This window comes from Pelobates fuscus, chromosome 1 (genome assembly GCF_036172605.1).
Source record: "Pelobates fuscus isolate aPelFus1 chromosome 1, aPelFus1.pri, whole genome shotgun sequence".
In the NCBI taxonomy this organism is placed as follows: domain Eukaryota; kingdom Metazoa; phylum Chordata; class Amphibia; order Anura; family Pelobatidae; genus Pelobates; species Pelobates fuscus.
This window is the reverse complement of record NC_086317.1, coordinates 98,486,617-98,630,795: the sequence shown is the minus strand read 5'-3', so window position 1 is coordinate 98,630,795 and position 144,179 is coordinate 98,486,617. Positions and strand designations below refer to the sequence as shown.

The following is a 144,179-nucleotide window of genomic DNA, read 5'->3' as shown; positions in this document are numbered from 1 at the left end:
TTACAAGTGAGGGTGAATGTTGGCTTGGGATTACATACATCGATAACATGTCGAGCAAAAATGAGAAAGTGAGAGTCCGTGAAGTTCAATTCTGTAACAAAAAATAAAAAATAAAAAGAGGCAAATATCTACTTGACTCCACATATATAGCAGAGCTTCTCCAAGGGGCACAAATTATTATTAGATAATGCTCATGGTACTGGTTGCCTCACAGCAGAGTCAACTAACAGGTCAATTTTTACCAATGGTCTAATATCCAACAAAAGGTTTTAGTCGTGCAATGCAGACATTTTGAGAGTTGGACATGAATTGAGAAATAAAGTAATAATAGAAAGGAAAAAATAAAAATAAAACAATGTGCACAAATGTAAAACCCAAGCTCTTTTTTTTCAATGTCACATCCGTCATAACTTCAGTGATGGCTTACTGTGATCACAGGCAGGGGCAAGTACGGTTTCTGCAAAGTGTAGCAAGGGTAAGTCAGGTAGTTACTTGGGGCCCCTTCCCCCTTACCGAAAATAAAAGGGTATGCGGCAGGATACTTCTGCAGGTAAGTAGCTTGTGGTCTTAGGTTGTGACCGCGGCATATGCGTCAGGTGTGGAGTGCTGGGGGACGAATGGAGTAATCCGTTCTGGATTCCAGGAGTGGGTGCAAGTTGGGGAGTTGTTATTGGTACCTGCTGGTCCTACTGGGAGTAACGAGTCCTGGGGCAGGTTCAAGGATTTAAGCATGGTCGGAGCATCCTGGATGTCTCGGATGGTGTAGATGTTCGATCCTTGTTGGACCGTCCGTGCTCTGGAGGGGCGCCAGCGGTACTCTATTCTGTGAGTGCAGAGTACTGAGATGAGCGGTTTGAGCGATCTTCTCCAGGCCAGGGTGCCATTGGACAGATCTGCATAGAACGAGAGATCCATGCTCTCGAAGCGGTAAGGGGTTCTGCCGCGCAGGGAGGCCATGATCGCCGCCTTGTCCCTGCCGCTGCGGAGGGTGACAATGACGTCCCTCGTAGCTGTGGGTGGTGCGCCTTTCGGTTTGGGGACTCTGAAGACCTCTTCTGGGGTAGTCGTGGTGTCCTGTTTGTGTGGTAAGATTGTTAGTAGTAGGCGCCCCATTAGTTTCGGCAGTTCGGTCCCAGGGATGTCCTCAGGGACTCCCCTGATTTTGATGTTAGGGCTCCGCCTGGCATCCTCCAGTTCAGCGAGGCGGTGTTCGTAGTGTTGGGTTTGCTGTTTCAGGTCCAGCATATTGTGCTGCAGTGTGGCTATGGTTTGGGCCTGCGTTTGTGAGGAGCCCTCCAGTTTAGTGATGCGGCCTGTCAGGCCTCTGAGGTCTGCACGGAGCGCTGTGACATCGTCATGGAAGCTTTTCTTCAGATCCTCTAGCAATGTTTTCATGATCGCTGTGGTGATCGGTGCTGAGTCTGCCTCCAGTCCTTGGTGTTTTACCTTCCGTGGTAGGTAAGAGGGCTGTGGGTGCACCTCCTCCGTGTCGTCAGACATTTCCTCCGAGAAGTCTGAGCACCCGCCATGGTACGCCGCCATGCTTGTTTCAGTGACTCCTCGTGTTTGCCTCCACATCTCCCCGATCGTGAGACCCGGGGTGGGCTTGTTTGGTATCGTTTTTTCCCCCCCTTTCTCCCCATGTGGTCCTGGGGTGTTTGCTTTTCGTGTGGGTTGTGAGGGAGGTTGTTCTGCGTGTTTTTCTCAGTATGAGCCTCGGAGCTCGCTTTGCATGCGACCGTTCTCTTCGGCATTCAGGCTCCGCCCCCGATATTAATATTTTTATAAGAAAACTGTGCCTTAAAAAAGTTTTTTTTATCTGATTTTTTTCCAAGGCATCTCATTTCAAATTAAATAAATACATTTTAAACTATGATTTAGATGAACTGGCCACAACAGCTAGCAGACCGAGTGCTATCTTACCTGCAAAGCAGTCAGAAGGCTCACCGGTGACAGAGGGAACCTTGAAGGCCCTGCTGGATGACCTCTGCCGCAATATAGCTACTGAGATTAACTCCTTCAAAGAGGAGATTAGCGGAGTGTCGAGACGCCTCCACATTGCGGAGATAACCACAGCCACCCACGAGGAGCTCGAGCTCAACGAGATGCGTCGTGAACAGGCCCAGACGCAGAGCCGCTTGGCAGCGATGGAAGACCACAGGAGGTGGAAAATGTTCAAAATAAGGGGCATCCCAGTGCAAATCGACACGGCAGAAATTCCCCACTTAGTCAGGAGACTACTCACACACCTCTTCTCAGCCAAGCAGGCCAAACTGATGGCCCTGGAGGGATGCTTCAGACTCCCAGCGCCTCCATCAAGTTCCACTGAGGTGGATAGGCGTGCATATGTATGTGTGTTTATATATATATATATATATATATATATATATATATATATATATATATATATATATATATATATATATATATATATATATATATATATATATATATATAGTGTTCAAGTAGAGATTGTAGCCGTATTAGTCCAGTGATGTAGATGTAAAAAACAGATACAATTTGTATCTTGAAATACTTTTTTTATTGGACTAAAAAAAAATTTTAATGACAAGCTTTCGGGATAACCTACCTTTCTCAAGTTTGAAGCATTTCTGAGCAAGACGACACATAGAATTCAAAGTTGAGTTGTGATATAGGGGTTAAAGTGACATGAGTGTAGATAAGACACCATCTATTTTCTACCAAACCTGTGTCTTATCTACACTCATGTCGCTTTAACCCCTATATCACAACTCAACTTTGAATTCTATGTGTCGTCTTGCTCAGAAATGCTTCAGACTTGAGAAAGGGAGGTTATCCCGAAAGCTTGTCATTAAAAAATTCTGTTAGTCCAATAAAAAAGGTATTACAAGATACACACACACACACACACACACACACACACACACACTGCTGTGTGTGTGCTGTATGAGGGTGGTTTGAGGGTGTTGTGTGTGTGTGTGTGTGTGTGTGTGTGTGTGTAAGGGCGCTGTGTGTGAGGGTGCTGTTAGTGTGATGGGGCTGTTTGTGTGCTGTTAGTGTGATGGTGCTGTTTGTGTGCTGTTAGTGTGATGGTGCTGTTTGTGTGCGAGGGTGATTGTGTGTGTGTGTGTGTGTTTGTTAGGGTCCTGTGAGGGTGCTGTGTGTGTGTGTGTGTTTGTTAGGGTCCTGTGAGGGTGCTGCATGTGTGAGGGTGCTGCATGTGTGAGGGTGCTGCATGTGTGAGGGTGTGAGGGTGCTGTGTGTGTGTGAGGGTGCTGTGTGTGTGTGAGGGTGCTGTGTGTGTGTGAGGGTGCTGTGTGTGTGTGAGGGTGCTGTGTGTGTGTGAGGGTGCTGTGTGTGTGTGAGGGTGCTGTATATGTGTGATTGTGGGGGGTGGAGATACATTACTTAATATCCCCCCCCCTTCTTACCTTATGTAGGGAGGGGGGATTCTTGTTCCTGCTGCCTTCCCTGGTGGTCCAGTGGAGGTGGGGTGCCGTTTAGTTAATATCCCCCCTCCCTTGTTACCTAATGTAGGGAGGGAGGGCCATGCTACCGCCATCCCTGGTGGTCCAGTGGAAAGTGAACTCTAGCCTGCTGGACTCAGATAGTGCTGGCTCTGCATGAGCCGACAGGGGAGATCCTGAGATTTCCCCTGCCTGTCTCAATCCATAGGCGTGCCGCGGGGATTAGGGTGTACCCATGCTGAGGTGAGCAGGGATGCCATCATACGATTTCAGAATGGGCCGGATAGGCAAGCGTTCCTAACAGCACTGCGGAATAAATAACCATACGAATTTGAAGATCACATGCTACTGTTCTACCTAGACTTGTCCAGAGCAACGCTGGACTGGCGAAGATCCCTAAAACCGCTGACGACGGAACTGATATGACACCACATACCCTATAAATGGGGCACCCCAAAATGCCTGTTGATCCACCAGGAATCTGGCAAACTCAAGGTCTAGGAGCCCTCGGAAATCAAAGACACACTACAACAGCTGGGACTGATCGTGACACCAGAAGGTACACTACCAACAGCCAAGCCACAGCCGCACACCTGGAACCCAGCTAAGACTCTCCCGTTTGTGCCAGCAGCTGAGCGGGGCAACCCTGCTTCAGCAGCCATCCCCTGATGAACTAATTCGATCTCAGTGCCTCAGTAGACGGCAACCATTCTAGCTCTGATATGCTGACAATAGTTATATGTTTCACAGTTATAATATTGTTTTTTACAACAACTTTGATTGAACCCTCACATTAGATACAATGTCGACTGACATAATCTCCCCCATCCACTGGCTCGAGGGTTACACCTCTTAACACCCTCCCCCCCCCACTCTATGACCTCACATCAGTACCAACCTGTCACCTTATGGGTGTTAGCCTCTTGAACACGTAGGCTCACGCTGACCTTACCCCTACCAGGCCAAGAGGCATACGGCCCACATCGCCTCCACACTACAAAACCTAGGCCAACTTACTTCCTCAACTGAGGCAATGGGCCAAGAATGCAACACAACAGGCTATGCAACACCTCTCCTCCATCACAGATACTCAAAGATAATAGCCTGCAACTCACCATTTTACACTATAAAAAATGTACTGTGCTTTTACTGCCATGCCGTTGTTTGTGTTATATTGAACTATATGTGCTTGCTTCTGCTGCCGTGGAAGTGCAAGTGATGTTGTTATACCATGCACAACAAAAATTAAAAATATATATATTTTTTATTATATCTGCTGGGGATCTGAAATAATCTATTTTGGTATAATTTCTTCTTATACTTGTCAATTGGCCTTGTGCTATAGCCCTTAGCCAATGTTTTTAGTGGCAAACCCTCCTCTGAACAAAGCTGTTACCATCCGTTTTTAAGAAAAAAACAACACTTTTTGGGGGGTCAGTTTGGCTATTTAGGCTTTACATTTGAAATTCACTTTGAATTCACTGTGAACTTTAGTTAATAAACCCTCTTAACTCAGCCATCAATCACCTGGGATTGCAATAGAGATAAGTTTGATTGTAACCTGCTCTGCACATTTCACCTTATTAAATGCTACAATAATACATTAAAATAAAACAGGAATTGTCCCTATTATAAAGGTGTGAGTCTTATTTAACCAAGGCATCATGTGCCAGTACTATGTTTTATTTAATGTGACTTGTTCAAGCAAATCTCAGACAAGTACTACATAGTCTAGAGCTCATGTAGGAATAAAGCAAATACATTTAGATTTATATCACTTTATGGACTTAATTTGCCAGATTATTAATTTCCCTGAAAGCTCCACTGTGCATACAATCAATACCTGACATATAAAGTAAACCTTTTTTTGATTATATAGTGCTGCAACACACAATTTACGCTATTTTGTTTGTTTCCATTATGAAAGTGGCCCATACAACTGAACCAAACTGCACCATTCCTGGTCCCCCTTCAGATGAAGGTCCATAGGAAATGGTACGGTTAGGGCGGAGCTACTAGCGTTACACTATACAATCCATTGATTGTCGAACATGAAAACGTCAATGCTCATGACAAATGACACGCTAGGCATTTGGTCTAAACCCTGCATGACACCTGGCGGTCCGATTTGCAGTGGAAACCCTCACCTGAATAGGCTGGACCATTCTAACCCTTCCAAACTGTACCGACCCGAACAGTTCCGCTAAGTGGAAACGATGCATAAGTGTCCCTTTAATAAATATTCTAAAGTTCTCTCTACACTCCCACAATCACCACAGAACAAACAAATCTATGTTATTATACAAGATAGATAAATTATGTTAAAGGAACACTATAGTGTTAGGAATACGGAGATTTATTCCAAACACTGTATGAACCCTCTGCCCCCCTGCAATATAAAAGATTAAATAACTCTTTAAACACTGCAGGGTTAAGGACAGGGACAGTACTCCCAGGCCACTCCAATGAGATGACGTAGATAGCACTCCTTTAAAATGGAACTGAAACAGGAAAATCACAAAACAAAAATAAAATGCTATTTTAATGTCAGTAGTAAAAGCTATACATATTAACTAGGATGGTTTGAACTTTGTATCGTTAACTATTGAAAATTTAGTTCAATCTTTTTGAGGTGAAATCACTTCTAAAGGCTTTTCTTTTGTTAAAAAAAAACCCTTTCTGTGATAGGAGAAAATCCTTTTCTTCTTGCTTAATTTCATTTAGTGCTTGGGGACAAATTCTTGGATAAAATGGGTCATTCAATTTTAAAAGGAAGTAAATCATTTACTCTGTTGGATTATAGATTCACTCTGCTATTGGAGAGCAGTTTTCCCTTTCAAGTCTAGTAACCCTTTACTAAATACATAAGGGGCTATGCATGTATTGTAGTCATGGACAGAGGACCCAACAGGTCAGTCTGCCCTAAGGTAAATTAGGTGGCCGCGAAACCTTAGGCGGCTGCCTAGCTTGCCTAATTAGAGATGCGCCTCTGCCCATACATACTCAGATTGATTCATACACACACACACACACACACACACACACTGACCCATGCAAACACACACACACACACACTGACCCAAGCAAACATAGACTAACCAATACAGACACACACTCACAGACTGCCCCATATACATAAAGACGGACCCATACACAAACTCACAGAATGACCCATACACACAGACTGATACACAAAATAGTAGTTCATGCATACACCGACTGACCCATTCACACCCAGACAGACTCAAACACACAGAGTGATCCATACATACACAGACTGACCCATACACATATACACACTCACAGATTGATCCATACGCACACAATCACACTTACCCATACACGCAGAGACTGACCCATACAGGCACACACACTCACTCCCAGAATGACCCACACACAGACTGACCAAAACACACATACATTGACTGACCCAGGACTCCGACGGGTCCAACCTCAAGGACAGACGTCTGGCATCCCACTGATTCGGGAACGCGGTGTCACGGCTCTTAACACCACGCCGTAACCCACAGGATGCTCCAGCCAAACCCAGGTGTAAACTGCACTCACTCTAGTGGCGAATCCAGAAGCTAATCTCGGGAGGGGCACTGGCAGATCATTTTAAAGGACCACTATAGGCACCCAGACCACTTCAGCTTAATGAAGTGGTCTGGGTGCCAGGTCCAGTTAGGTTTAACCCTTTTTGCTGTAAACATAGCAGTTTCAGAGAAACCGCTATGTTTATAAATGGGTTAATCCAGCCTCTAGTGGCTGTCTCATTGACAGCCGCTAGAGGGCTTCCGCGCTTCTCACTGTGAAAATTACAGTGATAAGACGCCAGCGTCCATAGGAAAGCATTGATAATGCTTTCCTATGAGATGGGCTGAATGCGCATGCGCATTCAGCCGAAGAGGCGGAGAGGAGGAGGAGAGCTCCCTGTGCGGCGCTGGAATAAGAGGTAAGTTTAACCCCTTCCTCTCCATCCAGCCTGTGGGAGGGGGTCCCTGAGGGTGGGGGCACCCTCAGGGCATTATAGTGCCAGTTAAACGAGTATGTTTTCCTGGCACTATAGTGGTCCTTTAAGAAACAATCCAGGCACAACAACAACTACAGTAGTAGTTTTGGTGCCAGGAGTTGCTGTGGAGCCCTCCCAGAGTAAGTAGTCAAACCGTTTAAAAAAAATGTTTGATAACTTACCCAGGGTCTGCTGGGATAGGGGCTATAGTGTGTATGTGTCTGAGGAGTGCAGTGTGTGTGAGGGTCGCAGTATGTGTATGGAGGGGTAGTGCGTGTGTGAGAGGGGTGCAGTGTATGTATGGGGTAGCAATTTGTATATTGTGAGCAGTGTGTTTCTGTGTAAAGGGTGCAGTGTGTGTGTATTGGGAGCAGTGTGTTTGTGGGTGAGGGGTGCTATGTGTTTAAGGGGGGGCAGTGTGTGTATTGGGGACTATGTGTGTAAGGGGGGGGCTGTATGTATAAGGGGGCTGTATGTATAAGGGGGCTGTGTGTATAAGGGGGCTGTGTGTATAAGGGGGCTGTGTGTATAAGGGGGCTGTGTGTATAAGGGGGCTGTGTGTGTAAGAGGGGGGCTGTGTGTGTAAGAGGGGGGCTGTGTGTGTAAGAGGGGGGCTGTGTGTGTAAGAGGGGGGCTGTGTGTGTAAGAGGGGGGCTGTGTGTGTAAGGAGGGGGGCTGTGTGTGTAAGGAGGGGGGCTGTGTGTGTAAGGAGGGGGGCTGTGTGTGTAAGGAGGGGGGCTGTGTGTGTAAGGAGGGGGGCTGTGTGTGTAAGGAGGGGGGCTGTGTGTGTAAGGAGGGGGGCTGTGTGTGTAAGGAAGGGGGCTGTGTGTGTAAGGAAGGGGGCTGTGTGTGTAAGGAAGGGGGCTGTGTGTGTAAGGAAGGGGGCTGTGTGTGTAAGGAAGGGGGCTGTGTGTGTAAGGAAGGGGGCTGTGTGTGTATGGAAGGGCTGTATATTTGTGTGTGGTGCAGTGTGTAGGGGGTTATAGTTTGTGTGAGGGGATAGGGGGCAGATTAAAGATGTTTTTGTTTTAATTATTAAATAACTGAATAAATATAGATAATTTCCCCCCTCCCTTCTTACCTTTGCTGAGGGAGGGGGAGACATTGCTTTCTTTCCATCCCTGGCGGATCTAGTGGGGGAGTGAACTCTAACCTGCAGCTCAGACTAGAGTTCACTCTCGCGAGAACGGAGCATTGCCCTCCGGTCCATGAAGGCAAACAGCAGGGCTGGTGCTTGGATGGTGCTGGGGGGGAGAGGCAACTGTCCCGTTGGCCACCCCCTGGATCCGCCACTGACTCCCTCTAGGCGCCCGCGCCTGACAGCCAGCCTCTTAAAGGAACAGAACACCTGAAACATCTTAAAGGGTTAATCACTGTTTAATCAATGATATGTGAGAGGTGGATACCTCTCCCCTATATAAACCCAACTAACCTCTACCTCATTGCTCAATTATACTGTGCTCGTAGGTATATACACTTCTGTGAATCCTGTCTTATCCTATCTGCCTTATATACTGTTCCTGAACCTGCGCAGCCTGCCCTCGCCCTTGGCTTACCCTGACTACGAGACCGTCTTATCCTCAATTGGTACATCGCTTTGGACCAATCCAGACACACACTGCACTTCAGCTTGCTGAAATGCTTTATGGCTATAGAGTATCCATTTAAAAGTTCCATTTATAAAAGTGCCAATTTCATTGTGAAATTGGCACTTTTATCTTTAACAATTGGAACGCCTCCCCAGCTGTCAAACAGCTAGGGATATTCTCTTCCTACTTCCATTAGCTCTATTGAGCTAACGGAAGTAGCAGGTGCGTTCTACTAGATCGCGCCTGCAATCCCACTTTTCCTGTATTGTTTTTTTAAAATGTTTATTTTAGCGCATGCACGATCGCCTGCAACCTCCTAGACGGCCAGCCCGCACTCCTTCCCCCTGCCTGCTCCAAGCTCACCCTCCTTCCTCCTGACTGCTGCTGCAGACTCTCTGCTCTCCCTCCTGCAGTCTGTGAGTTAGAAAGCTATAGAGGACAAAATAATAGATAGGTGTATATAGGTTTAGATTGATAGATGTAAAGAGAGATAGATATAGATGGAGCTATAGATATAGATAGACATATAGTTATATAGATAAAAAGAGTTATAGAAACTTATAAAAGATAGATACGGAGAAAGATTGAAAAATATAGTTATACAGATAAATATAGATCGATATAGCTAAACAGACAGAAATATATAGATGAATAAAGATAGTTAGATAAAGATATATTGAGATAGATATAGATTGAGATATAAATATCAATATACACGTAGATAGACAGAGATAAAGGTGGATATAGATAGGTAGATAGCTATAGATAGATTATGTAGTTATGATATAGTTATTCATTTTACATACACTGAATTCCTGAAAAAGGAGAATGTAATAACATATATACACATATATATATATATATATAGACACACACAAGTAGAAAGGTATCACTCACGGTCTTCAGGTTAAAATTGATCATTGATCCTGATGAAAGTCCTGAGAGAGGACTGAAACGTTGATCCTGGCATCATGTTTTAAACTTGCTTAATAAAAGAAGATTTTTAACCTGAAGACCGTGAGTGCTACCTTTCTACTTGTATTTGGATATGTAAAGTCCCAGGGTGTACACCCAGCACCTACTATTTTTTCTATATAGCCTGTGTGCAATGATTTTTGCATCTATCTATCTATCTATCTCTATATATATATAAAAATCTAATAATATACAATAAAAGTGTATTTACTTTATTTCCCTGTAGTTGTGTGATATAGAAGTCACTTCCTGTGAAAAGGTGGAGGGATTACAAAGGCTGCAGTCATAAGAACTTCTTTTGAATCTTCTTTTGATCTTTTGAAGCGGTTTTAGATCATACTCCCAATGATTACACACATAACAATGTGCATGTATGTATTCATTGGGGGTATATATACTAAACTGTGGTGTTTTTTTTTTTTTTTGGTAAGTGTGGAGTGGTCCTTTAAAAGTTAGTCAGATATGTGTATCTTTTTTTTTAATCCAAGGGTAACGGATACTATCATAAAAATAAATGTCTCAATCTAATCTCAGTAGAAGGCTATATTCGTGACCTGCTGTTAATTTAGTGTCCCCAGCTAAAAAAGCTGCTAACGTTTATCCCAGCACTCACTGATGTATTTTATATTTTTTCTAAGAGCAAGATTAATGGACGATCAGACAACCAATACACAGCAATACATCATGTTAAATATATTTTGTGTATTTTACTAGTGTGGTGATACTGGTTTAATAGATCTTGGCAGTCCAACATCAAATAAGAAATTAATTATCGTCTACCTATAGTTTGATCAATAAGAGGCTAGGCCCCTTATCTTACACCAACAGCAATAAATATACCCAAGGGTTCCCTATAGCTAGACAAAAAATAAATAAATATAATTAATGTATTTGCCATGCAGTTACTTAACCTTAAAGTATGTAGAAAGTTGTTACTTTACCTTAAAGTATATAGAATGTGAGAAATGTTTCATTCAGATGTAGGACATTTAAATTACCGTTTAGAATCAAACAAAAGATTAAATAGAAAAGCATTACAGCGCATATCATTACCCAGCACCGAGAGAATATTCAATCTAGACTGCCACCTGGCTTCTATTTGGAATCATGAATTGCTCTGCAGAGTGTTCAAAAACCTTCATTTTATAACTGACATTTATTAATCTGCTGTATATGTTAAAAGCCAGGATATTGTGCATACTTAACCATTGTACACAGTGGCAGCAACCAATTTGTGTTTTAAGTGTGTCTTGTTTATCTCTAATTTAAATAAAAAAAATTATATAATCAATACATATTTATCTTAGAGACCTGAGATACGTGTGGGCAGCCATCAGAGTTGGACCACAGTGACAGGACAACATTGTTTCTTTGCAAACTACCACTCCCAAGGTACACAAGTGTCAGGGTGGTAGTCTGGTGCCTGGGACCAAGACAGTGTCCAGGCGGCGCATGGACCGGGACCCAGTATGCCTGATGTTCAGAGTAGGAGTCACAGTGTGGAGGGGGATTAGCAGGGTCTGGTGCAGGGTATCCGCACGCCCCCTGGTGTTGAGCACCAGCGTTTGTGCAGCCACATACCAAGACCCTGAATTAGCTTCAGCGGATACCAGGAGCATGGAAATTAGCAGACCTCCCAGGAGCTGTGTGTGTAAGAGGGGGGCTGTGTGTGTAAGAGGGGGGCTGTGTGTGTAAGAGGGGGGCTGTGTGTGTAAGGAGGGGGGCTGTGTGTGTAAGGAGGGGGGCTGTGTGTGTAAGGAGGGGGGCTGTGTGTGTAAGGAGGGGGGCTGTGTGTGTAAGGAAGGGGGCTGTGTGTGTAAGGAAGGGGGCTGTGTGTGTAAGGAAGGGGGCTGTGTGTGTAAGGAAGGGGGCTGTGTGTGTAAGGAAGGGGGCTGTGTGTGTAAGGAAGGGGGCTGTGTGTGTAAGGAAGGGGGCTGTGTGTGTAAGGAAGGGCTGTATATTTGTGTGTGGTGCAGTGTGTAGGGGGTTATAGTTTGTGTGAGGGGATAGGGGGCAGATTAAAGATGTTTTTGTTTTAATTATTAAATAACTGAATAAATATAGATAATTTCCCCCCTCCCTTCTTACCTTTGCTGAGGGAGGGGGGAGACATTGCTTTCTTTCCATCCCTGGCGGATCTAGTGGGGGAGTGAACTCTAACCTGCAGCTCAGACTAGAGTTCACTCTCGCGAGAACGGAGCATTGCCCTCCGGTCCATGAAGGCAAACAGCAGGGCTGGTGCTTGGATGGTGCTGGGGGGGAGAGGCAACTGTCCCGTTGGCCACCCCCTGGATCCGCCACTGACTCCCTCTAGGCGCCCGCGCCTGACAGCCAGCCTCTTAAAGGAACAGAACATCTGAAACATCTTAAAGGGTTAATCACTGTTTAATCAATGATATGTGAGAGGTGGATACCTCTCCCCTATATAAACCCAACTAACCTCTACCTCATTGCTCAATTATACTGTGCTCGTAGGTATATACACTTCTGTGAATCCTGTCTTATCCTATCTGCCTTATATACTGTTCCTGAACCTGCGCAGCCTGCCCTCGCCCTTGGCTTACCCTGACTACGAGACCGTCTTATCCTCAATTGGTACATCGCTTTGGACCAATCCAGACACACACTGCACTTCAGCTTGCTGAAATGCTTTATGGCTATAGAGTATCCATTTAAAAGTTCCATTTATAAAAGTGCCAATTTCATTGTGAAATTGGCACTTTTATCTTTAACAATTGGAACGCCTCCCCAGCTGTCAAACAGCTAGGGATATTCTCTTCCTACTTCCATTAGCTCTATTGAGCTAACGGAAGTAGCAGGTGCGTTCTACTAGATCGCGCCTGCAATCCCACTTTTCCTGTATTGTTTTTTTAAAATGTTTATTTTAGCGCATGCACGATCGCCTGCAACCTCCTAGACGGCCAGCCCGCACTCCTTCCCCCTGCCTGCTCCAAGCTCACCCTCCTTCCTCCTGACTGCTGCTGCAGACTCTCTGCTCTCCCTCCTGCAGTCTGTGAGTTAGAAAGCTATAGAGGACAAAATAATAGATAGGTGTATATAGGTTTAGATTGATAGATGTAAAGAGAGATAGATATAGATGGAGCTATAGATATAGATAGACATATAGTTATATAGATAAAAAGAGTTATAGAAACTTATAAAAGATAGATACGGAGAAAGATTGAAAAATATAGTTATACAGATAAATATAGATCGATATAGCTAAACAGACAGAAATATATAGATGAATAAAGATAGTTAGATAAAGATATATTGAGATAGATATAGATTGAGATATAAATATCAATATACACGTAGATAGACAGAGATAAAGGTGGATATAGATAGGTAGATAGCTATAGATAGATTATGTAGTTATGATATAGTTATTCATTTTACATACACTGAATTCCTGAAAAAGGAGAATGTAATAACATATATACACATATATATATATATATATATATATATATATATATATATATATATATATATATATATATATAGACACACACAAGTAGAAAGCAAGGTAGAAAACAGAGAAAGGTTGCGCCAATGATAAAAATATATAACCAGTAAAAGACTGTACAACAATAAAAATAATAAAAAGAAATATAATAAAAAAGTTCCAATGTGTGTCCGAAGATCAAATGGTTTTTAGTCTCTAAATCCGCTGTGGGGGTGGCTTCTCTAGTTGTTATGGTTCACACCGTCTTGTAATATGGAAGACACAAGAAAAGAGGACCAATCGTGCGGAGTGTATTACAGTAAAACGTAGTAGAATTAGATCTTAAGTATTACACTCACATTTAGATGAGCTATAGCCAGCTCTGGGTTTGTAGGCATACAGCGGAACAATCCCCGCTTATAGGATTTGTTGGTGCTTGTTAATGCTTGTCCTTCAGGGGTTTGGTCCAGCTTGCAGGAGAAGGAGATAAAAACAGCAGATAGTGCTCTCTGATGGTATTTTAAGTGATGAATAAAATAAGATAGAATATACTCACAAAAGGAGTGCAGGTCTTACTGCACTTTTTGGATAGCGTTAGTGGTATAATCCCCACTTCAGGATATGTAGTATAAAAATGCCAGGAAAAATAATAAAATTTATAGTTGTGTATAAAAAATGATAATGGTGCATATATCTAACCAAAAAATCATTTATTATTTAAAACACAATATAAAATAACCATAACGCGTTTCACCGCTGGGGCTTTATCAAAATGGTTTTACTTACAAGTAGAAAGGTATCACTCACGGTCTTCAGGTTAAAATTGATCATTGATCCTGATGAAAGTCCTGAGAGAGGACTGAAACGTTGATCCTGGCATCATGTTTTAAACTTGCTTAATAAAAGAAGATTTTTAACCTGAAGACCGTGAGTGCTACCTTTCTACTTGTATTTGGATATGTAAAGTCCCAGGGTGTACACCCAGCACCTACTATTTTTTCTATATAGCCTGTGTGCAATGATTTTTGCATCTATCTATCTATCTATCTCTATATATATATAAAAATCTAATAATATACAATAAAAGTGTATTTACTTTATTTCCCTGTAGTTGTGTGATATAGAAGTCACTTCCTGTGAAAAGGTGGAGGGATTACAAAGGCTGCAGTCATAAGAACTTCTTTTGAATCTTCTTTTGATCTTTTGAAGCGGTTTTAGATCATACTCCCAATGATTACACACATAACAATGTGCATGTATGTATTCATTGGGGGTATATATACTAAACTGTGGTGTTTTTTTTTTTTTTGGTAAGTGTGGAGTGGTCCTTTAAAAGTTAGTCAGATATGTGTATCTTTTTTTTTAATCCAAGGGTAACGGATACTATCATAAAAATAAATGTCTCAATCTAATCTCAGTAGAAGGCTATATTCGTGACCTGCTGTTAATTTAGTGTCCCCAGCTAAAAAAGCTGCTAACGTTTATCCCAGCACTCACTGATGTATTTTATATTTTTTCTAAGAGCAAGATTAATGGACGATCAGACAACCAATACACAGCAATACATCATGTTAAATATATTTTGTGTATTTTACTAGTGTGGTGATACTGGTTTAATAGATCTTGGCAGTCCAACATCAAATAAGAAATTAATTATCGTCTACCTATAGTTTGATCAATAAGAGGCTAGGCCCCTTATCTTACACCAACAGCAATAAATATACCCAAGGGTTCCCTATAGCTAGACAAAAAATAAATAAATATAATTAATGTATTTGCCATGCAGTTACTTAACCTTAAAGTATGTAGAAAGTTGTTACTTTACCTTAAAGTATATAGAATGTGAGAAATGTTTCATTCAGATGTAGGACATTTAAATTACCGTTTAGAATCAAACAAAAGATTAAATAGAAAAGCATTACAGCGCATATCATTACCCAGCACCGAGAGAATATTCAATCTAGACTGCCACCTGGCTTCTATTTGGAATCATGAATTGCTCTGCAGAGTGTTCAAAAACCTTCATTTTATAACTGACATTTATTAATCTGCTGTATATGTTAAAAGCCAGGATATTGTGCATACTTAACCATTGTACACAGTGGCAGCAACCAATTTGTGTTTTAAGTGTGTCTTGTTTATCTCTAATTTAAATAAAAAAAATTATATAATCAATACATATTTATCTTAGAGACCTGAGATACGTGTGGGCAGCCATCAGAGTTGGACCACAGTGACAGGACAACATTGTTTCTTTGCAAACTACCACTCCCAAGGTACACAAGTGTCAGGGTGGTAGTCTGGTGCCTGGGACCAAGACAGTGTCCAGGCGGCGCATGGACCGGGACCCAGTATGCCTGATGTTCAGAGTAGGAGTCACAGTGTGGAGGGGGATTAGCAGGGTCTGGTGCAGGGTATCCGCACGCCCCCTGGTGTTGAGCACCAGCGTTTGTGCAGCCACATACCAAGACCCTGAATTAGCTTCAGCGGATACCAGGAGCATGGAAATTAGCAGACCTCCCAGGAGCTGAATAGGGAGGCTCTGCAGCAAGATTGTATCCAGTACTAGAAACAAGGCAAGACTAGAGATAGGCACCAAACATGAAAACAAGACAGAACTAATAGAACCCAGAACCAGAGAAGGATAGTAAGCTAAACCCAGAACATATACACAAGACATGAGGAAAACATGACTGGACAGGACTGTACATGGGCTGGGTATACAAACTAAAACAAGACAAGACAAGACAAGACAAGATAACATAGGCAAAACAAGAGGAGAAATAACTAAGTAGTACATATGAAAATCATTGGGATTTAGTCACACTATATGATCATACATTGCATAAGCCTGCCAACAACGCCAATGTACCCCATATCTGGCAGGTCCTACACTGCCTAATGTATGCTAAAACATCCTAAGTAGACATATATAGCACTTACCTGCAAGAAAGGTTAGAAGCTTTGAGCAGCTGCCTGCAGGACTCTGAAACAGAAAGGAATGATGGAAAACAAACGGGTGTGGCAACATAAAACAAACATTTAAAGGAAACCTGGAGACTGGGGCGAACTATAGGAATGAACCCAGAAATCCCAGCATAAAGAAAACCAGACATAGAATAGAAAACCAAAAACCCAAGAAAGCTAAGCAAGAATAGCAAAAAGAGTACTGGATACCAGAAGCCAAGTCCAGACATCAGAACAGAGCAGAGCAGATCATGACAACACGTCCTGAGGAGATCTGGTAATGGTAAGCAATGGTAAGATGTAAGGAAGTTATTATTATTTATATAGCGCCAATATATTCTTCAGCAGTTTACAATCATAGAATGGGGATAATTGACAACAAGTAATGGACAATCACAAATTTACAGAGACAGGAGGTGACGAAGACCCTGCTTAAACAAGCTTACAATGTATGTACTTATACAAGGTCAAAATTGGGTCTATTCCACAACTTGGTAGGGCGGCGGAGAATCATCAAAAAAACAACAAAAAGGTGGGGGAAAAGAGACACTTATTTAAACTACATATATCGTGTTGAGCTACATAAAACACTCCCAAGTTAGCTTCTCACTGGCAGTCACCGTGTAGGACAGGAAGGCTTTGACAAGATGGTGGAGGAGGGTGAGCTGTTTCATACAGACTGGTCTTCGGCCACAGGTTTGGCACCTGCATGCTGAGTCAGTTTGACCTTTGAAGCAAATGAACTCTATGAAGGGCAAAACTTTAACAAGGTGCTAAACTTGCTTGTCCTTCTAAATAAAGTTACAGCAGCCGACTGAGGAAGCTTGGATACAAGCGAAACGTGTTTTGTCAACTTAAAAGTACTGTACCAACTGGGACTCAGTAAATATTGATTTTAGCATTCATTGGTATATATAAATTTAATAAATTGGTTTTATTGGATTTGTCTGGTGTTCAGATTGGTCCGGCAGCAAGCATCTATATGTATCTAAAGGGGATGTGTCACCCCACAAAGTGACACCCAGCCTTCCTACCTTGGGGCCAGGATTTTAAGGTTCTGCTTAAGGTGAGCTTAATAACAACTCTAACTATCTGTTAAGTGCATAAGACCCAGACAATCTACACTATTGTATGTTTTTTTTCTTCCTTCCTATCCCATTAGAGGTGTGATGCTGCCTTTAAGAGCATGAAGGTGCTGTCAGTGTGTCAGTGTCTACTGGGCCAGTTTTCCACAGGCTCATGTCCATGTGGGTTGTTCAATTACTATCTATAAAACAAAAGGATTCTGTAGCATCTTCACTATATTTTCTTTTTTATGCTCTTGTATTTCATATATTCCATTTTCTACTGTACTATAGAGGGGTAAGCTATTTATGCATGTTTATGATTGATTTTCTCTAGAAGCGTTTCACTGTAATATAGGCTTATAACCTATATAATGTCACGATACCTTACCTGTCCTCCTCGGACCCACGCACCACAGCGTCCTCCTTCACTGAGCGGCACGGCACTTCTGACGCCGGCCGCTCACTCAGAGCGGAATTTCTAAGTTCGGCGCATGCGCGCCACGGCCGTCGGCTCGAAGCCGACAAGGTCCTGACGCGGCCACGCCCCCGGACCTTTTGGGGGCGTGGTTTTAAGGCTACACACACCACACTATAAAAGGGCTGCCCTGACAGCAGTAAGACGCCCTAGTGTGGTTCTTGCTGGTTCCCCTAGTGCTATTTCTGTGACATTCGTATTCTATCCTGGTATTTGACTTTTGGCTCCTCTATTTGACTATTCTACTCTCTGGTTCCCTGTACTTTGGCTTGCTTATCGTTATTCCCGTCTTCTGTTATCCCTTGACCTCTGGCTATCCCATTTGACTACTCTAACGTGAGTCCGGCCATTCTAAGGTCCGGTATACGTTCTATAGTTAGGTTACACTCTGCGAGAAGGGGTCACTGTCGTGACATTACACTAGGGCCATGGACCCTGCAGGTGTTAACCCTCTTGGACTTGGTACGGACAATAGGTTTGAGGAACTGGACCATCGTATGGACCAGATCGCCCTCGCCGTACAGACGTTAATTAACCGTACTGCTTATCTCCAGCCGGAGGAGCAGACTCCTAGTCAGAGACCCCAGGAGCATCCCATGGAAGTGCTACCTACAGACACTTCCAATCAGGCTACAGCACCTCTCAGGTATGGGGGTGATCCTAACGGATGCAGGGGGTTCTTGAACCAGATAAGCATCTATTTTGAACTCCATCCTAGAGCTTACCCTACCGATAGGGCTAAGATTGGGTATATTATCACCCTGTTAGTAGATAGAGCTTTAACCTGGGCTAATCCCTTGTGGGAGAATGACAACCCAATAGTCTTTAATTATACTAACTTTGTTGCAGCTTTCAGGAGAACTTTTGATACCCCAGGCAGAAAAACTAACGCTGCCAAATCCTTATTACGTCTAAGACAAGGTACCCGTTCTCTAGTAGACTATGCTTTGGAGTTCCGTACTTTAGCTGCAGAAGTCAGATGGAACGAAAAAGCATTTGTGGATGTGTTCCTAAATGGAGTGTCTGATAGAATCTTAGATGAAGTGGCCACAAGAGATTTACCAGACACTCTAGAGGAATTAATAACATATCTGGCTCATATTGATGAACGCCTTAGGTATAGGCAGAATACCAGAGAGAGACCTAGGAGAGTACCGGAACGTCTTGCTCTGACCTATCCCGCGTCAGAGACCCCTCCAGAACCCATGCAATTAGGGGCTACAAGATTGTCTGAGACAGAGAGACAATACCGTAGGAGGGAAGGTTTATGTTTATATTGTGGCAGGAAGGGACATACACGAGTGAATTGTCCTAGCCGACCGGAAAACTCTCGCACCTAAGTCCGCAGGGGGGACAGGCCTTGGGTGTTATGTGTATGTCCTCCTTCAATGATAAAAAAGATCTCCGGCTTCTTCTACCTATTACTCTAGAATGGGAGGGAAAGAAAGTATCCACCCTTGCTTTAATTGATTCTGGGGCTGCCGAGAATTTTGTAGATCACTTATTCGGGCAGAAAAATACTCTCCCATTCCAAAAAAGATCTGCACCCTTGGCCGTTGAGGCCATAGATGGTAGACCATTATCAATACCTCTTATTACCCAGGAAACCATTCCCCTGGTATTATCTACAGGTCTTCTTCATAGGGAGGTTATCACCTTGCAACAGATAACATCTCCTATCTTTCCTGTAATCCTTGGGTTTCCTTGGTTAGCCCAGCATAATCCGTTGATTGATTGGGAAAAGAGGGAGATTATTAAATGGGGAGAATCTTGTCACAGTAAATGCATTACTCCGATTAAACCAGTGGGGTTAATCAATATACCTACTATCAGGGGAGGGCTGGCAGCCTTAGGCCTGGGGGGCAAAACCAGTCAAGTGGCCCATTGCGCCACCAAATCAGTTCACCATCCATGCCCACCTTTTTCTGGTTTTATAACGGATGTTATTGATGTTATGCTAATCAGTAGCTCTTTGCCATACCCGCTCCTTCACGGCTCTGACTTTCAATGTTGTCAGAGCACAGGCTGAGAATCTCTGAGCCTGTGCTCTGACTCACTAACTGAGCGCCGGAACCACGAGGGAGAGGATTTGATCTGACTGCACCTACTGCTGGTGCGCACCAGTGGACCACCAGCGAATCGTTTAAATTAAATATGCTGGTGTACCCAACTTGTGAGCTGTGTTGGCCGCCGGGCGCCTCTGTTGTCATGGCACCCTGCGTGACCGCACAGCTTGCCCACCCTAACGGCTGGCCCTGCTGACACACACTGACGTTACTCCTTAGACATCCCTCAATATTAATACAGACATCAGAGTAAACACCAATAAACTGTGGAAACAGAGCTGATCCCCCCAAATTTATAAAGGTTTGCTTAGAGGATTTATTCAAGATTAAATCATGCCTCCTCCTCTCTGTAGGCTGGGAGGAAGTGAAGAGTAATCACAGTCTCCCAGCACAACGCCACCTGTGGCTGCTGGGGAACAGCTGTTTAATGTAATGCTTGCAGGACGGCCAGCTGCCGCAGAACCTCTTTGTTTCCGTCTCTGCAAAGGGCTCTAGGCACTGCTTGTTGTGAGTGTGAGCCACTGTAAATTAGGGGCAGAGGGCACTTGCACTGCGGTCAAGACGGGTCTGGGCAGGAGGAGAGTGCAGTGCAATCAGTGCACTCCCCTCCTGTGGGTCACCAGTAGACTGGTGCACCTGCCCAGGATCAGAGCCGGTGCAAGGATTTTTGCCGCCCTAGACAAAATATACATTTGCCGCCCCCCCATGTGACATCACAATGCCCCACCCATATGATCTGCCATATGAACTAACGCCAGTGCTGCACACAGTGTGTGTTTACATTAAAAAGCCTGCAGGGACCAGCTTTAGACACCAGAACCACTTCATTAAGCTATAGTGTCCCTTTAATGTGAGGTAAATTATAGATTAGTGTCACTAATAATATACTAGATTGCCTACTTACAATTAGATGAGGATGATGATGGGCTGCAGTTTGGCTCCACTCGTCTGGTGTAGAACAGGACCTCTGGAGGCTGTTTGCAACTATGGTCACAACATTCAACGTTCTGGGAGAATTGGAAGCAGCTCCATTTTTTGGGGGCCTCTTACACAGCTCAAGGTCTGGGCCCCAGTGCCTGACGGTGAGTATGCCCATAAGGCCCACTCATAAGTCCACTTATATGTTCCACCCACCCATGAGCTCGCTCACAGGGAGTGGAGTGTGTAGGGGATGTGTTATGTGATCTCATATGTGTGCTTATGGTATGTAGTGTATATGGATGCCAGTTTGTGCAGGTGATGCAGTGTGTTTGTGTGTAGTGGAAGCAGTGTGTATTTGTGTATAAGGGATGTATTATGTGTTTCTGGTTGTGTGTGAGGGATGCATTGTGTGAATCTGTGTTTGTATGCATAAGGGATGCAAGGTGTGTGTCTGTATGTGTGTGCATTGAGTGTAAGAGATGCATTGTGTTTCTGTGTGTATGTAAGAAAAACAGTGTGTGTGTTTGCATGTGTGTGTAAGGGTTTGCATTGTATGTTTCTGTGTATGTGTGCAAATGATGCATTGTCTTTGTGTGTAAGGGTTGCATTGTGTGTGTGTGTAATGGATGCATTGTGTGTTTCTCTGTGTGTAAGTGAAGCATGTTCTGTTTCTGTGTATGTATAGGGATGCATTGTGTGTTTCTGTGTATGTATAGGGGTGCATTGTGTGTTTCTGTGTATGTATAGGGGTGCATTGTGTGTTTCTGTGTATGTATAGGGATGCATTGTGTGTGTGTGTGTGTGCGCGTAGTGTTAAAGAGCTCCCTGTCTTGCCCCCTGTCCTATAGAGCTGTCCCTTCTGTCCCTTAGAGCTCTCCCCTGCCCCTTAGTGGTCTCTCCTCTCCCCCATACCTCCCCTAGCGGCCTCTTCTCACACTCACCCACCCTCCCTGTGCTCTTCTCATCCCCCCTCCACCCTCCCTGTGTTCTTCTCACTCCTCCCTCTGTGTGTTCTCACCCCCCCTGTGTTCTTCTTACCCCCCTCCTCCCTGTGTTCTTCTTACTCCCCCCCTTGTTCTTCTTATTACTCCCCCCTTCTTCTTACCCCCCTTCTTCTTCTTAACCCTCCTACTTCTTCTTACCCCCTCCTTCTTTTTCTTACCCCTTCCTTCTTCTTACCCCCCCTTCTTCTTCTTACCCCCTTCTTCTTCTTACTCCCCCTCTTCTTCTTACCCCCTTCTTCTTCTTACCCCCCTCTTTTTCTTATCTCCCCTCCTTCTTACTTCCCCCTTCTCTTACTCTCCCCCTCCCCTCTTTTTACTCTCCCCCTCCCCTCTTTTTACTCTCCCCCCTCCCCTCTTCTTACTCTCCCCCCTCCCCTCTTCATACTCTCCCCCTCTTTTTACTCTCCCCCTCCCCTCTTTTTACTCTCCCCCCTCCCCTCTTCTTACTCTCCCCCCTCCCCTCTTCTTACTCCCCCCTTCCCTCTTCTTACTCCCCCCCTCCCCTCTTCTTACTCTCCCCCTCCCCTCTTCTTACTCTCCCCCCTCCCCTCTTCTTACTCTCCCCCCTCCCCTCTTCATACTCTCCCCCCTCTTTTTACTCTCCCCCTCCCCTCTTTTTACTCTCCCCCCTCCCCTCTTCTTACTCTCCCCCCTCCCCTCTTCTTACTCCCCCCTTCCCTCTTCTTACTCCCCCCCTCCCCTCTTCTTACTCTCCCCCCTCCCCTCTTCTTACTCTCCCCCCTCCCCTCTTTTTACTCTCCCCATCCCCTCTTCTTACTCTCCCCCTCCCCTTTTCTTACTCTCCCCCTCCCCTTTTCTTACTCTCCCCCCTCCCCTCTTCTTACTCTCCCCCCCTCCCCTCACTCTCCCCCCTCCCCTCTTCTTACTCTCCCCCCCTCTTCTTACTCTCCCCCCCTCCCCTCTTCTTACTCTCCCCCCTCCCCTCTTCTTACTCTCCCCCCTCCCCTCTTCTTACTCTCCCCCCCTCCCCTCCCCTCTTTTTACTCTCCCCCCTCCCCTCTTTTTACTCTCCCCCCTCCCCTCTTCTTACTCTCCCCCCCTCCCCTCTTTTTACTCTCCTCCCCCCCCCCTTCTTCTTACCCCCTCCCCTGTAGGTGGCCGAGCTGCACTCCTGTCCGCGGTCCCGGCCGGAGTGATAGGAAGGTGCTCAGTGTGCACCTTCCTGTCAGTCCGGCCGGGTACAGGAAACAGAAAGTCCTGTTCCGCGCGGAACAGGAGTTTCTGTTTCCTGTACCCGGCCGGACTGACAGGAAGTGCACACTCAGTGTGCACCTTCCCATCACTCCGGCCGGGACCGCGGACCGGAGACCGGCTCGGCCCCGCTACAGGGGAGGGGAGGGAGGGGAGAAGCTGCTGCAGCCGTCTGAGCGCTCTTTACAGAGCGCTCGGCGGCTGCAGCATTTAAAGGGCCGGCCCGCCGCGGCCGGTCCTAAAATAATTTCGGGCGGCCTGGGGGGCAATTGCCTCCCTGCCCCCCGGCCCAGCCCGCCCCTGCCTACTATGGAACCATTGACCACTCAAATACCCAACCAATATATTGATATTAAAGATGTTTTTGAACCTAAAGAGGCAGAAAAATTACCTCCTCATCGTCCCTACGATTGTTCTATTGAATTGTTACCCGGCACTATGCCTCCACGAGGTACAGTTTATCCCCTGTCGATAGCCGAGAATAAAGTATTAGAGGAGTACATTGCCGAGAACTTAAAGAAGGGGTTTATCACTAAATCTTCATCGCCTGCGGGCGCTGGGTTTTTCTTTGTATCTAAGAAAGAGGGGGATTTAAGACCCTGTATTGATTACAGAGGGTTAAATAAGATTACTATACGTAATGCTTATCCTATCCCCTTAGTGACTGAGCTATTTGACAGGTTGAAAGGAGCTACTGTCTTTTCTAAACTGGATTTGCGGGGAGCATATAATTTAATCAGAATAAAAGAAGGGCATGAATGGAAGACTGCTTTTAATACTCGTTATGGTCATTATGAGTATCGAGTTATGCCTTTCGGGTTATGCAACGCCCCAGCAGTCTTCCAGGACTTCATTAACGATGTGTTACGAGACTTTTTACAAATGTTTGTAATAGTATACTTGGATGATATCCTGATTTACTCTAAAAACATGAACGAACACTATGAACATGTCAGATTGGTTCTTTCAAAGTTATTAGAGAATGGTCTCTATTGTAAACTGGAGAAATGTTTGTTCCACAAGGAAGAAGTGCATTTCCTGGGATATATCATTTCTAGTACGGGTTTCAAAATGGAGCCGAAAAAGTTAGAGGCCATTCAGCAATGGCCCTTACCAATTGGACTTAAAGCAATCCAACGCTTCTTGGGGTTTGCCAATTACTATAGGAAATTCATTAAAGGATTTTCTTCAATAACAGCCCCTATTACTGCTATGACTAAGAAGGGAAGGAATCACAGGGAATGGTGCATAGAAGCTAAGAGAGCTTTTGATTCATTAAAAGAAGCCTTTTCCTCAGCACCAGTGTTACGACATCCTGATCCTTCTCGTCCTTTTATACTGGAGGTAGATGCATCCGAGTCAGGGATAGGAGCAATACTATCTCAAAGACCTTCGGATGATCAACCATTGCATCCATGTGGGTTTTTCTCTAAGAAATTAACAGAAACTGAGAAAAGATACGATATAGGGGAGAGAGAGTTGTTGGCAATTATTTCTGCCCTTAAAGAATGGCGATACTTGCTTGAAGGGTCAACCATCCCTGTTACCATTTTTACAGATCATAAAAACCTCTCTTACTTCAGTGAAGCCAAGAAAATGTCTGACAGACAAGTACGTTGGTCTTTATATCTCAATCGTTTCAATTATATTGTTACATATAGGCCAGGGTCAAAAAATATTAAGGCTGATGCCCTATCCCGTCAATATGAACCTTTTACATCCTCCAATGAAGTTATGTCCTCTTTAATCCCTAAGAATCGTATTGTCGCCACTGTCTATGCTAGAGTCTCATCGGGATTAATAGAGGAAATCTCTACATTCCAAGATCGCACTACCTTGACTGTTCCACAAGGAAAACTATATGTGCCATTAGCCTATCAGGATAGAGTACTATCCCTCATGCATGACTCCAAAATGGCAGGACATCAAGGGATACATAAAACCACATCATTGCTGGCGGAACGGTTCTGGTGGCCTTCCTATAAGAAGGATGTTTGTGAGTTTGTCCTTGCTTGTGGTATTTGTTCCGCTACTAAATCTCCTAAGGGTCGTCCTATAGGACTCCTCATGCCCTTGCCTATTCCGGAGACTCCATGGTCGAGTATTGCCATGGATTTTGTAGTAGACCTACCCCCTTCTAAGAACTACACTGTCATATTAACGATAATTGACAGATTCTCCAAGATGTCTCATTTGGTCCCTCTTTATAAATTACCTACATCATCTGAACTGGCTTCTTTATTTATAAGAGAGGTGGTCCGTTTACATGGGGTACCCCATGATATTGTCTCTGATAGGGGACCTCAATTTATTTCTCGTTTCTGGAAAGCGTTTTGTGGACAGTTGGGAATCAAACTTAACCTTTCCTCTTCTTATCATCCCCAATCTAATGGTGTTACGGAAAGGATGAACCAATGCCTGGAACAATACATCCGTTGTTTCACTTCGGTTCATCAAGATAACTGGGCAGACTTGTTATCATGGGCAGAATTTGCTCACAACCATCATGTCCATGAATCCACTTTACACAGCCCCTTTTTTTTTATCAATTATGGGTTTAACCCTACGACTTTACCAAGTTCCGTTCATTCTACAGGAGTGCCAAGTGTGGATGACACCGTTAGGAATATGAGGGAAACTTGGTTAGGGGTTAAACAAATCTTGACTCAAAAGGCTAGTGTGTACAAAGCTAATGCGGACAGGCATCGGAAACCTGCTCCCACGTTCGTGATCGGGGATAAAGTGTGGTTAAGTACCCGTAACATTAAACTTAAGGTCCCATCTATGAAATTTGCTCCCAGATTCATTGGTCCATTTCAGGTCCTCAAACGTGTCAACCCTGTTTGTTACAGTCTTCGTTTACCCTCTAATATGAAAATACCGAATTCGTTTCATGTCTCACTTCTCAAACCATTAATATGTAATCGGTTTACTCGTAATACCCCTCCTCCTCTTCCTGAAGTTGTGGAGGGACAAAACGAATATGAAGTGAGGTCTATTTTGGGTTCTCGTTTTTCTAGGGGTATACTTCAATACCTTTTAGACTGGAAGGGTTATGGTCCTGAGGATCGTTCGTGGGTGGACGCTTCTGATGTGCACGCCCCTCGCCTGGTTCGTTTGTTTGAAAGGAGGCGTTCTAACCGCCCTGGGGGCGGTCCTTGTGGGGGGGGTACTGTCACGATACCTTACCTGTCCTCCTCGGACCCACGCACCACAGCGTCCTCCTTCACTGAGCGGCACGGCACTTCTGACGCCGGCCGCTCACTCAGAGCGGAATTTCTACGTTCGGCGCATGCGCGCCACGGCCGTCGGCTTGAAGCCGACAAGGTCCTGACGCGGCCACGCCCCCGGACCTTTTGGGGGCGTGGTTTTAAGGCTACACACACCACACTATAAAAGGGCTGCCCTGACAGCAGTAAGACGCCCTAGTGTGGTTCTTGCTGGTTCCCCTAGTGCTATTTCTGTGACATTCGTATTCTATCCTGGTATTTGACTTTTGGCTCCTCTATTTGACTATTCTACTCTCTGGTTCCCTGTACTTTGGCTTGCTTATCGTTATTCCCGTCTTCTGTTATCCCTTGACCTCTGGCTATCCCATTTGACTACTCTAACGTGAGTCCGGCCATTCTAAGGTCCGGTATACGTTCTATAGTTAGGTTACACTCTGCGAGAAGGGGTCACTGTCGTGACATATAACACTTACTTATAGCCTCTCACACTGCCAACTCAAAATACAAAGTGAAAACAAAAATATTAGGAGGTGCGCTCAATCTATTAAAGTGGAAATATTATACCTAACATAAATATTGTAGTGTTGTTTAGTTTAAAATTAATATTCCAATATGCATGTAAAGAAATAAACAGATACGTGACGTTTTTTCTAACTTCAGCTGATGCTGAAGTCACGTAACTGCATGTAGCTGAAGTAGTCAGAGGGAGTGGGTGTAATTACTTGCCTCAGGCTATCGAAGCTGAGTATGGTGTCCACCTGCCACAGGTGATGGAGTCTTTGGAGCCCAGCCCTTTCTAGATTTTTAGATAACTGTGGCCTCATGCCCAGCGAAAACTGTCTGTTTTGATAGACAGGTGTCATTTGGGAAGGGCTGTTCGCTAATTTGAATTTTCCACATGTCTGGTCCTAAATGTCTAGGGCGTTGAGTATCGATGGGCAATTCATCCATAATAAGGCCCGGGAGGGCCTGTCTAGCCACATGTACAGGTTGGGGATATCGTGTTTCATTAGTCTGCTTCTATGTCTGCCCATCTGTGTTCCCCTGGGGGTGCGTGTCCCCCCACTGTCTATTGGGCGGTATAACAGGCGTCTCGCCAGTCTGTCGTTTTTGCTGCCAAATGATGGCATCTATTGTAGTCTGTAGGGAAGTTAGGTCTGCTTTGGTCACTTTAATGGGGAGTGCCTGGAACAGGAACAGTAAGCTAGGTAAAATATTTATTTTTATGCAATGTATACGTCCTATCCATGAGAGGTTTTTCCTACAATTTTCCTATTTCAAGCTTTAATGTCTGTAATAGGGGAATGTAATTATTAGCATATAATTGAGAGTGTGTCTTTCCTATGGTGACTTCTAAGTATCTAAAGGACTTTTTGAGGGGTATGCTGTGGGTTGACATCAATTGGGCTGCCAGTCCGGTATGTGAAAGGGCAATGCACAGGATTTCTCACAGTTGATTTTGAAGCCTGAGACTTTGCTAAAGTCATTTATTAGCTGGATTAAGGGTGGTAATGATTGTGTGGGGTGTTGCAATGAGATAAGGATGTTGTTTGCGTAAGTGGCTGTTTTATAGCATTTGTTACCTAGTGCAAAGCATCTAAAGGACCTATTGTTGATAGTGTGTAGGAGTGGTTCGATTGAAATGGCGAACAGTGTCGATGAGAGTGGGCATCCTTGATGTGTGCCATTGTGGATCGGGAAGGATAGACCCTGGGCCCCCAGCAGTCCCAATTGTACCTGGAGGCTAGAGTACAGGGCCTGTATCGTCATCACCATGGCAGGAGGGGGTCCCCAATGATTTAAAAGACTAAATAGATACAGTCAGTCAACCCTATTGAATGTCTTCTCTGCGTCCAATGAAAGGAGCAGAGAAGGCCCCCGTCCCACCTCTGCGTGCCAAGCCAGATCAACAGCCCTCCAGGTGTTTTCATAGAGCTGCCGGCATGGCATGAACCCCATTTGATCCGCATGGATCCATCGGGTCTCTGTCCCCTTTTGGGAGTAGAATGATGTTCACTAGGGTCATGTCGGGTAGTAGGGCTCAAGTCTCTCAGGTCGAGTCTCTCAGGTCGAGTCAAAAACACGAAGCAAGTGTGGTATGAGAATGTCCCCGAATGTCTTATAGTAGCTCCCTGTGAAGCCGTCTGGCCCTGGGGCTTTACCTAGTCACCTACCCACCCCCCCAAAAATTAAAGTACTACCTAGCCCCCTCACTCTAAAAATAGTGAGGGGGAGACCATAAATCTAAATCCCTGTAAATAAATAAAATACTTACCATTTGATGTCTTCTTTTTTCTAAGATCTTTTCTTTTCAGCCCCAAAAAGGCAAAATAAAAAAAAACACAATACCCGTTAAACTTATAAAATAAGTTAATAGATGCCCCACCATGGGGACATTTTTTAGAATGGGGTGCTCACCGTTTAGTAGATATGCCCCAATTCGCTCTGTCCCGAGTAGTGGTATTCGGGAGATTTTAATCTCCCTTATGCTAGTATGGGGGTCATATTGACCCCCATAGAGTGAGGGAGGACATGGGGGGCTTAGGAAGTGGCGGGGAGCACTGCGCTATCTAGTGTGGACAGATGACCTGGGACTTCATCTACCCACACAAAGATGGCGGCGCCCAGGACCTAGGTCCGGGCAAAAAATAAAGATTAAAAAATAGGTAAGATGGGGGGCTTAGGGGCATTTGTGGGTGACTAGGAGGACAATTAGATGTAGTGGAGTCGGGAGGGGGGTTAAACAAATGGATTTGGCCATGACAGTGCCGCTTGAAGATATTCCACTATATTTGGCACTTCTTCTATTTTACATATTTTTCATCATTTCTGAATATCCTAAGGTGCTACATATTATCAGATAAACTTAGCTTGACAAATGGCACTACATTTGCAATGTATATTTTAAGTTTAGCAAAGGGTCATTCAATTAAAGTTTGGAAATCAGATTTAGATTTTTTTTTGTTTTTTCGGGTATTATATATGAGATATGTGTCATATTTGGTCTTAGATTAACTGTGTGGATTATAAAGAGATCAAACACATATATCCGCAACAATCCGTTTTGAGAGCCAAAATGAATTGATAGCGGATTTCTATTTTCTTTACAAAAAAATATTTTGGGACGGAATAACTGGTACCTTGCTAATAGAATGAGTACTAGGTTTTGCTGGTATTTGTGTCCCTTTTATTTTATCTGTTTGTAAATGTATGTAAATTTGCTTGTAACATATTTTGTTTTGTATGCAGTGACAATTTTTTTGTTCATTATATATTATAAATATAAGAAACATGTTAACGAAGAGACTTATAAATAAGTACTGTGATTTTAATAGGTACTTGTGTTAAACTGTTCTATGTGATTTTTAATCTTATCTGGTGGGGATAACCTAAGGCACCCCATTTATAAATTTCCTTGGCGGTGGTAGTTTAAAGGTGTGAGTGGTGTTAGAGGGGATTTTTATCATTAGTTTCAGTTATGTGATAATTTTAACCCTTTCACGTACTAAAAAAAGGCATGTGTCTGTTTGAGAGTGGTGGTATTGATGATGACACCCATGCCAGACCAGTAATTGCCTACTTTGCCATGCTGTCTCTGATTTTCTACTGCAGCTCACTTAAGTTGATTGGAGGTTTGCCACCAGTTTCCTTCGCCGTCTTACTCAGCAAGCCGAGTTTATTTTTAACCTCCGTCTTACTGTCATAATACCCATGTTCCTCACAGATGATGTATGTTTGTGACATCTAACACTGAACAGACTGTCCCTGACCTTACCCCATACAGAATTTTCTTAGAAGCACAGACTCTTGCTTCTAAAGGTGAAAACATAGTTTCTGAGTGTTTAGTAGCTCTGGTTACTTAGTAGTAATGGCTGTAAACACAGGTGTTCCATAATCTACAATTGCCTTAGTGTCTGAATGGCTACCTGCTTTACGTCAGTTTACTTCTTTCGCCCTTACCTTCTCTTTACTTTTCTTCCTATCTAAAAGTTTTTATTTTTCTGTCTCCAACACTCACACTCTCTTTCATAATCATTTCTCTCCATTCTTTCTTTTTCATTCTTTAGCACTCACATGCCAACTCACCCAACTATGTCAGCTTTCCAACAGCTGTAGCAGGGTACCCATCGGCATCATTCTGTCTTGCTGAGTAATACTGTGAGCCACTCCTGTGTCAGTGTTTTTACAGAAGTCCCTATCCAGCAACATTTTAATGCTGTTGTACACCATTCAAGTGTCAATGTTGAAGCAGAATTCTCTGTTCAGGGGCATGACAGTGACAATATGTGCCCCCCAAGATGTTAATATTGATGCCATATGTTCATCACTGAGTCCACATGTCCGTGTTGAAGCACTGCATCAATTCTGGCATCATATTGATGATATGAGACGCTAGCCATATTTATAGGCGCTCATTGTAGAGCTCAGTAGGCTCAATACCCTCTTGTGGTGTTTAGTTACCGGAGAGTCTGTACCTGTGTGTTACTGATTTATCTGTTTTTTACCTTAGCCTATACGTTGATTTTGCTGATCTCTCCTGCTCTCACCGTGGCTTATTCTCACTCCGTTTTTATTCTGCTCTCCTTTGACCTTGGCTTACTATCCTTACCTTTTTGTGTCACTTTACCCCACTCCCTCTAGCATGTAAGTGTCACATCCTGTTCCTAGCTGCGGATCATTCTGGCAATGGCTTCTGGTATCCAGTACTCTTTTTACAATTCTTGTTTAGATTTTCTTGGGTTTTCTATTCCATGTCTGGTTTTCTTTATGCTGGGTTTTCTGGGTTCATTCCTGTATTCTGTTCCTGGAATTCCCAGTCTTGTGGATTCCTTTAAATCTTTGTTTTATGTTGCCACACCCGTTTCCTTTTCCATGATTCATTTTGTTTTAGTTTGTTCCTGTAGGCAGTTGCTCAAGTCTTCTGCCCTTTCTTGTAGGTAAGTGCTTTATGTGCTTTATTATGGTTATTATTATTATTATTATTATTATTGCCATTTATATAGAGCCAACAGATTCCGTAGCACTTTACAATATTTTGAGAGGGGGGATGTAACAATAAATAGGACAATTACAAGAAAACTTACAGGAACAATAGGTTGAAGAGGACCCTGCTCAAACGAGCTTACAGACTATAGGAGGTGGGGTATTAGAAACATTAGGACAGGAAATATCAAGTAGGAGTGAAGCAGAGCTGGAGGAGAGAGCAAAGCACTGTCCCATAGGAGAGAGCAAGAGACAGGCATGTAAGGTAGAGATTACTCTGGGAGGCCATAAGCTTTCCTGAAGAGATGGGTTTTAAGGCCCTTCTTAAATGATTGAGAGTCTGATGGCAGTAGGCAAGCTATTCCATAGGAGAGGAGCCGCCCGCAAGAGGTCCTGCAAGCGCGAGTTGGCCGCACGGGAGCGAGCAGCGGTCAGGAGGTGGTCACGGGCAGAGGGGAGGGTACGAAGAGGGGCATACCTATGGATCAGTGAAGAGATATAAGAGGGGCTGGAATTGTTCAGTGCTTTAAATTCATTTTAGTTATGTCTCCTCTTGTTTTGCCTATTATATCTTGTCTTATTTTATTTTGTATTCCCAGTCCATGTACAGTCCTGTCCTGCCCATGTCATGTTAATGTTTCCCTTATGTATTGTGTACATTTTCTGGGTTTAGCTTCCTATCCTTCTCTGGTTCTGGGTTCTACTAGCTCTGTCTTGTTTTCATGTTTGGTGTCTGTTCTAGTCTTGCCTTGTTTCTGTACTGGATACATTCCTGCTGCAGAGCCACCCTATTCAGTTCCTGGGAGATCTGCTTTTTTCCAAGCTCCTAGTTCCTGGGATCCGCTGTAGCTGCGTCAGGGTCCTGGTATGTGGCCGCACGAACGCTGGTGCTCAACACCAGGGGGCGTGCGGTTACCCTGCAAATCCACTTCAACACTGTGACTCCTACTTTCAACATCAGGCATATTGGGTCCCGGTCATCCGACCACCGCCCAGACAGTGTCTGGGTCCCAGTCACCGGACCACCACCCTGACAGTATGGCCGTAGGCCCTTAGAGTTCGTGGAGTGGACTTTGCAGATTTCCTGATCTGCCCTGTCTGTATCCTGTCCACATGGATTATGCAGCATACAAGAGTTCCTGTATCTGGACCAGTCTGCTGGAGATGACTTCCTCATTCCTGTTCAGTCTGTCTGATTCCTGTCTTGGAGGAGGTCTATCTGCAAAGCAGTTCGGTGGTCTCTGCAGGTGTCCTCTTGTGATGCTTGGTTCCTGGTTCTGGTTCCGATTCCGGTTTTGTGGCAGTGCTCCTGTTCTGGCGGTCATCTTCATTCGTTGCTGGTGGTTCCTATGCAGGAGGCCTCTCTGGCGGGGGATCCTTGCCTCCGTGGAAGTCAAGAGGACTTTGTTGCAGGATTCGCTCACTTTCCTGGTCTCTGCCTGGGAGCTGTTGGGAGCGTCCGGAGATCGCTCCTTAGGAGGGGAGTTATGTCACATCCTGTTCCTAGCTGCGGATCATTCTGGCAATGGCTTCTGGTATCCAGTACGCTTTTTACAATTCTTGTTTGGTTTTTCTGCTTTTCTATTCTATGTCTGATTTTCTTTATGCTGGGTTTTCTGGGTTCATTACTGTATTCCGTTCCTGGAATTCCCAGTCTCCTGGATTCCTTTAAATGTTTGTTTTATGTTGCCACACCCGTTCCTTTTCCATGATTCCTTTTTGTTTCAGTTGGTCCCTGCAGGCAGTTGCTCAAGTCCTTTGCCTTTTCTTGCAGGTAAGTGCTGTATGTGTATTATTATTGTTCATTTAGCAGACATTAGGCAGTGTAGGACCTGCCTAATATGGGGTACATTGATGTTGTGGCAGGCTTATGCAATGTATGATCATATAATGTAACTAAATCCCCATAGTTTTACACATATAGTACTTAGTTATGTCTCCTCTTGTTTTGCCTATTATATCTTGTTTCTTGTTTTATTTTGTATTCCCAGTCCATGTACAGTCCTGTCCTGCCCCTGTTCTGTTAATGTTTCCCTTATGTATTGTGTACATGTTCTGGGTTTAGCTTCCTATCCTTCTCTGGTTCTGGGTTCTACTAGTTCTGTCTTGTGTTCATGTTTGTTAGTCCACCCACTGTAAAGCGTTACGGAATGTGTTGGCGATATATAAAAATAATAATGTTGTATCTGTCACCTCTAAGGACCAGTAATACATGATTTTATCTACTGCTGTTATAGATTTGAGTGTATATTCCTGACATATATAAAGAATGATAACATTATTTGTGTAAAAAAAAAAAAACTGATTACATAAATGCTCTGTATTAATCCTGATATCAGTCAGTGATCAGCAAGATAGGTTAGACACATAAAACTCTTACAGGCGACAACAATGTTTGGTTTCATGTCTCCCCTTTACACACACACAAAGCAGGCAGTACCCCGCATCTAGATATTACAGTAAACCTAGCAGTTTAAATAATGTTTTTGCCGTGATATCCCTGCCCTGTCCATTGTAGTTCCCGATTAGCTAATTTTTCTGTATTTTCTAACTTCTGGCATTGATCTTGGCTTATTTAATTTGACTTTGAGTATCTCTGTTGCCCTGGCCTTGGCTAGTTCTCTTGTTTTTCCATATCTCTGTAATTCTGACCTTGGCTTGTTTCCGTTTATGAATTTTCCTATATATTCCTTGCTTTAGCATGGCCACTCGATGGAACGGTATGAATCTCTATACTGTATTCTCAATTTTTGACCTAAGTTCTGTGTTTTTGCAGGTATAGTATTCCTGATCACAGCACCTGCAAGCTTTAAGTCATAGGATGTAGAGGGATAGATCAGATAAATGTGTTTCTGTGCTGGATGATGACGTGTTGTTAAAGCACTGTAAAAACACACAAATCCATCCAATCTGTCATCCTCTTCTGCCAAGTATGTTATTTTTTTTTTTAATTTTTAGATCCTATAACACAGTGTACAGGAATATATTATTTACATTATTACCAGCCATAATGGTGCCATAGGCGCTGTGGAGATCCGAATTGCGGCCCACATTGTGATTTGTCTACTAAACGGATAATGAGAGAGCAGAGTAGGGGTTTCTTTTGTAAATTGAAATAACTTTGTTCATCCTTGGAGGGAAGCAGTTACACTGCCAGGGTCTTTTACTAAACTGATCATTCTAAGTGACTTTCAAACTCAAGGTCAAAATAACCTGGAAACAAATCCCCAAGTCAGCTCTGCTTTCAGTTTGGCTACTTTGGCTTTGAAATTTGAAATTCACTTTTAAATCTCACTTCTTTTCAGTGAATAACCCTGTGCATGACCACACATTGCAGATTTTGATCAAACAATTACACACTTGCTGCAGCATAATGAAAAGGTGCATTTCCCCCCCAAGAAAACTCAGCAGTACTTGAGGGGGGAAAAAATAATTCATTTATTTTGATGCTTTCAGATAGGCTTTGTTCTTCCCACATTGTGACCATTGTAACCAATAGCTGGCTGACATGCATCAGGAATTAAACCGAAGGCTTTGGGATTTGTGGAGAATAATCAGTCAGCACAGAAACCATCACGCCCTGAGGAGAACACACATTGAACATACATTAAAGGCAAATGTAGACAGAGATATTACTGTAAAAAATAACAACATAGCTTTTTGCTTTCTCATTCACAAAACTGCAGCAGCTACTATTACTATGGCTAATTTTATATGTAAATTATCAAGCTTGATAAAGATCCCAAGATGAGGGACAAAATGTGATAAACGAATAAATGTGGTATTTTTTTGCAAGAACATCTCGTGAGTGCTGGCTATTATTTGTGGAGTTTGCAAATATCATAAGTCAGTGGTTGAGCACTCAGGCACAAAACATAGCACCGCCACTCAGTTTATAAAGTGCTGCTGTGCATCGGTTTCATCACTTCAAGTTGGACTTTTGAAAGTTCCTCTTCGGCACAGAAACTCAGAGAAGTCATGTTTCCACAACTATCCCATATAAGTAACTAAAAAAATATCTACAACGTGTTTCGCCTTTCAAGGCTTCTTCAAGTAGACAAAAAAAAATACAGAATTGATTGATTGCTAATACTTTTTATTGTTACCAATAAAGGAATCTTTTAAAATCGCTTCTATTTGGCATCCTGATTTACCATCTCAAAGAGGACTAAAGAATCCTAGGTGGGGATAATACCACCAGCGCCCTATCCATCAAGCAGTAAGCCTGCTCAAACAAATGTGAGTACATCTCCTATAGGATATACCATCTTATGGTTTTATTTCTACAGTGAGCACTATATTTGCCATTTCTTATCTTCTCGGTTTGGAACCTTTATCATTGCTATAACATCTGAAGAATTTATCTACCACAAAAATCCCAGAAGTGGGGATCATTCCACTTCATGTTATACATACCGGAGCTGGATATAGCTCTGGTAAATGTGAGTAATATTGACTCTATATACCTTTTGTAAATATACCCTATACTATATTGTACCATTTGAGTTCTCTCTTTTATGTTTTCTATGTACTTCTGGAATTACAAGCACTCCACCTTCAAGAATCCTTGATTTTATCCAGTCTGGCTGTTCCCTTCAAGACTTTTTATCTACCATATATATACTATTGCATTTGGACCTCACTTGTTTTATTGTATATAATATTTCTGTCATTTCTACTTTGGTATATTCCATTTTTTTTAAGGCGCAACCTTCTTCTCCTCTCTTCCTTTCCATTGCATATTGTGGGGTATCAAGAGGCAACCCCTTTTTGTTTGTAGGTGTGCTGCCTTTCACATTATATTATATCTCCTGTGGTCATTCTTAGCGCTGATCCTTTTGTCACTATTTGCCTGATATAACACTCTGCAAATCCCTGTATTTTACAAACAGTTGATTTAACTATTTATGCATGTTATGCTCAAATGCTTAATCTCAAATTTGATTACTTCTATTGAAGTTTTAGGAAGATGTGTTGCTAAAATTTTCATCAATATCCTAATATATACCAAAGAACAGGATAGTTTTTATTGATCTATTTTGTCACACTTGCTATATGTGAAAAATTTTATTTTTGCTGCTTTTCTAATACGTCATACCCTGTGTGAAATATTGCAATATGCGGTACAGGATAGATTTAATCCCCTGATATTTATGTAACAGATGAACAAATAAATATTAATGTGTTGTGACGAAACCAATCTCGCCACATTGCATTGGAGGAGCCTGGTTGCCCGCCTGCTGCCTTTGGATTATGGACCGGCAGCTAAAGGGTTAATTTTACTGTGCAGAAGGATTTATTTCTCCCTTTCTGCACAGCAGTTCGGTAGATTTCATCTACCGAACAAACAGCCGTTCACCAACCTCCCCAGAGCCGTGGGAAGCCGGCCGGCGTTGTTAATTGGCCACCCAGAAGCTGGAGTGTGCTGCCAATTTACCTCCCTGAAGCTGCGGTTAATTGCCTGTTAACTGTGTGGCCGCTGTTACACTTAGCGGCCGCTAGGTGGCGCTGTTCTGGAGCTCCCCGGGCAGCCAAAACTTTTCTGTCCGGCTTTCATGCACCAAAATCGGACACTTTTACGTGCAGGCACCGCTGAACCTCCAGCCCCTGGTTCTAATTCGTATGGATTTGGTGAATGCAGGGAATTCGGTATTTTATGTTTTATGTGAACTGTAGTAACCCAGATAGCCTGCCATGGAGCCTGTTCGTATAATTAAAGACTTTGGCTCCATGGCAATTAAAATGTATTTGTGTGGTCTGGGTGCCATTCACCTAATAATGTGCACCCAGACCTGAGCTATCTGGGGATATGTTACATGTCTGTGTTTTGTGTATAAAATGTGTCTGTATGTATTTTAAAGTGATAGTCTGTTTCTGTGTCACCATGTGCATAATGGAGTCTGGCCTTTGTCTTAGGAGATAATTGAATTACTTCATTAATTATCTCCAGGGCAGGGAGGAGGAAACCAGGATGCATTGTGGGAAAGTATTGTGGCTGTGTGTACGAAAATGATACATGTCTGTCTGCTGTTTCAGTCTTCCATCTGGTCCCCTAGGGGAGTGTCCACCAGGTGGGAGACCTGCATAAATACAGGGGCAGGTAGCCCTGAATAAACAGACCACTGCTTGACCTTCAACACGGAGCCTTGTCTCGTTCTTGGGGGGATTCACTGTATGCTGTTGGAGATTTGACTGCTAGGAGTGTAAGCTGATGTCTGCTTTTCCTATTCATCTGCTAGCAGCTATTTGTGAGGTTCCAGCTGGAGTGCTACCTTATTCACCTATATCCAGTTCGTGAGTTCTGATGTTCTGCAGTAGCTGTGCCTGTTTGGAAAAGGGGATTATCGCCTAAACCGATTTATTCCCTTTTATGCTGAAACGGTCCGTAACAATTGGTGGCAAGCGGCGGGATCGTTCCTACAGCCAGAAGGACAGCTACAGGAGACACCATTTCTCTGGATTTTACAATTTGAGGGCAACGCATGTCCCAGGACAGCGACCCTAAAAGCAACAGCATGGAACCAGCAGTGGAGTACGATGAGGGTGACATGGATGACCGGGAGGCATTAAGGAAAGGCATCTGGTACCAGGCACTGGACATTGTGGAATACCAACGAGGTGAGAGACTTCCCAAGGAAGATCAGCGTTTGCAGGAGCGACTAGCCCTGCGGATGCCCTTCCTGGGAGAGCAGCCCAGGGAGGAATGGGTAAAAGAACTGGAGCTCCGGGTATGGCAAGAGATGTGGCTGGAGGATGCCTACCAGGCGCTTTGGTGGTATGTTGCACAGCACCTGCCCTGGACAGCCGAGCATGACAAGCCAGAGGGAGAGGAGTTTGATGGTCCTGGCTTGTTATGGGAGTCTTTCTCAGAGCCTGAATTTGGGAGCCCCACACAAGCCCGGTTCAGTGATCTCTTTGAGTGGAGGGAGAGCAGGTATGACTGGGACGACACTCATGAAATTGAGCAAGACCTGGTCCACCTAGTAACCCGAGAGATGGAGCTGGAACAGGACTACCAAAATCTGTTCCACTCCAGTGAGAAGGCTCAACAGGGAAGCGCAGACCCAGATCCAGACCCCTTCAGCTGGGAAGATATTGTACAATTTTACTGGGAAGAACCCCAGGTGGCCAGTGGAGATGGGACCGAGGTCTCTCCACCGAGCCTGCAGGGAATTGGGAGCCCAGTCTCCATTCCCCAGCGGCAGTGTAAAGTGCAGGGAGAGGAGAGCAGTGGCCTCCCTCCCCAGCGGCAGGCTGAGTTACAGGGGGCAGAGGTAGTTGTCCCTGCCCCCCAGCAGCAGAGTGATATGCCAGGAGGGCAATGTGAAGTGCGGGGAGAGGAGAGCAGTGGCCTCCCTCCCCAGCGGCAGGCTGAGTTACAGGGGGCAGAGGTAGTTGTTCCTGCCCCCCAGCAGCAGAGTGATATGCCAGGAGGGCAATGTGGAATACAGGGAGAGGAGAGCAGCGTCCTCCCTCCCCAGCGGCAGCGTGAGTTTTCGGGAATTGGGAGCCCAGTCTCCATTCTCCAGCGGCAGAGTATCCAGCAGGGAATAGAGAGCCCTGTCTCCTTTCCCCAGCGGCAGGACTCTGTATTGGGAGGAGAGACAGTCGGTCTCCCTCCGCAAAGACTAGGAATATGTATGGGAGAGGAGCTTGTTACCACCTCTCCCCAGCGGCGGATCATTAATGGGCAGAGTGTTCTATCGGGAGAGGAGCTTGTTACCCCCTCTCCCCAGCGGCAGCTTAATGTACCAGGGGGAGACTGTAAACCCCCCACCGGTGCAGATGGGACCGTGGTCTCTGCACTCACCACACAGGGGGTAGGGACGGTCGGTCCTACCCCCCCACGACAGAGCTGTGTATTCAAGGGGGAGACAGTCCGTCTCCAGCAACCAGGCTCCAACCAGACTACTCCGGTGGTAGTACTGGCACCAGGACAGAGTACCGCTGGTCTCTGCCCACTCAGCAACCCACCAAGGCAGCCTACCGGTCCCCCACACAGCTGTGGTGAGGCACCTGGACATGGACAAGATTCTCCTCTACCCAGGTGTAGTAACCATTTATTGTGGGTGGGCTGTACTGTTTTTTCTGCTTTGTGGGTGGGCTGCTGGACTAACAAGGGAACTGACCGGCAGGAGGTCAGGTACCCTGTTAGTCTTTTTGGAAAGGGGGAGAGATGTGACGAAACCAATCTCGCCACATTGTATTGGAGGAGCCTGGTTGCCAGCCTGCTGCCTTTGGATTATGGACCGGCAGCTAAAGGGTTAATTTTACTGTGCAGAAGGATTTATTTCTCCCTTTCTGCACAGCAGTTCGGTAGATTTCATCTACCGAACAAACAGCCGTTCACCAACCTCCCCAGAGCCGTGGGAAGCCGGCCGGCGTTGTTAATTGGCCACCCAGAAGCTGGAGTGTGCTGCCAATTTACCTCCCTGAAGCTGCGGTTAATTGCCTGTTAACTGTGTGGCCGCTGTTACACTTAGCGGCCGCTAGGTGGCGCTGTTCTGGAGCTCCCCGGGCAGCCAACACTTTTCTGCCCGGCTTTCATGCACCAAAATCGGACACTTTTACGTGCAGGCACCGCTGAACCTCCAGCCCCTGGTTCTAATTCGTATGGATTTGGTGAATGCAGGGAATTCGGTATTTTATGTTTTATGTGAACTGTAGTAACCCAGATAGCCTGCCATGGAGCCTGTTCGTATAATTAAAGACTTTGGCTCCATGGCAATTAAAATGTATTTGTGTGGTCTGGGTGCCATTCACCTAATAATGTGCACCCAGACCTGAGCTATCTGGGGATATGTTACATGTCTGTGTTTTGTGTATAAAATGTGTCTGTATGTATTTTAAAGTGATAGTCTGTTTCTGTGTCACCATGTGCATAATGGAGTCTGGCCTTTGTCTTAGGAGATAATTGAATTACTTCATTAATTATCTCCAGGGCAGGGAGGAGGAAACCAGGATGCATTGTGGGAAAGTATTGTGGCTGTGTGTACGAAAATGATACATGTCTGTCTGCTGTTTCAGTCTTCCATCTGGTCCCCTAGGGGAGTGTCCACCAGGTGGGAGACCTGCATAAATACAGGGGCAGGTAGCCCTGAATAAACAGACCACTGCTTGACCTTCAACACGGAGCCTTGTCTCGTTCTTGGGGGGATTCACTGTATGCTGTTGGAGATTTGACTGCTAGGAGTGTAAGCTGATGTCTGCTTTTCCTATTCATCTGCTAGCAGCTATTTGTGAGGTTCCAGCTGGAGTGCTACCTTATTCACCTATATCCAGTTCGTGAGTTCTGATGTTCTGCAGTAGCTGTGCCTGTTTGGAAAAGGGGATTATCGCCTAAACCGATTTATTCCCTTTTATGCTGAAACGGTCCGTAACATGTGTAAATTGACATAATTTCAATTTGGTTATTTATAAAATTTATATTTTATCCTGTTTTTTTTTTGTGTGTTATATAGATATCACAAAACAATACAGCCAAGCAAAATAATCAGACCACATTAGGTAGAGGAAATAAGGATACCAGAGCAATCTGACATACTATAGTAAGAACTATGTATGATCAGAAGAACTGATATAGATCACAAATTACAGTCCTATTATAGACGAGACTCCTACCTAGTAGAGAATAAGACATGCATACACTATAGAGAAAATGCAGTAAGTATAGCATACAGGCTCATAGCCATAATGGCCAAACTCCAAGGAAGTGGACCTTTCTGGAACAATCAAATAGCAAAAGAAAGAGTAAACTGGAGAAAATATAAGGAGGTAAATAACAAATGCACAGCTCTGCTAAGTGAGAGAATGTAATATCCCAAAGAACTAGCCAACTTTTTGATGAAAGAAAGATGATTGTCAATGCCACATGTCTTGTTATAAAAAGAGCCAACATGGACTTACAATCAGGCTTCTGGGCATGTACTAGACTGTAGTATGCAGGCAGACTACATATAATCAGTATAGCCATCAACAGCACTCTTTTCTAGAACGCCAACACAGGGCAGATAAGACTTACTTAAATGCTCACCAATAAACCTCCTAGAGGTGACCCATTTTTAAATCTATAATTATCTACACAACTATAATCTATGTGATCTATACTACTGACATTCTTATCTGAGACATCCCAAAAATGAACCTAGCATCCAGGATAAATGTAAAATGTTAACTGCAGGCCTTTATTCCACTGGCAAATCAGGATTTTTAACCTGAAAGCCTAATATGTTTAAACTACAGGATTTCTTTTGCACCCATGTACCATTGTCATCTATTTTAAGAAATAATTTAGGTCACTAGCATGGGTACACCCAGGGATCCTCCTTTAACAGGGCTGCATGTTCTAGGTGACTAGGAATAGAAAGGTGGAACTCCCCTGGCTGAGCCTATTAAAGTGTCCTGAAGAGCAGAAACTAAAACAGTAAAACTTGAAATACGAGAAACTGTTGACAGCCAGTAGGCAGGAAAAAGACTGGAGAACCTATCTGGTATTTATAGCTTTATTCTTTTTGTACAAAACAGTGGGTGGAACTAACCCTAATGTGATTATGCCATGGATTAGCCAGGGAATACTGAGACAGGGAATAGTTGTAGAGGCCTAGCTCCTCATAGCCTCTAGGCCCAAGAGTCATTAACCTGGCAACAGGCATTCTTACAGGCAATAACATGTCTTTCCAAGTTGATATCTCCATATGTCTGGCTCTGTCCTAGTTGTAGATGGATGTCATTTGGAGTTGCAGAGTTTTTGGCTGAAGCTACTCAGAGAAAGTCATCAAATTTTGCCCAGATCCTCAAAACGATGTGCCCTCAGGCAGACAGGGCTAAGTTTTCTGCGTTTTATTCAGAGGTATACTGACAACCTTTGGGATTACGAGGCATGATCGATATGGTGCACGCCCCTTAGCCTACTTTCCAGCTGCATCCAAAATGCTGCACACAATATAGTAAATGACCATTGAAAGTCCCAAATATGCCTCAATTGGTGCACAGTCCATATCTTCTAGGATGGAGCCTGCAGCCCTTTTGGAATAGCAGATTGGATGCCATGTAAACTGGAAAAAGTGTAAACTTGGATCACGAAGAGCCAAATAAACAGCTGAATGAGTGTGGACCAGTGTAACGGAGATGGAATTAGGCCTGTGAAATTTCAGGATCAATTCAAGAGTGGGGAATTGTCTGCCTCCCTCACTTTGAACAGGGTTTCAGGTCTCATTCAGAGAGTTTAAGGAAAACACCCGTGATTATGGCATAACTGAGTCCATAATCGTTTCAGAGTGTTTTCAGAGTCAATAGGTACCCGACAATCTTGTGCTCTTGGCTTAATTTGATATATTATCTGAGTCGTCTCATTGTAAACATCAAAACATATGGTTATAGGACCATAGCTTCAGGAAATTTAATCAGACATATATTTTACATCAACATGTTATTAAAACAAACTGTTGCTGGTTTCGTACTGAGTTTGGCATCGGGTGTGACCGGGCAATCCCCTTTGGCCTGCAATGCTAAGGTAAAACTACTGCCCTCCGTGTTGCCTCGTTTATATACTAGAATATGGGAGTTTGCTTAATATTAAACTGTTATTGACGGTTCAATCTAGTTGAGTGTATTTCAAATGTTTGGAGGTTGGTCTCATAGCGCTTGCAGTAGGGCTAACAAGTTACTCCTATCCATCAGAGCACGGGGTTTATGGATCCCTGTGTGCTTGTTGTGTAGTCCCAGCCGTCTCCAACCTCTGTGTCTATTGAACTGCCATCTATACTAACCATGGGAGATCCCCCGCGCCCGACCACTGCGTTATTCCCAACCTAGGGACATTGAGTTATATTCTTATGATATTTACAGCAGTGGGACCTTTACAATGAGAAACAGAAAAGTTATGTAGTTAATTATGGAAAGACAGAGTCTTGAAATCAGAGAAATAGAGAACAGGGAAAAGGGGGGGGGGGAGTAAGAGTGCGATAGACAGAGACAGGAGATGGGAAGAGAAAAAGAAAAGGGGTTTATTGGAGAGAAGGGTATAAGGTGGTGTGGCGTAGAGAGTGGCACATGCTCAGTTTGGGAGGGGCGCCAGGTCATCGCTAAACATTCACCTGCCGCGGCATGCCCCATCCATGCCGGGGGAAATCTCCGAAGACCAGCGTCATGTGGGTTCCCGCATGTGCCTTCTGATCCTTGTACATAGATAGTAGGTCCATGTTCTCCATATCCCTTCACATTTGTCCAGCTGCCCACCTACCATTTGCATCCCATATTTCAAACAAATGCTAGGGTACTACTTATTTAAATAAAAATGCTTATTAGTGTGGATGTTAACAATTGACACTTGAAAGAATCCACTAAATATAGAGATAAACCCCAATATTTTATGCACGTTCAATAAACATTTGACCTGCACTATTGGTATGAAGATTACCATGTGATTTTCTGCTTTAAATAATATTATTGTATCACATAACTAGCTTTTTTGCATATCATACCATGATAGTCCATTTTCTGTTTTCTGCTTCTTGGAAAGCCAAGGACTTTGGAGAATAGAAAACTTCATCATCAACTTCTTCTGGCTTTCTTGGCAAGCAATGGAGAAATACCCAGTCGGGTGATGCAACTTTCCCTGTCTTAATGACGAAATTAAGGAAAACAAGACACTGATTATATAATGAAAAAGTTATGATCATAGGAAAATATGTAATTGCAATAATAAACCTACACAGGATTAATATATATTCTTAAGGACAGTCAGCCGTAAAGGTGTAAATGCTACCCAACATGATAAATAATACCCCTTAGCTATTGATTAATAAGATCCATAAAATTCTCTAGTACTGCTGATGTGGTAACTCCCTCACCTGCCCTGTTTGATGAAAGTGAATATAAAAATCAAATAAGAAGCATGATAATCCTTTTATATTAAGGATTAAAAACATGTCAAAAATGATTCTCTGAAGCTGGAGTTTCTCTTGTGTAGAGGAAACCTGCCTGAATGGACTTGGATCTTATGTTGGAGACCAGACTGGTATTTCTATGGTAATTCTCAAATAATATATATAATACATTTGTTTATCTCCATCATTGCCTCCTTAATTTTATTTTATTTTTTCCCAAGCCTAGATTTTTTTCCCCCAAGCCAAGATGTTGATTTAATTAGCCAGTCAATGTAGGAGTTATGTATGTTGCTTAGATTTTGGTTGTCAAGTCTAGGGCTGATCAGCAGAATTTGCTAGACTGGCCTAAGTTCTAGGTGCTAACATAGGATACCTAGCTAATTATCTTATTATATTTAGAAACAACATCCATCCCGCCCCACCACCTGTTCCCTCGATCCTATTCCCTCATATCTCATCTGCACTCTGTCTCTTCCTCTCACAAAAATTTTCAATCTCTCCCTTTCCTCCAGCATATTTCCTTCACCCTTAAAGCATGCAACCATAACGCCGATTCTGAAAAAGCCCAACCTTGACCCCAACTCCCCATCCAACTACTGCCCTATATCGCTACTGCCATTTGCCTCCAAGATCCTTCAGAGAGTTGTGTATGCGAGATTGACAGACTTCCTCGAATCCAACTCTCTGCTTGACCGGCTTCAGTCTGGATTCCACGCTCGTCACTCTGTTGAAACAGCTGTGACCAAAGTATCCAATGATTTAATCGCTGCTAAATCTCACGTCCATTACTCTATCCTAATTCTCCCTAATCTTTCTGCTGCCTTTGACACTGTTGATCATTAACAGCTTCTTCACATTCTCTGTAATCTCAGTCTTGAGGATACTGCTCTCTCCTGGTGCTCCTCCTAACTCTCCCAGCGCCTTTTCAGTGTTTCCTTCTCTGGCTCTGACTCTTCTCCCAACCCCTCTATGTTTGTGATCCCCATGGTTCGGTCCTTGGGTCCCCTACTAGTCTATATCTATACTGCCTCCCTTGGTAAACTCATCAGCTCGTTTGACTTCCATTATCATTTATATGCAGATGACACACAAACCCACCTGTCCTCTCCTGATCTCTCTCTGCCCATCTTGACTCGTGTCTCTGACTGCCTCTCCGCTATTTCCAACTGGATGGCTGCTCACTTCTTTAAACTCAACCTGTCCAAAACAGAACTTCTGGTCTTTCCACCCTCAAGTGTTGCTACTCCCTCCAAGTCAATGGCACCACCATCACCTCTACCTCACAGGCTCACTGACTAGGTGTTCTCTTTGACTCCAACCTCTCCTTCACCCTTCATGTCCAGTCGATCGCCAAATCCTGCCGCTTCCATCTCAAAAACATAGGTTGCATCTGCCCTTATTCAACACCAGACGCGACTAAGGTGCTGGTCCATGCCATTGTTCTTTCTTGCATTGACTAAAGCAATCCCCTTCTCAGTGGTCTTATGTATTCTCAGATTGCACTGCTGCAATCTGTAATGAATGCGGCGGCGAGGCTCATTTTCCGGTCCGCCTGCACCTCCCACGCCTCCCCTCTCTGTCAGTCCCTACATTGGCTTCCAGTTAGATATAGGGCTCAATTTAAGATTCTGGTGCTTGCTTACAAGTCCCTACAAATATGTCCCGTCGAGGCTCCTGCGCTCTGCCGAAGACCTACGTCTATCCTCTGTCTGTACTCCCACATCTGATGCCCACCTCCAAGACTTGTGCAGGGCTGCACCTTTTCTGTGGAACTCCCTTCCCTTCTCCGTTAGACTTTCACCCAGTCTCCACTCCTTCAAAAAATCTTTGAAAACACACTTCTTCAGGAGAGCATATCATTTAAACTGATAGCGGGTTTTCATTCCCCCCCGCCTCCCCATGACTCCTCTCCTGCAACTGTCAAATATAACCTACTAAGTTATCAGTGATTACTTTTCTAGCAACCTATTTCATTACCCCTACTTATACCCTTTGTGTCACTATACCCCACTCCCGTTAGCATGTAAGCTCATTGAGCAGGGCCCTCAACCCCTCTGTTCCTGTGCGTCCATTTGTCTGGTTATTACTATGTGTCTGTTAGTCCACCTACTGTACAGCTCTATGGAATTTGCTGGTGCTATATAAATAATAAAATAATAATAATCAAGTACCTTCATTGTGATCTGGTAACCTTTGAAATCCTTCACGCGTTTCTTTTTTTCTGCTTCTTGTCCCATGCTTACCCACGTGTCTGTAATCAATACATTGGCTCCATTTGCAGCTTCCAGGGGATCATTTGTGATAAATAGTTTGGTGCCAAACTGTAAAAGAAATTATGAAAAAAATGGAGCAGTGTGTATTTTTTTATATTTCTGAGTGGATATTCTAATAAAATATAAGCTGTACATACTACAAGTTAAAACAAAAGTTCCTATAGTATTAATAAACGAGAATGCCATTTATTCTATAAACCGTTGGATGTTTATGTAGGAAACAGTCGGTTGTGTTGGGTTGAATAAATAATTCCATATTTAGGATAAGAGAGCCAACTTGGAAAAAAAAAAGTAATTTGTCAACTTACTAAAACCTACTATTTAGGGAAAATACCTCAGTGTCTAATGCAAATTCAGCAAATTTGTAATCTCTGTCAGTTTATGGACAGGCACAGCTCTGGCAGGGGAGATTGTACATCTTGGCATGGAAATATGAAGAGATTAAGATATATATTCAATGTTTTGAGGAAATAATGTAACATTTGCTTATTGGATGGGACCTATTGCACATACATGTTACCTTTCCCGGAGCTCTGATTTCAAGGTGGGCTGTCACATACTGGAGACACGTTTATTCATGATTTTGTACTTGTTGTTCAATTAAAACCTTATTACAACATTAAACGTAAATATTATTATAGCTCCCATTACCTGAAACTTTCTCCCATTTTACACATACAGCTGTCTGCTTCTTGCATTTACTTCTGGTTTGTTCTACACTGTGTTGACTTTTCTTCTTCTGACGTGACTATTCTGTCTACCATCTACCACCTACCAGTGAGGCATTTCTTCATATCATACTTCACTTCTTTCTAAACCCTTGTTTACAATCAGTGACCAGTGGCTGCATGAACCCTGGGGCTAAAAATATGATGACAGATATTTGCTGGTGTAAAATTATTGGAACATTAGATTCATCATAGATGTTGTTGCAAGAGTGAACTTCTTTAAATAGACACTGTAAGCACTGTGAGTGATGTGTCTTATTGATGCACTTATAGTATTGTGAGTTTCCTGGCACAGTACTTCCATTAAGCGTTATACAATTCTTAATGTTTATAGCTTAACAAGACTCCTCAGCAGCCCATCCCCTCTGATTTGCTTGGTGTAGTGGATCTTCGCTACTCCGGCTAGAACCTCTACTAAGAAATGCTCCCTAACCGAGCAAAGTAGTTGGAGATTATAGCCCTCACCCAGACATCAGCCAAGACTTGATAAAGGCTGAAAATAGGGAGCATTTTACTTAACAAACCACAGGTTTATATAAACAAACCCCCAGCATGGGGCCTCCAGCATAAGCATAGGTAAGCCCGCTTAGGCGCCTTTGTGTCTGGGAGAGAATTGCAACACACCACTTAATTCAATTAACTCCCTGGCACACAGGCGCTAATACAATTATAAACCTAACACATGTGCTATCCCCGGATACTTCATCCCCGAGCGTTCAATCTGGCAAAATACTAAGGTCTGTAGCGGAAATGTCACACGGTTAAAGCTTTGACTGGCTGTAGCTAAGATGCATGACAAAAACTATTTAAACTGTGTAAACTCTGCTTTGGCCATAACACCAGTAAGGGATAGTGTATATCTAGTTATAAATGTTTTAACGCTTAAAAGAGGGACAGTGCTAGTGGATTCAAGGCACTAATTACAATTCAATGAGATGGATACAGTGTCCCTTTAAGAAACGTGGTTTAAATGAATAATAATGTTATAAGATACAGCATTAATTGTAGTAATATAATAACAAAGAGGAAAGCAGTATGCTTTATATTACAGGAGTTAGAATGTAGCCACATGTAGCCAAAGCGCAGCTTAGCGAAAAAGGGCCTTGACAGGGGTTAGGAGGCGGGCTTAGGAGGAAGCAGCCAGGACTGGTGGGTTGTGGGAATAAGGGGTTTGGCTATTTAAATAGGTAGCCATTTTGCAATGTGCACTTTTAATTTCCTACCTGGTGGAGTTTGTGTGCACCTTGGTGCTCTCTGACTTGCTGGGTAGGGTTTTTTCTTTTGTCTCCTTCTGCAGGGCCATGGACGTCGTGGAGAGGCCTCTGGAGGGGAACCGGACGGCGGCGCGGCAACAAGGAGCTGAGTGGGTGCAGGCCCAGCTGGGTCCGATCCTGTCGGCGGCGGCCAATCAGGATGGCGGAGGCGGGCGCCCGGAGGCCCCCGAGGCGCTTAAGTCCGGGCGCGGTGCCCGATGTTGGCGACACTGGCGGGCAGGAGGCGGCAGGGGAAGGCCGCGGCAGGCTCGGAGGCCGCCTGGTCGAGGCTCCGCTTCCCAGCATACGGCCGGGGCCTCAGTCTGCAGCTCCTCCAGGTCCTTCTCTCGCGAGCACGGAGCGTTGCCACGGCAACGCTCTGGATCTCGCGAGAGTGAACTCTAGCCCTGGAGACCGGGGCTAGAGTTCACTCTCACCGCATGGACCACCAGGGATTCCCCACCGGACCACCAGGGATCGAGAAATGTATATTTTAAATTTAAAAAAAATATATAATAATAATTTTATCAAATTAACCCCTTAAGGGCCAAACTTCTGGAATAAAAGGGAATCATGTCATGTGTACTTAAGGGGTTAAAAAAAAAACATTTAAAAAAGCCCCACATCCTTATCACACACATACCCTACAAACACACACATACACTGCCCCCCCACACACACATTGTTCCCCACATACATAGACTGCCCCATACACACACACTGCCCCCAAATACATACACTGCCCCCATACACACACATTGCCCCATACACACACATTGCCCCCACATACATACACTGCCCCATACACACACATTGCCCCCACACACATACACTGCCCCCATACACACACACTGCCCCCATACACACACACTGCCCCCATACACATACACTGCCCCCATACACACACACTGCCCCCATACACATACACTGCCCCCATACACACACACTGCCCCCACATACATACACTGCCCCATACACACATACACTGCCCCCATACACATACACTGCCCCACATACATACACTGCCCCCATACACACACGTTGCCCACCATACACATACACTACTGCTCCCACACACATACACTGCCCCTATACACACACACATACACTTCCCCCATACACACACATTGCCCACATAGACTGCCCCATACACACAAACTTCCCCCCATACACACATTGGCCCCCCACACACATACACTGCCCCATACACACATTGCTCCCCCACTCACACTGCCATCCTCACGTACACACACACACACACACACTGCTCCCCCACTCACACTGCCATCCTCACGTACACACACACACACACACACTGCTCACACAGTCCTTCTTACACAAACACACACACACTGCACCCCTGCTCCTATGCCCTACTACAGCCCCATTTCCAAGCAGACCTCAGGTAAATTGTCAAACTGTTCTTAAACGGTTTGACTACTTACTCTGGGAGGGGGTCCCGGCACTACTGGCACCATAACCACTACACTGAGCTGTAGTGGGTATTGTGTCTGGATTATTTCTCTAAATAATCTGCAAGTGCCCCTCCCGAGGTCAGGCTCTGGATCCGCCACTGGGTCACGTGGGGTTTATAGGAGGTCCCGGCGCCGCCGGTCTACGTCTGGCAGTTCGGCAGGGGCGAGGTCAGGGTCCCTCAGGCTGAAGCGACGGGGGCGGGCATCTAGGGGGGAAGGTAGGAGCCGCTATCCAGGCCTCTGGGGCACAGCAGCAGGGTGGCACGCGACGGGAGGCCTTGGCAGCAGGCAGGCGCTCCCCGGGTCGGGATGGGAGGGTGGGTGGGGGACAGTACACCCAGCCTAGGACTTCTTCTCCTCGTTTCAGGTCTCCTAGCCGCTCCTCGTCAGCGTTCTCAAGGCACCGGGTGGGCTCCCTGGTTGGCGGGATATCGCTCATCCCGGACACGCAGCGGTTGACAGCGCAGCCCCGGGTGGTTCCGGATCGAGGGGCTTGGCCGGTGAGTCCAGTGAATCACTACATTCCGGCGCATTAGTGCAAACACTGCAATCACTCCTCCACTCACTGGGAGCGGGGGGTGGTACAAAGGGTAGTGTAGGACAGGTGTGGGCACAAGGGGCGGTGGAAGCGGGGTCCGGTAGCGGGTCCCCAGCGGTGGCGGCTTCCAGCGGGGATCCGGGGGCGGAGTTGACTGGGGGAGTGCCGGACACGGCGAGACAGCATGCGTACGTGTAATTCGCGGGCCCGCTGGGGGTGCACCTCAAACAGGAGGTGAAAGAAAAAATCTGGAAGGGGGAATTCTGTGAGATCTTTTCCCTTCTTCCTTTAGAGGACTTTATTGACCTCAAGGAAGAAGATAAGAAAGACGAGAAAAAGGAGGAGGAAGAGAAGCGGCGGCGGTATCGCAAGATACCAAAGTCCTTTGGTAACTTGTTAAGGGCGTTCTGCGTCCTGGCCAGCGTGATCGAGGAGAAATCGCCGAGTTCCTGCTCATCCCTGTTTTGCTACTTGGACGGAATATGGGAAGCGTACCGCACCTATGGCGGACTGGCCTGGTGGCGGTATGATGAGCAGTTCCGGCAGCGATTAGCGGCCAATCCGGGTATGAGGTGGGACCAAACGGACCTGCCTCTCTGGATGAAGCTGATGATGGCGCAGAAGGGGCAGCCCTTTCAGCACGCGGCTGGCGCTAAGGGTCAGTCCGCTTCGTCCGCCGCCTTGCAGAAGGGCTTATGCTGGCTCTTCAATGAAGGTCAGTGCAAGTGGGGTACATCCTGCCGCTTTAAGCACGAGTGCTCGGGCTGCGGGGAGGACACGGGCTACAGCGCTGTTTTAAAAAAAGGAAGTCGGGGGGAGCAGGAGCTCCTGCCGCGGTCGGTGGCGGGGGGACTTCCATTGCCCCGGGGCCTAACCCCGGTGAAGCTAGACGCGATGGAGCCCTGGCTAAGCCGTTACGGTAACAGGGCGGACGCGGAGCTGCTCAGGGCGGGGTTTGGACAAGGGTTCGTCATTCCCTTTCGGGAGAGGGGCGGTACGGTGTGTCTTCGTAATCTCAAGTCGGTAGCAGAATTTCCGGGGGTGGTACGGGAAAAACTTGGCAAGGAAGTACTATTGGGTAGGATGGCGGGACCGTTCCTGGCACCGCCGCTGGAGGCCCTCAGGGTTTCCCCTCTCGGGGTGGTCCCCAAGAAGGAGCTGGGGAAGTTTCAGCTCATTCACCACCTCTCCTATCCCAAATGAGCATTGGTGAATGATGATATCGACCGGGACTTGTGCTCGGTCTCTTATGCATCATTTGACCAGGCGGTCGAGCTGGTAAAAAGGGCCGGGCGCGGGGCTTTGATGGCCAAGGTGGATATTGAAGCCACTTTTCGTCTGCTTCCGGTTCACCTGGTGTGTCACCACTTGTTGGGGTGCTTCTTCGAAGGGGGCTACTTTGTGGACTTATGCCTCCCGATGGGCTGTTCCATTTCGTGCTCCTACTTTGAGAAATTCAGTTCATTTCTCGAATGGGTGGTGCGGGTCGAGGCGGGGGACAGAGCGGTGGTGCACTACCTGGATGACTTCCTCTGCGTAGGGCCGTCCGACTCACCCGCGTGCCAGCACCTGTTGAGGACCATTGAATGGGTGGCGGCAGATAAAACTGAGGGCCGACTGTAGCGGTACTTACCCTTTCCAGGGGCCGGCCGGGGTCCTCTGTTTAAGCCGCACGCGGCCCTGCTGCTGCACAAGCCGCACGTGGCTCATCCAACGGCTACAACAGGAAGGCAGGCAGTGACCGCGAGAAGCGGTCACGTGTCCCATCTGACTCTAAGAGCGCGCTGCGGATCTCGGGCGCGCTCTTAAAGGGACAGTGGGAGCCTAAATTGGCAAAGGCCTCCCATTGGTCCCTGTCATTCCACACTCCCCATACACTTACCTTTTGGGGGCGTGGATGTGACAGGGACCAATCAAAATAGATGTTAAGATATATAAACTCACCTCTTTCCCTTAGTTCCTTGCCTTATCGTGGTTTCTGTTTCAGTTCCCTTTAGCGCTTGTTGTATTCAGTTGTGTTCCTTCGTACTTGACCTTGGCTTTGTTTTCTGACTACGTTATCTCTTTATCCTTATCTGTTCAGTTTGCCGGCTTGCCGTTTACTGTGTACCAGACCCCGGTTAGTCCTAGTTTACGCTGTCTCTTTGTGCCCTTGACCTCGGATCGCTCCTGACTCTGTACTTCTCCTATATACGCCGAGTCCGGCCACTCTAAGGTCCGGTAGACGTATCTCCCCTCTGTGTTGTCTTCTGTTTAGTTGAATTCTGCGTGTTGGGGTATATTTTCGTTACACCGGCCGAATGCGTCAGTTTCTTGGGACTTGAAATAGATTCGGTGCTCGGGGAATGTTGGCTACCGCTGGCTAAGCTGGAGGGGCTGTGCTGTGTTGTGGCTGCGGTGCAGCGGGCACGCAAAGTGACCCTGCGCCATCTGCAGTCGCTGATTGGGATGCTCAATTTCTCCTGCAGAGTGATACCAATGGGTAGGGTGTTTAGCCGCAGCCTTCGGGGGCTACCGCGGGGATACGATCTCCGCACCATTTCATACAGGTATCTTCATCTATGCGGGCAGACTTGGGGGTGTGGGATACCTTCCTACGGGATTTTAATGGGACGGTGTTCTTCCGACACGAGGGCGTGTCGACGGCCGAACTGTAGCTGTTCACCGACGCGTTGGGTAGCGTGGGTTTTGGGGCCTACTTCAGCGGGAGCTGGTGCGCGAAAAAATGGCCAGAGGCATGGGGGCAGAGCCCCCTCATGCGTAACCTGGCTTTTCTGGAACGGTTCCCATTGGTAGTGGCATTGGCTCTGTGGGGAGATAGGCTGAGGGACCGGAAGGTAGTCTTTTTCTCGGACAACATGTCCGTGGTGCATGCAGTCAATAACCAGTCGGCGGCGTCTAAACTGGTGGTGGCACTGTTGCAACGCTTTGTTTTGTTGCGCATGTCCCTTAATGTAGTCTTTCGCGCACGCCACGAGCCAGGGTACTTGAATGAGGTGGCTGGCGCTCTGTTTCGTTTTCAGTGGTCCCGATTTCGGACGGTGGCTCCGGAGGCACAGGACGTGTGCCAGTCGTGCCCAGACGAGATGTGGCAACTAGGAGCGTCCTGCTTGGGGTACTCGTGAGGGCTTCGCTGGCGCCGGCCACCTGGGCCGCCTACAGTAAGGTCTGGAGCTCATGGGAACGTTCTTGGGACGGGCTGGCCCGAGGGGTAAAGGGAGAACCGCCTCTGGATGCCTTCCTGTGGTTCACCTTTCAATTATTGGCGGGGGGCGCATCCCCGGCGGTGGTTGATAGGACCATGGCGGCGATGGCGTTTTGGTTCAAACTCCAAGGGGGGGAAGACCTTACCAAGGCTTTCGTTATCAGGCAAGCACTCACAGGGTATCGGGTCGAAAGGTCCCCGATGCTAGGCACCCAGTGTCGGTGCGGGTGCTGGGAGGGCTAATCCGGATGTTACCGGATATCTGTTTCAACGGGTTTGCATTTCTCTTGGCATTCTTCGGGGCTTTCAGAATTGGGGAATTGGTGAGTGCTACGCAGGAGGGCTGCAGGTATCCGGGGTTCGCGTACTTTGGGGGAAGCTGGTGGTGCACCGCCAGGTCCAAGACGGATGTTGGGGAAAAGGCCGGGATGTGACACTGGGTGCACTGTCGGGTTCCGTATTGTGCCCTGTAGCTGCGGTAACGCAGTACTTGGGTCAGAGGCCAGCGATTGGAGGGTCTTTATTGGTTCATGCGGACGGCTCTTCGCTTTCTCGCTTCCAATTTAACAAGGTTTTCCGATCGGGCCTGGGACAGTTAGGGCTGAGTGCAGGTATCTACGGGACACATTCTTTCCGTATCGAGGCGGCCACAGAGGCCGCGCGCCTGGGTTTGGGGGACGAGTTAGTTAAGAGGATTGGGAGATGGGAGTCTGTTCGGTTCCGCACGTATGTACGTTTGGGCTTATTGGATCAATAGTGCCGGCCTTGGGGGGACTTCGGTGGGGAATGGGTGTTTTCATCCTGTTTTTTCCTTCTTCCCCAGGCCGGGTCACATAGATTGTGGGCCATTCCTTCGTTTTCTGGGCCGGAAGGAGGGCTGCAGCTCGAGCTCAAGGCCAGCAGCTGGGCTTTCCGAAGGACCAGCTGGCGGTGCGCTGGTGGGGGTATAGGGGTTTTTGCTGGGGGGACGTCTGCGGGGCGATATTTAGGATGGTCGCAAGTGGGGCGAGGCTAGATATGCTGGTCCTACATGCGGGCGGCAACGACCTGGGCCTCATACCGCAGCGGAGGTTAGTCAAATGGATGAAGCAAGACCTCAATAAGCTGGTCGATCTGCTTCCTGGGGTGATGCTGGTGTGGTCAGAGATTGTCCCGAGGCGACGATGGCGGCACGTGCGGGACCCGGTGGCCATTGACAGATGCAGGGGTAAGGTTAAATGCTCAATGGCAAGCTTTGTGAGGAAATTGGGGGGAGTAGTAGTGAGACATGGGGAATTGGAAGGTGGGTTGCCGGGGTACTACCACCCAGATGGCGTTCATCTTTCGGCTGTGGGCTGGGACCTGCTGAACTTGGGTTTGCAGGAGGGGATGCAGAGGGCGCTCTTTCTCCGGGTTGGCGGAGCTCAGACAGCTTAAGGGGTCAAGGTCTGAGCTTGTGGCGGGATAGAGAGCTGAGAGAGAGGACATAGGCTCCCTATGAGGAAGTTGAGGAACATGGAGAATTGTGGTCACTGGTGGTTGGTAGGTTTCGAGTCCTGGAGGTGGCTCAGAACCTGGTAGGGTAGGGGTATCCGGGTATACCCCTGCCGTGGTTACTTATGGTTGGCACTTAATTGGTTCAGGTTGGTGTAGGTTGAAAATTGTTATATATATATTAGTTATGTTGGGGTCATTGCCCTTTATTAAAAAGAAGGATACGGATGCGAGGGGCGGAAGGTGGGGGCAATGACCCATGTTTATATGTTAATTTATTGCTATCATTATTATGATTGTTATTATTAAGCATTACTATCGTTATATTATTATATTTGTTTAATAAAGCTGTGGACAATTTTTCCCATATACCCTAGTGTCAGCGTGTTATTGGGATAGGTATGTGGGGTTTTTTTGTCCAAGGTTCCGACTGCCCATATGGCGACTATACACCAGTCATGTTATATACCGGTACCATGTAATACACATTTTGCATTAATGTTACAAAACATACCTCTTTAGCAAACTGTTCAGCTGCTGCAGTTACTGAAGAATCAGCTTCATAACCCTGCAAAAAGCAATACATCAAGTCAAAGACAATTTAAAAACAACATAAAAAGTCAAACATTCCCGGGTCAATTGGTATCTTTCATAAGTAAGCAAAATGTGCATAGCAATATGCCTAAAATTGGATTTCATGTACACCGCATATCGAACATATTGACAATGGAAAATATTTAACACTGCAAAATATTTGTTATTGTGATTTAAAAGAACATTAAAAACAAATCATACATTTGTTGGTTGAATACTCATTCAGCCCCATTACAAGGAAACACCCGAACAAGTACTATCTATTGCTATCAAAAGCCACAAGTCACAAGTTTGTCAGGATTTATTCCTAAACAAAAAGCATTATGATGGCTAAGGGGCTTTCTAAAAAAATAAAGTCTAAGATAAAGCATCTGAGAAATACGAATTCCGTTTCAGTTATACAAAAACTCTCCCTAAATCTGAACATTTCCCAGAGCACAATTAAAGGAACACTATAGTCACCCAGACCACTTCAGCTCAATGAAGTGGTCTGGGTGCCAGGTCCCCCAGGTTTTAACCTTTCACATGTAAACATTGCAGGGCTAATCCGGCCTCTAGTGGCTGTCTTCCTGACAGCCACTAGAGGCGCTTCTATGACGCAGGATGTGAAAATCGCATTCAGTGTGCAGAACGTCCATAGGAAAGCATTGAGAAATGCTTTCCTATGGACTGTGTGAATGCGCGCGGCTCTTGCCGCGCATGTGCATTCCACTCCACTCGGGAGCTGACGTCGGCAGAGAAGTAACAGTAGGGTAGGTAGAGAATTGTCACATGGGATGAGAAATAAAGCAGAAGAGAGAAGAGAAAAACGATTGAGAATAGAATAAGTTAATTAGGGAAAGAAGAACATAGAATGAAAAAGGGATAGCTAATGTGAAGATCTAGTGCAGTGGATGGCTAACCTTGACACTATAAATTATTTCTGGACTACATTTCCCATGATGCTCAGCAAGCTTTAAGAGTCTAAAAACTTGCTGAGCATCATGTGAAATGTAGTCCAGAAACAATTTATGGTGTCAAGGTTAGCCATAACTGATCTAGTGGGATGTCCTATCGAGCAAAAGATTGCCCCGGGACAAAACATGAGATCTGATCCTAGCACACACAGCTTTCAATTGCTTTTAAAAGCACAGTTAAAGGTTTTATATTTACTATATCAGAGAGCCTATCTACTAACTTATCTATTGTAGTGGATTTAAAACTTATTAAAATAGCCAAACTGAAAATTAAAAGAAAGATAATGGTTTTATAAGCTCAGTTATTTTGCTCTAAAATGTGCCATCTGTTTTCAATTTCCCCAATTTGCAGTTTAGGGATTTAACCTGCAAGGCAAAAAAGGACAAAATAATAAAAATGTATCCAATAAAACAAAAAATTAAGAACTTGTGTGTATTACAGACTTGCTATGCAGTGTTTTTTCTTCCAGAACAAAAATGGTAGGCAGGAGTGACCAGATTTCACCTTTAACCAAGGACATAAAAATATCTATCTATACAGAGTAATGATTCTAGATTATATATGGTTGTTTTCTAAACTACAAGAAAGAAAATATTTGTTGTTTGCCCTATGCCCAAAAATATAACAATTTCTGAAACTTTACCTTTGGGGTTGCAACACGTAAGTGCATTCCACATTTGGCCGCACTCAGCATGATTGAGTGTAGAATATTGTTCCCATCACCAATCCACGATAAAGTCAGTCCATTCAGATGCCCAAAATGTTCCTGCGAATTTGACCATATGACTTTTAAAAATATACAAACATAGATAACAGAGTCAACAATATCTCATAAAGCTTCCTAACTCACTGCTTCAAGGCAATCCCCATAAATGAGATAATAACCCAAATCACCCCCCCCCCACCTCCACAGTACATCAAAACATATGGGATTAGTGAAAACATAAAGTAGATTGTCGCACGTTTCGGCGCATGCCGGCGCTTTCGTCAGGAACTAAATGCAATGTTTCATTAGATAGCATTAAATAGTTAGCAGATTTAGATTTTCGCTCCTCTCTTTTTCCCTTTATGCCCTGCCTTACCTACCTATTATCTCTGACTCTATATCCCCCTGGGAAACAAGGTTACTTTGAATTTGAACACTTTTTAATTTTTAAAACTCTAGTTGCTGAAATTTAATCTCTAGCTAGATAATTAAAGATTTCAATTTATAGAATTTGTACATTGTCTCTGAAATTTTATCTCGAGTTAGATCATTTGTATAATAGATCTTATGTAGATTTCAGCTGCTGAAATGTCATCTTTAACCTAGACTTCTTTACCTATTATATATTTCAAGTTTTCTTTAAGTTAGTTATTGCTAATACGGGTCTGGAACATTTGTTTGTTGTTTTACTTTTAACTATATAAGAACAAATACTAAGTTGTGGATTACACTACTAAATTTATTAAGGAATAGATTTTAATCAACATTTACTCTACACCTATAGTTTAAATGTGTGCATTAGCTCTAATTACACCCGATTCTTATATACCCTGTGCTTTGAGCCCTTGCATTAATTGGAGATTGTGTCTGTTCAGATTGACACAGTGTATAACATATTTATAGTTAAAGGGGCACTATAGTCACCAATTTATTTTTCTGGTAAATATAGCCTGTCCCTGCAAGCATTTTCATGTAATGACTGCCTTTTCAGGGAAAAAGCAGTGTTTAAATTGCTGCCTAGGGACACCTCCAGTGGCTGTTACTTATGCCTTCTTTCCACTGAGCGGGATGGTTTGGGTCGGTACGGTTCGGAAGGGTTAGAATGGCAACCGCTGAGGGGGCCCATCGGGTGGCCATTTGTCATCATGGACCTGGTTGTATGCCGCGTGACTGGTCCTGCAATATTGCAGTGCTGGGAAGAAGTGAGAATCTGTCACTTCCTTCCAGCTAGTACAGATCGAGCCGCTCGTTGTTCGAGGAGGAGGTAGAGAGAGAGAGGGCCAGACTGGGGTGGGTGGGGGGGCGCTGAGGCAGGAAAACCTAGGGAAGAGGAAGAGCAGGGGAGATTAGGGGCAGAGGAGAAGCAGGGAGAGCCTGGAGAAGCAGGGGGCTGGGGCAGAAGAGTAGGGGGAACCCAGGGCAGAGAAAAACGTGGTCGAATACGGAAGTGTATATCGGCAGAGATTAACAATAAAGTTATTTGCGTTCCAAAGTGGTACACGCATGCGCGGCTGGATGTGTAGATACGCCAGCCACAGTGCGCATGCGTGTAATAGAAATAAACGCGCAAAATGATGGATTTAAAAGCCGGAAGCAGGAAGAAAGAACCAGCTCTTGATAAAGTCGGTGAGACGAAACGCGTCGAGCAGTTTGAAGCTTGCCAGCACCCCCACAGAAAGATTGGACCATATTACAAGGTTGGAGATTATCCAGATATGGACTGACTACCTTGGAATTGGGTAAACGAGATCCAGATCAAAAAGGGGATTTTAGCCCAGGAAGGGGCTGACAAGCTTTTTTAGCACAATTTAGACATATGTCCCTATTGTGCCACTATATTTGTGAGTGTGATTTTTTACTTTTAAATTATTTGTATCTCTGTTATTAAATACTTCACTATATTTTATTGTTTTTATCTCTTTTCATGTATACTTGTACTCAACATCTGGTAAATATATTCACACGTGTGTGATAGTGGCGCCCCCCGGTGGTATATGTTTATGTAAACTATACTAATTGCTGGCAGAGAAAAACGTGAGATGGGGCAGAGAAATTCGTACATATTTGGAATAACAGTAACAATATTAATTACAAACATTTTACTAATATGAGGTGCTAGGGGAATGAACTGCCAAGAGGCACACAAGTGAAAAAGGGTTTGCAAGCTCTGCTCTAGAGGAATCAGACCATTTATTTGAGAATAAGTGCTAACTATTCTCCCCCATGGTGTGGTTTTTACACTATTCACATTAACACTATAACACTTGTGTATTTGTTTTGTTTCCTTTTTCCTCATTTTTTTTCTTTCCTTTTACTTTCTCTCTCTCTTTTTTTTTTTACACTGATTAAAGGGATACTGTAGGTACCCAGACCACTTCAGTTAATTTAAGTGGTCTGAGGTCTGACCCTTTTACACTTAGTGCTGCAATGCAAAACATTGCAGTTCCAGAGTACTGACAGCCACTAGAGGGCTTCCGGAATCCAAATGGACTTTTTGGCCGTCATCTGACACTGGACGTCCTAACGGACCTCCAGATTCAGATTTCCCCCATAGGAATGCATTGCCACGCATGCGCATTAGGTCTCCCCGATGGCTAACGTCAACAGGGTAGGAGCATGGGTGGAGCCTGTCCCTCGCCGAGGGACATCAGCGCTGGATTCAGGTAAGTGGCTGAAGGGGTTTTAACCCCTTAAGCCCTGCGGGAGGAGGGCACTCAAGAAGCAGGTTTGTTTTCCTGGCACTATAGGATCCCTTTAAGACTTTTTAAAATTAAAGTGATGTTTTACTATAGGTTTTTAGTGAAACCAAGTCCTTCTGGTGGGGCTTGACCTTATTGGTAATTATATTTTAAAATCAGGGTTAAGCCCTTTAATTACGTGGTCAACAATATATTTGCTACAGTGGTTTATTTGAATCCTGTGGCTAAAATACTTCATTCTGCTTTCGTGCTAATTGTAAAGCATGGCCTAGCTGTATGCAGAAGGAATATCACTTAATTAACCTATAATTGATTTCCCGTTCTTGCAGTATATGAATACTACATAATAGATTTTACATGCTGCCCATCAGTATAAAGTATAGAGGTCTGTGAAAACATTGAGGATATGAAACCTCATCTTCTACTTTAGAAGAGCTACAGCCTAGAAGCAGTTTTTCACCTTTTACAAATGAACATGCTCCTTCTTACCATTTAATTCTCGTTATATAAATACTAACATTGCCAATAGATCTTTGAAGAGGTTAAGTGGATTTCAGTATTAGCTGTGATAATTTGAACAGATGGCCCATGATGGAGTGTGGTGAGTCCTAGAGTTTAATCTGCCATATATTTGTCTAAAGGGGGTAAGCAATCCACTGGCATGTGGCCTGACTCAATACTGATGTTTGTTTGTTAAGAGGCATCTGCAATTACAAGCAGACTATAGGTTTACTTATTAAAGTGCCAAATCCTATCTTAGAAAACAAACATATGAAGTACATGTTTTCTCTGCTATAGTAGAGAGAATGGGGGAATCTCAAGGACTCGGGGTCAGACCAATGACTCACCTCACTATTAATATTCATTTTTTCATATTCATATCTATAGGACTGCCTGGGGATATGTTGGATGGACAATCACTGATAACTCATTGAGTTATCTACTAGTTATGCTGTGTGCTCCAGTATTGTAAGCAGATCTACACCAAAGCTTTATCATGCAAGTCTATGTCATTGACAAATTACTGTCTTTGAGAGTTACTATTAACTGCATCCTACTGATTGAACACAGCTCCTGGTGCACACTTTAATTCATCCACATCCCACCACACTTAGACGCAAAGTATTATTACTATAAGAATTGCGTATAGTAATTGAAAAGTCATTGATGGATTATGAACATGTTATGTTTTAGTTTGTATCTACATAGGGTAGAATATGTAAGTAAAAGAATCTGTATTCTACAGATTAGAGTGTGCCTTACATAGTTACATAGCTGAGAAGAGACTTGTGTCCATCAAGTTCAGCCTTTTCACATATGTTTTTGCTGTTGATCCAAAAGAAGGCAAAAAACCCAGTCTGAAGCACTTCCAATTTTACAACAAACTAGGAAAGAAATACCTTCTTGACCCCCAAAAAGGGTAGTCGGATGTCTCCTTGGATCAAGCAGCTATTACCCCACTAATTGCATCCCTTAATATTATGTTTTTGCAAGTATTTATCCAATTGCTTTAAACATCTGTACGTACTTTGATAAAACCACCTCATCAGGCAGAAAATTCCACACCCTTAGATTAAATCTCCTTTCTTCCAGCCTAAATGTGTGACCTTGTGTCCTATGTATAGTCCTTTTTATGAATAGATTTCCAGACAATGGTTTGTACTGGCCCCAAATATAATCTGTCATATATTTATCTTACAGCCAAAGCCAAAGCATAGTTGATATTAATTTTTCCAGTTTGCTTATTTTGGCCTTAAATTTGACATTTACTTTTAATTCATTTGGAATTTCAAACAATTGTAGTTATGTAGGATAAGCAATTTTTATAATGTTACCTAGACTGAACAAAAACATATAATAAGATTTTGCATGTATTGTGCAGAATTAAATTTAGCTTATAAACCCACGCTAACCCTCATTTAAACTCTAGCTGTGATTACCAGTCTGGAGATGGAAGAAAAGTCTCTACAACAAGCCACTAGTTACTAATTTAATGCCTGCAAATTGGCTGATCATTTCAGCTCACCCCCTGATTTAAATGAGTAAAGGAAGTCTCAATGTGTCATATAATTTCTCAAGTCAGGGAGGGGGAGTAGTGACTGGGCTCTACCAATTCACTGTTAGTATTGCATTAGCTTCCCAGAGATTCATAAATATTGCTAAAGTAGCTTTAAAGGATCACTATAGTGTCAGGAACACAAACGTATTCCTGACCCTATGGTGCCAAACCCACCATTTAGGTAGCTTGCCCCCCCCCCTAAGCCCCCCTATAAAAGTTTAAAACTCACCTTATTTCCGCCTCCTTTGTGACATCATCAAAATGGGCAATTTTTAACCAATCCAATGCTTTCCCATAGGGAAAGCATTGGATTGGCTAAAATTGGCACGGAGGCCTCTTAGAGATACATTAATCTCCATGAGGAAAATTCAGCGTCTCCATGCAGAGCGTGGGGAAGCTGAACAGCAGAGCTGCTTACTGTGCAGCACTGAGCCAGGAAGCCCCTCCAGTGGCCATCTAAGAAGTGTCCACTTGGAGTTGTCCCTAGGGTCAATGTAAACACTGCCTTTTTAACCCTTTAAGACCGGAGGGCGTACTATTACGCCCTATTTTAAGCGGCTCTAAACGCCGCCGGGCGTAATAGTACGCCCTCCGTTTTTTTGTTACTTACCCGGCGTGGGATCGCCGGCGATCGCGGTTGGGGGGACTCCAAGGGGGCCCCCCGCGGCACGTCCTTCCTCCTGGGGGCCCCCCCGGCCATGTGAGAGTGAGGACCTCACAATCACATGGCCGGGTTAGCTGGCTCAGGCATTGCCAGCAGGGGGACTAACTGTAATGACAGTTAGTCCCCCTGCTGGCTGGAAATAAAAAAAAATAATGTTAAAACAGTGTAAAAAAAATATATCTATATACTTAGATTTTATATATACACTTATATATATAATATATATATATATGATCTAAGTATATATATACACACATATACATACACACACATACACTGTCTAGGTGTACTTTACTATTAATATATATATATATATATTAATATCAAATTACACGTAGACTGATACTGATTAAATATATATATAATTATTGTTATATATATATATATATATTTATATATAATATAAAAAATAAAAATGTAAATACGTTAAAAAATAAAATTAAAAAAATAATTAAAAATAAATAATTAAAAAATATATAGATGTGTGTTATTTTGTTCTAACTGTATTGTGATATTAATATATATATATTTATATCAAAATACACGTAGAATGAAATAATATATATACCTATATACATAAATATGGGTGTAGAAACAATCGCACTCCTGGGACTTGGTTGAAGTAGTAAAATTTAGCTTTTATTTATTCCATATAAAATATCAACGTTTCAGCTCCAACATGGAGCTTTCATCAGGACAGGTAACATGTAACAAATGTGCAGACAAGAGAATATATACCCCAGATCCCTCCAAAACAAACTGAACACTCAAATTAAATTAAATATGCACCACAGGAGTGTACTTACTGAATCAGTGTCTGGATGTAGCACAGCTGGCCATGGCTGTCTCCCACTCTGCCCTTGTATCTGCATAATTGGGGCTCAGAGGGAAGGGGGGAGGGGAGTGTTTGTGTTCCAACCATTTCCTGGCAATATCCAGTATGCATGGTTTGAGGTTACCGTGATTACAAACAGAACTTTAACTCTCATCATCCTTAGCCAGCGGTGTTGCCCAGGTACTTGATTCAGTAGTGTAAAAAAGCTTGTATAAATAGAAAGTTACTAAGCAGCCCACCGAGGTAATCCCGGTATTTAATCTGTCCAATAGAACCCTTAATACTGAAGAACTGCAATTACTTAAAAAAGGACTGTCGTTTGTACCTACTAGCCTTCCAGACAAATTCCAAACTGAGGTAGAATTGTATAAATTTGGACGGAATCTACGCCTGAAAGACTTTTTTAAAGACAAAACACAAGAACCCCAGACTGACACAGCAATCTTCAGATCAAGGAGTACATTTGATCCCCCTTCTCAGCAACTATCTATTAAGACATTCATGAGAGACATGCAACAAGACACTGAAACAGCATTGACTACAAGGAAACATGTATACTGCAACACCAGTAAAAAAGAACATATGATTATCAACTCCCTGGCTAAAGACAGCAATATAGTCATACGCCCAGCGGACAAAGGTGGTGGAATAGTTCTACTCAACTACCAATACTACAGAGAGGAACTACTGTCTCAACTACAGGACACCAATACATATAAAAAACTACTGGGTGATCCCACAATTCCGATCATGAAGCAAGTATCCTCGATAATACAAAGAGGCCTTGAAGCCAACTACCTCTCCATGGAACTACAAAAAGCTTTAATCCAACCTACACCAAGAACACCTATCATTTACACCCTACCCAAAATCCACAAGAGTATGGACCACCCTCCAGGTAGGCCTATAGTCTCAGCCATTGGGGGTGTCCTTGAACCACTGGCGAAATGGCTAGATTTCCTATTTAAGAATACAGTGGAAATGTTACCAACCTGCATAAAAGATACTCCTAGTTTATTGAAACTCCTGCATCAAACCATACTTCCAGATGAGACTACCTACCTGGTGACATGTGACGTCAAGAGTCTCTACACCATAATCCCACATGAAGCTGGTATTGAAGCAATGCGCAAAGTACTTCAAAATTCCACAGTATACAAAGGCCCCCCCATAGAATTTGTACTGGAAATCCTGAGGATCGTTCTAACTTCCAACTACTTCAGGTTTGAACACACCTGGTACCAACAGACATCAGGCACTTCCATGGGGGCAGCCATGGCTCCGATGTATGCCAACAGCTACATGTTTGTATTTGAGTCCCTACACATCCTACAACCTTTTGCTGCAAATATAATCTTCTATCGTCGATTCATCGATGATGTGTTTATAATATGGAGAGGGGACTTGGAGTCAATCACATCTATGGTAGATTCGATTAATGAAGCACCCACACCGGTCAAACTCACAATGACAGCAAGCCCCACAGAAGTCGACTTCCTCGACGTCCACATCTACAAGAACCAGTCCAAATTGGCATACACCCTCTATACCAAACCAACAGATAGAAATACAATACTCAAAGCAGACAGTTTCCACCCGAAACCACTCAAGGAATCACTACCACTCTCTCAATTTATGAGGGTAGTGCGCAACAATTCTGATCCTGTGAATACCCAAAAACAGATCAAAGAGATGTGGACCAAATTCAGAGATAGAGGCTATAAAGAATCAACCTTACAACAAGCACTGATTAAAAGTCAAGAGCCAGCACGACAGAATACCAAAAATATTCCACGCCTGGTATTTCCAACCACGTACCACACAGCGTCCAACAGTCTACAAAATGCACTAAGGTCCAACTGGCGCATCCTAGAACGTGACCCGAGCCTACCAGAGGTCTTCCACAATCCCCCCATGATGTGTTATAAAAGAGGGAGGAACCTGAAGGATCTTCTTGTCAAAACAGATCCAGTGCACTGTTACACCAAGGAACAGACATCTGTTAACTGGGGCTGCTACCGCTGTCTGGGCTGTGTCACCTGTAGTCACATGTCACCAGGTAAATACTTCACTCACCCTCATTCAGGGAAGAGATACCCTATCAAACATAGACTCACTTGCACTACAGACTTTGTAATCTACAAGCTGCTGTGTCCCTGTGGACTGTCCTATATAGGAAAGACAGATCTCCCCTTAAGAGAACGCATAAGGAACCATCGTTCTAATATCCGCATAGCCTATAGGGACAATAAGGCTGACCTCCCTGTGGCCAAACACTTTTTGGCATTTGGACACCCCCTTCCAACGTTGAAGTTTATGGCTATAGACCATATCCCCTCCCTTCGCAGAGGAGGAGATCGTAAGAAACTTTTACTTCAACGGGAAGTCTATTGGATTAAAACTTTGAATACTGTCCACCCTAAGGGTCTCAATGAAAAATGTGCCTTATCAGTATTTTTAGGATAATTCCTCTATGTCTATACTTAGCATCTGCTACTTATCTATGGTGTGCTAAACTTTAATGTGACAACACTTCCAGTATATTAATTGTTGCTACATGTGTTAGCTACTGTATTGACAATACCATGTCATTATGTGTCCAGCTCAATATGCCTAATATGTACAATTTTATGGCAGGACAGGAGGCTTCATATTTGCTTTACCTTCTTTACTGAAACCTCCAGCAGCAAAGAAACAGTTAACAGAACTTTTCAAAACAACCAATCAGAACAAAGCAACAGTAGTATAAAACCCCTAAGCAGGCTCTTCCACTTCCTCTTTCTTTGCTGCTGCCTCCAGGTGAGCACTCACCAACTCAGAGTTGTCTCTGCTCTGGGTTGTTTTTTTTTTTTATCCTACATGCTGCTTGTTTATTTAAACAGTCTATTTTTATCTGTCTATTTACTAGGTTTGTTTTAGCAGCTTAATTGCTGCATTTATTTAGGCAGGCTTCTTGCTGAATTTATTTTAACAGTTTATTGCTGTGTTTATCTAGGCAGTCTTTTGCTGGCTTCAGCTAGGCAGTCTCATGCTGTGTTTAGCTAGGCAGTCTCATGCTGTGTTTAGCTAGGCAGTCTCATGCTGTGTTTAGCTAGGCAGTCTCATGCTGTGTTTAGCTAGGCAGTCTCATGCTGCGTTTAGCTAGGCAGTCTCATGCTGTGTTTAGCTAGGCAGTCTCATGCTGTGTTTAGCTAGGCAGTCTCATGCTGGGTTTAGCTAGGCAGTCTCATGCTGGGTCTAGCTGGGCAGTTTATTCTGTGTTATTTCCTATACCACTCCATGCTATGTAGCATGCAGTTTTCTCTCTCTGTTGCATGGGGACTGGATGTCCCTGCTTTAATGCTTTTACTCTGCCTGTACTCTGTTTCCCCTCCCTGGGTCTCCCTGCTGGGCTCTGTAGCCCATACCCTTTCTCCCCTATTCCCCACCTGCTCCCTGCGGCCCCTGGCCGCTTGCTGAGCAACTTTTTCAACTGTGGCAGTGCTGCGGCGGCCATTTTGTTGGAGCCGCGGCGGCCATTTTGTTGGAGCCGCATGGCCTCCATGCATCGCATACAGCCCGGTCTCACCCACCGAGCTGCCCTGCTACCTGCTGGCCATGTGGCCAGACTTCCCTCTCCCTATACAAGGGGAGATAGCCCAATATTTCAGCTATCCCCCTACTTACTGTGCCTGTCTCACATGCTGCATGTGTGACAGATCCTGGATAGCAGGATCTGTCCCAGGCACTCTCACAGCTCACACTGCAGCTTACTATGATGTCTGCTGCAATGTGACTAGGTTCTCTATCCTAGCAGTAAACTTGCCAAACCTTTTGCTACTAAGGAGAATCTTAGATTTACAGGGGTATTACTGCTCAAATAAATATCTTTGTTTAAAAATCATTGTGTAACAAGACTATGCCAATGTAATATATGCTAATCAAGCCTTTCTCTCAACAAACATTATATGGTCTGTTTTCAGCACCTAGCTCCCCTGCCAAGGTTTTGCTGCCCTTCCTGCAAGGGGCTTAAAATTTCCCACTATACATACACTTCAAATGTATCCTATTATTATTATGCCTGTGTGGTCTGTAGCTGTGCATCAGCTTCTAGCTGTATGGACCCTTCTACCCCTCAAGGGGGCTAACCGACCCCACATACAGTCCTGTCATAACCGTAATGAGAGTGGCCCCCCCCTCTCGCTGACCGCACTACTGGGTGTACAGACCTCTATGATACCACCCTGAGGGTGACCCCCTCTTACCTACAGCTCTGCTGGATCTGCAATGCCCGGTTATGGTTATATGAGGGTGACCCCCTCCTGCCGTCTGCACTGCTGGACTGGCGATGTCTGGCTACTTTATTATACGGCTAACCACTACGGCACTACTGTACCTACAGTGTCCGATTATGTTCAGACTGAGGGTGACCCCCTCCCCTGCTGGCCTATACTGCATAAGTATGCTTGTGCTTGTTGGGTGACCCCCTCTTGCACGCTGGGTGACCCCCAGCTGGCCGCACCAGGTATCACTCAGACAGTGTTACCTCTATGGCAGTTATGCAATCACGTCTGAAGGCCAACCACTACGGCACTACTGTACCTCCAGTGTCCGATTATATTCAGACTGAGGGTGACCCCCTCCTCTGTTGGCCTATACTGCATAGTATGCTTGTGCTTGTTGGGTGACCCCCTCTTGCACGCTGGGTGACCCCCAGCTGGCCGCACCAGGTATCACTCAGACAGTGTTACCTCTATGGCAGTTATGCAATCACGTCTGAAGGCCAACCACTACGGCACTACTGTACCTCCAGTGTCCGATTATATTCAGACTGAGGGTGACCCCCTCCTCTGTTGGCCTATACTGCATAGTATGCTTGTGCTTGTTGGGTGACCCCCTCTTGCACGCTGGGTGACCCCCAGCTGGCCGCACCAGGTATCACTCAGACAGTGTTACCTCTATGGCAGTTATGCAATCACGTCTGAAGGCCAACCACTACGGCACTACTGTACCTCCAGTGTCCGATTATATTCAGAATGAGGGTGACCCCCTCCTCTGTTGGCCTATACTGCATAGTATGCTTGTGCTTGTTGGGTGACCCCCTCTTGCACGCTGGGTGACCCCCAGCTGGCCGCACCAGGTATCACTCAGACAGTGTTACCTCCATGGCAGTTATGCAATCACGTCTGAAGGCCAACCACTACGGCACTACTGTACCTACAGTGTCCGATTATGTTCAGACTGAGGGTGACCCCCTCCCCTGCCTGCCTATACTGCATAATATGCTTGTGCTTGTTGGGTGACCCCCTCTTGCACGCTGGGTGACCCCCAGCCGGCCTCACCAGGTATCACTCCAACAGTGTTACCTCTATGACAGTTATGCAATCACGACTAAAGGACAAATCTCCCGTGCCCAGAAGGTCACTTGTCCTGTCCTCATGCCACCCCGCTGACCTCACCGCCAGAAACCATCGGTACCCTACAGGGGACACTCCACCGGCCATCCTAGACGCTACACCGAGCACCCCTGGTACGCGTTGGCTAACGGATGGATTCATCTAGAGGATCAGTCTTCATGACGGAGTCCGGAAAGGTCCCCGCAGACACCTGATACAGGGTTTGCACTCTATCCGGGACTAACCACTGGATGTCGATGACACGCGGACACAGATGTTACAGCTTGGAAAGCGAATAATACTAAATTCCATTTTGGAATGTACCTATATGACTTATAGGTATCGCCTAGCTGGTTTCTACCCCTGAGAGCCGCAAAACGGGGATCAAGGTTACAGAATCTTGGACCGTTCCAGGAGCAATACGCATGACCAAAAGAGGCGTCCATTCCGAAGTTGCCATGCTGGGCGAAGTGTGCGGCGGAGTGGACTCCCGCCCCATCCCCATCCTACATGCTCCCAATGAATATGTCGCCTGTGGACACTTTGAGACGGAGGGCACTCATTCCCTCAGAGCTGCTCGGCGTGGATGATTGGTTCTCTCCCTCAACTGGACATGAGAGAAACCCACATGGATTTGCCATCAACATAGACATATTGAATCTGACTCACTCCCAGAAAATGCCAGGCATATGCTCCGCAACCTGCGGGTCACACTTAGGGGCCCAACCCGGTCGATTGACCAGTTGTTATTCGCCATCGAGGCCATACCTCCAGGATCCGGTACTATCAGCCGCTCCAACATGACGCTTTCTCGGGTCCTCGGCCTGGTATAGCCGAATCATGTGACCTTCGGATGAAGATCATCTAAAACTTAATTTATTACTCCGACATAGGGGGACCTGGCCTACCTAGGAGTTTCGGACCCCAACCAACTTCGGCCTGGACTCTGGAGTTCAAAGGAGGAACCTCTTCACGCCAACTGCATGGAACTATCTGCAGGTTTGTTCAACGTTTACAGCTTTCCCAGGGGAAGTGGTACTGCTCGCTACCTTCCGGCCTGGACTTATCACTGGTTGCCCACTTTGGACTGCAGTCGGATCTCACGTAGGATCGCTATCTATAGTGTCTGGGCAAGTATTCGTCATTTGTGACAATGTCTGCGGGACGAGACACTCATGTGGCGGACGGCTTCATCCGACCATGGAGAGACCCCAATGATTGGTTACCTCACCCTCCGGGGTCTCGACTACTGGCATGATTAAATTCGGTACGAACTGCCATACGGAGCGGTTCTCCAGCTGGCTGCCGGACCCTCAGCAAGGCGAGGGACGTGTTTTCCAAGCTTGGTCTCCTTCGGGGCGTACGCATTCTGTTTACTTCCAGGATACTTCAGGCTTTGCTTCAGACCGAATTCCTGGGAGTGTCGTTTCGCCTGGCCACACCACTTCGGAGGAGTCCTCCGTGCTTTCCCCTTTTGCAGGAGTTTGCCATGGGAAGGCAATCTACGACTACCTGTCTCCAGGTCCTGTGTGGGATCCACAGGGGTAGCCTGCCATGACTGGTGTCGGGAGAGATGTTTGGGTCCCTATGGCTGTCCCCATTGTCTGGCTGAGTTGCCCTCTCAGGGTAGGATCGTATGGGGCCATTCACGTCCTATGTCAGCTAGAGGACGACTCATGTGCGTTTTCGCAAGATTTTGGCATTGGTAAGGATCTCGTGGTCTACAGTCTACCAAGAGGAGTATACCTTACAGGAGCCCTATCTCTTGCTATTCCTCAAGTCTAGTGGTATCGTATGTTCTGCATTTCCTTGAGGAATGACCTGATGACAAGGACTTGCCTTGCGCCAGTTTTTCCGCTTACGGTTTTCCCCAGTACATCTTGTATTTCATGACGTTCTGACGTCATGGTATTGACGTAGTGTTTTCTTCCTTCTTGCCGTTCAGTACATCGGTTTCTGCTCCAGACATATTTCATTTCTATTCGTCCTCTGTGTTGTACCCCTACTCTCCGGATAGGCCACGGCTCTGACAGGTTGTACACGACCATGTAGATCCAGGATCTGGTTCTTTCCTCCGTCTACTCATGGACAGCTGTTGATTTCTGCATACGGACGTTTTGATCTGTTTCTGCATTTTCTATACACCGCTGCTTGGTTTAGGGAATGGGTTTTCCATTCTCCTTTCATTTCAGTCCTATGTCATATTGCTTCTGGTTCTACTATTTGGGCGTTAAAATTGCAAATATGAAGCCTCCTGTCCTGCCATAAAATTAGGGATTATTCTAGCCTCGGTGAGGGAATAATCTAAATTTTATTAAAGACAGGAGGCGAATATTTCCCCCCCTTTTCTTACGTTCCCTCCCTGGATTTGGGTCTTATAATTAATTTGGGATATTGTTATGTTTTGTGAATGCATTGTTTTACATAATAAAGGTTATTTCTATTATTTAGTGATTGTCTGTGTGCATTTTTATTCATCATGTTTGTGTTGTAATTATGTTTCGTCCATGCCTTTTTAGTTTAGGTACATACTAGATACTAGGTCTTCATAAGATCTGTAGACTTTGTTTCTTCATCAGGTATTATAATGTGCAAGTGATATTGTATGGATATGACATCTTGCCTTGACAGTTTACTTTCACAATGTTTTCCTTTTTCTTGCAGTGTAATCTATTTTCTCTCTCTGGGCTTGACGATTATTTCTCTGGATATGTCTGCTACAAGGTGGATTCGTTGGTTTCCTTGCTCTCCTGCTCGACCTCATCAAAGAAAGAGGAAGTGGAAGAGCCTGCTTAGGGGTTTTATACTACTGTTGCTTTGTTCTGATTGGTTGTTTTGAAAAGTTCTGTTAACTGTTTCTTTGCTGCTGGAGGTTTCAGTAAAGAAGGTAAAGCAAATATTCGCCTCCTGTCTTTAATAAAATTTAGATTATTCCCTCACCGAGGCTAGAATAATCCCTAATTATATTATGTTACTATTTTCAAATAGTCACTGTGTGTCAAGTCCTGTACCAACTCATTCCTATTGCTATTACCATGCTATAGCTATTCTGTTGAGGTTATGTTGTCTTAGCACTAAAACATTTTTGCCACTTAAAAAAGTGCCAGTACAAGCTATTACTATAAGGTTGACGGTACTCTGTTGCTACTCCCACCAAGTCCTTCCCTTATAGATAAGATGCATTCTAACTATCCGTCTATTATACTAATAATTTGTTAGCTCTGTGATTCACCATCTTGTCCTGCGAGTATTTGTTTTTAATAATTAACTGCTTAGTAACTTTCTATTTATACAAGCTTTTTTACACTACTGAATCAAGTACCTGGGCAACACCGCTGGCTAAGGATGATGAGAGTTAAAGTTCTGTTTGTAATCACGGTAACCTCAAACCATGCATACTGGATATTGCCAGGAAATGGTTGGAACACAAACACTCCCCTCCCCCCTTCCCTCTGAGCCCCAATTATGCAGATACAAGGGCAGAGTGGGAGACAGCCATGGCCAGCTGTGCTACATCCAGACACTGATTCAGTAAGTACACTCCTGTGGTGCATATTTAATTTAATTTGAGTGTTCAGTTTGTTTTGGAGGGATCTGGGGTATATATTCTCTTGTCTGCACATTTGTTACATGTTACCTGTCCTGATGAAAGCTCCATGTTGGAGCTGAAACGTTGATATTTTATATGGAATAAATAAAAGCTAAATTTTACTACTTCAACCAAGTCCCAGGAGTGCGATTGTTTCTACACCCATATCTACCTTTGCCACAACCAGCACCGGGCACTACAAAAGTCTTCTTGGAGTGCAAGCTACTACAATGTATATACATAAATATATATGTATATATCACTATATATATATATATCTATATATAAATAAAATATTTAAAAAAAATTATATATATATACATATATATATATACGTATATATATATATATATATATATACGTATATACATATATATATATACATATATTAATTCTACACATATATTTATGTAATATTTTTACATAATTAGGTATCTTAATTAATTACAATTAGCGGGACCTGCCTGACAACCCATGCCGAAAGTATAGGGAATTTAATTTGCTAGCACTATATTTAACCCTATAACTTTCCAAGACACCATAAAACCTGTACATGGGGGGGGGGGGAACTGTTTTACTCGGGAGACTTCGCTGAACACAAATATTAGTGTTTCAAAACAGTAAAATGTATTACAACTATATATCGCCAGTAAAAGTGACGTTTTTTGCATTTTTCACGCACAAACAGCACTTACACGGACGATATTATTGCTGTGATACTTTTTACTGTTTTGAAACACAAATATTTGTGTTCAGCGAAGTCTCCCGAGTACAACAGTACCCCTCATGTACAGGTTTTATGGTGTTTTCAAAAGTTACAGCGTCAAATATGAGGCTTGTGTTTCATTTTTTTCACATTAAAATTCGCCAGATTGCTTACGTTGCCTTTGTGACCCTATGGTAGCCCAAGAATGAAAATTACCCCTATGATGGCATACCATTTGCAATAGTAGACAACCCAAGGTATTGCAAATGGAGTACGCTAACGCTAACTTTGGCCAGTGTTTGTGACCAAATGGCTACTAAAAAAGACTGGACATACCCCATTTGCAATACGTTGGGTTGTCTACTATTGCAAATGGTATGCCATTATGGATGTAAATTTTATTCCTGGGCTACTATACAGTCCCAAAGGCAACATAACCAATCTGGCGAATTTCAATTTCAAATGTAACATGCTATATTTGACCCTGTAACTTCCCAAAACACCATAAAACCTGTACATAGGGGGTACTGTTTTACACGTGAGACTTTGCTGAATACAAATATGTGTATTTTATTGCAGTAAAAGCAAACAGTATTATGACATTCACAGTTAAAATGGCATGTAGAACTAAAAAAATAAAAAAAATCTTATTTTCTCCCATTTTTTTCATATTAAGTTATGTTTCATAGCTAAATATTTGATATTAAATGAAAGCCCTGTTTCCCCTGAATAAATTATATATGATAAGGGGGGGTGCATTTAATATGAAAGAGGTGAATTACGGTTGGACAGACATATAGCGCAAATGCCAGGTTTTGTTTACGTTTTGTTTTGTTCACAACGTGTACATTTGGCTCAGTCCTTAAGGGGTTAATTAAGCTGTAGTTGTTCTCATGACTATAGTGTCCCTTTAAATACATTTTACTTTAGAAATATATGATGTAACTGTGTTTACTATATTGTGCTCAATTTTGTTGTCATCTGGTGCATTTAGTTACATTCTTTTGCCATTTAGTAAACTGCACTGCTAGTAATTCCTTTACAGTCCTTACAAATACCTATAAGCAAAGTATTTGACCATTTTTATTTGTCCATTTTGTCACATCTACTGTATAGAGGAAAGTTGCATTTTTATACTAACATTTCAGACCCTGTGTGAAATATTGCAAGATAAAGGCCACAGTACTTTCTAAATATTTTATTTTCCTATAGACGAATAAGTGAAAAATAAAAATGGTGTGAATTTACATAATTGACATTTTTACAGGTGTCTGAAAACAAATATATGCAAACAATGCCGTTATGTTTATATGCTTGCTATTTGTTCTGTTTATAAAATGCAAATATTATTTCCAATAGAAATATGCTTGGTAGGTTGAGTTTTTCTTTTTAGTCATCTTTGGCTATAAAGAGCATGGCTAGCATTAAAAGGACACTAAAGGCATCGCGACCTCTTCATCATGATGAAGTGGTCTGGATGCAGTGTCCCTGCTGTTTTCACCCTGTATTGTCAAACATTACTGTTTTGTAAAAACAACAACTTGCATTGCATGGTTAAACACACCTCTAGTGACTGTCTTTCTGATAGCCACTAGAGGTGCTTCCACTACAATAACCAGGTTAAACTTGGTTATTCAATCAATGCTTCACACGCGCACGAGCTTCCCAATGAATTGGCTTAGATCATCAAGACTGATGATATCAGCTGGGGAGGTGGGATGGCCGCTGTAAGACCAATGTGTCAAGGTAATATAAAGTTAGTACATCTTCCGTTTAAACCTTTTTAAACCCTGACAGGGGGGCTGGTCACCTAAATAGGGAGAACACTATAGCTTTAGGAATACATGTTTGTGTTCCTAACGCTATAGTTTTCCTTTAATAGGTGATCTAGAAAAAACAGTTGCTAGCACTGATGGACTGACTGTCACAGACTAGCCTGACCATTCAGACATTTGCTCTGCCACCTGTCCAGTTTAGACTCTTGTTCATGATTTATATGATTGCACATGTATGAGATTCCGTCCTAAAGCCAAATACGCTTGCAAAAAGGCAATTAAAGTGGCTAAACTAGAAAATGAGACATTGATAGCCAAAGAATGCAAAACCAACCCCCAAATTTTTTTCAAGTACATCAATTCTAAAAAAAACAAAAAAATGAAAGTATAGGTACACTGGAAACAGAGATGGGTGTGTTAGTTAATGAAGACTTGGAAAAGGCAGGAATTTTAAATAACTATTTTTCTTCAGTATATATAAATGCGGATCCAATGGCAAGAGACATGCAAGTGATTGCAGCAAAACACTTGCAGATAACTTGTGATTGGATGACTCGAGACAAAGTGCTACAGCAGTTAAAGAAAATTAATGTAGATAAAGCTCCGGGGCCTGACAGTATTCACCCACGAGTACTTAAGAAGCTATATGGGGAAATAAGTGAACCTCTGTATTTAAATGTTCAATATTCTTTTGTTTCAGGTATTGTACTGGAGGACTGGAGGAAGGCGGATGTCGTTCCTATATTTAAAAAGGGTTCAAAATCCTTGCCTGGATATTATAGACCTATGAGCTTAACTTCTGTGACTGGGAAAATATTTGAAGGGCTATTAAGAGATAATATTCAGCAATTCATTGGGAAGAACTTTGTCAACATGGTTTTATGAAACATAGGTCATGTCAAACTAACCTACCGTATATACTCGAGTATAAGCCGACCCGAATATAAGCCGAGGCCCCTAATTTTACCCCAAAAAACTGGGAAAACTTATTGACTCGAGTATAAGACTAGGGTGGGAAATGCAGCAGCTACTGGTAAATTTCTAAATAAAATTAGATCCTAAAAAATATATATTAATTGAATATTTATTTACAGTGTGTGTATATAATGAATGCAGTGTGTGTGTGTGTATGAGTGCAGTGTGTGTGTATGAGTGCAGCGTGTGTGTATGAGTGCAGCGTGTGTGTATGAGTGCAGTGTGTGTTTGTATGAATGCAGTGTGTGTATGAGTGCAGTGTGTGTGATCAGTGTATGTGTTCAGTGTGTGTGATCAGTGTATGTGTATGTGTGCAGTGTGTGTGATCAGTGTATGTGTATGTGTATGTGTGCAGTGTGTGTATGAGTATGTGTGCAGTGTGTGTATATGAGTGCAGTGTGTGTTGCAGAGCCTTGGTGGGGGGTGGGCAATTTTATTATTATTTTTAATTATTTTAATATTTTATTTTATTATTTTTTATTTTATTTAATTATTATTTTTGTATTATTATTTAAAATTTTTTATTGTTATTTTTTATTATTTTATTTTATTTGTAATATTATTTTTTTACTTATTAATATTTTATGATTTAGATTTTTTTTTTCGTCCCCCCTCCCTGCTTGATACATGGCAGGGAGGGGGGCTCTCCTTCCCTGGTGGTCCAGCATTGGTAGTTCAGTGGGGGGGTAGGCTGTGGGGGCTGCAGAGATGTTTACTTACCTCTCCTGCAGCTCCTGTCAGCTCTCTCCTCCTCCGCGCCGTCCATTCAGCTCTTCTGTCAGCTCACATTGTAAGTCTCGCGAGACTTACACTGGGAGCTGACCGAGGTGCTGAACGGACGGCGCGGAGGAGGAGAGAGCTGACAGGAGCTGCAGGAGAGGTAAGTAACATCTCTGCAGCCCCCACAGCCCCCAGTCTGTATTATGGCAATGCAAATTGCCATAATACAGACTATTGACTCGAGTATAAGCCGAGTTGGGGGTTTTCAGCACAAAAAATGTGCTGAAAAACTCGGCTTATACTCGAGTATATACGGTAATTGCATTCTATGAAGAAGTAAGTACAAGTATAGATCAGGGTGTTGCAGTGGATGTGATCTACTTGAATTTTGCCAAGGCATTTGATACGGTTCCTCACAATAGGTTAGTCTTCAAACTAAAAAATTGGTCTAGATGAATATTCCTGTTCTTGGGTAGAACATTGGCTTAAGGATAGAGTACAACGAGTTGTCATTAATGGTGAATTTTCAGGCTGGACAAAAGTGGTAAGTGGTGTTCCTCAGGGTAATGTTTTGGGACCGCTTCTATTTAACATATTTATAAATGATCTTGAAATAGGTATTGAAAGCCATGTTTCAGTGTTTGCAGATGACACAAAACTTTGTAAAGTAATAATATGTGAGCAGGATATTGCTTTGCTGCAGATGGATTTGGATAGATTGGGGGACTGGGCACTAAAATGGCAGATTAAATTTAATGTAGAAAAATGCAAAGTTATGCACTTCGGGGTCAAGAATGCACAAGCAACTTACACCCTAAATGGTAGTGAATTAGGGATAACCACACACGAGAAGGATTTGGGAATTGTTATAGACAACAAATTAGGGCAGCAATAAGCAATGTCAATCTGCAGTTGCTAAGGCCAACAAGGTTTTGTCATGTATAAATAGGGGCATAAATTCTCGAGATGAAAATATAATTTTGCCTCTTTAGAAATTGCTGGTAAGACCATTCCTTGAATATGCTGTGCAATTTTGGGCACCTGTTCTAAAGAAGGATATCATGGCACTAGAAAAAGTGCAGAGACAAGCTACAAAATTGATAAAAGGAATGGAGTATTTTAGTTACGAAGAAAGGTTAAAAAATGTAAATCACTTTAGTTTTGAAAAACAGCACCTCAGAGGGGAATGATAACATTATACAAATATATTCGGGGCCAGTAAAAAACATTATCTGGAAAACTATTTATAAACAGGGCTATACATAGGACACAAGATCACGCATTTAGGCTGGAAGAAAGGAGATTTAATCTAAGGCAAAGAAACGTTTTTTTTACAGTAAGTGCTATAAGGATATTCTCTGCCTGAAGAGGTGTTTTTATCAGAGTCCATACAGATGTTTAAACTGCAATTGGATAAATAATTGCAAAAACATAACATACAAGGATATAATTTCTAATTAGCGGGGTAATAGCTACTTGATCCAAGGAGACATCTGACTGCAATTTTGGGGTCAAGAAATCATTTTTCCTAGTTTGTTGCAAACTTGGAAGCACTTTAGACTAGGTTTTTTGCCTTTTTTTGGATCAACAGCAAAAGCATATGCGAGGAAGGCTGAACTTGATGGACGCAAGTCTCTTTTCAGCTATGTAACTATGTATTGTCACCTTAATGGTTAGAATGCATGTACACAGTGTCGATCACATCACTAGCATGCATTTGAGCTACAAAGTGTACTCAATAGGGCTTCCCATCTCTTGTGCATAGTTTGCCTTGCTTGGTTAAGAGACATTTTTTTTCCAGGAACTGCAAAGCTGGAATACTAAGCTATTTACTGGATATATAAAGAGGTTGTTGTGGGCCACACCCTTTTAAAAATGAATATATAAATATGCAAATATAATTTTATATTTCCATATGCAATTGCCATTGGATGGAAAGCTGCCATTTTGATCTTTAAAATGTTTCATTGTATGTTGTATTTATAGTAATCTGTTCTTAGTTGTCTTTATAATAAATCAATGAAATAAGATAAATCTTTTGTGCTCAAACCAGTTTTTGATCATATATATTTCTTAAATATTGCAATTTAATGCAAACTGATATCTACGTGTATATTGCCTGTTTATATTTGTGTGTCCAGAAAATAGGGTTAAAAAACACATGATTAAAACAATGATTAAAAAAATACCCCACAATGCAAGATGCTTCTGCCCAGTACCTGTAGGGTCAGGTAATCAGCTAGGATCTGGATAGGGTGATAGGAGTCTGATAATCCATTCACTATTGGGATCGTTGCTTCTTTGGCCAGTAAATCCAAATCAGATTGTTTGTAAACTCGTGCTAAAACTGCATCAGTCATCCCAGATAGCACCCTAGTAAGAAAAAAGCAATATATGAAGATAAATGAATTACCTCAAATTAGAAGCTAGTCAAGTCAACCCCATACTATACGTCTTCCCCAATATAACTCTCACTATAAGCCATCTCTCTTTTTTCTAACTCAAACAGTTCTCAAAAGGTTTTTATGAAAAGTAGAGAGACAAGTATTAGTATTATTAATGTTAACGTATATACTCTAGTATAAGCCGACCCGAATATAAGCCGAGGACCCTAATTTTACCCCAAAAAACTGGAAAAACGTATTGACTCGAGTATAAAACTAGGGTGGGAAATGCAGCAGCTACTGGTAAATTTCTAAATAAAATTAGATCCTAAAAAAATTATATTAATTGAATATTTATTTACAGTGTGTGTATATAATGAATGCAGTGTGTGTGTGTGTGTGTGTATGAGTGCAGTGTGTGTGTGTGTGTGTATGAGTGCAGTGTGTGTGTGTGTGTGTATGTGTATGAGTGCAGTGTGTGTATGAGTGTGTGTATGAGTGTGTGTGTGTGTGTATGAGTGTGTGTATGTGTGTGTGTGTATGTGTGTGTGTGTATGAGTGCAGTGTGTGTATATGAGTGCAGTGTGTGTGTGCATGAGTGCAGTGTGTGTGTGTGTATGAGTGCAGTGTGTGTGTGTGAGTGCAGTGTGTGTGTGTGTGTGAGTGCAGTGTGTGCATGAGTGCAGTGTGTGTGTGTGTATGAGTGCAGTGTGTGTGTGTGTGTGTATGAGTGCAGTGTGTGTGTGTGTGTGTGTGTGTGTGATGCAGAGCATTGGTGGGGGTGGGCATTTTTTTATTATTATTTAATTATTATTTTAATATTATTATTTTTTCTTATATTATTTTTTTTATTATTTTATTATAATTTTTTTTTTTTTTTTTTTCATCCCCCCTCCCTGCTTGTTAGCTGGCCAGGGAGGGGGGCTCTCACTCCCTGGTGGTCCAGTGGATGGGCTGTAGGAGGGGGGCTGGTAGAGAGCTCTTACTTACCTTCACAGCAGCTCCTGTCAGCTCCCTTCTCTCTCCTCCGGTCCGTGCAGCTCCCAGGTCAGCTCCCTCTGCAAGTCTCGTGGCCGCGCGGAGCGTTGCCATGGTAACCTGTGGCAACGCTCTGACCCCGCGGCTCTCGCGAGACTTGCAGAGGGAGCTGACCTGGGAGCTGCACGGACCGGAGGAGAGAGAAGGGAGCTGACAGGAGCTGCAGGAAAGGTAAGTTACAGCTTCCTGCCAGCCCCCGGTCCTTGTCTGTATTATGGCAATGTAAGTTGCCATAATACAGACAATTGACTTGAGTATAAGACGAGTGGGGGTTTTTCAGCACAAAAAATGTGCTGAAAAACTCGTCTTATACTCGAGTATATACGGTATTTATTAATTAGAATCCTACATAATAGAAGACACACTTTTTACTAGACTTTTAGTATCCTGTGTTGTAAAGCAAATAATTAGCAATTGTAACTGAACAACAAACAAACACTGATTTTAAATTAAAATTGCCAACAATTTATCAAACCTTGCTGTATCTTTCAAACTCTCATTGACGCCTAAATGAATATCTTGAGTTGTAAGAAAACAAGGGTGACCTCCAAGTAAAGCAAATCCTACAATTAAAAAAAAACACCAAAATTTACTACAATCATACATAATCAAATATCTAAAATTATATTTAATGAACATGTAAATATGTAATATGTAAAGGTGCATTTTCATTGACAAGTCAACATTTTATTTATTGGCTCAATTTCAGCAATTTACAGTTTACACTAAAAATATATTTACATATACATACAAAGTATGTTTGAATATATAAAATTACATTTTCCTTATGGATTCATACTATATTTTCCCCTCTAAATATAGTTAGAATTGCCTAGGTCTGGAGGAATAGGAATTTTCCATATTCCTATATTTTCTCTTATATTTTTTTTATGACATATCAGGGGCTGTCTTTTTTAGGAATCAGTAGAATCATACTTTATATCCCCTCTGTCTTGCTATCCTTTACAAGAAGCATTCAGTTTTTAGGTTGAGAGCATCTCACAATAACCTGAATTCTGTTTTCTGTTGCAAAGTACAACCATGTGTATCAAATTTTCTGTTGATACCTGATAGGGTTAATTTCTGATCAGCTGAAAGACTAATAGCCTTGTACATTGCAAGGATGTCACATACGTAGCTTTGCGCCTGACCTTACATACATAGCAGAGATGGTCAGATTGATCTCTTCTTGAGAGATTGGAGCCCATAGCGCCTCTATGACTTTTGTGTAGAGCTTGGGAAGTGTAATATTAGAAAGAAAGTTGTTTATCTTTGGGAGTTGAGGGTCATCTGAGGTATCGTGGGTCGGGAAGTGGTTATATAGGGTCTTATAGAAGGCCGTGAAGACTTGGGCTATATCGTCTGGGGACGTACATAATGTTGGATGATTGGACGTAATGGATGTCTGGGTCACGGCCTCAAGGTGCGGGCAAGCATTGTGTCCATTTTGTTGGATTTCTGATAGTAGGTCCTTTTTGGACCACAATAGAGAGCAGGCCGCATTGTCTATAGGAGTTCTCGGATGGAGTGTCACAATGCCCTTCCCACAGTCCCTCTCATGTCTCCAACGGTTCAGATGCCAGCTGCTATAGCTCCGTTCATTTTTATGACGCGGCACGTGCGCGCTGATGTCACACCCCGCCAAAACATTCGAATTCGACCATTTTGGGGGCATGGCTATAATTTAAAGACAAAGGGTATAAAAGGAGTACTGTTGTGGTTTCTGTTTTCAGTTTCCAAGAGTGCGTTATATCCTGTGTTTATTCTGGTATTTTGATCTTGGCTTTCTCCTGATTATTCTACTTTCCATCCTCCGTAACACGGCTATTGGTTTTTTCGCATCCCTGTCTCAGCTTGTCCCTGACTATTCTTGTTCTAACAGCGTATAACTTGGCCATTCTAAGGACCTGTACACGTTGTCTAATCTATTATCATATCTCTTTACTCTGCGTGTTGGGTCACAAGATATCGTGACATTACAACAGGGTCTTATGGACCCTGCAGGTAATAGCCCTCAAGGGTTTACTGATGATAATAGGTTTGAGGCGATAGACCATCGCATGGATCAGATTGCGCTTGCCTTGCAAACATTGATGACACGTCCCTCAACTTTGCCAATGAAAAGGCAAAATCAGGATACTCCTTTGTACACTGGGTTGGAAATAACCCCATATGGCGCTACTATGCATGTGACTTCACAGGTACATTATGGTGGAGCACCAGAAGTTTGCCGAGGTTTTCTAAACCAAGTAAGCATTCTTTTTAAACTACAACCCAGAGCATACCCCACAGATTGATCTAAGATAGGGTTTATCATCACCCTACTTATAGACAAGGCATTGACTTGGGCCAATGCTTTGTGGGAAAAGAAAAACTAACTCTATGTTTAGGTGATGTGCCCCACCTCCTAAACACACAAGTGAGAGTGCAGCGCTTTTCAAATGTTACTTACCCGTTATTTCTTTTTGGGGTGTATAGACATATAAAAAAGAAAAAATATACAGAGAATTTGGTGCAGTATGTTTTAGCAGTATATAAAGTGGATACAGAAGTATATACAATTTCACTCACATGTTTTAGAGCCTTTTGGATATAGGCTCTAAAATCTGCGTGTGTATGGCCCTTTAAGGTGGCTTCCAAACCTTCTTCTATGATGTTTTCTTTTCCTCAGGATTATATAGAAGACATAAATAGTACAGACATCTAGGTGCTAGTAGTTCTATTCAATCATGCAATTAGAATTAAAATTAGCAATAAATTTTTAGGAGCCTGTTTATTATAACTGGCTCCTAACTTTCAGCGTGGTGTCAATTTTCAGGGTGACACTCCCTTATAGGAACCTTGGAAATTCGATGGAAAACAAATGGAGATATGAGATAAATAAAATGTAAGGAATTGATTTACCAAATAAAAACAGAGTGTTAAAACTCCACAAATAAAAGCAAAAACAAAGTGTTGTACTGGGGTAAAAAACCTTGTAGTAGGGTTTCACCAAGACGTGTTTCGCGTCCGGGCTTTTTCTATCGGCGTATATCCCATTCTTCCCGGTTCCATTTTAAATGCTGTGTAAGCTCCTCCTACTTCTGACGTGTTTCCTCTGTTTTCATTCTGACGCATGCGTTGTCAGGTGGACTGTTTTCGAGGTAGTAGTCTCTTGTTAAAAGTCCTTTGTGGGCAAACAATAACCCTATCGTTTATAACTATTCTGCCTTTAGAAGAACGTTTGATGTAGCAAGAAGCCTTCTGCGACTTATACAAGGCAGTCGTTCCTTGGTTGATTATGCATTAGAATTTAGATATCTAGCGGCAGAGGTTGGGTGAAATAACCAGGCCTATGTAGATGTGTTCCTTAATGGATTGTCTGATAGCCTTCTGGACGAAGTTGCTACCAGGGAATTACCTACGAATCTAGAGGACCCTAAACCTACATGTCTTGTATAGACGAAAGGTTAAGATAGAGAATGAATACCAGGGAAAGACCCAGAAGAGCTGCCATTAGGTTAGCACCCTCTTTTAATCCTGCTGACTCCATGGCTTTGGAATTGCCTGAACCCATGCAACTAGGGGTAACTAGGTTATCAGAGGCATCAAGGCAATACTGGAGAAGAAAAGGTCTCTGTATGTATTGTGGTAAGAAAGGGCACCTCCGCTTATCATGCCCTAACAGGCCGGAAAACTCCAGCACCTAAGTCCTTCTAAAGGACAGGCCTTGGGTGTTGCAACTATGTCCTCTAAAAACTCTGAAAAAGATCTTCTTGGGCTTCTTATTCCTATCACTTTAACCTGTGGAAAGAATGTGTTGCATACCTTGGTGTTAGACTCTGGGGCAGCCAAAAGTTTTATTGACCAAACTTATGCCGATAGTCATTCCATCCCTTCAAGGTTAAGGAATACACCCTTGGCTGTTGAGGCCATAGATGGTAGAACACTTCAGAGTTCGATTATAACTCACGAAGTCGAACCATTACAAATGACCGTAGGGGCTCTACATGATGAAGTAATTGTATTACAATTAATTTCTTCTCCATCTTTCCCAGTAGTTCTACTGGGAGAAGGGTGAGATCTTGTCTTGGAGTAATAAATGTAATCAGGGATGTGCTAAAAGAATAAAGCCTTTATTGTTAATAAATAATTAATAAATAGTGATGTTCCCGAACAGTTCGCCGGGAACTGTTCGCCGGCGAACATAGCGTGTTCGCGGTCGCGAACACGCGCGATGTTCGGTCCGCCCCCTATTTGTCATGGAGGTGGGAGGGTCTGGGAGGGAGGGTCTGCTGCTGATTGACTGGAATGTGTCTGCTGACTGTGAGGTACAGGATCAAAGTTTACTCAATGATGACGAATAGGGGGTGGACCGAACATCGCGCGTGTTCGCGACCGCGAACACGCTATGTTCGCCGGCGAACGGATCCCGGCAAACTGTTCGGCACATCACTATTAACCCCTTAAGGACCAAACTTCTGGAATAAAAGGGAATCATGACATGTCACACATGTCATGTGTCCTTAAGGGATTAATAAATGTTCCTACTATGCTTCCCTTATCCACTACAGTGCCTGAACCATACTCAGACGTTAAGGAAGTATTCGATAAGAGAAAAGCCAAGTCAGTACCACCTCATAGATCCTATGATTGTGCCATAGATCTACTACTTGGCACTATGCCTCCTAGAGGTACTGAGGTACCCTCTTTCAGCCAAGAAAAACACAGTATTGGAGGAATATATTGTGGAGAACCTTAAAGGATTCATTAGAAAATCCTCATCCCCAGCAGAGCAGGGTTTTTCTTTGTCTCCAAAAAGGAGGGTGATTTGAGGCCTTGTATCGATTATCGTGGTCTAAATAGGATTACTGTCAGAAACGCATATCCTATACCCTTGATAACCAAGCTTTTTGATAGACTCAAAGGCGCCACTATTTTCACTACATTGGATCTTAGAGGGGCTTACAATTTAGTCAGGATACGTAAGGGAGATGAATGGAAGACAGCATTTAATACCTGGTACGGTCATTATGAATATACCGTTATGCCTTTCTGTTTATGCAATGCACCCTCTGTCTTCCAGGATTTGATAAATGATGTACTAAGGGACTTCTTACATGAGTGTGCTATTGTCTACCTTGACGACATTTTGATTTATTCCAAAGACAAAGTGACTCATCACACTCATGTTAAGAAAGTACTAACCAGACTATTAAAGCATGGACTGTACTGTTAATTGGAAAAATGCCTTTTTAATCAAAAGCAAATAGCTTTTTTAGGATTCAAAATTTCTGAGAGAGGATTTGCCATGGATTCTACTAAACTAGAATCGATACTACAGTGGCCTCTACCTAACGGATTGAAGGCCATACAAAGATTCATAGGATTTTCTAATTATTACAGGAGGTTCATTTACGGCTTTTCGTCCATAATCACACCAATTACTAACATGACTAAAAAAGAAGCCAATCCCAAATTCTGGTATCAAGAGACATTAAATGCCTTTGAAATTTTGAAGACGTCATTTTCATCTGCACCAATATTGGTACATCCCGATCCCACTTTCTTATTTGTTAGAGGTTGATGCCTCTGAAACAGGGGTGGGAGCAGTTCTGTCCCAAAGAAAGAGCCCTGAAGAACCCTTACATCCTTGTAGGTTCCATTCCAAGAAACTAACCTATACAGAGAGGAGAATATGACATTGGGGACATGGAATTATTGGCTATCATATATGCCTTGAAAGAATGGTGTCATCTGTTAGAGGGAACTCCCATTCCTATCACTATATTAACAGACCACAATAACCTATCTTTAGAGAGTCTAAGAGGTTATCAGCTAGACAGGCACGTTGGTCTCTCTTTTTAGCGAGATTTAATTACTTGTTAACATACAGACCTGGGTCAATGAATACTAAAGCAGATGCCCTGTCTCGTCAATTTGAACCACACGCCTGTCTTGATCCTGAAATAACAACTATCATACCTAAAGAAAGAATAGTGGCTAATACTCATGTTAAGATATATTCCAAGCTCATTGATAATATAGAAGCAAAACAGAATCACTCACCACAACATAAACCTACTGGTAAATACGTAACTCTTGAGTATCAAAGAGATACTTACCTCTTATCATGATGGGAAAATAGCAGGTCATCCGGGTATAAATAAAACTCACTCGCTGATAGCTTCAGAATATTGGTGGCCTTCCTTACGAAAAGACACTAAAGAATACGTTTTGGCATGTGACGTGTGTGCCAAAACCAAATCATCTCATAGTCTCCCTTGCAGACTATTATGACCATTAGAGATACCACACAAACCATGGGATAGCATAGCTATTGATTTTAAATTCGATTTGCCTGTATCTATAAAGTCATACTGTCATCTTAACTATAGTTGATAAATTTTCCAAAATGTTTCATTTCGTTCCCTTGATAAAATTGCCATCTTCACCGGAACTTGCCACAACATTTGCCAAAGATGTATTCCGATTTCATGGCATACCCAAAGAAATTGTGTCAGACAGGGGTACACAGTTTATATCTCGTTTCTGGAGGGCTTTCTGTGCTTTCATTGGCTTATCATCCTCAGTCTAATGGAACAGCTGAAAGGACCAATCAAAAGTTGGAACAATATTTTAGGTGTTTTATATCCGACCATCAAGACAATTGGGTTGATCTTGTTCCATGAGCTGAATTTGCGCATAATAATTTTTTTTGTGAGGCTACGCGCTACAGCCTATTCTTTATCAATTTTGGTTTCAATCTACACGTTCTTCCAGGATATACCGCTGGTGGAGGAGCATAAGGGGCGAACCTAAAGAGAACGTGGAAACATGCGCATCGTACTCTGTCACACACCTCTACTTTATACAAAAGACAGGCTGATCATCATAGACATGCTGCTCCTGTATACCAACTGCGTGATAAGGTCTGATTAAGCACCAGGAATATTCGCTTGAAGGTGCCATCTCTGAAACCTGCCCCCCCAGGTATATTAGCCCTTACAAGGTCATTCAACGTATTAATCCTGTGGCTTATAAATTGGCTCTCCCTCCTGCTTTATGCATTCCTAACTCTTTTCATGTTTCTTTATTGAAGCCTCCCATGTGCAATTGTTACACTAGACCCTTTGTTGTTCCCTCTCCTGTACAGGTTGAAGGTCAGGAAGAATATGAAGTGAAGGTCATTCCTGATTCACATATTTCTAGGGGTCATCTTCAGTATCTGGTTGACTGGAAGGGTATGGTCCCGAAGATCGGTCTTGGTTTAGTTCTTCTGACATCCATGCTCCTCGTCTCCTCAGATCATTTCATGCTGCTTTCCTTCTCGCCCTGGCCCTTCACGCCCGGTACGATATTAACATTCGAGTATAGTTTAAGTATAAAGGAAAGAGAAACTAGGCAGTCAAATTGTTCTGTTCTGTTTTTTGGTATTTTTTTTTTTTATAAAATAACATTATTTTTTTTTGCCACAGAAGAGGAGGCGACAGGGCTACCCTATGTGAAAAACCAAAAAAAATTATAGATAAAATTGTCCAAGGGTAGAATATTAGTATAGGCAGTTTAGATCAGGAAACCCCATATAGTCGGTGTATGTACCTTTAAATACAATAAAGGATAATGGGTATATCAAGTATAAACAGGTGTGACTAGTATTTGGGGATATGAAGGGAATTAGGAACTGTGAAAAATAAGGTCCTAATATTCAGAGGTAACTCCTGGTGCAATCAATGTATACATCATATGTTCCTACTTGTTCAAGTATGGATATAATAATCCACATACAAGCATACAAGTTGGATGATTGATGTGCTTAAATAAGCTTTTATTAGGAGGCCGGTCCGAAGCTCTAGGCTAGCACGTGATGTATTTTTTTACACATTGATACATAACAATATCACACTATGTGTTTTGATTCTCTCCTTTCTTTTCCGATTGTGTAACATTTGAGTGGACCTATCATTATCCAAATATCTTACTGCATGTGTCAGTTTGTTTGTCTGTGTATTTGGTGGAGTCAGAAACTTTTCAAGTGCATATTTAAAGTCACAGCGTACTTTAATTATGTAGTGAAAAACACTTTCATTTAAATATGGTTATGTTGAGAATATTTTGTATTGTGGTTATCACAAACACTGATTATTGAATATAAAAGCACAACGCACCTTATACATATAGTATGAGGCTTTGTACCTTTACTTTTACATACACATTTGCATATGTTTGAGGAAACGATAATGTTTTCCATTTTTCATGTTACTATTTACTTTTTGTGATCTCTGTAATAATGTTAATTGCCACTGTCATTTGAGAAATTGCATTATAAAAATAAAAAGTATACCTACCTCTGTATTAATACAGGAGTTTGTTTTACAGTGTTTTCATAAGATTTCCCTTAAATAAGATTTCCCCATAAATCAGAGTTAGATTACATTCCGAGAGTCAATAACACATAACTAGAGTAAAAGAAAATCAATAATGAAAAGCAGAGAAATTATTGAGAATATTCTCATCATACAGTAGGTATGGCTTTAAATATGTCCACATATATTATGAGTAACATACTAAAGAAAATGCCTAATTGAAAATGCTGGATGGTTTGTTTTCTAATTCAAATGCATAGAATATTTCAACAAAATGGTTATATTAGCACTTACAGTGCCAACATATTCCGCAGAGCTTTACAATGATAAAATGGGGATGTTTGTAATTTTAATAACAGATACAAGAAGTGAAAGAGGCCTTGCTCAGAGCTTGCAATCTATGAATAAAATAAACATACTTAAAAGAACACTACAGACACCTAAAGCACTTTAGCTTGCTGAAGTACTGAAGTAGTTTATGCGCAACAAATATGTCCTTTTTAATTTCCAAAAAGTGCAGACTTCAATCGAAATTGGCACTTTTATAAATGAATCTTGTTACATTGCCGGCTGACAATCTGTCCTGTTACTTCCTGGTTTGATTAGCTCAGTGGAACTAAACTCAAGAGGCAACAGTTGCTCAGAGCACCTGCCTTGCAAAGGCATGTTATTGAGCTGAAAGTCTGTGATTGGACAGCCACAGAACGTCTGGGAAGGACTAGAAGGGGAGGGCTTGAGACAAGAGAGCTACCACTTTTGTAATTAGTTTTTAGATATACATCAAATGAAAATGCATGCCTGTGTTTATTGGGGGTATACCTACAAAACAGTGATTTTTATTGTATTTGGGCAGTGTAGTGTCCCTTAAACACTTCTAGTAGCATTAGATATTACTTCATGTGGAACCTTTGCAAGTCTACAAAACCTGGGTTTGTTTGATTGTATATTTTATAGTTAAACTATTACAAAAATTAGCTACCAGAAAGGTTGGTGCTTTGATTGCAACATGGTTTTAAAAGAGAACAGTCGGGGCGGGGCTGAGCCACTGAGCGGATCAGTTGCATGTCTGCTGGGCTCCAGAAATTTTAGGCCTGTACCACGACTTAAACAAGCTAATCCCACAACAAACAGACCTAAATCGATACCAAAGCATACTGAAGAGGAGGCTGCCTGATCCCACAACTACCACGTTGAAGCTCTGGCCGCTCCGGTGATACCCCGCGGACTGCGGCCTAGTGGAGCAGAGGACGGGGTGGACGGCCGCCGCCCTGCCCTACTGCCACGGGCCGTTAACTCGCACACTGGAGAGAGCTGCGGCGGGAGCAGATCCTCCCTCCCTCCCCCCCCCTCTGGACCGGTGGGGGTAATCCCGGTCCCCACTGGCCGCCTCACTTACCTACGAGCAGCAACAACAATGCAGGCGTGGAGACCGCCATGTGCTCCCTCAAAATGGCGGACGGACGTGTGGCACTGAAGCCACCAAACAACCTGACCTTACCTTCCAGTCTGGAACAACGAATCAACGAGCTCTTTCTCCGCTTCTGGGCAAAGCTGGAAGCCCGAACCAAAGCCACACAACCACAGAGCCGGAGGAGCCCACAAGGGGGAAAGGAACAGCAGGCACTGGTACACCCTCCGGGCACTCGACACTTGCGAGCTACAACCACCAGCACACAAGGCTCACCTGGGCCAAGGGCCAAAAGGGGGAAACCCCCAATGCACCGGCCACCACGACAGAAAGCCCCCCCTATAGGTGGCGAAAACACATCAGGGGCCACTGTCGCACCCTACCTGGGAAAGACTTTGACTCCGACAGGAGCCCCAGAGTCTGTGGCCATTTAATGCGGGCCCCTCACGAGGCCTGGGGCGGGAGGGTTGCCGTGAAGCATGCAGACCCGGCACCCTCTTGGGCACTCACCTACCTGTTCCCGAACACTGGGGTGGGGTGAACGACCCAGACCGAGCGCGGGACTGATAAACTGCTGCCAGTCACCCCCATCAACTGATGCCATGAACCTACAAGCCTTATGACCCACTCCTCAGACCGCCAGAAAAAATATACAGCCAGTGGATAATGGTGGTGATCACTACTGTTATAAAAGCATATTTTATTTGGCAAAGTTAAAAATTGCAATGTACTAGGGGCAAGTAGCACACGGGGTGAGAATAGCCTTACTGGAACCCCAGGGTAAAATGGGAGTGTGAAAACGCCCTAAGCGCACTCAATCCTCCGAACCCTAACACACTATTAACCCTAGCTATCCGGTTTACCTGACTTATGGGCTCATACCAATCTAGTAATGTGTCTCACAAGTGCTTCAAGCCTGCCCTAACTACCCTACCTCTCAAATGAGTGATGCAATCCGCACAGTTAAACACCCAAGCTATACAACATGGTACCCACAGTCTTAAACATAGCCCGTATGTGAGTTTTCTCAATCTATCTCTTACGTTTAGCCTATGTTTTTAAGCATGTTCCTAGTGTAAAGGCAAAGTTCATATTCATGTACTCAATAACGTATTTCACAACTGCTGATGTACACAATCTATTTGCAACAAACAAACGTATGCATCTTGTCTTTTACCAAAAACTGTGCAACTGAATATTGTCATGACCATGTCTGCATTATTGCTCCTGTGCCTGCTGTCGTGGCACCGCAGGCCTGTTTGTAAACCTTATTGCACCAAAAATAAAGAATTTAAAAGAGAACAGTCATTTTTCTAGAAGTAATACATTTGAATAAAATTGAAAATCTTTAAATAACTTTTGTTAACCTTTTATCATGTGATGCAATGTTTTCTTTGACATGTACCATATATTAAAGATTTATCAAATTACATCTCAGTTCAGTTGAGAAACAACCTGTGCACACATGGCAGTGGAGGAGGAGAACAGAATTGCATTGTCTATTTCACCACCTCCACACATTATGTTCTATTATAGAAAAGGGCAGAGTTTATAACATTGTATAACATTTATTTACAAAGAGCCATGACATGCGCACAGTCGATTATTCGGCAGGTGCGCTGTTTACCCCAACCCCCAATAACTTACAGACACCGTATTTCTGTTGGAATATAAAAGTCCACAGCTTTATTTATTATTATAAACAAGGTAACAAATTGGGGTCATTGCCACATAATATAAATGTACCCCTCCCCCACCGTACATAAATTACCCCCGGCAATGACCCCGACCAATAACAATAAATAACATTATAAATAACAAATAACACATAACACATGGCCTACCAAAGAGGCCCCATATCCATAACTTTTTTAACTGTAGGGGTGTACCGAGACCCCCCTACACCACCTGGTTCGGAGCCACCGATGAGCTCGAACCCACAAACCATTTAACATTCCGGTCTAATCCAACCTAACTTTAGCCTAACCACTTGATACTCCTCCTACCTTCCAATTACCCAAGCCCTATCCCGCCGCTGTGACCAAACGGGAACTCCAAAACTACAGGGAGGGTGGGAGGGACAATTACCAGGTAAGTGTCAGTTTAGTTAAAATGTCCCTTACTCATAAAATGGCTGCTTAATATACTCCTATCTTCCAACCCCCATTTACAAATAACCACACCCCTTTAACTGGTTACTCCCCTGCCTACTCCTGGCTCTGTCAAGGCCCACTCCCCTGACTGCGCTGTTCCATGGGCTTCATGACATGCGCACAGTCGATTATTCGGCAGGTGCGCTGTTTACCCCAACCCCCAATAACTTACAGACACCGTATTTCTGTTGGAATATAAAAGTCCACAGCTTTATTTATTATTATAAACAAGGTTACAAATTGGGGTCATTGCCACATAATATAAATTTACCCCCATGCCCCACCGTACATAAATTACCCCCGGCAATGACCCCGACCAATAACAATAAATAACATTATAAATAACAAATAACACATAACACATGGCCTACCAAAGAGGCCCCATATCCATAACTTTTTTAACTGTAGGGGTGTACCGAGACCCCCCTACACCACCTGGTTCGGAGCCACCGATGAGCTCGAACCCACAAACCATTTAACACTCCGGTCTAATCCAACCTAACTTTAGCCTAACCACTTGATACTCCTCCTACCTTCCAATTACCCAAGCCCTATCCCGCCATAGCAAGAGACTTGATCCCTTAATGTCTCGAGCGACCCCCACCGCACATAAATAGGGCTTTAGCGATACCTTCTTGGAAACCTAAATTTAAGAGATCACACCCAACCTCAGACAGGTGCACACCATCCCGCCTAAAATAACCGGGCAACATACCCTCCAGTTCTAAGTGCCTCACCGGGACCCCCCCTATCCTCCTAATAAAGACAGACATGGCCTTATTCACTTTACCTCGGCAACGTGCCACAGCCGCCGGGTTCCTGGCATGCCTCCAGTTCAACCGCGGCACCATCTCAGACCACACTATTACCACACCAGGAACCAGTTCCCGTACCCTATCCAGGTCCCTCTTCACTCTCCTGACCAACACCTTTTGGGGGACCAAACCCAAATCATTGCCCCCACCGTGAATTAAAAGTATATCCGGGGCAAACCCCCTTGATAACATCCCGAAAATCTCCCCACTTATGCTCTGCCAGCTGAAACCCCGAAAACCAAACCACCGAAGGTCCACTGTGTCCAGAAGAAAACCCAGTTGTGTGCCTTGTCTCCGAACTGCGGCCCTCTTCTCCGCCCAGTAGACAAACGAGTGACCCACCAGCCAAGTGACCAAGCCTGAAAAGAAACAAATTCAGTTATCCGGCAGAGCACCCGTTTCCCACAGCCACAACATTCCATTCACACCAACCTATCCGGCCTTACATATGCGCAGAACCTGATGGATTCCCATCTCCCAATCCGCTTTATCCGCTCCTCTCCTAGCCCGAGACGCGCCGCCTCAGTCGCAGCCCCGATACGGAAGGAGTGTGTACCAAATTGTCCGGGCTGCAAGCCCAATTTCGTTAAACCCATGCGAAAGACCCGCAAGAACTGAAAGCGCGACAGCGCTCTCCCGTCCTCGTGGATCAAGAAGCAACCACCAACCTTCGGGCGAATCTGCAAAAACATGTCCCCACATACCACCGGGCACACCGTAGACCCTGGTAGCGAGGACAGGACAATTTTCTTACCCTTTCCGAAGACGTCCGTCTTCGAGCGCCGGAGCCAGATCACGACCTTGTCCTGTTCGACCACCACATCCTCGAACCGGAGACCCGTTGTCCCCGACCTATTGGCGCTCACCAATTCCCCAATTCGAAAAGCCCCAAAGAAAGCCCATACGAAAGCCACAGAAAACAAAGTTACCTCAAATGCCGATATGCACACGTCGTTCAACAACCCCACCAACCCTTGAAGGGTGGCAAAGGACACGGGCCTCCTCGCATCCACCAACCTCCTGCCTTTCTTGAATCCCCTCAATGTTTGTTTCACCAAAAAATGTTTTGTCAAGTCCTCCCACCCGTTAAACTTGAACAGGAAAGCCAGAGCAGACATGTAGCGTTCCACCCTAGAAGGGGACGACCCACCTGCCACCAACCTGCAAAGAAGCCACAACAGCGTATCCAACCTACCGGCTGCGGAATCGCCCGCTCCCGCCTGCGACATCATCTCCTCCCATTCATTCCAAACCTTTGTATAAGCGGCCCAAGTCCCCGGTGCCAGCGAGCTCCTTATGTATCGCCCAAGCACGACGTCCCGAGCCACCACATCTCCTCTGGGCACGCCTGCCCTTTCGCCTGCGCGTCCGGCGCCGCTTCCCGAAACCGCTCCCACTGCGAACGAGACAGAGCGTCAGCGACCACATTCAGCAGACCTGGCACGTGCCGCGCCCTGAAGTCAATGTTCCAAGACATACACAAGAGCACCAGCTGCCGCAACAACCTTACCACAGGAAGGGACGACGCCGATAGACTATTAATTACTTGTACCACTGCCATATTATCAGAGTGGAAGATAACTTTCTTGTCCTTGAGCTCCCTGCCCCAGAGCGATACCGCTACCACTACTGGAAAAAGCTCTAAGAAGGCAAGGTTCCTAATCAAGGGGCTCTCGAACCAAGCCTTAGGCCAAACCTCGGCACACCACTTGCCCCCAAGGTAAGCCCCGAAGCCAACGCTCCCCGAGGCGTCCGTAAACAGCCCAGCGTCACCAGATGCCTTTGTCGCATCCCTGAAAAACACCCGCCCGTTAAATTTAGTGAGGAAACGGTCCCATATGTCCAAGTCCTCTCTCATGCCCACAGACACCCTGATGTAGTGACTCGGCAGCCGAACACCACAGGTAGCCCTGGCCAGCAATCTACAAAAAAACCCTACCCATAGGGATCACCTTACAAGCGAAGTTTAGGCTTCCGAGCAAGGACTGCAGTCCCCGGAGCGTAACTTTCCTAGCGCCCTTTACCGCGTTCACTTGCTGGCGGAGCACCCTCAACTTCTCCTCCGGCAGCCTACATTCCCCCATGACCGAGTCAATTTCCAGCCCTAGAAAACTCAGGCACTCGGTCGGCCCCACTGTCTTGTCCTCAGCCAGAGGAATCCCAAACTGTTGCGCTACCCTCTGAAAAACCCGTAATATCTGGGCGCATCTGTCGGACCCCGCCGGGCCCACACACAGGAAGTCGTCCAGGTAATGGACCACTGTACCCCCGCCCGTTTCCTTACGCACTACCCACTCCAAGAACGTGCTAAACTTTTCGAAATACGCACATGAAATGGAGCAACCCATCGGTAGGCATAGGTCCACGAAAAATTTACCCTCGAAAAAACACCCCAACAAATGGTGACAGTCTGGGTGGATAGGAAGGAGCCGGAATGCTGCTTCCACATCCACTTTCGCCATCAAAGCCCCTCGCCCTGCTCTCCGAACCAACTCGACAGCATGGTCGAATGATGCATACGATACGGAGCACAGGGCCTCATCAATGTCATCATTTACTGACGCCCCTTTCGGGTACGATAAATGATGGATCAACCGAAACTTGCCCGCCTCCTTCTTGGGGACTACCCCCAGCGGGGACACCCTCAAGTCAGGCAACGGCGGAACCGCGTACGGCCCTGCCATCCTACCCAGCTGCACCTCCCTCAGCAACTTGTCCCGCACAACCCCCGGGTGTTCCCCCACCGACTTGAGGTTACTGCATAACCTCCCCACATCCCTACTCTGAAACGGTATTGTAAAACCCTCCGTAAAACCCTGCCATAAGAATTCGGCGTCCTGGTGGTTACCGTACTGTTTTAGCCACGGTAGCATCTCGCCTATTTTCACCGGGGTTGCCCCCCGCGGCAGCGGAGGGGGCCGACGCTCCATTGGCTCCCACTCCTGGTGCAGACTTACCTCGCTTAAAACACTGACTGGCTCCATGGGCCCCCCCACAACCGGAGCACTCGTGCTTAAACCTGCACGACGTTCCCCACTTGCATTGGCCCTCATTAAAGAGCCAACAGAAGCCTTTCTTTTGCCCGGCCGATGCAGGTCCCCCAGGGGCCGCACCGGCCATCCCGTGAAAGGGCGCAGCCTTCTGCGCCATCATGAGCCGCATCCAGAGGGAGAGGTCCATTTGATCCCACCGCATGCTGGGATTCGCCGCTAACCTCTGGCGAAATTGTTCGTCCTACCGCCACCAGGCGACCCCACCATAAGTCCAGTACGCTTCCCCAATCCCGTCTAGATAGCAAAACAGTTGGGAGCATTTATCCGGGGACTTTTCCCCTATTACACTGGCCAGGATACAAAAGGCCCTTAGCCAGTTCCCAAATGTTTTGGGAATCTTCCGATACCTACGCTTTTTCTCCTCCTCTTCCTTCTTCGCGTCCTTCTTGTCCTCCTCCTTCATGTCTAAAAACTCCTCCAACGGGAGGAGGGAAAAAACCTCCACAAACTCACCCTTCCAAATCTTTTCCTTTACGTCCAATTTCAGATGACATCCTAATGGGCCCGAGAAGGACACGTGCACGTTTTGCCGCGCAGCGTCGGTAATTTCGCCCCCTATACCAACCTTCTCCCCTGACTCCTTACTAGCTTCAGACACAGATAAACCCACCTCGCTATCCTGTGCCGGACCCTCGGCCCTACCCGACGACCCTTGGCCCTTCTCACACGTCCACACTCTCCCAAACTGAGGTGAAGATACTTCCCCACCCGCCCATGAGTCTAAGAAAGATTTTAAGCAATTCAACAGTGTTCCTGCGTGTGGTGCAACAGTTGACTGAGCCCGAAGCCGCAGAAGGCCGTGGGTTCGTTTCCCTTCCGTCCGCCATGCTTGGCTCCGGAGCATCCAATTGGCGCCGACTCCTGTCAGCCTGGCCCTGCCTCAGGACCGCGGGTGTAGGGCTGCGTGACCTGCAAGGAGAACGACACCTGGGTAGTGTGTCCACATGATCACATACCCGCCCAACCTCCTTACGCTCCTGCCTGTAGTTCCGCACCTTGTCCCGTCCCCCTGCCTGGCCCTCCCGGCCGTAAGCGCTGCGCCGCTGACCTGGCGAGCTCCTGCCTGATGACCCAGACGCACTGCGCCGCTGCCTCCTCCTCCGTTCCCCTAAAACTGATCTCCTCCTACTATGCCTGCTTGTTGACCTGCTCCCCTCTCTGCCCCTCCACCTGTCCGCCCGCCTCCTGTCGCGCCTGGCACTGATGCCGCGCTGTTCCCTGCTGCGATGCGGCCTAGGGCTGTGTGTGAGACCCCGCCGCCCCTGGGAGCCGCCCCTGTGGCCCTCCCGCTCTCTCCCAGCCCGTCCTGCCTCCATGCCTTGGGCTGATTCTGGGGAGCTATCCCGACACGCTGTACCTGGCCCCCTTTGGGCCGCCTTGTGAAATGGGGATTCCACCTGCCTTTCCTGGCGTCCCCGGTCCACCAAAGCCGTGGGCCCTGCCTGCCCCAAGGTACCTGGCTGGGCGGACCCGCCGTCTGTGTCCCCAGTGCTGCACCTGGCCCCACTATAGGCCGCCCCCGCTGTGTCCCCTTGTACAGGGGCTCCCCCTGCCATCAGGGGGACCGCCTGGTCTCTAGAGGCCTCCGCTCTGCCCCCCGCCCGCTGCCCGGCCCCAGCGCCATTCCCTGACTCACCGGGCCGCATCTGCTCACTGCTCCCTCCATCCGATCCGCTCTGGGTCCTGGCTCCAGCCGCAACCGTCCCGCCTGCCGCCTCCTGGCAGGGCGCGCACCGCGTGGCAGGCCGCGGCCTAGCTGATGCCCGCGCCCGGCCAGCACCGCGTCGAACAGCCGGTGCCGGCCGCGGTACCTCCACTCTGCTGGGGCCCGCTACCTCATCCAGGGCCCCAACAGACTCCGCTGACGGGCTCCTCCGTCTGCCGACTTCGGGCTCCACGCCTGGGCTCAGCCTCTGGGGCGGTCTCGCCCTCCTCAAGGAACGCCGTGCAGCCGCCGCAGGGGTTGTAGGGGGAGGACCCTGAGCCCCCAGTTGCTCATGAAGCCAGGCCAGTCCTCTATCCCGCACAGCAGCTCTCACTCCCTCCAGGATTTCTTCCATCGATGCCATGATCTGAAAGACAAAAGAAAAACCAACACAGACCCGCCAAAACAATTACCAGGTAAGTGTCAGTTTAGTTAAAATGTCCCTTACTCATAAAATGGCTGCTTAATATACTCCTATCTTCCAACCCCCATTTACAAATAACCACACCCCTTTAACTGGTTACTCCCCTGCCTACTCCTGGCTCTGTCAAGGCCCACTCCCCTGACTGCGCTGTTCCATGGGCTTCATGATGGAGGCACTCATTACAATGACAGAGGTAAAGACATCAGTATTTAAATAAACATCATTTTAAAGATCATGGTAAGTGACAGTTCTCTTTTAAATACTGAAGCTGCCACCTATAAGACAATTTAAAACAAATTTGTCACCCCCCCCCCTCCTCCCCAGGTATGTCACACACACCCTTCCCCACACTGTGTTGATTCTCTTGCAATAATGAGAGTTAACACAGGTCCATTGGACGCCTTCGAAGGTCCAGATGGCACAACATGGAATTCCTGGCCGCTGCCATCTTAGAGGAACCGTGAAAGAAGACCTGGCAAGACCAGCACAAAGTTGGAAAAGATAAGTTGCACAGGTCCTGAGGTCTGAAATGGCTGTAGGGGTCAGAGGAGCTATAGTTAAGCATCCCAAGGTGAGGGCTGGTCACCAAATAAATGACAGAGCTACTTTATTGAATTGATTTAAATTTTGATGGCATAGAAAAGTTGACCCATCTAGATTATCATGAATCTGTCTAGAATAGGTTTTATTCATAACCATGTTTTCACATAATTCTTTGTTTATTGCTCTGGAAAGTAGTGTACCAGTCAAAAGCTTTCATGAATGCTTCCACTGCAATAATCTCTAAAGCCTCTGCTGGAAAGCTATTCAACTGTTTAACATGTTCTGTCTATACCTATTTTTTGTTTATCACCGTGAAAAATAATTCAACTATTATTTAACACAGACCAGCAAACTATACAGGTTTTGGGTAGACAACGGACAGGTAACATAAGTGAACTAGCTTTTACACCAGTAAAATAAGTGGTAATTAGTTGATAATTAACCTGAACTAACTGGCCGAGGCACTGATCTTGCTGCTTCCATATTCTTTCCCGATTTGCCATGCCTACAAGAAGCTAGGTTCTAGAGACATTGTTGTACATGAGTGAGCATACATAATAAGCATCTTTAATACATTCTCTGAGGTGACGCACATCACTTGGAACTTTCCGATATATTTTACTTATGTTGTCAAGTTTCTGAAGCAGATGGGTTTTCAATAATTAACAATGGAAAGGAAAAAAAAATCCCTATTCACCAGTTTCGGTGGAGAGTCTTGTTCTGGTGCTTCTTTTTTCAAATATCATGGCAAGTGATTTTCCTTGGAGCAATGGCATGTACTGAAATTAAGAAAATATTGGTATACTGGTATAAATATTCATATCCTTTATATTGAAATGTTTTATTTTTTGTATTTATATTTCATTTCTCACCTCTCCTTTTTGTTTTATTCTGCATTTAAGATCGGCCGACACCCACAGGAGATATTTTATTTCTTCAGAAGTGTAATTTTTCAACGTTAGAAGGTCACGTCCTTTTAGTTGTGCGTGATTATTTGACAAACTGTAAAAGAAAATCACAAATAATAAGCTTCCATTCAGCAAATGTAAATAAAAAAAACCCTCAAATTTTGTCATTTACTTCAAATGCTGGTGGTAGTCATTAAAACTGAAGATCTTTAATAAAATAATACTTAAACCGAGAGAGACATCTAAAGAGCTGCAAGTCATATCACAAGGACAGGAACATATACAAAACCTCATCTCGGGAAAGGGCACTAAAGTGGGGTGTAGTGTGGGGTGATAGGGATGCATGGGTAAATATGGGACTGTGGAGTATTGGATAGGGGCTGTATCAGTGCATATGAGGCTGTAGTGGGAGAATAGATGGATGTAGTGGAATGACAGGGGCTTTAGTTGTGGGGATACAGGCTGCAATAGGGTATAGGAGCTTTAGATGGTTAATAGGGGCTGTCTATAGGAGATTATGTAGGGGGTAGGGGAGGATAGTGACTGTAGTGGGGGTTAGGGGCTGTATGGGGGTAAGTACAAAAAAAAATTGAATATTTTTAATTTAAGACAGGACGTGATGACGTGACGCACGCACGCACGCATGCACGTACGCCCTCGTGGACGCGGGGTACGAATGGGGGAGGTGAGCGAGGTCCGAGACACGGAGTACTGGAGGGCTTCTACAGACGCCAATATCAGTGAAGTGGCTATTTAATCTGATATGCTTGCGGCTCTGCAGCTATCTTCTGGTGAATTGTTGAATCCATGGAGTGGGCATAGCGGAGTGAACGGCAGTTGCGGAGTCGACGATCTGGGTTTGCTGAATGTTTCCACCAAGAAAGATTGTTAAGCATGGTAGAAATCGTACACCTGGGAAGGAAGAGAGTTATCATCGTGATTGGCAAGTAATGAGCGACAACTTCGATTTGCCTGATATGGTATAATGGTTTGGACATTGCACATTGCCTAACTGACTAACTAGTGTTTGCAACACCTCTATTCAAATTAGATTGGCAAGTAATGAGCGACAACTTCGATTTGCCTGATATGGTATAATGGTTTGGACATTGCATATTGCCTAACTGCCTAACCAGTATTTGCAACACCTCTATTCAAAGTAGAGAGAAAAAGCATCAATTTAAAACGGCTATAGGTGGATATATGTGGTAGTTCCTAACCTGATGACTTAAACCTGCTAAAAGCCTAATCTAAGCCATTAAGGCCATTAAGGCTATTGTTGAATTACTATCTAATTACTAATTGTAAATCCACATATATTTAAATGCAAAGGGAATTTTTGAATGATAATACCTGTTGACTATATTATCTCCTTTAAAGGGGATTAACAAATCTGAGAGAAATTGACTACAGTTACAACTAAGAAAGATTTATCATCAGGACTGGCAAGAAACAAGTAACAATTATAATGTTCCTGACCTAGTATACCAATCTGTATATTGCTTGATCAATGCCTGCAAAATCTCTACTTAAATCAAAGAGATAAGTAATCAACTTAAATTGGGTATAAGCAGATATATGAAGTGATTTTGAACACATTTACCTAACCGGCTAAAAGCCAAAAGCTCAAGCTATACTATTAAGACTTTTGCTAAACTATTGCCTATTTACCAACTGTAAATTCATATATAATTATATGCAACTAGAAGAAAGTTTGGATTGACAACACTCTACAAGTAAATGATGGCTAAACCATTTAATCCCAGTTTGGATTAAGGGAAGGTCTTTTTTTTTTTCTCTTTCCTTTTTTTAATAAAATATGCCTCCAAAAAAGGAAAAAGATAAGCTGACTTTGGCCAGCGCTACTAATACTGAGAGACCTAGAAATGTTAATATTCTCTGCTCACCTAAAGCACAAGACAACCCTAGACAATCACAGGGTGGCAGAAGAGATTCTACCGCCTCTGGTCATGACCATTCACAATTGGTTCCTCATCATGTGACGCAACAGACACTTAATGAAGCTTTGGAAACTTTATATCTTAGGGGGGGCGTGGTTTGGCCGTGAACAGAGATGGCCGCGTAAGGAACGAGCTCCGACCCACATAGCTAAAAAAGCAGGCTTACTCATCAGCACGGCACGAAAATGGGGCGCACTAAACGCCCTGACGGCTCCCAAACACCCAGGCATCCAGCGACTGCCGCACAAACGGGTCCCATGGATGGGTACCTGGCCCCGGCACCCGCTGAGTACCACGAGGCTGCGAGCACAAACATGGCCGACTCCCCGGCCAGCTCACCAATACCGGAGACGGCTGCACCCACGCTGGCAGAGATCAGTGCAGACATAAAGGCAATTAAAGCCCTGGCAGCAGCAATGGTCACCAAAACGGACATGCAGACCCTCTCTGATAATCTACATGCGGCGATCCGCACGGAGGTAAACTCACTTAAGGCTGAAATCTCCACACAGGCCTCCAGGATACAGGCAGCTGAAGTTTCAGTGCAGGCAGTTGGGGAGAGGGTTGAGGCTTCAAATCTGGCTATACACAGGCAAGGCAATATTCTTCTACACCTGAGACGCCAAACTGAAGATCTTGATAACAGGGGCCGCAGATCAAACATTAGGGTCCGCGGTCTACCAGAACCCGAAGGGGCGGAGGTAGTGGAAGCAACGCTACAGACGCTGTTCCGCGACATATTGGGCTCAGAAGCGCCAGACTCAATAACGTTTGACAGGGCACATAGGGCTAACAGAGCACGCACGTCTGATAACACACCGAGAGACATTGTATGTTGCCTACACTCCTAAAAGCTGAAAGAGAAAATAATGAACAAAGCCCGCGCAAGGCCCACTTGGCGTTTCAATGGCGCAGAAGTTGCCCTTTATCAAGACCTGTCTCCCCTCACGCTTGAGGCCCGTAGGGCCCTGAGACCCATCACAGCGCTACTCAGAGATAGGGGGATCCCATACAAATGGGGTTTCCCCTTTATGCTATTGGCCAGACACCATGACGACTGGTTCCCGCTACGCTGGCCGGAGGAGGTGCCCAGGTTCTTACAGCGCCTCAACCTTCCACCTACGGAGGTCGCCGACTGGATCCTGGGGCCTATGGACCAGAGGCAGGGACTTCACACCCCGAACCTGCAGCGAAGGAGACGAGACATCACACCTAGGCGCCCGCAGGCCCGCAGGCAACTGATACCCACGGACCCGGAGGAATAAAGTTCTGCTCCCCACCTATACCCACCAGGCAAGGAAGACCGACCATGACACACCAACATACCACGGCCTGCTGACAACCACAGATGCCAACGCCATGCCGCGTACAGCAGACGTCAGATAAGTACTGTTCACGCATACACATGTATGGGGCCTTACACATGACCGGGTGTTGCAACACTTTCCTAATACGCCCTTGGGTAAGGGAGGCTACCCCAGGTTGATTGGGGAGGGGGGCCTGATGGGGGGGGACGCACCACTTGGCCAGCCCGTGGGTTAAGGTACTTGCAAGGAATATCCCACATATGTACGTAGAACACAAACTATGTCGCTATACGGGACTGTTGAAATGCTGTAAACACATGCACATATATGGAGACTTACGCATGACAGGGTGTTGCCACGCATTCCTAGCATGCCCCTGGGGAAGGGAGGCTACCCGGAGTTGCTTGGGGAGGAGGGCCTGATGGGGATGGGACGCACCGCCTGGCTTGCCCGTGAGTTGGGACCCTTGCAAGGAATGCCCCACTTATGCACGCGGAACACGAACTGTGTCGCTATTTAAGACTGTTGGTTACTAACGGGACGCTTGAGCACTTGATATACTGTGGTTTTTCTGATGCTACAAAAGTGATTTGGTCTGGTCATATTAATAACTTACAACTACCTAAAGCAATATCTGAGGGATAGATGGAGGGAGGTGGGGAACGAATGGGAGATGTATATGTGTATGTAGATCTTATTTCGTTGATACTGATGTACCAGGCTATAATGGGTGGGATAGCTTTATGGGTGGGAGAATGGCAGGGATGCTGCTGAGCTCTAGGGCTACGGAGGAGAAAGGGGACACATAGAGGGTTTAACTGGGACTACACCTGTGACCACACCAGTAGCACTAGATTTCTGGAGTTGGGGGGGCGGGTGGGTCGGGCTGGGTGGGGGGCGGCCGGTTTCTGAGTGGTACTGAGGAGTGATGTTATATGTTTGATATGTCGCATTGTCAGTTCCTTGCACTGTACGATAGGTACAAATTGAGACGCTCACCCTCGGCGGACAAACACGCACGTACCCATGCCGCCTGGCGCCTCCCCCTCCTCCCCCGCAGACGGCCGGCTCCATTTCCTGTCCCCGGAATAGGGGACCCGGGACGGAGCCCGCTGTGGGGGGACCCAGACCGCACTCCCCGCGCGGCCGACCCGGACAGACACGACCCACGATCCGAACTAACTTACGACAGCAATGGGCTACCCGCCCCGACATAGTGTAGGACCAGCAGCCACTCACAGCGTATATCCCTACAGTTGTTAACCCATACCCCCATATTACGTGACCGTACTAATCGATATTTTTACTGTACTAGCCATTGAATTCAAATTTGGAATAAGTGGGACACGGACACCCCTCTGAGAGTTCACACACTACTACACCACTAGACACTGAGCCTTTACTGCCGACTGGACAGTGGCACTAGACTTCTTCGGCCTCACCACCACCCCGACTTACACCTGTGTTGACCACATTACTGGGGGACCCAACACCGCGGCTGCCCTAGCTTGCTAGGGATCGGTACGGTCTTGTAATCCACCCAGCTACACAGGACTCCCTCGTACTGAGGGGATAATTTTAATTCTTATTGACATCACACCACTGAGCACTCACACCAGGGGCCTCCTGGGACGGGCTGAACTGGGCGTGGGCCGGGCCGCCCCCAACTTGTGGGACTTGTAACTCTCGAAGGTTCTGCCTTCCCTCTTTTCTAACTGCACTTGTATTCCTTTTCCCCATCCATCCCATCCCCCCCTCCCTCCCCCACCGGCAGTTGGCGTGCGCGAGGGCCACTGGACCCAGAACACCTGAACACGACTACGGAGACACCAGCGACTTCGCCCGCACTCACTCCATGGCGTACACAGCAGCACCTCTACATGTCCTCACGCAGAACTGCCGAGGCCTTAACTCACCTGAGAAACGCACACACCTCCTAAGAGAACTTCATCGCAAACGGATCTCGGTAGCCATGCTACAAGAAACGCATCTCAAATCCTCAGATACCCATAGACTGAAAGACAGAGGTTACCCAATCAACTACCACAGCACTCACCCCGAAGCCCGCAAGGTAGGAGTTGCGATATTGTTGGCCGCTAATCTTGCCTTCACCTTGCTGGACCAGAAGACAGACCCCAACGGTAGGTTCCTCTTTATCAAAGGCACGATTACAGGGAGGACATACACCTTTGCCTCTATTTATGCGCCAAACGCAAAACAGGCGATGTTCTTGTGCAAAACATTCCGCCAACTGGCAATATTCACGGAAGGCTCGCTCATCATAGGGGGGGATTTTAACGCACCGCTTGATCCGTTGCTGGACTCCTCGACAGGACACAGTAGTATCCCACAAACCGCGATCAGGGCCATAAAGAAGACCATGCGGGACTCGAGATTGGTGGATGCGTGGCGGACCATTCATCCAACAACCCGAGATTATACGCACTACTCAGCCATCCATAGGAGATACTCTCGCATCGATTATGTTCTTATACAACAGGAAGGCCTACATCATCTACAATCGGCAACAATCGCGCCAACACCGTGGTCGGACCACAGTGCAGTGTCCGTGAAGCTGGACTCCCCGCTGTTCAGGCCCACCAAGACGGAATGGAGGCTAAATGAGTCGCTCCTGTCGGACCCAGGAGTGCTGGCTGCCCTGACAGAACATCTCACCAACTACTTCAGGGAAAACGACACGGAAGAGGTGTCAAAAGTGACGCTATGGGAGGCGCACAAGAGTGTACTTCGAGGAAACCTCATCAGGATTGCTTCTCGTAAAAAAAGGGAATCGCAGCGACGTATGTTGGAGCTCACCGACCAGATCTCCCGCCTGGAAGCACAACACAAGCGATCACAACTCGAAGAGCACTATCGCTCGCTTTTGGATGCTCGCCGACAACTGGCGGACCTGGTTGCCAGCAAACACCATAGGGTGACACAACGATCCAAGGCCTTCTTCTACATCCATGCTAACAAGGGTGGGAGACTCCTGGCCCGCATGATCCGACCCCAACAAGCGAGAGCGCAAGTACATGAACTCCGGAAGACTGATGGCACGCTTACACAATTCCCAGAAGCAATTGCCACTGAATTCTGTAACTATTACCGACAATTATACAATTCCACACCGTCACTCCCCGACGCCCACGGAGCGGACCTACGAGACGCAACATGGCGTTACCTACAAGGTTTCCAACCTGACGCTCTAACACCAGAAGAAGCGGAACTACTGGAGGCCCCGATCACCGCGGAAGAGGTGCAAGCGGCGATTAAGGCAGCGAAGAGAGGGAAAGCCCCGGGACCGGACGGACTCTCGGCGGGATACTACAAGTCATTCAGAGACATTCTCACGCCACATCTAATGGCAGCCCTCAATCGAATCCAGCAGGGAGACACATTCCATCAGGAGACGTTGGCAGTCACCATCACGGTAATCCCTAAACCTGGCAAAAACCCCGAAAACTGCAGTAGTTACCGGCCGATCTCGCTTCTCAACGCGGATGTGAAGCTCTTCACCAAGATCATTGCCACCAGACTACAACAATATGTACCACGCTTAATACACCCGGATCAAACGGGTTTTGTTCCGGGACGGGAAGCCAGAGATTGCACGCTCCGGGCGTTTTCCATACAAGCATTAGCCCTTAGGGAGAAACCAGGCCTACTAATGCTCTCAACAGATGCCGAAAAGGCTTTTGACCGGGTAAACTGGAGCTTTATGATGGCGACGCTACGAAAAGTGGGACTGGGAAGAGGGATGATGGCCTGGATAGAAGCGCTATATACAGACCCCTGCGCTAGAGTAAGGGTGAATGGTGCGCTCACGGACACCTTCACCATCCACAATGGCACGCGACAGGGTTGCCCATTATCGCCACTCCTGTTTGCCATCTCGCTGGAGCCATTCTTGGATAGGGTGAGGCATACACCAGAGATCAGAGGGTTTAGGCATGGGACCCAGGAACATAAGGTAGCTGCATACGCAGACGACATGCTCTTCTTTGTGAACGATCCAGCTAATTCCCTGCCGGCCTTGATGCGAGAATTCGATACGTATGGCCAGTTATCGGGGCTGAAGCTCAATTTAACTAAATGCGAAATATTAAACGTCTCGACCCCGACGAACGTAGGAGAGCGAATCCAACGTGAATACCCCCTCCATTGGTGCCAGGACCAGATGCGATACCTAGGAATCTGGATACCCAGGAACCCGAAAGAAATGTATGCCAAGAATTACATCCCCCTCTTGCGCACAATTCTAAACGACCTCAAGAGCTGGAACTACGACCACATCTCCTGGCAGGGACGTATATCGGTAATAAAGATGAACATTCTCCCACGACTACTTTACTATTTTCACACCATTCCCTGGCATATCCCGCCGGGATTCTTTACATCTCTTAAGTCGGCGGTGATACAATACGTCTGGAAAGGAGAAAGGGCTCGACTTAGCTTTGACAAGCTTTGCCTACCCAAGAATTGGGGGGGCCTGGCGTTACCAGATATCCGCAAATACTTCCATGCCACGGTACTGCAGCGGATCAGGGACTGGCATGTGGCATCTGATAACAAACTGTGGGTAGCATTGAATAGAGGAGGCATAAACAAAGCCCTCCACAGACTCACATGGCATACCTCGGCGGACGTCATGTCAAAGCTGGGCGCTGAATCACCCGTCACTCAAACGTTAAAGACATGGTCTCACCTGAGACGAAACCAACATATCTCCCCACAGCCGAGCCCCCTGATACCGATCACTCACAATTCGGAAATAGGCGGAGGACTTCATCGTTCCTCCTGGCCAACAGAGGGACATGGAGACTTTGTTCCGATATTCGAGGTCCTCAGTAATGCGGGAATACGGAACCTTCGGGAATGGAGTGGAATATCACAACCGACACTAATGCACAGATTCCATTACGAGCAACTACGACATTTTTATTACAACCTCCCCAACAGGGTAGCGTTACATAGAGAACAAACGTGGTTTGAACGCTCCTGCATGACCGGCTCCGCTGCCGATGGCAGTGTCTCGGTCATCTACCAACAGCTAATAACGGGAGACCGCTCACGGAACACGGCGTTCAAGAGAAGATGGGAAGAGCTGACGGATAGGACGTTTACTGACACACAATGGGAACAGATATTGATTTTGCAACACAAGAGCTCAATTAGTACCAACTACCAGGAGGTCAACTTCAAGCTACTCTCCCACTGGTACAGGACTCCATCCCTACTACATAGAATATTCCCGGGATCCTCAGACACTTGTTGGAGATGTGAAACTCACACAGGCACAATAAGACACATCTGGTGGGACTGCGCAAAGATTAAGCCGTTCTGGGAGGACATACAACGGGAAATGACAATCATCCTAGGAGACCTACCTGACTTCACCATAGAAATGGCCCTACTCCATCACACGGAAAGCTCAATTGCCCAATACAAGAGATCGATAATCCGACACCTACTAAATGCGGCCAAAGCATCCATACCCGCTAAATGGAAACAAACGCAACCACCGACTGTGACAGACTGGCTTCAGAGGGTAGAGGACATACACACGGCCGAGGCGCGATATGCAGAACTGCTCGGAAGGAGCACCAAACATGTCGAAGCCTGGACCCCGTGGTATGTATACCTCTCAAGACCAGGAGCAGGAGGACCATAAAGCGCACTATTTTACACGGTCCAGGAGTGCCCAATGTACAAGGTTTCTACTCAAACCCACGCGATCTATCTCTGGGACACAGTGGCGGTGGCTCGGACTGGCCCGGGGAGGCCGGACCGGGGGTACCCGACTGTGAGGATGCGCGAGCCATAGGCGAAACATGCAGTAGTTTCCAGGGAGGCGTCCCAGTGCCATCACCAAACGCTGACTAAAGGGACAGCTGGGGAACTGACCGTACTGAGCAATGACCCCACAGTATGACGTACTAGACCGACGAGAGAATGGGAATATAACATACGCCCTACGACACTCCAAGGCACCTCATCAGGCGACTGACTGACGGACTACTGAAATAGACGGACACACCCAAATCACTTCTGTAGCACGGGTGACTACTAGAATTTCTATCTTTAGGAGACCCCAGATTAAGATGCGAATTTGGGGGTGGCGCCCTTAGTGGTGCATTGTATGTGCTTGGAACTCACAATCTCGCCTGCTACACAACGCACTTAGCTCAACAACAAATGCCTACATGTCCTCGACACCACTCCCAATTGGGGATGCGCAGGGCCTCTCAGCCATACATGCCACATCTAACCATGTTTGTGACTGTAGCTATTACCTACTCTCTTGGCTATTAGGATTATATATCGGGTCACTTGGAAGGACCGCGGAACGGGGGCTCCGAGATGTCCCCTTGCTTAACTTTACTTGATTGGCTATTGATGATTACTGGAACTGCTTTAGCTCTTAACGATGCATCTATCTATATTCGTTCAATTGTTTAGTTTGCTCAAATTGCCTACGTTTTATTGATTGATTAACAGCCATATGACGCTTGCTGATTGTTAGACGATCTGGAGACAATAATGCTTATTTTTGATGTTGATTTACAAACTGACCTACCGTATATACACTGTTGTGGTGTATGATCATTTGTGTTTCTGTACCCACCTGTTCGTCATAATAAAGAATTTATAAAAATAAAAAAAATAAAAAACTTTATATCTTAGAATAAAACAAGATTTTGATTAAAATTCAAGACTACTTAGGTTAGAAATTATGGATCTATCGAAAATCTATCGAAAATTATTCCGGAAACACCTTTAGGTGATCTCCCATTCCAAAGGTTTCATAGATTAAATAGACCGAAGAACCTTCCATCTACTTTACCTAGAGATATTATTGTTTGTTTTTCTAATAATCTTATCAAGAATCAGATCATGCGGACAGTACAGAAAAATGGGATCACTGACTCTGACTTCAAGGACACCAAAATATTTGCAGATTTATCTACATTTACTCGACAGAACAGGAAAAAATTGATTAATCAGACTGCAATACTGAGACAAAAAGGAATTAGATATAAATGGAACTTTCCAACTACCCTATTAGTATTCTACCAAGACCAAAGACTTTTTTTTTAAAGATGCTACGGAAGCACAAGAAATCATCGACTCCTGGAATGTAAATTAATCTAAAATTGTTAATTATCAATGTTAAATACTTCTGTCTGATTCTATAATAGATATAATAGTCGAGGTTGGAAAGGGAAATCTTCTCTTTCCTTTTCTAGACACATAGGGCTATTTTGATGTTTATTTAGAAGTTTGAAGAAGGTATTCACAAAGTTATATCCTATTTATTTATTTTTTTAATATGAGTTAAATTTCATATTTGATATATATTGAAATCGTAGATAATACCCATATTTAATTATAATGCCATACACACTATTCACTTTTATTTTGAATTAATAAGAGATATATTGCAGTGATTAATTCACAATAGATTAGTTCTTATGGTGATTAATATCAACCTTTATATGGTTGAATTGTTTGATTAATTGTTGGAATAATGGTAAGGGTAATTGTTAATTAATATTTTACTTAATTTCCCTTTTACTCGTTAATATATTCTATTAATATGACACTAGATTCGACCAGAATTAATTTCTATTCTGGAGTTAGGATACTTAATCAATTTGCCGTAGTAAATGAGATTGGAAATTCATAGATGAGATATTGTTATGATTGTTATGATTAATGGTAGTGGACAATTGGATAATATATATTTATATCCCCTTTTCTCCTTTATAGGAAAAGAGGGTTGTCTGATATTTATGGTTAGATTTGGTGTGTGGGTGTTTTTTTTTATTTTTTTTGTATGTTTAATAATTTATACATATTCAATTTTTGATATTATTTATATTTACTTATAATGAGAGGCACATTGCTCACATAACTCACTTGTTAATGTATTTTGAAAGGAGATATTGATTAATACACATTGGTTTAAATTTAGTTTAGGGAAAGACCTCAACTCCTACATAATAAAACTGTAAGATTAATCCTAAGAATTCCCGTATGGGGAATCTGTAATTAATATCTCAGATAGAGTGGTCTATAATTAGTTTTTGGTAGTAAAACAACATTTGGTAGTATTGCATGCACTTTAGATTTGATTTATTGTATTAATTGAAATCTATATTAATGACTTGGTCTGGATATAGGCTGGGTTTATATATTGTACTGTGACCTCCTTTACCTCCCTTATGACTTCACTCCTGCAAATACAGGCAGGCTTATCCAAAGGGTTACTATTATGTTACTCTATTGGAGTACCAATGAGGAAAATCTTTCCCCTATTGGTATAGAATTTTCTGATTTTTTATGTGATTTTCTTTTTTTTTTGTTTTGTCCTGTTTGTTTGTTTTCTGGCCAATGGAGAAGAGAGCAGAGAACATTAGAGAATATCTTGTCTCTTGATGGCACTTAACATTGCTTCATGGAATGTTCAGGGGCTGAATTCACCTCAAAAGAGAGGGGCCGTATTTAAATTTTTAAATGAGAATCAAATAGATATTGGATTTATCCAAGAGACTCAATGGATTAACCCGCCAGATAGGTTGTGGAAATTTAAGAAATATCCTTGGGTATTTGCTTCAAATTTAGAGGGGGAAAAAAAAAGAGGTACTGCTATTATTACTTCTAATAGACATATAGTCGAAACTATACATTTTTCTCCTGACCCAATGGGTAGATATGTTCTCCTAGTGGTTAAAATAGATGGTACAATTTATACCTTGGTAAATATCTATGCCCCAAATCGCAATCCAGAAATATTACTTGATCAAATTATGGAAACATTAGATGAGACTAGTGGTAACATATTAATAGGTGGAGATTTCAATAGTGTTATAGATCCAAGAAAAGACAGAAGCCACAAACAATTAGGAAATTCCAATCTCTTAAATAGCTATACATATAATTTAGCAGATTTTATTGCAAAAAATTTACGATTGTTGGAGGATACTTAACACAGCTTCCTAAGTAGTCTCAAACTCCCTAAAAGAAAAACTTCAAATTTAGAAAAACTTAATGCTCCAATTTTATTAACGGAAATTACTGAGGCAATAAACAACTTAAAATCTTATAAAGCGCCTGGCCCTGATGGGTTCCCGGCAATATTTTGCAAAACTTTTCTTAGTCCTATTTCTTCTATTTTGCTAGAAATGTTCACAAATGTATCCATAGATTCTCCCTTTCCCAAAGAGATGATGATAGCATCAATTATACCTATTCCAAAGCCCGAAAAGGATCCTACTCTAATTACAAATTATAGACCGATCTCGTTGATTAATACGGATATAAATTTTTTTCTAGTATATTGTCCAATCGACTTAAAGATATTATAAATGATCTGATCGGAGTGGACCAGTCGGGTTTTGTAAAGGGAAGAAGTGCTACTGACAATACTCGTAGGATTTTCAACTTAATACATAGAATAAATGAAAATAGATTGGGTTCGGTGGTTATGGCCCTCGATGCCGAAAAGGCCTTTGACAGGGTCAATTGGAGGTTCCTTGACTCTGTCATGGGCCGGTTCGGCATCGTGGGCCAATTTAGGAATAAGACTATGATACTATACAAAAACGCTTCAGCAAAAATTAGTAATCCTTTTTTTGACTCAGATATCTTCGAAATCAATAATGGTACTAGGCAAGGCTGCCCTTTGGCCCCTCTATTATATATTGTCAATTGAACCACTGGCTGCCGCGATTAGGCAAAACATTAATATAGAAGGAGTAGAAATGCGAGATAGAGATGTAAAAAAAAACTTTATTTGCAGATGATATTATCCTCACTTTAGTCAATCCACAGGTATCAATCGCAAATCTTTTACGAGATATAGCCACATATAGTTATTTTTCTAATTATAAAATTAATATGAAAACAACTCAAATTCTATCTTATATGTTAAGTGACGCTGAAAAAGAAATAATTTCCAAACAGTTCCATCTAGTTTGGGCTAAGGATGAGATTGACTATATGGGGATAAAGATTTCTCTTGATATTACTAGTGTAATTCAATCGAATTACGATAACTTATTTAGAAATCTACAACATCAAATTATAAAATGGAAACATCTAGAACCCTCTTGGATTTGAAGATTAAACATGGCTAAAGCATTTTTGATACCGAAACTTTTATATCTTTTCAGGGCAATTCCATTTAGAATTAAGATAGAAACGCTTAACCGGTTTCAAAGTTTATTTTCCAACTATATATGGGCTAATAAACCCCCTAGGATTGCATTTGAAGTATTGCGTAGAAGCTACTCGAAAGGGGGTATAGATTTCCCGGATGTATCTAGGATCCATGAAGCCTGCAAAGCAAACCAGCTCATAATGTGGATGAATACGGATCAAGATATCTCACAAGCGGTCTGTAATGAAATAAGCTTGCCGTTTATAATGCACATATAAACGGCTTTTCAGGAGCTCAGTCATCCTTTCACGCTTTACCAGTATTAGCGATTTAAATACGGCAAATTTACCGGTCTCTCCCAGAACCTTGGTTTAGCAGTCTGAGAATCTGCCAAAAGTTGTTTGGTCAATTTGGCTAATATACCGACTCAGCTACTTACTACCTAAACGTCTGTATATATGTGCATTATAAACGGCAAGCTTATTTCATTACAGACCGCTTGCACAGCTACTTTACCGCTATAATGTCTCTAAATAGTGTTTTGAAAATGGCAAGCTCATCTATTTAATGATCATACCGCTTGAACAGACGCTCTGCTATATACACTCAGTAGCAGGTATTTAGTTATCAGCTTACACCGCTGAATACACTTTGTGGCTTTGTATCATTAACAGTATAACCCTTTCGACTTTGTAAGTCACAGTGGCTCACTGTTTTGTTCCACTGTCTCCTGGTGTTGCCACATTTTTTATATATATATTTATATTTGTGTTTTGGTGGGTCACTATACCAACCGCTACTTTTATTTTTAGTTATAATTAAAAGCTAAGTTTTATTGTTGGGAATTAACTACCTACTTTTTCCCACTTCAGTTTCCCTCCAGATTGAGGGAAACCCACTCTATCAGGATTATTTCTACCTATTTTTCCTGTCCTTTCTCTCTACATTCTTTCTACTATTTTGTGTTGAAAAAATTCTATTGAATAAATAAGATAAATAAAAAAAAACAAAAACAAAAAAATCATAAACTAAAGATGCCTGGTAGTCAAGTGGAAGGTGCAGACATCTCGCCATGGAAACCTGTGGCAATGCTTTGATACTGTAGAATAAGCAGATACATTGTTTCTGTATCAGCAGGAAGTTTGTCCTAAGTTCTCCCACTGTGGTGGAATCTCGGTAAAAATAAATTTAGTAGGCCGAGATTACCACGTGGCATGTGTACGTGCATATGCTGACGTATCGATCAGTTGGTTGCACGAGGCAAGATACGATCAGTAGTGTACGGAGCATGTGCAAGAATACAGGATGTAGTATTCCCCCTCCTCCATTGTGCTGGACAAGCCATGCGGTCAAGCAGGAAGTTAATTCTTATTTGTGTTGATTGGTTAAGAGAATGTGCGGGTGGAGCTTAATATGGGAGGAGTTATGTGCCTATATAAGGAGCCTGCACTATTGTCCGGGGCTCAGAACTTGCTGTATTTTGGTGACGCTAGTCCCTCTGAGTCCCGATCGGTGATCCAATAAAGAATCTCTTCCTTCCTGAAGAAACCTGTGTCCATCTCTCTGTGCTTGGCTTCCGTCAGTTTCTCCGGTATCATTTGGTGCATTGGCCGGGAAGCTCATCGTTCAACGGTAGCTGAGAGGCAGAGGCGTGAGACGGTCTATCTTTGCCCACGTTCTCTACGGCTGCACCCCTGAACTTCTGCGTGGACCTCCCTTCGTCTCGGCGCCACTGGTCTGTTGTCCAGGAGATCATCGGCCTCTACGTGAGAAGTGCTGGGGTGTCCCCGTCGATGAGTGTGAACTCAGGTTCAGGAACGAGGAGGTAAGACAACTGCTGTTTTAGACGGCAGGACCCACTAGGGGTATACCGATTGTGCGGTAGGCCCAAAGGGGTTTGAATCTGTGTATCTGCCCCCTCTGTCGGAGGGAAGGAGCGAAGGCGCACCGCTCGATCGAACGCTCTTTAGTCAGACCGTTTGATTTTGTTAGTCAGGCGGGGCTCTGGTGTAAATAGCCCTAGCCGGACACCGGTGTCTTGTCTAGACTAGCGTTCTAGGGTGTATATTTTGTTCGCTAGGTCGGAGGGACCGGGAGACTAAGCGGCGTCTGTGTAAATTCGGTTCGCTAGCTCTCATCCTATCTGGGCTAAGTGGGAAGGCGTGTAAATTTGGAACCCACTAGACGTTTGATAGTGCGACTAAGAGGCGTCTGTGTAAATTCGGTCCTCTAGCTCGCTATATATGGTGATTGGGCAGTGTGGCTAACCAAAACGTATGTAGATTGTTTTTAGGTAGTCCATTCAAGGTACTGGCCAATAGTTTAGTTGGGAATTGTAAATGTGATAAAGATTGTTTAGTAAAGTGTATATCTTGTTAGATAGCGCGAGCTCAGCCGTCTAGCGAGAGTGTTAATAGTGTGTTGCTGTATTATAGTGCACGGTACCATAACCCTGTATATTTACTGACACTGTATATAAGTACTAATCATTGTCGTCCATTGCATGTTTAACACCATAACCACTAATAATTGTATTGTGACCTTAACTTGTGCTTTGACCTATGCTAACCGTACTGTAACCGCTATTTGTAAAAGACGATGTTACTGGGTGTGTTATAGACGGGTAATTCGTATATAGAGAATTATAGCGTGGGTGACTGTATAGTTACGCCAAAGGGCATAATATTGATTATCTAGTGATTGGTGTAACAGCTGTGTGTGTACGGGAATTCCCTGAGTGTTTATTGTGTTATTGTGTACGTTTCACTTGGTAACCGTACCACGTGGTGCTGTTGCCAGAGGAAACGGGTGTGACTGTTGAATAGTACGCGTGTATAGTATTCGTTGTCGACGACGTTCCATTGTTAAGTATGGGTGCGTCGCAGTCAACGATTCCGGATCCCTTAGGTTGTATGGTGAAGAATTTTAAAAAGGGATTCAAGACATGTGATTTTGGGGTTAAAATGTCTCCTGTACGTTTGGTCACTTTGTGTACTAGGGAGTGGCCTACTTTGGTTGCGGCATGGCCGCCACGTGGCAGTTTGGATCCAACTCTGGTACAGCGCTTACACGTGGCTGTATCAGGTAGGCCTGAACTTTACGGCCAGTTTCCTTATATTGATTGTTGGAGACAGGCCGTAAATGACTCGCCAAAATGGCTCCAGACATGCCACGAGGAGCAGTGTCGCCTCATGGTAGCTAGGAATTGTTCGTCCACTAGGACTGGTGTTAGGCCCATTTTGGATACGCCCCCTGAGTCCGAGATCCCTTTGCCGCCCCCTTACTTTCCGTTAAGAGGAAGTGACGCAAATGCAGGAAGTCCTGCAACCCTCCCCTCATTACCCCCATCCACTTCCGCTTCCTCCTCCAGTACAGGATCCACCCCCCCTCGTACTAAATCTCCCCTTCCGGAATCAGAACCAACCCCCATTAAAAACGAATATCCTGATTTGGCGCCACTTCAGACTTCCGGTCAAGCTTCATCTAGCTCGGCTCGAAGTGTTTTATTTACAACCTTTTCCCAAAACCAAGCTCCCACATCCCCATACCCTATTTCTCCCCGACTGGAACCTATGACTGACGCCCCTCCACGTAGCCCCATACAGACCCGACAGTTGACCGGTGCCCAACAATTAAAACACTATCAGATGCCTCTTCGTCTGAATCCTGGGTCAGCCTATATCGATGCCGCAGGCCAAATGGCACATGCTGACCCAGTCTTTGTATATGTCCCATTCACGACAACCGATCTCTTAAATTGGAAGACCCACAATTCCTCGTATACTGAGAAACCACAAGCTATGACTGATCTGTTCACCTCAATAGTACAGACACATAACCCGACATGGGCTGATTGCCAGCAGTTATTAATGACTTTATTCAACAATGAGGAAAGGACAAGGATTAACCAAGCGGCCATTAAAGCACTAGAGGATAAAGCCCGTACTTTAAACCAAGCCAATCCATCAGCATGGGCCGCAACACATTATCCCAACACCGATCCCGATTGGAATGTAAATGGTGCTGATATGGTTCAACTCAGAGCCTATAGAGACGCTATAATTGCTGGCATGAAAGCCGGAGGAAAGAAAGCCATTAACATGTCGAAGACAGTTGAGGTGATTCAGAAAAGTGATGAAGCGCCCAGTGTCTTTTATGACCGATTATTGGAGGCATACCGCTTGTATACCCCCTTTAATCCGGAAGACGCAGATAATTCCCGAATGGTGAACTCCGCCTTTGTCAGCCAAGCTTACGGAGATATTAAGCGCAAGCTACAAAAGTTAGAAGGGTTTGCAGGTATGTCAATCACCCAACTAATGGAGGTAGCGAATAAGGTTTATATGAATAGGGAAACAGAAAGTAAGAAAGAGGAAGAGCGCAAGATGCGTAAAAAGGCTGATATGCTAGCGGTAGCGATCGCAGGCGTAGATAGACGGGGTCCAGATAGAGGCGATAGTAGATGGAATGAGGAACCTCTAAGTAGAAATCAGTGCGCATACTGTAGGGAAGAAGGGCATTGGAGAAATGAGTGTCCTCGAAGAGAACAGTGTGAGAGAGACAGACCTAGGACAGGTTACGGAAACTTTAGAGGCAGAGCGAGAGGTAGAGGAGGCCCCGGAGGGAGTAATGGTAATAGAGGGAATAATGGGAACAGAGGAAGTGTTAGGGAAGACAGGTATATTCCAGCAGCGCAAAGGTCCCGCGATAGAGAAGGTAGGGACTTTGTAGGATTGGCTGACACGGTCATGAAGGACTATTGATACCGACCGGGCTCCATCCCCCTTGGTCGAGCGGAGCCTATGGTCGATGTATCAATAGGGGGAAAAAGGAGTGCGTTCATGATCGACACTGGTGCTGAACATTCGGTGGTGACTAATCTAGTTGCTCCTCCATCTGGAAGGACTATTACTGTGATAGGAGCAACTGGAAGAAGTGCTGAAAAACCGGTTCTTAAAAGTCGACTCTGTACATTGGGAGGCCACGTAGTAAGACATCAATTCCTTTATATGCCTGAATGTCCAGTCCAATTGCTGGGACGTGATATGCTATCAAAATTACAAGCGCAGATTACGTTCCTACCAAATGGAACAACATCCTTAAAGTTTAATGGACCTTCAGGTATCATGACATTATCCGTACCAAAGGAAGAAGAGTGGCGACTTTATACAGTGTTGACTAGCCAAAACCCTAGGAGTGATGAGACATTATTTAACATACCAGGAGTTTGGGCAGAGAACAACCCACCAGGACTGGCCCGCAATATTCCACCTATAAAAATTGAACTAAAACTTGGGGTTTATCCAGTGAGCCTAAGACAATACCACATCCCGCAGAAGGCTAAGAAGAACATCCAATCCTATCTGGATAAGTTCATACGGTATGGTATCCTAAAATTCTGTACTTCCCCCTGGAACACCCCATTGCTGCCTGTTCAAAAGCCCGGTACAGATGAGTATCGACCTGTGCAGGACTTGAGAGCAGTCAATGATGCGGTTGTTAGTATACATCCAGTTGTACCCAATCCATATAACCTGCTTGCTTTAATTCCGGGCGGGGCTACTTACTTTACAGTCTTAGACCTCAAAGATGCCTTCTTTTGCCTCCGAATTGCCGCAGAAAGTCAATGTATTTTCGCTTTCCAATGGGAGAACGCTGTAACGGGCTCAAAACGCCAAATGACTTGGACAAGACTGCCCCAAGGGTTTAAAAATTCACCTACCCTATTTGGTTCAGCCCTAAGTCAAGATCTACTGGATTTCGAGTCCATCCCAGGAGAGTGTGTATTGTTACAATATGTAGATGACTTGTTGATAGCAGCAGTTACAAAAGAGATCTGTCAGCAAGCAACGCACGATCTACTACACATTCTATGGAAGGCAGGATACAAGGTGTCTAGAAAGAAGGCTCAGTTGTGTTTGCCAACTGTCAAATATCTGGGATTCCATATCTCTGAAGGTCAAAGAATTATGGGGCCAGAGAGAAAAGAAGCTGTGTGCCAAATACCGATACCCAAGAATAGAAGACAAGTGCGAGAATTCTTGGGGGCAGCAGGCTTCTGTAGGATATGGATTCCCAGCTACGCGATACTGGCAAAACCTCTGTACGCAGCTATCAAAGGTACAGAGCACGACCCCTTCTTATGGACCCAAGAACAGCAAACGGCATTTGAAGATGTGAAGAAGGCTTTGATGAGTGCCCCAGCATTAGGTCTACCTGATCACACACGACCATTCTACTTATATGTACACGAGCAAAGAAGAATGGCTGTGGGAGTATTGACACAGTACTTGGGATCATGGCAAAGACCTGTTGCCTACATGTCTAAGCAATTGGATGCAGTGGCCAGCGGACTTCCACCTTGTCTAAGAGCCGTAGCTGCAGCCGCCCTGCTAGTAGCTGAAGCCGATAAACTCACTCTGGGTCAAGAACTTTATGTACGAGTCCCACATGCAGTACAGACGTTGTTGGATTACAAAGGAAATCATTGGTTTAGTAACAGCCGTATGACCAAGTATCAAGCAATGTTGTGTGAAAACCCCAGAGTGCATTTAGAGACTGTAAACACCTTAAATCCAGCTACCCTTTTGCCACAACCTACTGAAAGTCAACATGATTGTTTGGAAGTAATGGATGAAGTATTCTCAAGTAGACCAGATCTTCGTGATTTTCCCATCCAGAACCCCGATGTTCAATATTATACCGACGGCAGTAGTTATGTGAAAGAAGGGATCCGCTATGCAGGATATGCAGTGACAACAATAGACAAGGTGATAGAAGCTCGGCCACTGGCGAAAGGAACATCAGCACAAAAGGCAGAATTGATAGCACTGACACGAGCGTTACAATTGGCTGAAGGTTTAAGAGTAAACATCTACACGGACTCCAAATATGCGTTTTTAACCACTCATGCCCACGGAGCTTTGTATAAAGAAAGAGGACTACTGAATTCAGAAGGCAAAGAAATCAAATACGCAGCTGAAATCTTACAACTATTGGAAGCAGTGTGGGAGCCGAAAGAAGTCGGTATCATACATTGTCGAGCGCATCTGAGAGGAGATGGTGATGTAACTAAGGGAAATCGGATGGCAGATAGTGCAGCTAAGCGTGCTGCTGAATCAGGAAGACAGGAGTATGTGGGGCATATAGCTGCTCTTATACCAACTCCACTGTCCCAATGGACTCCAGTTTATACAGCTCAAGAAGAGGAGTGGTTAAAGACTGAACCAGGAAAGTATTTGGAGAACAAGTGGTATCAGCTAGAAGATGGAAGAATAGTCATACCAGCATCACTAGCGGTAGAAATTGTCCAAAATTATCATAACGGGACACATTCTGGGAGAGACAGTACTGAAGAATCTCTCAGAAAACATTTCTACATACCAAGATTGTCCAACTTGACTCAGGCCATTGTACGAAGATGTGTAACGTGTGCTAAAAATAATGCAAGACAAGGACCAGTAAAGCCACCAGGAGTCCAGTTTATGGGGGGACTCCCCATGTCCGATCTACAAATAGACTTTACAGTGATGCCTAAATCGGGTGGACATCGTTACCTGCTGGTAATTGTGTGCACCTATTCAGGCTGGGTAGAAGCATGTCCTACTCGTACAGAGAAAGCAGGAGAAGTTGTGAGATTCCTGCTACGAGAAATAATACCCCGATATGGACTACCCTGTTCTATAGGATCGGACAATGGTCCAGCTTTTGTTCATCAGTGCCTACAACAACTGACTCATATGCTTGGTATAAAGTGGAGGCTTCATACTGCATATAGACCCCAGAGCTCTGGTAAGGTAGAGAGAATGAATAGAACTATTAAGAACCAGTTGGCTAAAATGTGTCAGGAAACCCAACTTAAGTGGAACGTTCTTTTACCCATAGCTCTATTGCGAATCCGCAGTACCCCTACCAGAAGGATGGGCCTCTCTCCTTTTGAAATCATGTATGGGCGACCACCTCCCGTACTTGGTAACTTAAGGGGGGACTTGAGTCAGTTGGGAGAAGGAATTACCCGGCAGCAGGTTGTAGAGTTGGGTAAGACTATGGAGGAGGTACAGAAATGGGTACAAGATAGATTACCTGTGAATATTTATCCCCCTGTTCATAGTTATCATCCAGGAGATCAAGTGTGGATTAAAGAGTGGAATAATGTACCGTTAGGGCCCAAGTGGAGAGGTCCTTATGTTGTTCTTTTGTCTACCCCTACAGCGATAAAAGTAGCCGAAGTGACTCCGTGGATACATCACTCCAGGGTTAAACCAGCAGCAGTCGATTCTTGGCAAGTTACAGCAGATCCAGAGAATCCCTGCAAGATCCGGTTAAAACGCACTACTCAGTCGGAGTAACGAGGAATTATTGTGGATTACAAATTTTATTATTTTTGGGATTTGGTGCGTGAGTGAGAAGGCCATAATAAAGCCTGTCCGCCCACCGACGTATAGTTTATAAGCCAGGGAAAGTCTCGAAGGGACTCCTGTGAAGACGAGCAGAACTCCATTCCCTGCAGCCCTTACATCCTGGAAGCTGAGGTGCCTTCGCACGGACGAAGACTGAGGATGACGGCGAAAGATGTGTTTTTGATAGTGTTTATTTATATGTGTTTTTATATTCAGGAAGGTAGAGGTACCGACACTCCTAGCTGTGAGGTATGCATTAAGACTACGAAAACAGGTAACCATATTTCCCAAACCCTAATTTGGCATTCACAATACGAGTGTAAAGGAGATGTATCGAGATGTAGATACCTAAATATAGACTATAGTGTGTGCCATTTAGGAGTAGGAGAACCTAAGTGCTTCAGTCCGGAGTATCAACCTCGTACAATTTGGTTGACTCTCAGGAATGGAGATCCTCAGGGGACCCTAATTAATAAGACGGTGTTAGAATCCGTACATTCTTCGGGTGTTCTGCTATTTGATGCGTGTAAAGCGATATCGAGTGGTAGAAAGCCGTGGAATGTATGTGGGGATCTTAGATGGGAGAGGACGTATGGGTCTAATGATAAATATATTTGTCCCAGTAGTAAAAATAAATATGTGAGTCCTAGATGCCCAAATAAAGACTATAACTTCTGCCCATATTGGTCTTGTGTGGGGTGGGCGACTTGGGAACAGACAGTAGACAAAGACATGATAGTGACTAAGTTGCCGACTAGCCCATATTGTAAGTCTATGGAATGTAATCCCATCCATATACTTATAAATAACCCCGATAAGTTCTTAGACAAATATGGCAATTTATTTGGGTTTCAAATATACGGGACGGGTTTAGATCCTGGGACAGTATTGTTCATAGGGATAGAGACTGATACGGTATCCTCCCAAACTCATCAAGTATACCATTCCTTCTATGAAGAGATGAGTATAGATAATAAGATCCCCCATAATGCTAAAAACCTGTTCATTGACTTAGCTGAAAGTATTGCCGGTAGTCTTAATGTTACCAACTGCTATGTGTGTGGAGGTACTAACATGGGAGACCAATGGCCTTGGGAAGCAAAGGAGGTAATGTCCGGTTCTGAGGCAGTTGACCAACTAATATCTACACAAGCCGATTATCATATGAGTGTTAGAGGTAAATCTGAGTGGAGATTAAAGACCTCCATCATAGGTTATGTTTGCATAGCAAGGAAAGGAATAATGTATAATACTTCTGTAGGAGAATTAACTTGTCTAGGGCAAAAAGCTTATGATGATGATACAAAGAATACAACTTGGTGGTCGGCTTCAAATGTCTCAGAACCATCTAACCCGTTTGCTAGATACGCCAATTTAAAGGATGTGTGGTTTGATTTATCCATCACATCTACCTGGAGAGCCCCAGCAAATTTGTACTGGATCTGTGGTAAGAAAGCCTATTCGGAGTTGCCACAGGACTGGGAAGGGGCATGTGTGTTGGGTATGCTCAAACCATCCTTCTTCTTGTTACCGATTGAAACAGGTGAGACTTTAGGTGTTAAAGTGTATGATGTGAATCATAGGAAGAAAAGGGGGCCCATAGAGATAGGCGCCTGGGAAGATGATGAATGGCCGCCCCAGCGTATCATAGATTATTATGGGCCAGCCACGTGGGCTGAGGATGGTACCTTTGGTTACAGAACCCCTATTTATATGCTCAACCGAATTATAAGATTACAGGCGGTGGTTGAGATTATCACCAACGAGACATCACAAGCGCTCAATCTTCTAGCGAAGCATAACACCAGGATGAGGACGGCAGTTTACCAAAATAGATTAGCCTTGGATTACCTTTTGGCAGTAGAGGGAGGTGTATGTGGGAAGTTTAACCTGAGCAATTGCTGTCTTCAAATAGATGACGAAGGGCAAGCAATAGCTGAGCTTACTAGCCATATGGTTAAACTAGCGCATGTGCCTACTCAGGTATGGAAAGGGTACAATCCAAGTAGTTGGTTTGGTAGCTGGTATGAGTGGTTTGGAGGGCTTAAGGCAGTGGTAGGTGGAGTCCTACTGATTTTAATGTTGTGTCTACTCCTGCCGTGTCTTATACCCTTAGTAGTTAGGTCTGTGCAAAGCCTGATAGAAAATATAGCAGAGAGGAAGGCTGCTGCACAGATAATGGCAATTTATAAATATAAGGCTCTAGATCAGGGAGAACCAATGCAGGAAGATGAGTGTTGAAGATTCACATCATAAGTTAAGTCTGGTCTGGTTCAAGGTAACTTGAGGTGTATGCAAACCAAGGTTAAGTGATGCCTCAAGTAATTGTGAAATATCAAGAGGCATCAAAGGGGGGAATGTGGTGGAATCTAGGTAAAAATAAATTTAGTAGGCCGAGATTACCACGTGGCATGTGTACGTGCATATGCTGACGTATCGATCAGTTGGTTGCACGAGGCAAGATACGATCAGTAGTGTACGGAGCATGTGCAAGAATACAGGATGTAGTATTCCCCCTCCTCCATTGTGCTGGACAAGCCATGCGGTCAAGCAGGAAGTTAATTCTTATTTGTGTTGATGTCAGGATCGGGACAGGGATCCAACACGCAGAGTACAAACAGTAGCCAGATACGTATACCGGACCTTAGAATGGCCGGACTAACGTAAGTAGTACAGTATAGAATGGTCAAAGACAAGCCGAGGTCGAGGGTAACAGAAGACAGGTAAGCGAGAGACAAGCCGAATCAAGGGTAACAGAGATAAGCAGAGTAAGGTAAACAAGCCGGGTCAAAACCAAAAGGGATAATAGAATACACAAGCACTGAGTGACTAGAACAAGCTAGAACCACGACAGGGCAATGAGCTAATGAAAGAAGCTCTGTTAAATACCCTGTTCAGAGCAGTAACCACGCCTCCAATGCGTCCTGATTGGTCCTGCAGCCATTGACTGACAGGTTGTTCCGGGGGAGTGTCCTGATGACTACTTCCTGCCTAGATGCTGTAAAAGGCAGTCACTCCCTCGCGGCCGGCCTAGCATGACCGGATAGACCGCAGGGAAGGGAGCCATCAGACCGTCTGGATGGAGGAACAGCTAAGTCTCTACCTCTTTCGGAGGTAGAGACCACAGGTACCCTGACAGTACCCCCCCTCTCAGATCCGCCCACCGGGCGCAATGAACCGGGACGAGATGGGAAGCGAGAGTGATACGCCCTGCGGAGACGGGGAGCATGAACATCCTCCTGAGGTACCCAACTCCTCTCCTCAGGACCATATCCCTTCCAATCAACCAGATATTGTACTCTCCCCCGGGAGATTCGAGAATCAATAATAGAGTTAACCTCATACTCCTCCTGACCCTCCACCTGAACGGGGCGAGGAGGGGCTATTGTGGAGGAAAATCTGTTACATATGAGTGGTTTCAGCAATGAAACATGAAACGAGTTCGGGATGCGTAAGGTATTAGGAAGAGCTAAACGATACGCAACTGGATTGATACGGGTCAGCACCCTGTAGGGTCCAATATAACGAGGAGCGAACTTCATGGAGGGCACTTTTAAACGGATGTTCCTCGTGCTCAGCCATACCCTATCACTTGGAACAAAGACCGGAGCCGCCCTTCTACGTTTATCAGCGTGTTTCTTGACCAACATAGAGTTGTGCACAAGGATTTGTCGAGTTTGATCCCACAACTTCCTCAAATTGGCAACATGAACATCAACCGACGGCACCCCCTGGGAAGGGGAATCCGAAGGAAGAATAGACGGATGAAAACCATAATTCATGAAGAAGGGGCTTGAATGAGTAGAATCGCAAACGAGATTGTTGTGTGCAAACTCCGCCCAAGGAATCAAACCGACCCAATCATCCTGGTGTTCAGAAACAAAGCATCGTAAATATTGTTCAATTTTCTGGTTGGTACGTTCAGCAGCTCCGTTAGACTGAGGATGATAGGCAGAAGAAAAGTTTAATTTAATACCAAGTTGAGAGCAGAAGGACCTCCAAAAGCGGGAAACAAATTGGGAGCCTCTGTCCGATACAATTTGAGAGGGTATCCCATGTAGGCGAAAAATCTCCTTAGCGAATATCTCTGCCAATTCGGGAGAAGACGGGAGTTTAGGCAGGGGAATGAAGTGTGCCATCTTAGTAAACCTGTCAACCACGGTGAGGATAACAGTCTGTCTTTTAGAGATAGGTAGATCGACAATAAAGTCCATGGCCAAACAGGACCATGGTTTTTCTGGAACCTCCAAGGGTTGCAGGAATCCACATGGAAGCGTATGGGGTTGTTTGGTTTTAGTACAAACTTCACATGCAGCGATGAACTCCTCAATATCCCTCCGTAAAGCAGGCCACCAGAAGTCCTTAGAGATCAACGCGTAAGTTTTGCGAATACCAGGATGTCCCGCCATCTTGCTATTATGTAAACACTGTAAAAGTTCCAGTTGAAGAGCAGGAGGAACGAAATGAAGGCCCGCAGGAGTCTGTTTAGGTGCTAGATGTTGCAACTTAATGATCTCGGCCAGTAATGGAGAATGAATCCTGAGATTCGTATTAGCAATGATATTGCATTTCGGAACTATAGAAGAAAGAACTGGTTCAGGTACAGTAGAAGGTTCATATTGGCGAGATAATGCATCGGCTTTAGAGTTTTTAGAACCAGGTCTGTAAGTCAGTACATAATTGAAGTGAGTCAGGAATAAGGACCAACGAGCTTGTCTAGAGGATAAGCGCTTAGCCTCCCCAATATAGGACAAGTTTTTGTGGTCCGTCAAAATCGTAATAGGGTGTAGGGTCCCCTCCAACAAATGTCTCCACTCCTTTAAGGCTTTAATGACTGCTAACAGTTCCCTTTCCCCGATGTCATATCTGCTCTCAGGCCCAGAAAATTTCTTAGAGAAGAAACCACAAGGGTGTAACGGTTTATCCACCCCTAACCTTTGAGACAGAACAGCCCCAACTGCTGTCTCAGAGGCATCGACCTCGAGCAAGAAAGGCAGAGTCGTATCAGGATGGACTAGAATGGGAGCCGAGGCAAAAAGTTCCTTGAGAGTCTTGAAAGCACCCAGAGCTTCCTTAGACCAGAACTTAGTATCAGCCCCTTGTTTGGTCATATTGGTAATAGGCACAATGATAGAGGAGTATCCTTTAATGAAGCGCCTATAATAGTTGGAAAAACCAATAAACCTTTGGATAGCCTTGAGTCCTTTGGGCAAGGGCCAGTCTAAAATAGATTGGAGTTTTACAGGATCCATTTTAAAACCCTCCCCAGAAATCACGTATCCAAGAAAGTCTACCTGAGACTGATCAAAACTGCACTTCTCCAATTTGCAATATAGACCATGTTGCAGCAGCTTGTGTAATACCTTTCTGACCTGTCTATGGTGAGTCTCAATCTCCTTAGAGTGTATTAGTATGTCGTCCAGGTAAACAATAACACAATCATGCTGAAACTCCCTAAGTACCTCATTAATCAAATCTTGAAATACTGCAGGAGCATTGCATAGTCCAAATGGCATAACAGTGTATTCGTAATGGCCATACCGGGTATTGAATGCCGTCATCCACTCGTGACCTTGCTGGATTCTCACCAAATTGTAAGCCCCTCTGAGATCTAACTTGGTGAAGATTTTGGAGCCCTTAAGACGATCAAATAACTCGGTAATCAGTGGGATAGGATAGGCATTTCTGACAGTTATTTTATTCAAGCCTCGGTAATTGATACAAGGTCTCAGCGTGCCATCCTTCTTCTTAATGAAAAAGAACCCAGCCCCGGCCGGAGAAGAAGACCTCCTGATGAATCCCTTTTCTAAATTCTCCCGAATATACTCCTCTAGAACCGAGTTTTCCTGAACAGACAAAGGATATACATGGCCCCTCGGAGGCATAGTGCCGGGTAGAAGCTTAATCTTACAGTCAAATGACCTGTGTGGAGGCAAAGAATCGGCATTCTTCTTGTCAAACACTGCCCTTAAGTCTAGGTAAAGGTCTGGTATTTGTCTTTCTGTGGACTGAGTAGGATTCTCCGGTATGTTAATATTAGCTAATGGAGAAACCTTGCACAAACACCGATCCTGGCAGCCCTGTCCCCACGAGAGTATCTCTCCTAACTCCCAATCGATAATAGGGTTATGTTTTTTCAACCATGGGTACCCCAGAACTATGGGAACGGAAGGAGACGAAATGAGCAGAAGAGATAAATTCTCCACGTGTAGGATACCCACATTTAAATTAATGGGTATGGTCTCACGAAAGATAACAGGGTCTAGTAGTGGTCTACCATCTATGGCCTCAACGGCCAAAGGTGTCTCCCTTAGCTGGGATGGGAAATTGTTCTTACTAGCAAAGGCTTGGTCGATAAAATTCTCAGCAGCACCGGAATCTATCAATGCCATAGCCCTTACTACTTCCTTCCCCCAAGTTAAGGAAACTGGTAGCAGAAGCCTGTGATCTTTATAATCAGGAGTAGAGGACAAAATAGAAACACCCAAGGCCTGTCCTCTAGAGAGACTTAGGTGCGAGCGTCTCCCGGGCGGTTAGAACAGTTCGAGAGTAAATGACCCTTGGCTCCACAATACATACACAATCCCTCTCTTCTCCTGTGCTGTCTTTCCTCCTCAGAGAGGCGGGTATACCCTATCTGCATAGGTTCAGTAAGCAAAGATATCGTGGAGTCAGGACTTGGAACAGCGGGAGCTAACCTAAAAGAAGGTCTCTGGTTCCTCTCTCGAGTGTTCTGTCTCTCTCTTAGACGTTCATCTATACGAGAGATGAACGAAATTAAATCCTCTAAATTCTCAGGGAGTTCTCTGGTAGCAACCTCATCAAGGATTACATCAGATAGGCCATTCAAAAATACATCCATATACGCCTGCTCATTCCACTTGATTTCTGCCGCCAGAGACCTGAACTCTAGTGCATAATCCACCAGTGTTTGGTTCTCCTGTCTCAGGCGCAACAGTAATCTGGCTGCATTAACCTTTCTACCTGGAGGGTCAAATGTTCTTCTAAAAGCAGCTACAAATGCGTTATAGTTATAAACTAATGGATTATCGTTCTCCCATAGTGGGTTGGCCCATCTCAGAGCTTTCTCAATGAGTAGGGTGATAATAAATCCTACTTTTGCCCTATCTGTAGGATAAGAGCGAGGTTGCAATTCAAAGTGGATACTAATTTGGTTTAACCCCTTAAGGACCAAACTTCTGGAATAAAAGGGAATCATGACGTGTCACACACGTCATGTGTCCTTAAGGGGTTAAAAAACCACGACACTTCTCAGGAGCCCCACCATAGCGTACTGGGGGGGTAATGTGAGAAGACGCACCCACTGTGGCTACCCCTAGACCTGAACCGACAGGAGAAACAGGGGTATTACGTATCTCCTCTGGTGGGTTATTGGCACAAGCTAATAGAGCCTGTAGCGCAAGCGCCATCTGATGCATTCTGTGATCCATGGCTTCAAACCTAGGATCAGGAGCAGCCAGCTGACTGTTTGTACTTGCAGGATCCATTGGCCCTGTCGTAATGTCAGGATCGGGACAGGGATCCAACACGCAGAGTACAAACAGTAGCCAGATACGTATACCGGACCTTAGAATGGCCGGACTAACGTAAGTAGTACAGTATAGAATGGTCAAAGACAAGCCGAGGTCGAGGGTAACAGAAGACAGGTAAGCGAGAGACAAGCCGAATCAAGGGTAACAGAGATAAGCAGAGTAAGGTAAACAAGCCGGGTCAAAACCAAAAGGGATAATAGAATACACAAGCACTGAGTGACTAGAACAAGCTAGAACCACGACAGGGCAATGAGCTAATGAAAGAAGCTCTGTTAAATACCCTGTTCAGAGCAGTAACCACGCCTCCAATGCGTCCTGATTGGTCCTGCAGCCATTGACTGACAGGTTGTTCCGGGGGAGTGTCCTGATGACTACTTCCTGCCTAGATGCTGTAAAAGGCAGTCACTCCCTCGCGGCCGGCCTAGCATGACCGGATAGACCGCAGGGAAGGGAGCCATCAGACCGTCTGGATGGAGGAACAGCTAAGTCTCTACCTCTTTCGGAGGTAGAGACCACAGGTACCCTGACAGTTGATTGGTTAAGAGAATGTGCGGGTGGAGCTTAATATGGGAGGAGTTATGTGCCTATATAAGGAGCCTGCACTATTGTCCGGGGCTCAGAACTTGCTGTATTTTGGTGACGCTAGTCCCTCTGAGTCCCGATCGGTGATCCAATAAAGAATCTCTTCCTTCCTGAAGAAACCTGTGTCCATCTCTCTGTGCTTGGCTTCCGTCAGTTTCTCCGGTATCACCACGTACCACCGGTATCAATATGGCTTGGCCAGTGAGGGAGATGTTTGAAGCCTGAAGGCGCTGAAGGTCTCGGTTTTGTTTCATGGTGGGCATTTGCCGTGAGGTGCTTCTAAATTAAATGCCAAGAATATTCCAACCCTTTATTTCTAAAGGAGAAACTGGCTTCACAGCGGAAGTATATAAAAAAAAAAGGTGTTATTCTTAATTAGAGCCACATATGGCACTGGGCACTAATAAAAACTATAAACATTACATAATAGACTCTAGCCGTGACACATAAACAAAAAAATAAAAAACAGAAATACAATGGATGTTAATTATACAACATTATTTTCATGTAGAAATTGTGCTATATTTTTTTTTATAGACTATTGAAGTTTGTCTCTCTTTCTGGTGCATTGTTAATTGAAATACTGCAGCAAAGCTCTTGTTCACACCTTGTCCATGTTTGCAGTAATGTAATTCATTATCAGATTGTAGCATATAAACAAGCATGGGCTTGTTTTATGTCAATAGAAAACATACAGGCATGTTAAAACCAGTGTTTGCAACTACAGTAACTAACCAATATATTGTCTCATATTCTGTGTGATCATTTTTTATTTTTACCTTGAGCCACAAGTAGGTTGGTTAGTTGTTTTTTTGCCACCTGCATTTTAAATGCCAGAAATAGATTCTGAGATAAGATATGAGGATATAGGTTTCCTTAAAATACGCTGTGCCTTCACCCAGTAAACTGCCTGATTTCAGTAAACCAATTGTAGGAATCACAGTGAAACGATGAACCACAATATGCAGTTCCAAAAAATACAAAAATATAAAAAATATTGCTTACTGGACTTGACTTATTGGATATATATATATATATATATATATATATATATATATATATAGACACACACACACACACACACACACACAATACACAATATCCAGCGCACTCACCTATCCACTAAACAGCAACTTCAATGTTGACAGATTTTATTTGTTTTTAAAAAAAAACAAAAAACAAATCTAGGCAAAAATAATGGGGGTTTAGTTATGATCACACATTGCACAAGCCTGCCACAATGTCAATGTACTCCATCCCCGGCAGGTCCTACACCAACAGCCTAATGTCTGCTCTTATGAGATTAACCCGGTTACTTGGGGAAAAGATTCCATCTGGGGCTCTCTGCAGTACAAGGCTAAATAGGGCCCTGGGATGAGGCACCTGTGACACCCCTCCCTGTCACAGGTGCCTCATCCCATGGCCCTATTTACATTGACGTTGTGTTGTGACAAAATGTTTTACAGAGTGCACTTGTATTGGGTGATTTTTGCATAGATTAGTTATTTACCTGCTCCCCTTACACCAAGGGGGTGCGCAAGAGGGCCAGGTATCGTAAAACATTTTGTTAAAAAAAAAATACAAAAAAATTGCTGTTCATACATCGTCATAGACAGTAAGATCCATATGTTCATATTGCTCGTTTGATTGGTTCTCCACTCACTACAAGCAAAAGCAATTGCAAGGTGCCAGGTCAGACCAGACAACAAGACTTAAATGTGGAATAAAAAAATCATAGCTTATTCAATTTTTCCATCCATTCAATGCAAAGGTAACGATCCGTACATGGTAACCAGTGCACAGAGGAGTAAAGATGCTTATGCGTTTCGTGCTGATAAGGCACTTTCAAATTTTAATACAGGATCTTGGAACCACTGCCCTTTATTTTCAAGCCTTTGCAAGGGGTAAAAAAATAAATCACATTTGCCTAGGTGCCCAGTTTATTTGGTTTAAATGTTTCAAGTAAATGCCCTTTATTGGCGTAGAGTTATAGATTACAGCAATGAAGGATAGTGTTTAAAATTTTAATTTTTATTCCTGTGAGTTGTGTGGAGGCAGGGTCCCAGTACACTGCTTTGCCCAGGGGCCCATAATGTTGTTAAGATCGCACTGTACATACACACACACAAACATACTGACTGAAACATACTGACACACATTCTATGAAACACACTGTGCATTCTCTCTTACCTTCATTGCACTTTGCTCTTTGTTCCTATCACCTTTACTGCGCCCGGCAGCCAACACTTTTTTTCAGCCCCATTTCCTGTTATTCTCCTGCCCACTTGTCCCCAGGTACAGGGCAAGGGGCGGTAGCGAGTGAATGATGCGCCTTTGCGCTGCCGCGGTGCTTGGCAGGGAGAGGGGTGCTGACTTTGCAGGCTAAGATGACTGCCGGACCGACGTTCTACCGGGCGCTAGTCTACAAGTAAGTGCTCCCTAGCACCCGGTAAGGCAGCCAGCGTCCGCCGCTACCCACTCTATATGATTAATTCAAGTTGATAGGGGGGTGACCAGACAAGCAGTCTGGTCTTAAGAAGCGCCCTAAGCAGCCGCCTACTTAGCCTATAGGACATCCTCATGCAGACCCATAAGCAAGCTTCAGGTATGTATACCATTTAATTAGTATATTTGTTCATGATTTTGCTACCATAGTTACAACCTTATAACCCTTCCAAGTTTGATGGGCAGTAACAATTGCTTCTCTAAGATCATTGCAGATGTTTTTCATCCCTGGCATTGTGTTAACACACACCTGAATACTCCAGTCCAGCAAACTGCTAAAACATCGGCTTTTATAAAAGTGGTCACACTTGCTGATGATCAATTAATCAAGGGCATTTGATTAGCAGCACCTGTCTGCTACTTAGCATCTTATTTCTATTGAAGCAATAAGGGTGTAGTTCGTTTTTCACACATGGCTTCTCCATTTTGTCTTTTTAAAAAAAAAAAAATTATAAATCATAACCTAGTGTAATATGTCATGTGTTATTTATATGAAGTTGTATTTACCTAATTTTAAGACCTGCTAAGGAACAGATGTTTGCTATTATGTTCTGATATGTTAAACCATAGAATTCAGAGGGTGTACTTTATTTTTCCCATGACTGTATATAATCACAGAGATATTATTATGTTGCCTTATTTACTGGGGTCATTTAATTGCAATGTTTTAAATGTATATAATTGTGACTGGTTTACAGTGGCTAAACTTTTTTTTTCCTTTTTGCATAAGATAGCAGCTGTGTTGAAAGATCACTGGGGAGATGACCTGTATTCAGTGTCAACATCGCTCAGTTTTCCATGATCATGTGTTCGTTTGCAGAGGTTGCATTGACACTGATAAGCAAGATCACCATGAAGGTGAAACGTGTCAGCTGAATCATAGAGAATGCAATATGAAAGCAACTGAATGTGAAGAAATATGAAATGAAATGTTATATAATGGTCTACAGAACTGTTTGCTGGTAGAGACTGGTCCATTGGGGTAAGGGTAGATGAGCTGATGGCTCCTCAGCTTTGGGTGCACACAAAAAAAATAAAAATGAAATCTATTTACATGGTAAGGCTTCATTAGAAGTTTGATTTTAAAAAACATGTTGCATTCTCCTCCCTTTATTAATGGTCGTATATGATGCTGAGAGGCAGAGCAACTAATTTAATGGGCATGGTAAAATGGGCATAGCCAAATAAGGTGGTAAAGTCTAGCAGGCTTAGACAACTTTCGTCAATCCAAATGTTGCAGACTACATCTCAATATTGCTCTTACAGCTATATTGCTGACAAAGCATCAGGGAAGACGTAGTCCACAAAATCTGGAGTACCGAAGGTTACTTATCCTTGCTCTAGAGCTTGAAACTTTGTCAATCACCAATGCTGATTGCCTTCTCTTTTCACAATACCCAATGGGTGCTGTAATTGGTATTTTTGGGCACTGAGACAATTTGAGAGGACCTTACAATCAGTTATGTTGCTGCTGCATTATACAGAGTCATACTGTATACTTTTTCTGAGACAAATCGCTAATATTTAATTACTTGTATATGCAATCAGATTGAGGTTGAACCTGGGCGTTTTATTGGTCATGGTATTTATATAGGCAAATAAGTATTACCTTTTTCACAGCATTTTGATTTAAAGTTATGGAACTGTTTAAAGCAATTAAAATATTTTAGCTCTGCCAGTTTGTATTTACAATTTTAGCAGGTTTGTTCTTAATCCTTTGTGTCATTTGGGGATTTTATTTTATATTTTGGTACTTTGCGCTCTCTTTAGTCTGTTTTATTTTTAGACACAATAATAGTCAAACTAAGCCAAAAACAATAAACCAGGGGCAAATAATGTTACTTACAAACTTAGTGATCGGTAAAACCATGAAAGGGCAAATTGTCCCAGTGTATAACGATTATATACGGCTGGATTTGGTTGCAATTTGGTGTTAATTTGGCTGTACTGGAAGATGCAAGTGCTCATTTGGATCACATATAATACTTAAAAATGTATGTATAAGGTGAGGCCACATCAGGGTGAACAGTGTGGAACATGTTTCTGTTGGTCAGTAAGATGAAAGAACATGGTAGAAACCAACAGTACTTTATGAAAATAATTATATTATTAACAGATTATGTGAAATCTTGAATTAACTAGTGCTCTTAGCAGCACAAAGAATTGCAATTTAAATGAGTGAGTCTACATCATACAAGCATGCTCTATTCTCCACAAACTGCTCAGAGCTCTCTGTCAGACCAGACCCTCGACCGGGATACGAACGAGTCTGGAAACAATCCACGAACACTCCCGTCTGTACGAATGGCGGCCACCCAGGGAAGCACTCATTCATTGTTTTTCTTGCAGTTTGCAGTTTTGACACTTATTTTGCAAGGTGATTGGAAAGTGTGAACATTCCATGCTAACATTTTAAGTGAGGTATTGAGGTGGTCCACGGAGGTGAATGAATTCCCTTCGTGGAAGCACTTCCGAACGGGGAGCGGGCACAATAAACGAAGTACAGAGAGGACACACGTATTACAAGCGGGAACCACACGAACCGGCAGCGGTTTCGCCACAAAGATTCTCTACTGAGGTCCTGTTAGGCCATGCTACAGAATGAGTAAATGATACCATACCTTGATCCTGCGCGCCGCGTGAAGATACAGCTAGTCAGACGACAGTTCGCTCCAAACACGCCCCCCTTTGATGATGCGGTGCATGTGCGCCTATGTAATAACAGCAATGCCGCCAAAATTTTAATTATTTAATGCCCCCTGACATTTTAGGGGCGTGGTTTTAAAGCAAAATACGCTCTCCTATAAAAAAGCGCATTTTGATTTGGTTGAGTGCCCTATTGTGGTTCACTTGTTGTTCCCTGTAGTGCTATATACCTTACTGATAGTGTTCTCTGGTATTAATTGACGTGGCTTGTATTTTGGACTATTCTGATTTCTGGTATCCTGAGTAGGCTCGTTTTCTCATTTATCCTGTTTTCAGGTTTCCTGACTCGACTATTCCTTATTCCTTATTCCTTATCGTTAACCAGATCACTGGTTTTCCTAAGACTCTGGCTATTCCTTCGCTATGTTAAACCTGGCTATTCTAAGGTCCTGTAAGGACTTCTCTTTTTAGGGTTACATTCTGCATGGTGGGGTCACTTTGTCTTGACAGTAGAGATGTGTGTTTGGGTGGGGGGATTCCAGACACAAAGGGTTGCTTAGGAAAAGAGACACAAAGGGTTAAGGGGAAATTAATAAAAGACACAAAATGTTTAATGGAGGGGTTAAAAGAGAGACACAATTGTTAAGGTAAGAGGCACACAAGAGGTTAACAAGGGGATTTGTAGACACACAAGGGTCTTTGGTATTTAAGAGACCAGCTAATCTAGATATACCTCTGTTTCCAGGGGCGGGCTGGGCTGGGGGGCAGGAAGGTAATTGCCCCCCAGGCCGCCCTAAATTCTTTTAAGACTGTCCGCAGCCGGCTGGTCCTAATGCTGCAGCCGCCTGAGCGCTCTGTAGAGAGCCTCAGGCGGCTGCAGCACAGCTTCTCCCCTCCCCTGTAGCGTGGCCATGCTGCTCTCCGGTCCGCGGTGCCCGGCCCGAGTGATAGGAAGGTGCACGCTCAGTCACTCAGTGTGCACTTCCTGTCAGTCCGGCCGGTTACAGGAAAGAGAAACTCTGTGCGGAACAGGAGTTTCTGTTTCCTGTAACCGGCCGGACTGACAGGAAGTGCACACTGAGTGACTGAGCGTGCACCTTCCTATCACTCCGGCCGGGCACCGCGGACTGGAGAGCAGCTCGGCCACGCTACAGGGGAGGGGGGGGGAGTAAGAAGAGGTGAAGGAGGGGAGTAAGAAGAGGGGAGGAGGTGTAAGAAGAGGGGAGGAGTAAGAAGAGGGGGGAGTAAGAAGAGGGAGGGGGAGTAAGAAGAGGGAGGGGGAGCAAGAAGAGGGGAGGGGTAAGATGAGGGAAGGGGAGTAAGAAGAGGGGGGAGGGGTAAGAAGAGGGGGAGGGGGGTAAGAAGAGGGGGGAGTAAGAAGAGGGGAGGGAGGAGTAAGAAGGAGGGGAGATAAGGAAAAGAGGGGGTAAGAAGAAGGAGGGGGGAGTAAGAAGGAGGGGGGAGTAAGAAGAAGAGTGTGGAGTAAGAAGAAGAAGGAGGGAGTTAGAAGAGGAGGGGAGTAAGAAGAAGGGGGAGTAAGAAGAAGAAGGGGGGAGTAAGAAAAAAAGGAGAGAGTAAGAAGAAGAAGAAGAGGGGGAGTAGGAAGAAGAGGGGGGAGTAAGAAGAAGAAGAAGAGGGGGGAGTAAGAAGAAGAGGGGGGTAAGAAGAAGAGGGGGGGAGTAAGAAGAAGAAGGGGGTAAGAAGAAGAAGGGGGTAAGAAGAAGAAGGGGGTAAGAAGAAGAAGGGGGAGTAAGAAGAAGAAGGGGGTAAGAAGAAGAAGGGGGTAAGAAGAAGTAGGAGGGGTAAGAAGAAGTAGGAGGGGTAAGAAGAAGAAGGGGGAGTAAGAAGAAGTAGGAGGGGGTAAGAAGAAGAAGGGGAAGTAAGAAGAAGTAGGAGGGGGTAAGAAGAAGAAGGGGGAGCAATAAGAAGAATGGGGAGTAAGAAGAAGAAGGGGGTAAGAAGAAGGGGATAAGAAGAACAAGGGGAGTAAGAAGAACAAGGGGGGAAGTAAGCAGAACACAGGGAGGAGGGGGTAAGAAGAACACGGGGGGTGAGGAGAACACATGGAGGGGAGGAGTGAGAAGAGCACAAGGAGGGTGGGTGAGTGTGAGAAGAGACCGCTAGGGGAGGGTGGGGGAGAGAAGAGACCACTAAGGGGCAGGGGAGAGCTCTAAGGGACAGCTCTATAGGACAGGGGGCAAGACAGGGAGCTCTTTCACACTACGCGCACACACACACACACACACACACACACACACTGCATCCCTATACATACACAGAAACACACAATGCATCCCTATACATACACAGAAACACAACATGCTTCCCTTACACACAGAGAAACACACAATGCATCCATTACACACACACACACACACACACACACACACACAATGCAACCCTTACACACAAAGACAATGCATCCTTTGCACACATACACAGAAACACACAATGCAAACCCTTACACACACATGCAAATACACACACTGCTTTTCTTATATACACACAGAAACACAATGCATCTCTTACACTCAATGCACACACATACAGACACACACCTTGCATCCCTTATGCATACAAACACAGATTCACACAATGCATCCCTTACACACAACCAGAAACACACAATACATCCCTTATACACAAAAACACACTGCTTCCACTACACACAAACACACTGCATCACCTACACAAACTGGTATCCCTATACACTACATACCATAAGCACACATATTAGATCCTCTACAATAACACATCCCCTACACACTCCACTCCCTGTGAGCGAGCTCATGGGTGGGTGGAACATATAAGTGGACTTATGAGTGGGCCTTATGGGCATACTCAGCGTCAGGCCCTGGGTCCCAGACCTTGAGCTGTGTAAGGGGCCCCAAAAAAATGGAGCTGCTTCCAATTCTCCCAGAACATTGAATTTTGTGACCACAGTTGCAAACAGCCTCCAGAGATCCTGTTCTACACCAGACCAGTGGATCCAAACTGCAGCCCATCATCATCCTCATCTGGTTGTAAGTAGGCAATCTAATATATTATTAGTCACACTAATCTATAATTTACCTCACATTAAAGGGACACTATAGCTTAATGAAGTGGTTCTGGTGTCTATAGCTGGTCCCTGCAGGCTTTTTAATGTAAACACACACTGTGTGCAGCACTGGCGTTAGTTCATCTGGCAGATCATATGGGTGGGGTATTGTGATGTCACATGGGGGGGGGGCGGCAAATTTTTATTTTGTCTAGGGCGGCAAAAATCCTTGCACCGGCTCTGATCCTGGGCAGGTGCACCAGTCTACTGGTGATCCACAGGAGGGGAATGCACTGATTGCACAGCACTCTCCTCCTGCCCAGATCCGTCTTTACCGCAGTGTAAGTGCCCTCTGCCCCTAATTTACAGTGGCTCACACTCACAACAAGCAGTGCCTGGAGCCCTTTGCAGAGCCGGGAACAAAGAGGTTCTGCGGCAGCTGGCCGTCCTGCAAGCATTACATTAAACAGCTGTTCCCTATGCAGCCACAGGTGGCGCTGTGCTGGGAGAATGTGATTACTCTTCACTTCCTCCCAGCCTACAGAGCAGCGCATGGGAGACAGAGAGGAGGAGGCATGATTTAATCTTACAAAAAATCCTCTAAGCAAACCTTTATAAATTTGTGGGGATCAGCTCTGTTTCCACAGTTTATTGGTGTTTACTCTGATACCTGTATTAATATTGATGGATTTCTAAGTAGTAACATCAGTGTGTGTCAGCAGGGCCAGCCGTTGGGGTGTGCACGCTGTGCGGTCACGCAGGGTACCATGACAACAGTGGCGCCCGTCGGCCAACACAGCTCACAAGTTGGGTACACCAGCATATTTAATTTAAACGATTCGCTGGTGGTCCACTGGTGCGCACCAGCAGTAGGTGCAGTCAGATCATATTCTCTCCCTCGTGGTTCCGGCACTCAGTTAGTGAGTCAGAGCACTGGCTCAGAGATTCTCAGCCTGCGCTCTGACAACATTGAAAGTCAGAGTCGTGAAGGAGCGGGTATGGCAAAGAGCTACTGATTAGCATAACATCAATATCCGTTATAAAACCAGGAAAAGGTGGGCATGGATGGTGAACTGATTTGGTGGTGCAATGGGCCACTTGACTGGTTTTGCCCCCCAGCCTAAGGCTGCCAGCCCACCCCTGTCTGTTTCTATATAATAGAATTATCAATCTGAAAAACCCATCCAGGAGTGTGTCTGTAAAATGGTTTGTATTATTCAGGGAAGGTATGGGAGGAAGGAGAGATGGTTGGCCTGTCATTCTAAGTGATTAGTCAGTCAAGGAGAGAGAAAAATCACTAAGACTCATTGCAAAGAACTAGTGTGTATGTGTAGCGGACTGTGTCCTATAACAGAGTACGCTCCAGTTTCCTGGAGGGGGCTGATGGCTCACCTCCTGCCCAGTGATTATGGTCCCAGAAAGATGGGACCCTTTAAGTACAATGGCTGGGATTCATGGGATGTTGAATGGCACTACTGGCCCTTTAAGACCCAGCCAAGGACATAGTATGCTATTACAGCGACTTCGGACCATATACCTTATGCAGCAAAGGACATTAAGCTATGTACCAAGATTTGTGTCTTTTAATATATTTTCATGTATTGTGTATTCACCTTGTATGCAGCATTCAACTGATTGTTCGTTAGAATCACTCCAGTTATTATGAGAGTGAAACTACCGAGCAGTCAGACCACCCCAGTAGTAAGTGTGCCTCCAATTACCGTTTGCAACAATGTTGCGAACGGGTAATTGACCTTTCGTGTAGTGTGTTCTTTGTCCTCTGGGTGGCCGCGGCCATCTTAAACTCACGAACAGCGGTGTTTGGTCGTCGAGTGTCTGGAACTCAAAACGGACACTCGACTAGCCGAACACCGCTAAGACCTCCAGGACGGCAGAAACTACCGAAAGAAACCCATGAACGGCCCGTCGTTCGGTAGGATGAATCCTGGTATAGCCTTTCGGGAGTTTTGGGGCATGAATAGAGACCGACCTCAGGGCCAGATTTCATGGAACTATTTTCGGCATCTTTTCCCATGCGGTTGGTCAAAATTTTACCTTCCTATAACTCCCGAACCCCTGGTCTGATCTGGGTGATTTTTGTTCCTCACCCAGATCAGGGCTACCAGGGGGTACCATATTTAAAGGTATATCACAGATATTTGGGGTACATCTAGAAAGTGGGGAAAATATGTGCATGGTAATTGTATTATCTGTTAAGCTAAGGGGAGGAGATGTGTGGGAGGTAACGTCTATATGATTGGTGCAATGTGTAATTAATGTAAATCCCTCCCTTGCATGGGAGAATCTCATAAAAGCAGGAATGTTGCCATTAAAAGTTAGTTCTACTCCTGATACTGTGTGTCGTCCAGTGTCCAGAAAGAAGGGCTATCCCATATAGGTAGAGGACTCAGGGACGTATTCAATATTTTTTACAAAGATATTGCATATTTATAATTGACGACTCTATTAATAGTTTTAAAACCTCAATCAATTGCATATAATTTTTTCTGCATAATAAACATGTAAAAATAGCAATAATGATGCTAACAGCAAACCACATTTGTAGTGAATTGAATACCACATGTGAGCAAACGTAGCTGTTTTGGAAATTTTTTCCAACTCAGCTATAGACATATTTTTACAAAACTGCAATTTTTAATTCACTACAATTCCATGCTTATTCACACTTATACTGGTTTCAGCACTACAAGTTCCGCAGCCACCAACCAACTTCATAACAGAGCGCATTGTGTATATAATGGCAGGTAACGTAAAATATCCAGGAGAGCTTTCCAATTGCTTATACGTTTAATGGAGGCAAAACAGGAACTTACCTAAAATAGCGCACAATGGACATGTTTTTTCTTAAAGTTGCTGCCTTGTACACATTCCTCAGATAGATTAGCATTTTTTGCAAAATGTGTCAAACTCCTTCACAGTTAATTTACAGGTGACTGCAGTGGTTTTATGACCAAGGGAACTGAAACTTTGGTCAGTAATGTACGTATTGATTTAATTTTCGCTTTTTTTTGTAATGGGCTGTGATTTCCCAATTGATCAAAGTGCCAGTGAATGGTTAGCCAAGAGATTTTGCCTAAACAAACAATCCTAGATTGTGTAATATTTATCTTTTTTGAAATTTACTGATTTGTGAAGATTTCTCATTTTGTAAACCAAGCGTTTACAAATGTCCTTAAATAACACATGCCGTGCAGTGCACAGTCAGGAGACTTACCTATTAACCCTTTAATAGCTGGGCTTCACAAATTTGTTTGGAATCTAGGAGCCAGCTAAAAAAGTTAGGAGCCAGTTTTTTTAAGGGACACTATAGTCACTAGAACCACTACAGATTAATGTTCTGGTGCCTATAACCTGTATCTGTAGCCTTTTCAATGTAAACACTGGCTTTTCAGAGAAACACTGACAGAGACACACACAGACAAATACACACACACATACATACACACACACTTTCTCTAACATTCACACATTTATATTTTTAATTCTAATACACCCTAATACACACAGTCTTCCTGCAGCTCCTCTCTGTTCCCTCGCACTGTCTGCAGTGATGCCAGGGCCAGAATGATGTCATATTCTGGCTCCCGGCATCATTACACAGCGCGAGGGAGTGCGCTGCCCCATCCTGCCACCTCCATAACCTCCTGCGGGCGTGCAGGCGGGCGGCTACAAAGCTCCCTGAGCTGGCCGCCTCCATACCTCCCAGGGCAGAGGGCAACAACGCTCCCTGAGCGGGCAGGCAGCGAGCCGGCTCCATTGTTTGCCCAGCTGGCCACTTTAGGTGAAAGGCTGACAAAATTTGTAGTCGCCATGGCGACCTCGGATTTGTCGAGCCCTGCTTTAAGGACATAGAAACTTGTCCAAATTCTGAAACAAAACAAAACCTAGAGTTTGAGCTAAATGTTTGTTCATCCATTGTTTACCTCTTATTATATATAATTTGTTATGGACAAATAGGGCTTTCTTTTCACATCAAATATTTATATATAAACCATAATATGAATAAAATCTAAATAAGACCATCGAAAATCCCAAACCCTTCAGATCGCAATGGACGTGGAAGTTAAATGAATCCCTCCTAGAGGACCCACTCATTCAGACAGAAATACGTAACGCCCTGGAGCACTTCTTCCTCACCAATAAGCCACCTAAATCCACACAACCCACCATCTGGGAAGCACATAAGTGTGTCATTAGAGGGATCCTTATCAAACATGGCACCCGCCTGAAAAAATCACGCGCACAAGAAATCACAGACCTTGTCACCCGGATAGCCCAACTGGAAGCAATACACAAACACACCCTTCACGACGACGCCCACAAACAAGTCCTGGAGGCCAGAGCGAAACTCAACTCATGCCTCCAATCTAAGATTCAATTCCAGTTCCAACTTAAAAAGAAAACATTCCACGAATTTGGAAACAAAAGCGGCAAACTGCTCGGAAGGGCACTGAGGACACAGAGGTCACGTACAAAAGATCTCCGCGGCGGGGACACCCCTGCTCACGCCAAAAGCCATAGCCGAAGGTTTCCGACAATACTACTCCTCCCTGTACTGCATACCTCCGAACAACTCACGCGCGATCACTGCAGAGGAGACCTTCACAGCACGCCAGAAAGCATATATCGCGCAGAACTTGACTTCCAAACTTACGCCTCAGGCCATATCCACACTGGAGGAAGACATCACGAGTGAAGAAATACGCTTAGCCATAAAACTGGCTAAACAAGGAAAGAGCCCAGGACCAGATGGATACACGGTGAAATACTACAAGATGTTCGCTGATGTCTTCACTCCCCATATGCTTACCCTATATAACTCCATCCAAAACGGAAGCTCCCTGGACCCCAACACGCTCCTAGCCCATGTCGTGGTAATACCGAAAGAAGGAAAGGACCCGTCCTCCTGCACTAGCTACCGTCCGATATCCCTACTAAACGCTGATCTTAAGCTATTTGCCAAGATCCTGGCCCTGCGCATCCAACCCTTATTGCCGGACCTCATCCACCCTGACTAGGTGAGATTTGTTGAGGGACGAGAAGCCAGAGACAACACCATCAAGGCACTCAATCTGATCCACGCAGCAAGGATAGATTCATTGCCCACCCTGCTGGTTTCAACAGACGCGGAAAAGGCGTTTGACAGGGTGGACTGGTCCTTCCTGATGACCACACTTGAACACCTCGGGATGGGACCACACATGATGGCATGGATATCGGCCCTATACACCAACCCAGCTGCCCGAGTACAAGTAAACGGAATCCTCTCTGACCCATTCGAGATTAGAAACGGCACAAGACAGGGATGCCCACTATCGCCCCTGCTCTTCGTCATCAGCCTGGAACCGTTCCTTAACGCCATTCGAACTCAACCCGACATCACTGGGATCAAAGGCAGCTGGGGAGACAGCAAAGTATCTGCATACGCGGAGTATCTCCTATTCACTATCACCAACCGAGCATCTTCCCTCAGAGAGCTACTGCGTCAATTCGACATTTACGGAACGCTGTCGAACCTAAAAATAAACTTCACGAAATCGGAAATCCTTAATGTAGGATGCCCCCAAGCATTGGTAACCACGCTGCAAAAACAGACTGCCAACCCCCTGCCTCCCCCCCCACATACCGGACGCAGCAAGGTCCCCGTCAACCACCCCCCCTCCTGCTGCCACAAGCCCCCCCCTTGCCCCTGAACGCTAGGCCCCAGGCGGCCTCACCGAAACCTCATTGAAAGACCAACCCCGCTGCTCGCGAGGGCTGCGAACCACAACTTGACCCCACTGCATAACATAACCTCACCAATATCTTATCAACTGAAAAACCTCTCTTAACAACCGATGTTAGACATATAATTTACTATGTATGCATGGTACGCTCTCAACCTGTTATCTAATTGTATACCATACTGAACTTCATGTCACTGTACTCGGACATCTGTGGGATCACACCCACCTGTAACTATTGCATGACCTTAATACAACCTCTGAATGAAAAAAAAAATCTAAATAAGAAATATTATTTTCCAAATTCCGCATTGGCATTTTTTCCTGTTTATACCATAGTAAGGCAAAGAAACACATTTGGGTACACAAATAGGGGAAAACGCTGTCTGAACCTATAAAAAATTAATAAAACATAGTGAAGACTGTTACAAGTATGAAATAACAGACACGTTCTTGAGTGCACTCACAAGATGTAGGAAGGCAAATCGCTCTGAAATAGCCACCACCTACTCCTGTAGGGGGGTCACACTGAGAATTCACTGGATTTTGTAGATATTAAAATCCGGAAACCAAAAGTAGAGCAGGAACAAAGTATGGTAGAAAAAAGTATTTATTCT

The 144,179-nt window shown here is 44.4% G+C and overlaps 1 protein-coding gene across 1 annotated transcript; it reads right to left on the bottom strand.

The window, feature by feature from the left end:
* Positions 1 to 34,809: 34,809 nt before the first annotated feature.
* Positions 34,810 to 141,027, bottom strand: OTC (ornithine transcarbamylase). The gene is made up of 10 exons (XM_063450104.1): positions 140,653 to 141,027; positions 99,625 to 99,754; positions 99,450 to 99,531; positions 80,782 to 80,869; positions 79,104 to 79,257; positions 57,425 to 57,547; positions 55,745 to 55,798; positions 46,457 to 46,606; positions 43,881 to 44,018; positions 34,810 to 34,978 (listed from the first exon to the last, which is right to left on the bottom strand). The coding sequence occupies exons 1-10, from the start codon at positions 140,724 to 140,726 to the stop codon at positions 34,919 to 34,921; spliced, it is 1,053 nt and encodes a 350-aa protein (XP_063306174.1). The 5' UTR covers positions 140,727 to 141,027; the 3' UTR covers positions 34,810 to 34,918.
* Between the last annotated feature and the right edge of the window lie 3,152 nt (positions 141,028 to 144,179).

Bases quoted from the DNA above. Each gene is read 5' to 3' on its own strand.
- OTC (XM_063450104.1), bottom strand. From the start codon at position 140,726: ATGCTAATCTATCTGAGGAATGTGTACAAGGCAGCAACTTTAAGAAAA. The intron at 46,607-55,744 runs GTATGTTTTGTA...TTTCTTTTACAG, and splicing joins CTGAACAGTTTGCTAAAGAG to TTTGGCACCAAACTATTTAT. The intron at 44,019-46,456 runs GTACTTGATTAT...TTCGTCATTAAG, and splicing joins GTTACCAGATCACAATGAAG to ACAGGGAAAGTTGCATCACC.